The sequence below is a fragment of the Poecilia formosa genome, unplaced genomic scaffold, assembly GCF_000485575.1.
Source record: "Poecilia formosa unplaced genomic scaffold, Poecilia_formosa-5.1.2 Scaffold52, whole genome shotgun sequence".
Classification (NCBI taxonomy): domain Eukaryota; kingdom Metazoa; phylum Chordata; class Actinopteri; order Cyprinodontiformes; family Poeciliidae; genus Poecilia; species Poecilia formosa.
The window spans coordinates 1461919-1604100 of record NW_006799991.1 but is presented as its reverse complement, the minus strand read 5'-3'; the positions used below and the strand labels follow the sequence as shown (position 1 = coordinate 1604100).

Genomic DNA, 142182 nt, shown 5'->3' with positions numbered 1-142182 from the left:
TTTTCATCTGTTTTCACTCCTTCATGCCCTTCTTTCCATCTTGAAATCTTTATTTCCTTCTATCACCCCTTTTCTTTTGTCCTTATTTCTTTTTTTTCTGCTGTCCTTCCATCCTTTCCGTTCTTGTTTTTATCTGTCTTCTTTTCATTTACTCTTCCTTTGTTTTTGTGCCCTGTCTTTTTCAGACTGCCATGAATTCAAATTGACAGTTTTTGTTGTATAATTAACAAAAAGGGTTGACAAATCAGCCTGGAAAATATTTATCAGATATCTGGAAACCAAATGAAACCACACAAAGTAAATGAACCACCTTCTATATAACGGCAGTAGTAATAGGAATCGTGTTTCATCAAGCTGCTGGAACACACCACTGTCAGACCTGTTGGTGATCCGTTTACTCTAAATATGGTCTTAAAACAAGTTTCACTTTTCTCCTTTCCAGGGATCCGGAGTTTGTTTTCTACGATCAGCTGAAGCAGACTATGAATGCTTACAGGTAACGGCGTCATCTCCTCTGAGATGCTTCAGTTCGTCTAAAGCCACAGTGTTCATCTCAGATGGTTTTATCAGCAGATCGGCCTCCCGGCTGCTCCAACCTCCATACTCACCATGTGATTGAATGCCTTGGTAGAAGGATTTATGCTCCTTCTAGGTTGTTTTAACAGATCAACCTTAGGCTCTGCAGTTTTAGTTTATCGTCACTGATGCAATGAATGTTCTATTCAGATCATTTTGAGATGAACTGCTGATGGTCCTCTCTCAGTCTTTGCCATTTTTCCCCTCCTTTTCTCTCAGAGTGAAGCCAGCTATTTTTGACCTGCTGCTGGCTCTCTGCATTGCAGCCTACTTAGGGATGATGTATCTGGCTATCCAGGTAAGCCACCATGTTGTCGCAGTAGCTTGTATCTCCTTAGGGACGGCCATTGAGAAATATGTGGAGCATCGGTTTAGTGGAAGGTCAAAAAGAAAATTTCAGCTTATTAAAATGTGGGTCTTCAGTTATTTATTATTATTTTGTACTATTAAAGAAGATGTTTAATTAAATAACAGATGGATCATCATGGATCGAAACTAGGACAAAATACCAATAGTGGAGTTTTATTTAGTCTGTTTTATTTATTGGTGTTTAACGTCAGAGTGAGGGGGGAGGGGAGAAAAGTTTTTGTAGTTTGTGAATTATCTGGTTTCTGCTGCGTGAACATTAACAGAACGTGCCGTCTGTAAGTCAGAGATTAATTGCGTCTCCTTTCTCTTTCCGCAGAACTTTGGACTCCTTTACAGCGTTGTCCGGAGAATCACTCAGCCCAAAGCCAAGGTCCACTGAGGTTTCCTGTTTTCAAGACCTCACTGTACCTCCTTCCTCAAATCCAGACACTCTAGCCAGTAAGAACGCAGAAGCCGGACCGAACTGCTGTTCTGATCAGGACCAGAAGCGTCACTTCCATTTCCTTTGCCCGGATGCACAAACTATGATGTCAGATCCTGTCTTGCTGCCAACCTTTTCCTGGTCTCATGGACCTCGATATTCAGGAGTCGTGTTTTGAGATGTTAACAGTTTGGTTATGTTTTTCTGTGCTGATCCACGTTTGTTTCCCCGTCTCTCGTCGCTCTTTGAGCCGGACTGATGTGTCGTGTTAGGCAGCTAGAAACTGGAGTTCCTGTGATCACAGGCCCATCGAAGGAAAGATGCAAAGTTTTCTAGTTTCTTTCAATGTCCATCTCACGTGCTTGTGAGATGTTCTGCAAAATGCATCACTATTGTTCTCTATGCTTCAAAAATTCCCCCAAAACAAGAGGGTCAATTACCAAGCATTTAATGTCTCAAATCAGCAATATCCAGCATGAAACAAGTTGCCTTCATAGTTTTTGTGCCAATTTAACCTTTATTTTTAGCTGGTGGCAGTCAGTCACTTCTCATTTCAACGCTGGATGTTTGACAGCTTAGTTCTGCTGGAAAGGGAGCTGAATTTGAACAAGAGGAGCGATCAAAATTAATCAGGAACACATTCAGAAATTTGAGTAGGTGAACGTCAACACTTTGAAAACAAACAAAAAACTCCTAAGATACACAGTTTACAGGAAGGACGATCTGTGAAATGTGAAAATGTTTTTAGATCTTTTTTTTTCTTACCGCCTGATGATTTGTGCAAGTTTCTCCAAATAAACTTTGTTCATTTCTTCTTCAAACTCTGCCATTAATTACTTTTTTTTTTTTTTACTTTCATTTTGCTGTGTGACTTTCTATGATTTATTTTTGATTCTTGAATATGTTCCTCCCTTGATTAAAAGAGATTGTTCAATCATGTGATGGCAGGTATCGGAAAAATCATGTTTTCTTGTGTCAGAGCATGCCTAAATCACATTTATCGGCAGAAAATGATTTGATTTTTGTTTTTTTTTTTTTTTTTCCCTCTGAGCAACAACTTTGTTTCAAACCTAGAGGGTATTTAAAACACTGGACTTCTTAAAAATGGTTAGAAACCCGATAAATGAGGCAGAAATGTCCTAAATGGTTCTCTCTATGGTGTTTTTGGTGTTTATCTGCTTTGTTTTCTTGTGTTCTTTTGCATCACTGCATGACCCATGGTAACAATTACAGAACTTCTTATTTACCGGCAGATGCAAAAACTGTGGTACAAATAAAATCTAATTTATTGGAGTGGTTTGTTCTTGTCTGCGCACTGAAACCAACTTTCCTCTGCAGCCCGTTTCACGTCATCCGTGGCACTTGGATCTTTGCAATGCAAAAAAAAATTGTGATTTTAAAAATAAATGACAAATGGGACTTGTCTGACATTGTTTATTTCATGAGAACAAAATGAAACATTGGCTGAATGGTATTAAAACTGTATTACAAAAGAGCAAATACAGATTTCTTAAGTGTTTCAAAAAGTGGTCGAATTCAGACTGGGAAAAAAAGTTGGGGGAAACTATTTTTTTCTTCATCTTTGCAGTTTACAGTGCTCACCAGTGGTCCAAAGAAAATCAGTAAAATGCATTCCAACGCCTCATTTAATCAATGATCCTTCAGTCATGGTAAAAAGTCTCAATTGCTCCCTTTTTCTTTGTTTTAATCTAATAATAAGCAATAGAAATGGATTCAATTAAAAGACCCACAGGGCTTCTGTGCCCGACGCTCAACCAGCTCCTCAGCTTCAATCACCAACTCCCACACTGCCCTTTATTGTTTCAGTAGATATTTTTTTTGGCACAACTGAAGCACTGGTGGAGCTGACTCACTTTCCATACTCAATGTCACAGTTTCTGTGCAAAATTTCATATTTAACGGTAACAAAATTTGGACTGAGCTTTGATTTCATCAGGTAAATTATTTCAGCTCGAAATGTCTTCACAAAAGATTTTCCCTTCCAACTTATTCCTGCAGAGCTGAACTTAAAACAAAAGAATGCCACTTCTTAAATCGTGTTAACGCAGCGTCCACTGTTATGATCTGAGATTAGATCTGCAGATGCCAAATCATGCACAACGTGGTTTCGTTAGAGTGCATTGTTTGAACATTTCCGTCCGATCCCGATGTTTTGGAAACATGTCAGGAACATGCAAAAATCCACCACGTGTGCTGTGGACGTAAGCATGTATTTGATTTGTTACTACAATAAACCCCTAGATCAGCTTTTATTACACTAGGTGTCGAATTCAGACTGTCAAATGTTCAATATGTAAACGTGAGCTACACACGTGAATCATCTTGTCTTTTTCTTTGTTTAGGATCATAGGAATCTCAATTCTTGGCTGTATTTTTAAAAATCATTTATAGTGCAGGCTACAGTTCTTGGCACCTCTTGTAAAGATGTGTAAAAAGCCTTAAAATAATGTGATATTTTAGTACATATCACACTGAAAATATTAAGTCAGGAAAAAATATATATATATATATTTTGAACAAAGCCACTGGTGCCTGATGTATTGATCCTCCTATTTCTCTTAGAAATAAATTTAATTAATTTTTTTTGTGCAGTTTTCTTGGGGGATAAATAGGATATTATGTCAACTTACAATTTGCTAAACTGCATTTGGTCAGGAAACTCCACATTGGTCTGGATTAAAACAAAGTGTAATTGTGAAACAGCCTCTGATTTCCACTGTAAAGCACGGTGGAGGATCTGTGATGCTTTGAGTCTGTTTCTCTTCTAAAGAGCCCAGTGGACTGTTAGAGCGCGTACAGCATGAGATCTTTAAAATATAAGATTTTCACAAAAAATCTGATAAACGGGAGTGGTTCACCAACAGATCTAGAAAAAAATCTAGATCCACAGTTTTTGATACAATTATTTCTACACATGGGATTCCCCCTCTACCCCCCCATCTGAATAAATATGCGATTGCAATGAAGGATTAATTTATTTCAAGGCTTTTTGCACATATTTACCAGGCGCTGCCAATGTCAGCATCTCAAAACCTTCAAAAGAGTAAAGATTTTCAAAATTGTCCACAAACCCCGAGGAGCAATAATGACCGAAACCATCTAGACAGGTAGTGGCCTCTTCTAGAGAAAGTTTGTTGTTTTGCTCATCTCGTCGCAGCCCTCTGATGTAGTGACAATCCGGATCACAGATTTCAGGGTTTGTGACTCACACTGGGATTACTGCTGTCATTAAATGAGAAACAGATTAGAGTATCAGAGCTGAGCAGGAAGGTGAGCAACAGGCGGACCGTGTTGTCTACAGCACAGATGTACTACAGTAATCAGAGAATGATCAACAGGAACGGATCAGAGGCTGAATCCAGATGTTGGTCCAGACAGAGGTGAGCGATGGTCCCCTGATCACATGACTGTCACCGACATCGGCAGAAAACAAACGACAACAAAAAAAATCTGGAATACAAACAGTGCTCTCAGAGTTAAAAACAGCAGCAATTCAACGAAGAAGAAGAAAAAAAATTACAAACATCAAATTAACTACAGCAACAATAATCATAATTTAAAGAAAACATTTCAAGATAAGCCTCAATTTTCCTGAAACACTGAGGATGATGGAAGACAGGAACGAAAGTGAGCGTCCCCACCGCCGGCGGATTATCCAACATCTGCGGCCTGCTCAAGCAGCACAAGCATGCTGTTCCTCCAAACAAGAGCTGGAATTTGATCGAGAAGGTAGACAAAGTGGAAACATTCCTTATTTTCTTCTACAGGCATGCAGTAAACCAGCAGGCACCTCAGGAAATGATTCCCCTTTGGTTTTCAATTTACGGTTCAAGTTTTGAAAAGAATGTTGAAATTCTGATTACTTCTGGTTTCTAGATGTGCATCCTATACAGCTGGAAAAATGAGCACTGAACACGGAAAACGTTATTACGCCGCATATATTCTTAAGGTGACTCAACCCAGATGTGGGTAATAACATGTAAAGGGAATAAAATCAATTTAGTGGAATGACACGGATAATAAATAGGAAACAGAAAAGTCTTCACAGAGTCTCCTGTATGGAGTAGCTACATGGTTTTGATCCATTCTTTCAAACTAGTTAAAATCCTCAAGGTTCTGGTTAGATATTCTCTCTTGTTTATAACAAATGTCAGCCGTATAATTTCCTGTAAAAAGGCTGCAGAGACCTTTCAACACTTTGCAAATGAGAAACATTTCTAGAGGCCATAAATTACTTTCTAAATACTAACAGATTTCAGCATTTTTGCATTTTAAACCTTTTTTTTTTTTTGGCACTCCACTTTGTCACACGTGACCTAATTATCAGATTAATACGTGTTTATTTCTCTGTAAGTGTGGATTAGTTGGGTTGTTACCGAAATCCGATGTGAATTACATGCTAACAACACCATTAAAAATACATTTCATGAAAATACGGACAACGCTTATTTTCTCCAGTGTATAGTTTGATCACATTTTGTCCAGAAGATGCGTTTAGGTGCCGCTGGGAGAATGTGTAAAATACTGACTTGTATGTTAGGACTTCAGTCACTTCAAGGAGCAGTTTTAGTCATCGGCGATATAGCTAAAAGGTTTGTGAAAAATACTTCACACATTTCCAAAAATCATTCTGGCTTCATGCATTCCTGAATAGTAGAGCGAGTGCATACGTTGCGTTTTTGATTATGAGGATTTTTCCACCGCCGTCTGTCACCTGGACACATTGGATATCATTAGGTATTGCACAGATATTAGAAATCTCTAGAAATCAAATTGCGATAAAGACCTAGTCAATCAATTCTAGCTGTTTGCTGTCATTAAACCAGCAGTGAGCTTGTATGCCTTCATGTCAGTGCAGCAACAGATGCCATGTAGCCCATACAGAGACAAAGCAGCACAAAAAAAAAAAAAAGAAAAGAAAAGGAGCGCTTTCTGGAGAGGAATCCAAGGGAATATTCAAAGTTCATGTGGGTCAGAAGTGTCATGAAATAAATGGTTTATGTTTAAAAGTCCTAAAATACGCAAACGCCGCCTCTGGCCTCTCAGGTTAAATGAATGGATGCAGGAAATTGGGAAGCAGGTGAAGGATTAGCAGCGATAATCCCTCGTTTCTTCTTGTACAATAAGTCGGAGCGGACGGACGGGAAAGTTAAAGAAGTGGAGAGGGAAGAACGACTAAACAGATAACCCCCAACCTGACGCTGCTGTTGCTTGTTTCCTTGGATCCTACAGGTTATTCGAAGACATGAGAACAGATCTAAACTGTCTCCTATCCTCCGTCCCTCTCTCAAGAAGGTTCCCTTCCTACAGATCTATCAAATGTCAAGCTGACAACAGCAAGACAGGAAGTCAGCTGAAATGACATTCACAGTGCTCTAATAAAATAAAACTGAAAATAAAATGCTCTAAAACAAATACAAAATATAAACTGATTGTACCCTAACTTTCCCTTCTCTTCTTCTCGTTTCTTTCTTTTTGTTTTGTGGTTGTGATGCTCTTTCCCGTCCGGTCACGTGTCGAACGTCTGCTGTCCGAGGAGGGCCTGCAGGTGCAGTCCGGAGCCAGGAGGGGGCACCGGAGAGCCTGTTATAGATGCTTGTCCTTGGTAACTCCGTTCTGTACGTGCTTCCTGCGGGAAGGAAAGGACACACAGACAGCAGAGTGCGGGATAAGAAGGAGTGCACACGGCAGGAGGGCCGATGAGCAGATGTGCAACATTTGGTTCAGAGGATATCAGAACGTGTTCAAGGCCGCTCAGATAAGGGCGTAATCACATCTCAGCATGGTCTTAGGCTGTTCCAGACCCCCCTCTGTGCAAGATTAGCTTGTTCAGCGCCAGCCTCCAAGAGGACAGGTAATGCCAAAACCAAACTGTTAGATTACCTCGCAATACATTATTCAGGATTTTCCTGAAACTGCCCTGAGCAGTGAGACGGACTGGCTGAAGAGGAGACTTCAGGTTTGCAGGGTGTTTAAGTCTGCAGAGGTCAAAGGCCACTCCGATAGAGACGCACGTGGCTGTCAGCGCCGAGATTAAAGATAAAAACAGATACACTTTGGTTTCTGTCAGCAGTTTGTTGCTTAAAGCTCACAAATGCAAAATGTCATAATGATGACACTGTTGCTGTGTCACGGTTTTCTATAAAGTATCAAAAGTTACAGAATAAAAAATATATAGAAGCCTCACCACGACATCTGTGACACGACGCCTTAGAAACTACAAAGAGCGGCGCTCTGATCAAAGCTTGCCTACGGAAAGCTTTAAGTCATTTCCATATTTTTGATTAGAAAAACAAACTCAAACTACTCCTTTCTGTGTTTTGACTATTCGACACTTGGTATTAAGAGCATCAGAGGTCACAGGTTACACACTCTGGACTTAGTCCACTGGACGTCCGTGACATTGACACTCTTCTCCTAATTTAATCCAGATTTCCTTTGGCAGCTTTACAAATATATTTTTCAATCGAACAGCCTGAAAAAGTTACAACTTGCCTCAGTAATATGTAATGTAATGTAATATGCACAATCTGGGGGTGTGTGTGCTTCCCAGCAGCTGAAAGCCTTATTCAATGCCTACTAATTACTTTGAGCTTGAAGTTTGACCATGGTGCTGTGTTTACAAGCATGCAGGCTGTGTATTGCTAATTTTAGTTTCTCTGGTCTGCAGCCAGAGCAGAGATGGACGCCGGTGCCAAGAGTGTTACATTAAATTAAATGGAGCCCTGCCAGGCAGGTGTGGGCGAGAAGAGGCTGCCTGCTTGGGAGGAGAACAGCAGGATCAGACCTGCTTTGCATTTTCTGATAAGAAATTCAAGCCCATGCATGTGGTGGACACTTCATGGACAAACTACCACTGCCGCTGCCAGCACATAGCTAAACCCTCGCTGATGTTCTGTGCTTGATAAAAGCAGTCGAGGAATTCTCAGGCTTCGTCATGCATAAGGGGGAAGCGCTCTGTGTTTTATATTCAGATGAAAAGTTTATTTTCAAATGGGAGTGGCGCAGCTCACCTTTGGGCTGAGTTGTGATGTCCAGCATCATCATCGTTGTTTTCTGCGTCTTTCAGCAGCTCCTCTGCTGCCTTCCTGGCGTCCTCGTCTTCGTACTCCCTCACGTCGTTCACCTCCTTCACCTTCAGCAGCTTCACCACGAAAATCACAATAAACTGCAGAAGAGCAGAGGGGAACAAGCGCCGAGCAAAGCGGTCAGAACGAGAGCGTGGACTGGAGGAGTTTTAAAAAGACTCAGTTGCAAAGGGCGCTCACCAGGAACCAGTAGATATTCATGAGCAGCAGGGCGAAGAGCAGGGCGTTGAAGAAGAAGTAGAAGGGGATGTTGGGGCCAGATTGGATGCTGGACACACACGTGGCGTACAGCACTTTAAGAGGGAACCAGTAGAGTCGGAACCAGAACCTGAGAAAAACGAGGCGGGAGCAAAACAGACAGCAGATATCTGATGAATAAGACACCAGACAGGATAATGACAGAGCTGTCAAAACTTCAAACCATTTCAGTGAGACAGCCGAGCAGCGGAGGGGGAGAAATCAGAAAGCGAGTTGAAGATTTAAAGCTCACCAAGTGACGCTGAAGCTGACGGAGCCCATGTTGGACAGAACGTCGTTGAGCAGGTGGTGCCCGCCTCCTCTGGCCTTCAGGTAGACGTTGAGCTTGGTGAACTCCAGCAGGACGTCGTTGATGTCGTGCAGGAACAACACCAGGATGCCCACGTTGTGGTACCTGAGAGGGAGAAATCAAAGCGAGACGCGTTTTCTGTTGAGAACACGGTCGGGATGCAGCGCTCTCCACACCTTTCCCCCGTTTTTTTTTTTTTTTTTTTTTGAAGGCGTCAGAGAAGCTAATGAGAGCCAGGGTGATGATGTGATGCACCACCATGACAGCAGAGTCCTTCCTCCATGTGTCCATGTTGACGGTGGCGTAGATGGAGTGGCCGTAGAAGCTGCCCTGGATCAGGTAGGCTATGGCGATGTCTGTAGGCACTGTCATACCACTCTTCCAGTCTGAGGGAGCAGAAGGAGATCAGGGGAAGACGCTGCGCTACAAGTGGCTGCGACGACTGCAGCAGCCAGAGATACACAAGAAACCCTGGCCGAAATGTTTGACAAAGTAGGTCGCGAACCATGTTTAAAACTTTATTTAGATCATTTATAAATGATCAATCAATCAATCAATCAATGATTCTCTGCCTGAAGGTGGCAGCAGGACGACACAACCCAATGAATGCCTCGACAGAGAGCAAACATCGTGTCCTATAATGAAAAGATATTCCAATTTTATGCACTTTGTGCAGATTTTTGTCATGACATCAAAAAGTGAAGGTACATAAACGTCTTTTCCAAAGTTCGTGATGCTGCGTAATAAGCATGCAAGTAAAAACAGATGAAATGATTTGGAAAACATCTGCGGGCCATTTTGTGAAATTACAAATTCGACAAAGAAATCTGCATACATTTAGCAGCCTTTTATATGAATTGAATTATTTTTAACTTAATGTAACAATGCGATTGTTGCAGTGTCTTACTTTTTTTTGGATTAATTATTATTGTTTAATCTTCATGCTGCATGACTCTAAGCACATGGATCGCTGATGCCTTTTTATTTTTATTCTTAATACTCTAAACTAAACTCCAATAAATGATGAACACGGTCCACAAGGTGGTGCATTTCAACAAGAAAGTCCTGGGTTCAAATCCTGAAATTAGAACTAAATAAATATTTCCTCCTTACTTTAGTTTCTGCTTAAACTTTGTTGCAAATACAGCAGGAAAATATTCCGTCATTTAAATTCCTCCAGATGTAAAAGAGTCACCGAGGCATGGACAGTTTGTCGTATCTTGGTCGTGCTCATGCGTCCCTTTAAGCGTGAGTCAGAGGCACGGCATGGTAAATACAGCAGAGATCCTGGAGGAGAAGCTGTGGTGGTTAGCGCTGTTTAGTGGGAGGATGGATCAGGTTTCCAGCAGCATTAAGGAACGTTTCTGATGAAAACCCGCCTGAATGCAGGCCGAGACTGGCTCGAGTCTCTGAAGCCTATCGGATGTTGGACGGAAACTCTCTCCCCCGATGTTTGAGTGAGGCTTGTCTCCACAGGGATGGGGTTTCATTCAGGCGTCGTGTAATGTTTATCGATCAAAGCTTCCACCATTAAACATTGAGAAGAGGCTTGAAAAATGGATCCCAGCAGAAAAGCTGCCAAGGTGAGGAATGGGAAGCAGAGGTATTTCTTCCTACTTAAAGCTTTAGATTTTTCCACCTTTTTATTCAGGATAAATACGCAGCACCTTGCAAAAGCATTCACAGCACTCAATTTATTTATTTGTTCACATTTCTCCGTCACAGTTTACGTCGGTCAAAGGCAGAAGTTTGTGGTTGTAGCCTTAAACAATGTGGGTGCTTTTGCAGGTTTTGGTGCTGTTTTTCAGATTCTCTTATCATCCCTCTCTCCATCTTCCCTCTCAGCTTGATTCCTCCTCTCACTCTCTAAAAGTCAGGCCCTGTTACTCTCCGGCTCCACACACCACACACTGACGGCTATTAGCCGTGACGCGGCGATCAAAGACGGAGCTGATGCTGTCAGATAGCCCCTCGTGAGCCCCACTTGCCTCTTCCTCCTCGTCCTCTCCAGGAGCGCTGACACCTCAGTGTGATGTAGGAGGTCGAGGGACAGTAAAAGACATGAGTGGGATTCACGCGAAGTCTGGGAGCACTTCCATCTTCCATTAGCAACACACTGAAAACTGTAACGATTCTGGTTTCCATTAGGGTACAATCATAAAGATCTCCTGTTATAAATGTTGTATGAAACCTAATGTGTTCCATAGTACTAAAATATGTTAAATAAAGATATTCTGTTATTAATGGAAGGACTCTGAGGCATTGAAATATCGCATAACTTAAAAGCAAAAAGGTTTCCTGCAGGCTCAGAAAATGTGCAAGTCTTCAAACTCTCTATATGACTGGATATATATCTGCCCATATAAGTACTGAGGGGAATTTCACCTCCTGCAGAGTCTCCATAGAGCAGCTATAGGGCCTTATTTTACCTTCTGGTAAAATAACCGCAGCCAGAAGCGTCCAAACGTTTTGCACCAAGGGTCAAAATTCTAGAGGGGAGAAAATGAGCCTTTTCTCTCCAATTAAAAATAGAAAAATAATATCATTGTGAATATTTTATCCTTTACGACAATAAATTAAACAACTAATATTTTAGTGAAGTAAACAGTGTGACATTTAGCTTAATGTTTACAGTTATTTAACTTCTTTCTTGGTCTCTTAAATGTTCATTTCCAGCAACAAAAAATGAGAATTTTCTTTTAAAACCTTTGCTGTGTTTAGCCAAGTGCAATGGATGTGTGTGTTTCTGTGTGTAAAAAGTGGCTGGATGTTTGTTGCCCACCTTACTAAAATATTAAAAAAAAAAGAATAAAAAAGGAAACAAGAAGGAAAAGAAAAAAAAATTCTCTGTGTTGTACTTAACAATTACAAAACTTGGTCAAATTATCACCATTCTTGGACTGCTGTCAGAGACCACACAAAATTATTTCAAGAGCCACGAATGGCCCCCAGACCGCACTTTGGACACCACTGACCTCAGCTCTTTCTCTGCCCTGAAAATCTAAGAAGGAAACTTCTCCTTAGGTCAGCATTTATCCGTTTATCTGGCTGACTTTTACTGACTGGATCACCTTCACTGCTACCAACGTAATGTCTCCACGGTTGTGTGTCTTACTGTAGAAGACGGAGGGCGGGTCGTTGAAGAAGGAGTAGGAGGAGAAGAAGAGCAGGTAGGTGCTGTAGGACCATGACATGGTGTAGAAGACCAGCTTCCACGCACTCTCTGGCATCTTGGCAGCATCTTTGGGCATCAGCCTGCACCACTGTGCAAGAGGCTGCAGGAGAGAAATCAGAAATAAGTCACAATAATTCTCCAGGCAGTCAGAAGAAAATGGAGAAAGTCTTATCACAATGTTTCCTTACAAACTGCCCACTGTGGAGTCTCTTTTCTGCTCTGTAAAAAGGTGTCATCACACTCCTTTTCTCATAAGGTAGAAAAAAATGTGTAAAAAAAAACAACAACAACAAAAAACAGCCAGATGAAAGTTCAAAACCAGGCCATAAATATCTCAATCTCTTCATACATTTAGAGGTGTTACCATAATTTGACCGATCCTGATTTAAATGAACATGTTAAAAAAGAAAAGCCATGACTCAGCTCACTGAAATAAATTTCAAACGCACTGCAGGCCTCAGAAAGCTGAATCAGCACCTCAGCAAATAAAACCTATTCATCCACATCTTCATAAATCTATGCTTTACTGCTGCACCACTGCATTAGACTGCATTAACTTCAGTAAGATCTGCAGTTTTGGCTCCGTCTATCTGTGCTCTGAAATTTGATTTATTTATTTTTTCTACTGTCAATTCAGAAAGATCTGAAAGTTGGGATTCCTATTTTAAAAGTCAAAGTTCCTCTTAAGCCAACAGCTGTTGCTAAGGTGATTGAATAAATGAAACGCTGACAGATTCTCTTGGCTAATTATAGTTGCCATGGTGACTAAGTGTGATTGTGGGGTGATGGTGTTTCAACCACAGATGTAAAAAGCCTGCAGCTTCACTTATGACACATTTTTGGTATCCAAAGCATAAAAACAGTGTCTAAAGGCTTTAGGTTGTTATTCAAAAGAACAGTTTTGATAAACAATTATTCCCTGGACACAAGTGGCAGAAATCAGCTTCTTCGGGAGGTGGATGGACCTGTTGCCCTGGCAACCTGATCTTGGATAAGCTGCAGACAATGGATGGATGGATGAAATTATTTCACAGTTTTGCTTTTAATTTAATTGTTTTAACTTCAAGTTCATGAGAGCGTCTAGGAACCTCTGATCAATTATCCACGATTTTCTGTCTCTGGGTTTAAACATATGATGTAGAGGCTTATTTCTTCTAGTCAGTTTTCAAAATGGGGAAGAGGCGAGAGCATGCCAACCAAACAACACATGCTGAGCTACCAGCTTAAACTTGATCAGCTATTCTGATGCTTTCTTTGATAAGAGAAATTTTTACATAGTTTTATGATTAAAAACATGAAGCTGAGCACCCAATGACTCAGATGAGTGACGACTTTAGTCTGTTTCTTATTTAAAATGTATTTACAGACTAAAAGGTGCTGAATATAGAAAGAGAAAAACATTTGCTATTAATAAAAACCAGTAATGTCACAAAAAATATTTTCGCTTTCTTTACTTTTTCCACACAAAGCTAAATTTAATCTTTAAACCGCTTGTAATCTAAAATAAAATGTATTTTTTTCATAAATATAAATAGTTGCAGTGCAGCAGCTTAGAAACTGAAGTGTTATGTTCCTTTCTGCAGCTCAGCCTGGGGTTTTAAACCAGGAAGTAGTGCCTAGATTTCTCTAAACCACAACTAGACGTGCTATTTAGCGAAGAGAAACACGAACAAGCATCACCCAGCTCGGGCAACACTGTGTAAGTACGGTAAAAATAAATATAGCTAAAAAATATCTCAAATGTGAGCAGTTACATTTTCTTACCACATCAAAACTGACTAGATGTAGCAGAACAAATGTTCAATTCAATTCAAAAGTATTTTAATGAACCCTAGAGGAAATGAAATGTTGTTGTACCTCATATTAAGTGTCTTTAGGAGTTATTGTAGATGCTGACGGAGGGAGGAAGGATCTCCTGTAGCAGTCTGTATTACAGCGAATCTGAAAAAGCTTCCGTCTGAGAAACCTCTGTTGTCACACAAGAGTTTTATACAACAACAGGGGCGCCCATAATTTTCTTGATTTTATGGAGAATCCTTCTTTGCATCATTATTTGTGGGTTGTTCAGAGCAGTCTCCAGAACAGAACCAGCACTCTTTATCCGGTTGTTTTGTTCCAGTCTTTGATGCCGCTGCTGCCCCAACACATGATGGCAGAAGAGATTAGACTTTTCCGGGTGAGCAGCGATGCAATGTCTCGCCTTTCTTCGTGTCTCTTATCATTGCGTAATAGTTTTAAATTATTTTCAGAAAAGTAAAAAAAAAATGATTCCAGTATTTAAGCTTTCAAAGTGTTTGACTGCATCATATTTACACATTTGTTATCTTTATAAATGCCTCACGTTTGTTAGTGTCTCATGTGTGTTCATGCACAAAAAAAAGCAGCATGGCGTGACAGCCTGGCCACAGAAAGTCTGCTTATAGTTTGTTTTATTCTGCGTGCAGCAGAAAGCAGAAGTCAAAGAAATGCTTTTTAGCACCAACACGATCTGATATTATTGTGCAAAGATTCAGCCACAGGTGGGAGGGTCATGCGATCTTCATCCTAAGCCTTCCTCTGTCTTCCTGCCTCATCACTCCTTTTTTTTTTCTTTCTTTTTTTTTTTTTACTTCTGCAGCTTCTGTGTCGCAACAACCCTCGGAGATAAAATTACCCATTTAAAGAAACTAAACTACGGAAACATTTGGATGCAATCGCACAGTGTAAACGAGACACAAAGTAGGTGAACACACAACAGGTATATGAGCATGGCAGGGACTCTGATGGGCTGTTTTTCAGTGCGTGATAGCTGTGCCAAGACCGGAAACCAAACCCTTCCCCCTCACCCCTTGTAAACAAAATTACACACACATACACAGTGCTGTAGAAAGCCAAAGAGTGTAACTGGAGGCAGCAAAGTGAAAGTAGCCTGTGTCAGTGATACAGCCCACTCAGCCTGATGGGACTGGGCTCAGTGACGGCCTGCATGACAAATTCATGAAGAGAGCGTTGCTCTTGCTTAGAGTCAGGACGTTATTCAGTTTCTGCTTTTCCTGTTTGCGTGATACGAAACAGAGCAGCCAGTTTCGACTTCACCTTGCATCTTTAATTCCCTGCCTTCCTTTGTTTATTCTTTACGGCTGTTTTTCCTGCTGTTTTCTCCAAGTGATGGAGTCTGTGAGTCACGCCAGAGACCCGAGACACGACAGTGAAAGGAAGCTGACTGGGGCCGCACAGATGTGAGATAAAAATGTAACGGCAGCAGACTAATTAGCCAGGACACATGCACAGAGTCAGGGGGTCACATGACCACATCCAGGGCAGCTGATTGGCTCGGCCGCATGTGGCGTGCGTTAAGGGTCCGTTAAGACCTGACCCGAGCAAAGTGCAGCACAGGACACTCCACCGCATTCTTTAAAGTCTCCCAGTGCATCTGCATCGGTCCCACCCATCCGTCTCCCCCCTTCCTCATTTCTTCCTCATTCCCGCTGTCCATCCACCACTGAGTCCCTCCCACCCGTCCTCCTCCCCTGCCTGTGACATTTATTTATAGAAGCCAGCTGTCAGCACACAGTGCAGCCCCCTGCAGTCCTTTAGCACATCACCCCCTCCCCTCAACACGAAGCACTCACAAAGGCCGAAATGCACTAGAAGCTGAAGCTGGTTGAAGCCAACACCAGCAGTGACTCTGCACTTCATGCTCTTGCTAAAAGCCGCCAAATCCACACATCACGCCGACTGCGTTGTCTCCTCAGCAGCACAAAACCATTGTTCTTCTCCTGTGTTATCAACAGCAGCTGCTTGCCGACGTTAACGCCGCAAACGAGCGACAAAACACACTCAAGTAACCATAACACATTTTGTGAGATTTGTCACATCGTGAGTCACCTTGAAGGTCTCTCAAAGTAATGTCTGATGTTCAGGCTTTGTTGAAAAGTGGAGTTCCTTGCAATGACAGGACGTCCATGGAGGTTTCTTTATGGCTATTTAAGGTCAGTGAGGCCTTGTCTTTATTTAGCTCAGAGAAATATGTCGAAAATGTGACTTTTTTTAGCCCATACATCCTGTGTAAATGTGACTTTAACAAGCAAAGTGAAAGTCAGGCTTGGTTAGCCTGTTTGATCAATTTTTAGGAATAGAAAGAACAGACACCTTTCTGTATACGTCTTTCATTTCTCCATTGTATTTTTTAGATAGAAAGCAACACTGCTGAGTAAACAAAGTTGCTCTTATGCAACGAAAGGGCTTTTAACCTCATGAATTGTTGATATTCAGGCAGTTTGTGGTCAAGAAACGCAAGTGTGACTCTGATGACTAAACCTGCAGAGTAGTGAAGTGACTAGGGATGCACAATTAGGCCTGTCACAATAACAAATGTTCCTGGACAATAAATTGTCCCAGTAGTTACTGCGATAAACTATACTTTTCAGGTAATATAATGGTAATGGCATTGTAATGCAAGAATACATTCACAAAACTTTAAATTCGAATGAGCATTTAACACTGGAACTGGAGGATATTTTGAATACTCAAAATAAATAAACAAGTCAACAAAAATAGCAAACAAAATTAATCATGAAGTCTCTATAAACAAAACTGGTCTTCAAAAACAGGGCTGGTTGAGACCAAAGCACCGGACTGAAGACTTCTGTCATCCACTTTTTGGTAGAAAGAGAGAGAGAAAAGAGAATTTATCATGCAGTTAATTGATTTAATTCTAGTAGATGGAAACACACCTAATTAGTTTGAAAGGTTGTAAAGGTTTGCTCAGTTGGATGAAAACATAGCTAATGGTGACTGAGAACCTACACCAATAAAACCATCATGTCACTGGACATTTAACCCTTTAATGGTCAATATCTGGAGGGTGTGTGGAGAAACCATCAAAATGTCGCAATCTCCATATAATTACAGATTAAATCAGTTCTCAACTCCTAAATTGAAGTTAATATTTGGCATCAGATCTTCTGTTCTTGGTCAGCTTTGGTTGCAAAAACTCCAAAGGCGGTTTCTGTAAGCGAGAAGCAGAAAGTGACTGCTGTCTGGTAGAGCTGTGGTCAATCAAACCATTAATAACACCGCCAGTATGACTACTTGCATATAATAAAAAAAATATATATAATTTCGCAATATCAGAAATAGGATGACATGACACTTGGGTCCTCGAGAATTAAAGCAGTGTGTGAGTCTTTGTTGATTAAGTAGCACCTTAAAATAACAATCCACCCCCATAATATTAAAATGGCCTGGTTATAAGAGGCTGCATCTTCAAAAGCATGTTTAAAAATGTTAAAGAAAATTGTTACCAACATAATAGCAGCACACCACAGACAGAGAAAGTGAGGAGGAGACACAAAGAGCGGGGTATGTGCAGTCCAAAGGCAAGCAAATGGCACAACAAAGCATCACTGCTGTGATCACAAGGTGTGCTTTGAATAATAGATACATGGAGTGGTTTATGGAAATTAGTGATGTCATTACAGATTGTTTGGTTTGATGCTTTTACAGACAGTGTTTATTTCTTTAACTGAAGGTTTGTCTATATTGTTGGTTTTTTAAATGTGCTTATTAAAAAACTGGAGTTAAGAGAAAGCTTCAGTCTGTCTATCCATCTGCCTCTGCACATTACCATCACTTTAAATGTATTTGTTAGAAACTTTTATCATGTTTTCAAAAGCAACCCCTCGAGAAAAGCGACCTAGAAATACTTCGGTGCATGCTTTCAACTTTCACAAAGCCTCTGTCGATGTACCATGACGTTGCTGTTCAAGGGTCTATTTACAGACAACTGTATGCATATTAGTAGGTGCTAGAAAATTAAAGAAGCAAAAATGACTCGACCACAGATAAAAATGTGCCAATTTTGTCTGCAACAACTAGGTCAGGTACTGAAAAATGCAACAAAACCAAGAACTCCCAAAGTTTTTTGATATGTATCAACCAACAAGACTTGAATTACTGTTAGGTGAAAATCTAATAAAAAAAATTAGAGGCTTATGCTTTAACTTATAAATTGACCCAATGTACTATACCTATATCAAACGTGAAGCTTCTGTAGCATTTTCAGCACAAATTTTTGCTTGTTTTGTGTTTTTCCCCTATAGAATAAAAGTTAAAATCTGTAAAGAAGTTTGGCTTATGGGATAGGAAAAGGCCTTATTGATGCGTCTCTGTGGCAAATAAAATAAGATGGAAAGATATTTGTGAGCACTGAAAGAAAGGAGCTTCCCTCGGATGCAATCTCAAATCCAATCCATCCATCCATCCATCCATCCATCCATCCATCCATCCATCCATCCATCCATCCATCCATCCCAACATAGAATCCTCACAGGGTCACTGCGGTTCCCAAATACAATACCCATTTTTATTGTACAATATTTTCTGGCGATATCATAACCCTATCTGTTTGGCATACTTTTCTTTAACTGTACCAGCCTTAGAAAAGATATGAGTTATGATCCAAAGCTTGGTCTGAAATGTAGATTGATTGATTATTTACCAGCTGGCCAAATGTTAAGTTTTATTTCTCTCTATATTAAGCCAACCCTCCAATTTTATTGTCCATAATCCATCAGTTTTCTATGTCAGCCACCCAAGTAGAGGTACAGTGGGTCAAGGACAGTCGTCCCTCGTCATCTGTCAGTTAACTTATAAGGTCTTGAACTACACTCAGACTGGACCCACAGCCTTTCAACAGATCGCCCTCGCTCCTCTTCCCTCCCTGACAGACGAACGGACTCTGGCTCAACTCGTCCCCTTGACTGAGGTATAGCTGGCTCTCATTTCACTGTCCTTTCTGCCTCCCTACCAACAAGACTCTGAGATGGAAATCGGGGAAGGAGAAAAAAAAAAAGGTGGACAACTTATCAAGAAGTCGCAGAAGCTGATTGCATGAGACGATTAATACGATTAATCGTAATGAATCAATTTAGCAAGCGAACATTTTGAAATTAAAAATAAATAAATAAAAAATCTTGTTGTGTTTTACCCAGAACTCCTCAAGTGACAAAGTTTTAGCTTCACCCGGCTCAAATATGCTATCAAGCATCTTTTGCTATCTGATTATTAATCGGTAAATACAAAAACAATCAACAGATCAGGCTTACGTTTATTGATGTTAAGTCAAGCAGAAAGGGCTAAACTTTTCACATGTTGATGTTAGAAGTATTTTTAGCTTCATATGCATCCTTTCCTATAAATGATTAAGCTTTCGCTAAAATGTTATTGCTAGCTTATTAGATTTGAGGCACAAAATATATATATTAAAATGTTTACATAGGAATTTAATAGGTTGTTAATTTGCATCTTTTAATGCATTTCTAATATTGTATATTAATATTGTAATATTAAGGGAGACTTAAGTGGCTTAAAAAAAATAATCTGCAGAATGTTCCAATTCGCTATGCGGTTAATCGACAGACCAACCAATAGATTAATCGATTACTAAAATAATCATTAGTTGCTGCCCTATGTGAGACATCAGTCTGAGTAAAAATATCATCTTCCTCTCATTCCAGTCGTTTCTTTTCTCCTTATTCACCCTCCTCCTGACCCGACTGCTAGTCTTTTCTAGAAGATCTCCACGTTCACTTCGCAGAAGCAGGCAACGAAAGAGGAAGAGAGGTGACTGGACTCTGCCTTGTTGGCCTGTTGCATAAGAAGATAAATTGGGCCAGTGAGTCAGGATGCTGGCTCATGTGTGGATCTGTTAAATCAGGCCTGCTCTCATTCGCTTTCTTTCATTTATTTTGGCTCGTTCTAGCTTCGATCTCTTTTTGGCCGCCTGAAAGAGATCGAACTACCCGTCACTCCGGGTATCTCAGAGCACCTTTAAACCCAAACCTGTCACAGATGCCCTCTGGTTTTAGGGTAAATAGGATTTGCAGGGCTAATCCAACAGATGACCTGTTTTAGCCTATATATACATGTGTCGGTAAAAATAGCCCATTCATCTGTGTTCAACAATTATAACAATCCAATCTGAAGTGCCTTCTAGAATGTCTTGACGCTTCAAATCCACTTTTTGTCCTCAAATATTATCAGCCACCCAATAATCCGTTTTAATACACTTGTTTTTTACTTTACAGTGTGGATTATCGGCCTCTATAAAAAGAGAATGATGTCATTCGCCCTCCTGTCTTGCTCTTAACAAGGTGGAGAGCGGACAGCTGCCACTGGGGATAAAGATTGGGGGTTTTAGCTTTTGCATTTCTGCTTGAAGTTGTTTGTAAAACTGGGACATCAGACTTTGCTTTTCTTCTGTGCTTTATATTTCTGTCATTTGTTCCACCGTGTCGAGTTTACTTTACTTTTTTCTCTATCGTACAACCAATCAATTGCAAGGTGCCTTCTTGTTCACATTTCCCACTAAGTCATGTTGTTTTTATATTGTTGGGCTTTCTCATGTTTTGTCGTGCTTCTTCTTAAATTTTTTCAGCTTTTCCGAATGTTATTGTTTTTATGTTTTGTCAGTGGTTTTGTGTGCTGTTCCCAGCATTTATCTTCAATCCGTTTCCTCCAAGGAGTTGGTGCGGATCAGCTGTCGTCACGCCATCTATCTGGGTCCGGCTTATTTTTGCTTTAATTAGAAGGAACAGGAAAGGTCTCTAACGAGAAACAGCAACAGTAAAAGCAGCCTGGTTGTGGGAGGGAAGCTGTTTTGTTTTATAGGTGTGGAACAAACCCTCAGATTACACAGCATGCCACCTTAAGACCATTTCCCCCAGAGGGGTTTTCTCCGCTGCATGTCTCGCCACGTCTTTGCTGACCCCACTGAAAACAAAAACACTTCCAGCTCACGAATGTTGAATCACGCCAGCTTTACCTGACCTCATTTCCCCTTCCTGCCTACATGCTTGGTGGGTTGCATGCTGGGAAATGAGTCAGCTGTTTATTTGTATGTCTGTAAATAAAACAAGACATGAGGGATAAGTTCCTTAAGGGGTCTCAGATGAATCAGCCCTCCACTCAGACTGAAAAAGAAATGTGAGTGATACGGAGGACAAACAGCGGCTCGATCAATAATTTATCCCACCGAGAGGAAAGTTTGCAGGTATGTTCACACAGAAACAGAGAAGACGAATGCTCTGAAGCACACTTGGCATCTTTTCTGCTTCGGTTCTGTCATTTTTAGCTTGAGGAACTAAATTTGACATACATTACATTGCCAGAAGTATTGAGACGCCCCACCAAATTATGAAATTCAGATGCGTCATTCACCTTCATTTGTAGAGCAGTATAAAAATAAGCATTTAGACCGATTCTACAAACATTTCTGAAGCCATCAATAGCCCTCGGGATCTGAGTAAATTCAAGTGAAATCAGTTCTGTAGTCAGAGCAGCAGACCTCCACATTTTGAGCCTGATTGTGCTGAGTCAAGAGTAAAGTTTGGCAGAGGATGTAATTATGATGTGGGATTGTTTTTTTTTTTAGCAATCCCACATCATAGATGCTACAGAGCAACAATAGGTTGAAATAGAGGTTAAATGAGGCCTTTTGGTCAAAGAAAAGTGACCAAAATGTTCTTATCAATGTCCACTGTCCATCTCCATTATCAGCATTTGACAACTTCGTACCAAAGGCTTAAAAATAATTTGTTATGTGCATTATTATTTTAGATAAAAAAAATACAAGTCTTACAAGACAGACATGTTCTCTACTTTTTCCTGTTTTGAAGAGAAGTAGACCTTTTAGTCACAACATATTTGCATCATGGAAAAAGGAAGTTGTGGATTACTAATTAAAAGCATGTAAGATCATTGTTCAAGCTGAAATAAGGTGCATATATAGATAAACATATATATTATCTACATGTACAGTATTATATTGTCAGGAGTTGTCACTAATTGTCCAACAACTGATTTTTCTAAATATTTGTTGTGGTAATGTGGGATTTTTATCCCCACTGAATAATGTAATTTTTTCAAAAATAAAAATTCAGTGTGAGATTTTCTACTGCAATAAATTATTTTAAGGCTTTTAATTGTGTGAGCCAATAATTAAAGAGGATACTGCTGAAGAACAAATCAGTTACATCTGAGGAGAAACAGGACGCAGCAGCATGTGATGATCTTTGACTTTCCAAAAAGAAGGGAATAGATTGTGGCTGGCAGATGGAAAACTTAGTCCCCCCGCCCCCATATAGTTCACACCAGTGGCTGAACATTTGGACTTAATTTGATTAAAAGCCCCTGATTAGATGAGGCACTAAATTAGAACGGGTCTGAGTGGAGTGCTGATGATTCACCACTACATGCACATGTGTGCAGGAGCAGCAAATCTGACTGACAGGTGACGCAGTCGGACTCGAGCTGCAGTACAGGAAACGCTTTTGTCTGTCTCTGCAGAGTGAAAAATTAATATTAACTCCCCGTCGGGCTCCCAGTATAACAACATGAAGTGACTTTGCATTTCTGAATTTGTTTGAAGTCACTGGTTCAGCAATTCTTTCCTTTTTGCATAAGATTTAGACCAGCAGTTTCAGTTCCTGGTCCATAACTGTGGTCCTAAGACTCCAATAAGGCCCTCTCATGCTTCACACTTCATACATGACAATTTGTCAAAAACAAAACAATGCACCTGTTTGGGGGAGTTCCAGCACATCAGTGAATCCCTGAGGAGACATTATCGCCTCGCTTGTTTATCAAATTAACGCCAAGAGCGTCAGAGCAACCACACACAGGCTGAGCAGCAAGAAAATCCACAATATTAAATCAACATTGGGGACAAATTATTTGTAAAGTTGATTCGTCTGATGTATATCACAGATTTGCAATATCCTGTTCAAAGAAACCTCATTTTGCAAGAGCTTTAAATAACACTACTGAATTACAACATCTACAGCATTAGCGTGATGCATGAAAAGCTAATGAAAACAAAATGTCTTGATGTGTAAGCATCAGAAATTAAATGTATTTCATTGATCAATTTCAATAAAACCACATTCTACTTGTCAAACCATCACTAACTTCAGCCGTCGCATATAAAAAAAACAGGCAAGGATCAGAAAAGTCTTTCAGAATGACGAAAGACTATTCTGCCATCAAATTCATATACAGACGTTTGATAGGCAAGCAATCATGGTGAAAATTAAATATGTCAGTCAACAGAGGCATTTTTTTTCACGTTTGTTTACATTTTTTTGTGACTTCTCGTGTGTGTGTGTGTGTGTGTGTGACTGTGCGTCTTAAGAGGAAACTTGCTCTTAAACATGGCGAAATGGTGTTCCCTTCAACACCATTTCAGCCTTTTTAGGAAGTAGGAATGTGAAAGCCCGTCTCGCTCTCGTCTCTAAATAATGGAGATGTGAAGTAATGAGTTCAGTGACAGGTTTTCTGCTACAATTTCCTATGATTTAGGTGATAAAACAAAAACGTCTGCACTCTGTTATATTTTAGAAGAGCTGCTTTCACTTTGTCACCGCTGCTGTCTACAGCTGCACACTCGTGCTTTCTTCTAATAAACTCCCTGTGTTATCATGGGGTGAAATGTGTTAAGAGAAAACTATTTGGAAGCTGTTATACAGTTAGCTTTAGAAAAACTAAAGCTATGATGAATAAAAGCTATTTAAAAAAAAAGCATCCTTTTTTTATTAAGGTGACAATAGTTATGATTTCCACAGCAGCACAAACAAACTAAAGCAAATATGTCCCAAAAGACTTGATTTCTTTTTTATTTTGCAAATTAGAAATGATTTAAATTTGCTCGCGTGGCATTCATTTGTCTAATGGTTTTCAGTTAACTGTGTTTGTGTCGATGTCAGGTCACAAACCAAAACTGACCAAAGCGATAATGCAGCTGAAGCCAATCAGGCGGATCAAGCTTCTTTTTGAGGACAAGTTTGTTTGCAGCTCTGCAGAGAACGCAACATCACCGCCTTCAACCTTAGATTTAACCTGAAAACCATGTTGGCACCTTAAAATGCAAGGATTTTATGCAAACTGGATGTGTCATGTTGCATGTGTGCGTCAGGCGGTTCTGAATTTGCATACAGACCTACTTGGCTCACGGTTCAAGCTGACAGCTGGAAGACATATGGCTGTCATTCATAATACAGTAGCCACACTTATGGCAACACGGCGAGAACGAGGGCTGACACTAGAGTGGATGAGCGTAACTGTGAGAGCTAGACCGATTTAAACTGATGAGAAAAAAACATCAGGACCAACTAATTATCTCCTGAACGCAGCATACATCACCGGTGTGTGTTGACGTTTCAAAGTGTGTATTTTATGGTTCAGGAGAGCAGGTGTGTGTACTATTGTTTACACCACTTGACATTTTTCACATGCTGCCACATTTGAGCCAAAACTTTCCGTTTATTTTGTTGGGGTTTGGTGTGAAAGACTAACCCAAAGTAGCGCATAACTGTGAAGAAGAAGGAAATTTGTATTATTTTTCAATTTTATTTTTTTATTTCAATTCCGGTCCTGGCACTATGGAATAGAAATAAAATCTCAGATTTTGTTTTACACCAAATCCGATTTATTCTTTTAATCGACTAAAAAACTTACAAATGACATAAAATATCTTTAAAAATTATCTTTATTTCATACATTTCTTCTGTGAGTTTACCTGAAATTCAAAGTCGGAAAAGAAAGAAGCTATTAAAGACGTTTGTTAAAAAAGATTGTAGTTCTTGGCTAGCATCACTGAAGTATGGAAACCGGAGGTGTGGATTAGTGGAAAAAAAATCCAGATTTTCCAAAAATTAAATCTTCAAAAACAGGAAATTTAATTAATCGATAAACTAGAATTATAGCCCATCCCTACCACTAAATAAAACACATTTGTTTCAAAGCTTAAATGATTAATAAAGCCGCCTGTTTAGGTTTTTAGTAATGATGTAAGTCCAGTGTCATATGCCCTGGCCTCCTTGTGAGAATTTCTAAGTTAATTTATCTCTGCAGTTGGGTCTTTTACAAACTGAATTATGATTGAAATAAGCAAACTACATCTAAATCTCGCAGCAGCATGAATCATTTTCAGCTTAAATGTAGCTGGAAACATTACAGGTTTTGCTTTGAACTTTGTTCTTTTGACCTTAACTTCAAATAAACTTTTCAAAGGTTTTCCAACTAGTTTGAAGACTCTGTAATCTCTGCCAGACGAAGGAGTGAAGGAGTTACTCAAAAGGTCTCATTCTCAACCACTCGACTTGCACTAACTAAGCTTTGCGGTTACGCAAACCCCAAACCGCACAGAGAATGGGGACAGACAGGGGAGGACAAGACGCATGAGCAAGGAGGGTGGGGAGGTGTGATGAGTTGTATACTCAGAAAAGGACAGAGATGAAAGCAGGCTGTCCAGAGACTGCACTCTGCATGAGAGGGATTCCATGCAAGTGTTGCAATTTCTTCCACAGAGAAAGAGAAAGCCCATCTGAGATGGGGAAACTCATCTAATTGCTTCCAGGGAATAAAAGGCTCTTTAGATCGTACCCATAACTACAGTGCAAGAACAACAGACCCACACAATTATGGCAAGCAAACCATAAAACATGATGTGGCCCTTACAGAAAGAGAGTGAACTTCAGCATCCTCTGACCACTCAGTTCTCACTTGATGATAAAAAGTGTCCTTGACGGAGGCGATTCATCCACCAAGCAAGGCGCTCACAGTTACAGTGCGTTCTGGCCCAGTCAAAGGCTGTCCGCTGAGGGTGGAGAGAGAGGGAAACAAACAGAGGAGCAAGAGGGAACAGCAGAGAAGAAAAGAGACTGGGAGGGAGACCACAGACTCCGAGCTTCATGTCGGATGCCTGCTGACCAGAGGAAAGTCTGACTGTCTGCAAACAGAGCTGATTCATCCCCATGTGTTGCAATGAATAAACATCCCAGCTGCAACTATGATTTAAGGAATGCAGAACTACTTCCTGTTAAATTACTAACCAAGAACATCACATTAAAATTGTGAACAAAGCGCCAGGCTGCGGCCAAAGAGGAATAAGGTCATCAATGATGCCAAATTAACAAAGTTCTCATCAAAGTTCCTGAGTGTGTTTGTCCAGACTCAAAATGGCTGCTTTTATGGATGTCATTTTTTCAATTCCCACAGTGAAGCAACAAACAGTGTATTATATAAACCATGGGTGACAAGTTGTTAAGAGTTCAACATCACATCTTACTGAAAAACTATTCATAACAGTCCTTTCAAACCGAGAAAGGAAAAAAACGGCAGCCATATTTAAAAAGTCTGTTTATTCATTTAAGCCACTTCAGCTCTGCTGAGTTCACATGCGGCTGGGGTCGGTGTTTATCAGCAGGTAGGAGGTGAGTGGGAGAAGAGTGGGCTTTCAATTATGAAACAAAGCTCAAAAAAACAACACTTTGAAAACTGGCTTTATAAACCTGAACAAAAAGGTCAGTTTATCAGCAGCCTTCAGTAGGCCGTCATCTTTTCAGTGTAGAAAAAAGATCCAAAGAAGTGGGAAAGGTTGTTTACATGTCGTGGTTTGACCCTGAAGGGATCATTCATCCTCCAAAACTCTTCGATGTGGATGAATTCAAATGATTCTTAAAAAGATGAGTGGGTCAAATTACCTTCACAGCGATGTAAAACACTCGTTTCCAGGTATCAGAAAATCCTTAATAGCGTGTGTTGTTGTTAAGGGTGCAACAACCAGTTATTAGTCTGCAACCTTTCCAGACCAATGAGCTATTTTTACCCTCAGTGCAGCTGAAAAACCTCATTTAGAGCTGCAAAGCTTTTTTTTTTGGAAAACTTCTCACATTTGGTAATTCAACACTAGATTTAGTTTCAATTATTAACGATTCAACATTTTATTTCTATCTTTAGGTTTTAAAATGAATACAAATATAAGATGTAAGATGTCAGCAAATATTCCACTCGGTTTTGATATAAATCAACTAATGTGTAACCTAACAACAAGAAAATTAGCTTGTTTTAGCAAATTATGCAAAATCTGAAGGCCACTGTTAACATATCCATATTTAAATGCAGTAGTTGATTTTTCATCATCTTCCACTTGTACTCTGGAGCTGCGGGCAGCAGAACCCTGGCGTAGGGATTTTCACACAAATCCAGGTCAACTTGGACTCTGCTTTTTCACCTAAATGAATAAAAACTCCTCGTTATCTTTGATGCTTTATATGTGACTAGAAAAGCACAATAAAGGAACTTTGTAAGGAGAAAAATTCTCTTTAGTGCGCTGTGTATTTTTACTCTGCATGCATACACGTCTTCAGTCTGCGGTAATTTCCACGTGACTGATGTGTGTCAACATAGCACACAGATGGAAGCCAAGGTATCTCATGAGAACTTTCTAGAATTAATCAATGTAAATCAGCTCACCTGTCAGTGGTTTTGACACTGAGGTTGATCAATACCTAGGATTGCTCCAGATTATTTATTACAGTGACAAGCTACATTAACTTCAGCAGGCCAGTGGAGTGCAGGACAGTTTAATGAAGCCATAAGTTCTGTGCATGAACTACAAATCGAAAGCCAAGGTGGAAATATATTGCATGTCAGGTGACGGCCTAAGTGCTGCTCGTAACGCATGCGATGCAGCAAGAAATTAGATAGCTGGGGCCACAGAAGAAGAGAGCTGACAACAAACTGATGTAATAAAAACTCACTATTGCTTGCAATCAGTGTCAAAACTACAAGCGAGCTTTATCTGCGTGGGCACTTTTGGAAGAACGGATATCACTCCCTGCTAACCACAAACCCCAGAATCAGGTTTCTGCCTGTGGCTCTAATGTGCAACAACTTAATGGAAAGTGATCTGGGATCTGTGGTTGGGAGCGCCAGGGAACCAGAGGATGCTTTCCCAACTAGGGGAACGACAGAGAGCGGGCCCCGTTTGCCGTCCAGCTCGGTGCAGGAGGAAATGCTCTGAGACAAAGCTGAAGCAGCAAAATTACCGCTCTGAGGGGCACTTAGGAGAACGGTCACAAACTGCTGCCACTGACAGAGCTTGACTGCAGAGCACACAAAGCACAGGCAGAGTGATGCAGGACGCAAACATTTAGAAAGTGAGCAGATGTCAAAGAGCATATGTCCTTTCAAGCGGCATATGGATGTGTGTGGGTGAATATGCAACTGTGTTAATGATTGGCTGCTGGAGCTGAGTCAGCAAGCGAGGCCCTACGTGCTCACATCTACTCTTCCTTCCTCTTTCTAACTCCTCTTTATTTGTTCATTTAAACCCCCAGATTACCCCCTCCTCTTCTCCAAACTCTATTTTCTTCTCTAATTTTCTTTTTTTTTTAATGAACGTTTATACTTCTTGTTGAAGCAACGCGCGGCTTCTTACAAACTGCTTCTACACTCTCTAGAACGAGAAAGAGCATGTAGATACGATGAGCATTTTGTGCATCTGAAACCATCCTGCGCCCTCAGCCTGTGCACACAGATGCAAATGTTACACCATCGGTCGCATCACGCAAGCAAATCTGAACACATCAAAAGCTGCGTGCACTTTCTCAAAATTGTGCAGAGCTAAAAAGAAAATGAGGAAGGAGTCACAGCTGGGAACTCCAAGTGTAACATTTACATGCTTGTTCCTCAGAAGAGCTTTTCAGCTCTTATCTTAAAAGCCACATTTATTTATTTGTTTTTTCTTTAAACCGCCAGTGTTACATTGCTGCCAGCTGACGAGGAAGAGCATAGTGAGGATGCATGGTTTTCTTACATAACAGTGGCTTGTAAAATAAGTTAATTTAACCTGGATGTCTGTTGCTGTGTCTCATGCAGCCACGCATCAAAGCAAATGTAAAACACCTTTGTGGGCGACAGTGCGATAACAACCCCCAACGAGCTGCACCCCCAGTAGACTGTGGAAGAACATGTCCCTATTTGGATGGACTATCACACACCATCCATGTTTGGGTCGAAGCTTTGCCACTTGGGTTATCTTAAAATCATCCATCATAAAAGCCCAACGATTTAGTTTTAAATGTCTACTTCCATTTTAAACAAGTCAAGATGTTTTGCTCTGACAAAACATCTGTTTTGTCCGACTCCTGACTGAGAGAAAAATCAAGGAAAGTCGGTAACTCGCAGAAAAAAACAGAAACACTTCCTGAGCAGTGGAGAGTAATGATTATGTATCTTAAGTTAGTCAACTCATCAAACCAAACTCCGAGTCCTGCAAGCAACTGACCATGAAACGAATAAAGTTTTTACTGCCGCTTGGCAGACAGACTCTGTGGAGCAACAACCTCTAAAATTATGACATTATAACTGACTTTATGAATACTTTTATCTGATGAATTTATCTGATGAATGAATTGGTCTTTATGAATTGGCACTCTAAAGTTACTCACAACTTGTAAAAAAACGTTGTTGTTGTAGGATAGACTCACACTGCTTACAATTACAGCTGTTTAAACACAGCATCAAGAGATAGAGTCAATTGGATCAGGCAAGCTTTTTACTTTGTGCGGCGGGGACGCACTAGCACTTTTGCTAGTTTTTTCTTGTGGAAATGACGGTCTGATGGGACAACTGCCAGCTTCCCTGCTGTCAGACCGTGACATCTGACGTCCTCCTCCTGAGTGTTGTGCTAATACTAAAACTTTTTATTTATTGGTTTGACTTCAAGCTATTTTCTTGTTGTCATATCTGACTTATTGAGGTTAATTAAATGTTGCGTTTTTCTGTTTGCTGTTTTGTTAAAGTGTAAATAGATTAGATAGAAGCAGGTTTTCTTGCTAACATAAATCTTCCTCAGTTGAATGGCATGCTCTCATCTTTTCCATTTTAACGAGTTGCAATCAAACTGTATTTTTTAACTCAGTATAAAACAAAATTAAAATGTTGCTTTAAAATAAAAAAAATGTTATTAAACTGATCAATTGTCTACAAATCGTCCTTCGTGAAGGCGTAATAAGTTTCTGACCCCAACACACATTTGCTTTACTTAGCAGGCTCCCTTAATTTTCCCATTTTGAAGAATGACTAAGAGAAATTAAAATCTGTGTCACATCATAAATTTACTGCAGGAACACTTGAAGTCATCTATTACTAATGAAACGTTTCCACAACGGTCATCAACTTAGAGTGGCAATAAATGTGGAGCGCTCTGTAATTACAGTTGATATTTTAACAATGTCCCCTATTCTTTAAAATTGAGTTCATACTAGTGCAAAAGGTATAACAGGTTCGGTTTTGACAAAAAAAAAAACTCTAACAGAATTGTCTGTTAATCAGCTAATAAATGTTTGCAGGTGAAGTTTTTAGGTCTTAAAACATTGAAGGAACTTTGAAATACTAATGTCCAAGTTATCAGTCAGCAATTATAGGTTCTTATGAGCTCTAACGATGTGCATACATAATTATCTATGATGTAATTAACCGCACTCGCTTTATTCCATTTAAGAAACCATAGCAACAGCACATGTCAATACAGTAAAAACCACACCATCAATCTTTACAAGGCAGCTATTAAACACATGCTTATTTGTCAGTCTGCAAACTGAGAAACAATCTGGTTTTATTTCAGGCTGGTGGGATGTGTTTGGAAGAAATAAGAACACAAAGAATCTACTTCTGCTTCTCTGACAACTCACTTTGGTTTTATAATGTATAACAATAATACTGTAACTGAATTAGCTTTGCATGGCTGACCTACTCTGAAACCACCCGCCTCATCCCTAACATTCGGCCTCTCCAGTTGGATTTGACATGAACTCAATAACAGGGAGTTCAGGCACTAATTACCAATCAGTCTGATAATATCATAAGGGTGCTGGTAAGACATGATTACATACTGCAAAAGATAAAGCAGGCCTCATTCAGAGTTTTTTCAGTCTGGATCTGCCCTGAGAGATCCTGCCTGATGCTCTCTACCATCTATATCTCAGAATAAGGTGCCACATCCAGGATTTCTGTGCAGAGAGGAACCTTCCTTGGCATAAACTAACAGCAGAAGGAGGAGGGAGGGTCCCGGGGCCTTGGATGGGTGAAGAGCAGAATATAGAAGATCTGGGCAGAGGTCCAGTTCTGTCAGAGGACAGCCTGAGTGTCTGCTAGACAAAATGGGGTGAGATTGCTGCTTTAAGAGTTGTTGTGGCTCTGTAAGCGTACATCTCCAGGCACACCATAGTTTTCCAGCAGCGCCATGTTATTTCTCTAAAGATGGTGTTTGATCTTTTTATAGCATGAAAGGGATACTTTGATTGCTGAGGTAGATAATTTTCTGGTGACTGCTAAAAATCAGCAGATTTACCTCCAACAAATGACCACAAAAAGTGCTGTACCAATTCAAAACTAAATGTAGGTCTCTGTTTCTGACATCTTAAACTATCTGACCACAGCATGCTTTCAGGTGACCACAATGCAAAGAGAGTAAGAAAAGAGTTCTTATAACTTATCTTCATGATGATGATTACTGTATCCTTTGACATAAAATAATATTTGTTTTTTATATTTACTGAGACTATTGCTGATTGGTTGTAAAAGTGCATGACAGAAGAAATAGTAAAAGTGTTGTTGTGATTTGCAATCATATTTATACTCCTTGGAGTTTTTTTAAGATTTTATTTCAAAGTACTTTGAAATTTTATGTAATAGCTCAACACTCTGTGTTTTCATTATTTTAAGAGTAAAACCTAAAAAGTGTAGCTAGTCTAGTTGGGCTGCACCGATAGTTTCCTGGCCGATCGCCGATCTTTAAAAAGCCTGACCTGCCAATTCAGATTTTGGCCGATAGTAATTTTGTTTTGTCTGAAATGTTGCTAAATATAGCAAGAAAGTCGCTGAGTTGGTAAAAGTGGGGTGACTATTGTTAACTGCAAATGTGCAGACATGACCTGGTGGGCCGGTCTATCAGTCAAACCTTTCTCACTGGAAAGCAGAAGAGGACAAAAGGTGATTTTTAGTCCTTTTGCTGAGGCAGATAAGACTGGGGGACAAGATCAGCCGATCACCAATCTTATAACATTAAGGAAATACTTTGATAATCTTAAATAAAATCCTACACAACCAAACGCTTTCAGAACTAACCTAATTAGTAGTTGCAGAAATCCAAAGCTCAGGTGGAAGAAATTGTCTGTTGCCATTGTGGCAAACAAATGTGGACTAAGATTAGATTTTTTAGCGAGCATTCAATATATTGTGGAACCTAACACAGCACGTCTCCCTGAACACAGTGAACTATGGTGGTGGCAGTATTGTGCTGTGGGGACAATCTTGTTGCAGATTCAGGGAAAGAAAGATGGTTAAGATGGATGGAGTTAAATACAGAGCATTCCTTAAATAATCGATTAGAGGCTGCAAAAGATTTGACACTAGAGTGGAGGATCGTCTTCCGGCTGTGACGTTTGAGGTGTAGATGTAGCACCTGAATACAGACAGGACATAGGCAGGAGCACACTGAAAATTAAAAGTAATGAGAAACGTCAAAGAAGTTCCAAATTGGCAAAACCACAACAGGAGCACAACATCAGGAAGAACAGCGGACATTGTTGACATTGTTTCGCTGACATCGCAAGGATCTGGCAGGGAATGGAGGAAATGATGTAGCTGGTAAGGTAATCAGAGACGCGAGAACCAGGAGAGTACAATCAACAGAATATGGTGCAGCTGAGAGGTGACAATCAGGGTCAAAACCGAGGAAAAAATGGAAGACAAGGGATCTGAACAGGACCCGCATGGATCTACTAAATCAAAAACTGCAGACCAACACAAAAGAGTGTCAAAGCAAAAGAGTGAACTATTAGCAAAACACCATTTAAGCACTAATTTGCAAAATTAAAACAAACCCAAAACGAACAAAAGCTAGAAAATTATAAAACATAAAGACCCATGGTTAAAAACAATTAGCAGAATCAGCACCCTGAACAAACAGTCAAAGCTACAGTCAAAGTGTTTTAGATCATCAGCGTCTTCAGGACCCACTTTTAGGTGTTCCCCCGCTGCCACACACCTGATGCATATGAATGGATAATTAACATTCTTGATACCATGAACACTTGCTATCAATAATGCAGTCAGGTGAATCAGGTGTGAAAAGGACACGTCTAAAATATTATGAAGAACTTGAATCAAACAAACTGTTGTTGACCTCAACTGGGCCAGTCAAGCCCAGACCCAGGTTCAACTCAGAAGACTCATTGAAGCATCTGTTGCAACATGACAAAATGGGGAAATTAAGTGTGAACATTTGTGAACGTTATTGCACGGTGCACATAAGGCCTTACAACTTCAATATGATTCACATTTGTGCAGCACAGGAGTAAATATGACCAGCGTTTCCTGCCGTGGGTGGGCCCACAATAACAAGTGTGAGACCTTTTTCTCACACATGCATGATCAGAGAATGTGCACCGCAGCTACACGTGGGCACACACTTCCATGCCCAGCTTGAACCGACCATCTTGAATGACTCACAGTACCCAAACTAGAGAGTAAGAGCAGACTGTGAATGCAGCAGCTGTGCTTTTTGAACGTCTGTGCGAGTCAGGTTAATATTTGCTGACATTATGGTTAAGCTCTCTGGGGAGAGGGTAAGCTCTGTCTTTCCGGCTGTGTGTGTGAACATGTGTCGCACCTGTCTGACAAGCACTGCCTCCTCTCGATCGTGTTTTTCTTGGCATCTTGGAAGCAATGCGCCTTAGAGGAAGGAGCGTGTATGTGTGTGGGTGTATATTTAGGGTGAGGGAGGTTTTCACCTACCTTAAACAGACTTTCTGTCAGTCTCTTCCTGATTATCGTCCACAAAAAGGCGCAAAAGAAAAAGAGGGCGATTTCGGTCCAGGTGATGTATGCGTTATCCAGGAGGGTCCGTTTGGAGAACTCCAGACCGCAGTGGCTACAGTCCCTCCATGCGCCCAGCATGGCGCTGGAGCCTCTGGTGATGAGCTCCCAGTACCCCGGCATGGGCTCGACTTCCACCGGCCCAGCGCTGCCCATCGCTGTGACAACAGAGAAGGTAAAAAACCCGGAGAGATGCCTCCAGCAGAGGAGCAGAGGGAGTCCAGACTGACCGCTGACTAGGCTTGTTGGCTCAATAAAGCACCCAGAGCAAGCTTATCTAACAAGCTTATCCCCTCTTTAGGCGCCTATTTTTTTGTTTCCCAAATTAAGACATGGGCCCATTCTTTGCTCTTTTATTGGAAAAATCTCCGGGGCCAGATCAAACCAAAGGCGGTGATTAAAATTTAAATAGAAATTATAACCACGCCAAATTACAGGAAGGGCTTCTTGGAGTTAATTTGACCCATCTGCGGCAGCTTGGTGGTTCATCCCGCTCATCATTCCGCTACGCACGCGGCTCATCTGCGGCAGGTTAGCCGCCTAGCTTACAATAAATCAAACGGACAACGCAGAGGAGGAAGCAGCTTCCCCGGTGTTAGCGGGACATTAGCGGGTGAATAAATTGGCCTTTAAGCCGAGCGCAGACACGGGGGCACGCAGCCCGGCCACACTATTGTTGCCGCTACGCTGTCAGAGACGCGCTCTCATCTCGGACCGCTATCCGCCTTATATAACGATCCTGTGCCGTTTCATGAGGGAGCGCGACCGCTCGGAGGCACGGGCAAGTTATTCCGGTGAAAATAGAAATCAGACTGACATATAATCCGGTATATGAAGGCATGCGTCGTTTCTTCTTCTCCTTCTCTTTCTGCGGCGCTGGTCAACGTGTCCGACGCTGGGTTTTGACGAGGCGCTCTCAGCTCCACAGCGGAGATCAACTGGTGCGTTCAAAGAAAGGAGGGCAGTCTGCGTTTATGGCTCAGCTGCGTTTATAAAAAAAAAAATAAAAAAAAAAACTAGCGTAAAGGTGTGACGTATTACTGGCCCGTTATCTTCTTTATGAACTCTCTACTTAGACCACTGAGGAACCGAATGATGGTTTAAAGTGACAGCGCAGAGAAACCCGAACAGCGACACATACAACAGGGGTGTCGAAAGTGCGGCCCGGGGGCCATTTGTGACCCTCTGGAGGACTTTGGACCCCTGACCTGCAAGGTTGAGGCAGACAGACACTTTTTCACCTTTTAGGGCAACATTTTATTTACAGATAAATAACATAATCTTCAAAGAAATAATAAAATATTTTCATTTATTAGTTTTTTTTGCGTTCACATTAATCTTTGAGTAACTTGAATCACAGTTATTGATCTGTTATTACTCAAAAGCAAATCTTGCAGCACAAATAAGAAAAATAAATCATGTAGAAACTGTGGGCTTGTCTTATCTTACAAACCCTTTTTCTTTTTCCCTGTACAAAGATTTACTAAGCCTTTTATACAAAAATCACACTATTTTGCTGATTTAAATTATTATAAATCAATTATATATATATATTTTTTTTTGTTGTTGTTGTTTTTTTTTGTTTGTTTACTGAGCAGATAAGAATGAAAAAAGTGACAAAGTCTCTTTTTAAAAAGCTATAAAATATACATTTTCTCTGGCCCCTTGTGGTTTCAACTTCAGGATTTTGGCCATTATGGCAAAAAGTTTGGACACCACTGACATACAGGTACAGCGAATATGGTCATTTAATTACACAATAATAATTAAATCATACTATATGCATTCATTAGACACAAATTATAAATGAAGCTTTTATTTCTGTTCAGTCACCGCCTTCACCCATGCCTTTATTTTATCCTTTGTTTTGCCTGAATGTTGCCATGTGCCCTAATGTGTCTTTTCCTCTTTATTTCATTTTGTTAGAAACTGTGGAGTACTCACTTTTAACCCAGAAAAGGAATTAGAACAAACTTGGAAACCAGAGACTCTAGTTTATTAGTCACACTTTAGCTTATATTTTAGAAACTGTGGAATACTCACTATTTAGACCAATATTATACTTAGATTAATTTTTAGATTATTATGCAGAGAGACTCCCATTATTGCAACCCAGAAAATGAATTAGAACAAACTTAGAATCCAGAAAAAAAAAAATCTTCCAGAACAGGAACATTTAGTTATTACTTAGAAACTGAGGACTACTCGTTACTTTTACAAATTTAGAGCATACTTAGAAAGTCCAGAGGATACTTACTTATCTACCAACCCTGAATAGGAGTATCTAGTTTATGTACTTTGGATAGATCAACATTATTTTTCTTCTTTTGCTCTTTCCTTTGGTTTGTTATTTTGTTTGTATTTCCTTTTAATTTGTGTAAAGCACTTTGTATTGCCTTGTTGCTGAAAATGTGCTATATAAATAAAATTACCTTTGCCTTTTACCTTTGTCTTGTGTATTTTGGATTTAATTTGAAAATCAAATTCACTCAGTGCATCTGAACAGCTGGACACATGAAAGCACTCTAAAAATTAGCTTAATAGCGATCATCTAATTATACTGCAGGACTTTACACCTGTCCACACTGCCAGCAGTACTAAATACCTGCTTTAATAACCCTGGTATCACTGTGCTTGTGTGGCCAAAAAACCTGACTGAAGGTGAGACACCAGACCCAACAATGCAGATAATCTGATGTAATCGACGTAAGGAGAACCCAACCAAGCACCGAGAGCTACTTTTCCAGTAGCTGTTATTTATTCATGGTTATATCCTCGTCTTCTAAGAAGCTTAATTGTGTCTTTATTTGCAGCAGGTCATAATTAAAATAAAAGAAAAACTCTTAAAATACACATTCCTTGTAAGAATGTCCACCCATTTTCTGATTCAACAAGCTGTACTATCTGTACGTCCAAAATGACAAATATTTCAAATTCGATTTATTCAAGTAGATTTTTACCCATATCAACACAACCGCTCAGTGTTTTTTCCAATCATTTATTAACATTTCAAAGGAATGCTTGTATAACAAATGCGGCTATCCCTACAATAAATGTAAATGTGTAGGGCCTGAGGAGAAATGCAGATATATATATGAATTTCTAGTGCGGTTTAAATACAGCCAAGGTTTTAAAGGGGAAAAAACCCCATCAAACCCAAACACATGACAGGGAGAAACAGGGTTATCTTCATGGTCATACCCCCAAAAGTCCACTTTTGAAGGAATTTTGTAGGAAAACAGAAGGTCTATGCCGTAACGGTGGGGGCGTACTGCATTGCTAGTCTGTCAAACTCATTCTCCTGCAAAAAACAACAACAAAAAAACAAAAAAACAAAATAGTGAGACACCAGAAACACCAAACTCTAGTTATTAAACTGGCACGTCTGTATCAGTCAGGTTGTTAACCTATTTCAAGCATGTTTATGTATGTTTCTACTCTAGTGTGATTGCAACACAAAGTGACAGTAGAGGGTGAAGGTTTAATGCCCTGCTCGGCTTAGATCCAAGGATACTTGCTGCCAACTTAGCACAACAAACAGTTCTGTAACTATTACAAAACAGGGAAGTTGAGAAAGCATGGCAGAGATTCTCACTTAAAGTGTAAGTGGATAAGTATCTTTCTCTAAGTGCATAATCCAGCTGTTACCTTGGCAAAATAATCTTTGAGGAACGGGTGAGCTTTGTGTGCATCTTTCAGCTGGGAGAAATACCGATTGGTGACCTGTGAAAACACAAACACACAATGCTTGGTGTCGGTACGAAGGATTATTAACCAGGAGGAGCCTTAAGCAAAGTATTACCAATAGCCAGAGACATTTGCATGCCAGCTTCTGCTCTTCTACAAGTCTGAAGTAGAAGAGGCTCTGTTGCCAACACTGTCCACTGAACAGAATTTTGTAAAATTTAGACTCTAAACCTAACGCAAATAATAATCTGCATAGGAAAATGTATATTCTGCAGCACCGTAGTTGCTTCTTGCTATTCTTTAAGACAAACTGTGTCCTAAAACTAATGCAAGCTGTATAGCTGATATTTACTTGGGCTCTGTGTGACCAAACCAACAATTTTAACATTAAAAACCTTAATGATCAGTAGACTTAACACATTTTTAAGATCATTCTCTAATTACCTTTCCCTTTTCCTTCCAATTCGCTAAGAAATTGTCTCCAAGTTAACCTTGAGGGAGGTGTAATTATTAGTCGTTTTTGCAACTGCAGACATGTTAATGATGTCTCCGTGATAACAGTCACCGTTCTAGCACGCTGCAATCACGCCCAGCAAAAGTAAGTCAGATTATTCTCCCTTTTATCTTATGAACTCTGACTCTCACACCACTGAACAGCAGATATGCCTAAGTGATTGGTACAAGATGTTAGCAGTAAGCAATGTTCTGACTTAATCAAAGCAAACAGGACATTGCTTAAATGTGCACGTTTCATTTAGGCATGAAGGGTCACAAAAATGTCTGAGTGTTCTTTATAGATTTGTCCCAGCTGACGGCTGTCCTTGCAGAGACCTCTATGAACTTTGGTCTCACCTCCGGTGGTTTGCCCAGGTGCTGCGTCAGCACTATGAGGTTGATCAGCGTCTCAGGATGGCTGCTGTCCTAATAGGGATAAAATAACATACAAAGTGAGTTATCAAATCCAAATACATAAAGATGATGTTGCAAACAAACGCAAGTAGAAGCGGCACACAGGACATCTCCGAATTAATCAGTAAACTATAAAATGCTGCCTTTTTCAGCCATGCAAAACTGAAAGCCACATCATACCCTTGTTAAGTTCTGCCCGTTAGGTGAGAGATAACATCAATAAATAACTGTCACTTGGTAAAAATTTAACCTTTTCACATCGCTGAAATGTGACTAGTAAACACGAAGCCCTGCTGCTAAGCTGCTAAGGTGTGAATATTAAAAGTGGACAGGTGCATCAGCTTAAAATTATGAAACAGATTTTTGGTAAGACCTAACACGTTTACAGATAAAGTAAGAAATTACTGTACCATAGAGTAACCCTTTTTTTTTTTTTTTTTGCATGATCGTTTAAAATAAATGCATTTGCTGCCATCTGCTGGTAAATGACAAAAAATGCATTTTATTTATATTTATGAAGCACTGACACAGTAATAGAAAGAAAGCTAACAAATCTGACTGATGAGGGTTATTTAATGTTTACTTTAGATGTGTACAGACACTCGGAAGGCAGACACAACACAGTTGTTATTACAGAGGCTGCTTAGAGAAACACATTCTGCAATTGCACCAAACGCTATTCTATCCAAGCAACACTACTTATCAAGTTAACTGGCAAGTCTATGGGATCACAATAATTTGCACGTAATATTTTGTCTGTAGAGGTAATTTAAAAGCAACCAAAGCCTGCTGGATTTTTGCACAGTGTTACGGCCCCTGTCATTAAAACAATACCTGGAGGTAAAACTGCTGCCTCTGCAGCCTCACTTGAAACGTAAACACAATCTGATGCATGGATAGTTTTTAAATTTAGGAACACTTCATCTCCTCACAGTGTTGAGAGAAAATTACACTCTGTTCAGGATGTCAGCACTTTGAGCTTGAGAACAACATTTCCATTTTTACATTACATTTTCTAAGAAGAAGAAACACAATGTGACATTTTTAAATCTAACAAATGGAAACATGTTTCTGGAAGTGAGAGTGGGTTAAATCTGACACATTTTAAAAGACCTTTATCTTTTGGACCCATTTCCTAACTTCAGCACCTAACACCAAGTTGAGTCCTCGAGGGCTACAATCTAGCAACTTTCAGATAGTTAGGCATCAAATAGTTATGATAGTCAAGTAATAACACCCAAATTCCTAACATATTAACCCAATCAGGACTAAAAGATGCATACAAATTATAGAAAAGATGTATGAACAAATGTGTGATTTAAGATCTACCTAGTTGCAACCATTCAAAATCAAGACCTATATAATTTTAAGATGTTGCAAAAATCCTGCAAAAGATCTTTACATAAGCTTAAAAAGTAAAGTTGTCTATCTTGAAAACAATGAGAGAAGATATAAATAAAAACTATTGTTTCAATTAAAGAAGTAAAAGTGTGATTGCTCCCTACTTCTGAAACATTTTTGGTCAAATCTCCAAAAGGCTGCACAATTCAAAATTAGATCCGATACTTTCCACAAAAGAAAATGCAATCATAAAACAGTTCAAAGAATATCAACGGTTTGCCACCTTGAACATCTTTGTTCAAGGTGGCATCTCTTGAACAAAGATGCCACCTTCTGCTTCAGCAGGCTTTCACTAAAGACTCATGTTCACACAACAATGTTCAGTACATAAAACAATCAGTTTGACTAGCAAGAAAAAAAGAAAACAAACTGTTGTCTGACCTTGTCGAGAGCCTCCTGCAGCACTCCTTCTGCCTCCTCCCACTTGTTCTGAGCCATGTAGCAGGCAGCCTGGCCGTTCAGCAGCAACAGCGTAGACGAGTACTTATCAGACATCTCCTGGAAGATGTAATAGGCGTCCTGAAGCTTCTCTCCACCCTGAAATAACAAGCGAGTGTTTGCCAAAAACTTAATCAGACACAACATAAAAGCTGACAGCTCATTAAAGAAGACTTCAGTTGTTTGCAAATATGAATTTTGTCTATGCTGCTGATGTTATAAAATTAACTGGTGTTTTTTTGTTTGTTTTTTTTTTTTTCTCCTCACCACAGCAATGTTAACCCAGGCTGTGGCCAGCTGGGTCAGTGTGGCGTCCTCATCCTGCTCCTGCATCTTCTTCAGTTCCTTCCTGTTGAGGAAATTTCACTAGATTAGAGAATATTCACAACCAATAATTACCAATAGCTGCTAGAAATTGAGATTTAAAATTAAAATACAAGATTATCTTCTTTAGCTTTTTTTTTTTTTAAATAGTTATTCTTTCAGGTCATCAAAACAAAGTTCATCATCAACTACATTGCAAGACCTCTTGTTTATATTTCTTTAAGTTTACAGGATGTCAAACTACAACTACGAACCTTGCCAGGTCAACACGGTCCAGACTGAGAAGCACCTGAATGGTCATGGCCATGCTGCAAATAAATTCAGATTTAGGTTCAGTTTGATCCATTCCATAAAAAAGAACAACGTTAACAAACTTTGGTGCGCAAAACAAAGAAACTCATTGATGCTAAAGCAGATTTTTACATACAGTATTCATATTTGTCATAATAACCTAAATGCCAACAAGAAACTGGCATGCATTTGTAGCAAATCGTATTACACGAATCCATAAAGTGGCCTTTTAGAGAGAAACTCAATAATCTTTATGGATAACACTAAAGCCAAACTGGTACTGCTTGATATTTTCGGTGGAGATCAATTGTTATTTTCTAACATTGAAACAAGTAAAGTGCTTCTTTTGATTTGCCCTCACCACTCCAGACTTTCTCCTTGGTGCAGAGTTCTGAGCGCAGCGTCCGCGTTCATCTCATGGTAATAGATGGAGGCAGCCATGAGCAGGAAGGTGGTGTTGGCTGCATCCACACTCTTCGCCATCTTCTTGTCCAAATCAACAACAATAGCATCCCTGAGCAAAAGCAAAGAGGAGAAAGTTTTGATGGAAATCTTTGGTTTTGTTTTGTTGGTTTTTTTTTTTGCGTCTGTTAGCATCAAAACTGGGTATCAAGCTAAAGCTAACAACCACTACAATTTATTAGGCTTAAAATGCATTTGTAAAGTCAACTTGAATAGAAAATTTAGCAAAAACTAGGTCAAATGTATCATAGATTAAGTTTGATTGCTTATGAGAGAAAGCTCATTAGAGACAATGAGAAAACACATTAAAAAAAGTGGAAAAATCTAGTAATTACTAGGAATTTGTTGTCCATTAATAGTATCAAATTCCATCTCCATTCCTACCAGACGCACTGCAAACGTATGGTGCATGGAAAGTTCAGAGCAAAAGTGTTATCTTGCACTAACAAAAAATACAAGTTTAACTTACTTAAGAAAAAAGGAGGGGTAATAAAGCCAAATACATTTAAATATGCAGAAAGCAATGGTTCTGTATATTTTCTCAAAAAACATTAGTAATGGAATTATTGAGCTTTTTGAGAGGTAAGAGATTGTCAACTAAGAAATGTTAACACACACACATCTATATAATTTATAACCACGGACTCGTTGACGTGAATGTCAAATGCAAGCTTTTACCTTTTACTCTCATTGGACAGAAACTCTGCAAACATCCTTACGGCTTGGAGCTCAGCTGAAGAGTTGGTCTTGATATCGTCCAGAACAACACCATACTTCCTCTGTTAATACACAGAAACTCACAGTTCAGGGTGTGGACAAGGCTTATATTCACCAGAATAAACTCGCGATAAGTTTATGAATGGCTAAAAAAACCCATCGAGTAGCAGAAATCTGTCACTTCTTACCTGAGCGATGTACGCTCTGTACAAAAACATGTCTCTTTCAATCTCCTTCTCGGGTGATGACGGCTTAAAAAAGAATTTGGAGATTAAAGTGGAAAAAGTCATTCAGGCAAATGTTTGGAGAAATCATAAATACCAATATTAGCTCGTTTATTAGCATAGCGACTGTTAGCCAAACGAAAACGAGCACAAAATAAAACCGATGCGAACATTTTTAAGTGTCAAGATTAAGTACATACCTTCACCTTCTGAGCCTCGTTAATACATTGTTGATAACTGCCGATATAATAAGCATTTTTTACATCGAATAGCTCATCAACATCTCCCTGCTGAGCCGCCATGTTGACTACTGAAACTTCCTGACACGTCGCAAAAACACGTCTCTTCCTGCGTTCGACCGAGGATTCTGGGAAATGTATTTTCCAGAAAATAAACACAGAATTCTTGCCTAAAAATCACTTGCTTTTCCAAATGTGTGTTTTGATCAGTGTTATCACCTAAAACAAGGATAATTAATCTCTCTAACTCTCTAAAGACCCCAAATTAAGCTCCTCAACCATAGGTTAATAGAGTTAATATAGCCAACATGCTGTATGTTATAGCACATATAGCTGTATACATTATACCACCAGAGGGCGCTCGAGCTCTTACATTTCACACAAACTTGCTGTAGTGGTTCAGTATGATTTATACCGTTCATGTTCTAGTGTTTCTGTTCTAACGAGAGTCTTACGTGTTTAAGATGAAACTAAGTGGTATGCAAGTTTGTAAGGCATGTGGGGAAAAAAGGGGTTAAACAAGGATAACAAACATTGGGTATTTCCCCAACCTCTTTAATGTGATGGGGGGTGGGGGGGAATCCTTAGTCTTGCAAACATCCGCTCATGACTTTTTTTCTTCATCCGTATCAGTTGACAAGCATGTTCTCATTAGACATTGTGCATGAAAATCGCAAATGTTGATTTAACTTATGTCAAAGTGTGCCATAAAACTTAACGAGCCATAAATTTAGTGATGAGAGAACGGCTGCTCCACACAGTTCCTGTTCATTGTTCCCTCAGTACCATTTCCTCTGGGAAATTTGGAGCCGTGGGACTGGGACCTGGACAAGGATAATTACTGGAAACGCTAATGGGAAGGAGGGGGGCGGACGCTGATTCTAAATGGTCTTTTTCTTTTTTGGCCTGACTGGGTTTGCCCACTCCTCTGGTAGCTCGTCTATTGGCCCAATCCAACATCAATCTGCTGAGTAACCAAGTCCCCCCTCAAGTTTGAAACTTTTTTTTTTTTACGAAGAGGAGAAAGACTCCGATTACACGAACAGCAGCAAACCTGTAACTGATCTCACAGCCTACGAGGGAAGAAAACACTATTTTAATAATTCACAAATCTTGCGCCTGGTGGCTTTACGGTTACAGAACAGCAAAAGGGCATTGAGAATTGGACTTTTTTTTTTTATTTATAGCGGACACCCAACAAAAATCTGAGAAGCATGTTGTGAAGCGACAAGGATGTGAAGAGCTGAGCGACCCTGTTGAGATTAAAGCTTGTCAACTTCTGCGTCTGACCCAAGGTGAGTGCTGTCCGGCGGCCCCGCTGTGATCTTAACGCTCCGCAGGTTTTTAATGAAACGTCTCCCACCAAACAGCAGCAACATTACCCGTAAAACTTCTGTCATCACAGGCCTGGCCTCTAACAACACAAGAGTGGTGTAAATAAGGGTTCGATAAAGGAGGAGTTCAGTATTTAGTGAGCGAAATCTAGTCTATCAGCGTGGTTAACGGCTGTTTGGAACGTGACGAACGCCATGTTTAACGGAAGTAACGGTCAACACTTTGATTCAGACATCATGTTGATAAAGACAGCTCGCAGCTGTCTTGGGTGGGAGTGTGTGAACCGTCATGTTTGCTCAGTTTACTCGGCTTCTGATGAAAACTGCACTGCTGTGTGCTAAATGTCAGTAATTCATGTTGAAAGTCAGCTCCATGTTTTACCCGTGTCCCTTACACTCAGAATCTTTGTCTTACAACCAACTAATCAGCAACAAAACGCTGCCAAACCGTGAGTTTCTGGGTCATAAAACTGCAGTGCCTTTGAAAGCATGCATACCCTTTGAACCTATTAAAAACTCAACTTATATTATTGTATGGGATTCCAAATGTGCCAAAAATGTTTTCTCCAATTCTTAAATGTTTTAAATAGTAGTAATAATTTTTTTTTTAAACCCACTGTTAACTTGAGAGTTGAGCATTAAACTCTATAATTTCTTCCTAAAAGGCCGACATTGCATTTCAGTATGGTCATTCCTTACATTAAAGGTGGAAATATGTTTTGCAACTCTAAACTGCACAAATTAAAAGTTGTCTTTTCCTATAGAAACTAGATCTTAAAATAATGTTTATTAGACGTACTGCAAACCACATGTATAGGCACTACCATATTGAAATCCCAGCTTCTTAACTTGTAAAGGTGTCACCTTGGGTTTGAAGTGAATTCAGTTAATTCTGACTTCCCAGATACCTGGAATATAGCATTATTATTATTATTATTATTACATTACCAAATTTTGTATGGGAATTTAATAATAAACTGAGTAAATGCATAAAGACATGATTTCAATATTTACTTTTTCCTTTGTATATGTCGGCATTATTACAGGTTAAGATTTTAAATATCAAAAAGTGAGAAATTCTATATTTACATTCAGTTTATGTTTAAATTGAATGCATATTCAGCTTATGCATAAACTGAATATGCATGTACATATGCAAAAACTGAAGTAAAAAAAAAGCTCAAAGTGGCAGTAAATAAGCACAGCTGGAAAATTTGTCAAGGACTCTTCTTGGAAGTACCACGCACATGGTAATGTCTTTAAGGAAGAGAACAAAATGAAACTTTTTCGCTAATAAAACACACTTTCCCCGCAGTGAAACATGGAGGTGGCAGCATCACGCTGAGGTCATGCTGTTTTGTAGCATAAAAATGTTCATCAAAGTTAACTTGATCAAGCAAACATAGAGCAATGCCACTGTGGAATGAAGAACAGGCGAAAATGTATTTTAGATGTGCAAGGCTGGTGGAGACGCACCCCAAAACACGTGCAGCTACAAACTCCAGTGAAAGTCCGCAGTGCAGCTTAGACTGAATACGAACGCACACACCACACCTTTCAGACTGCGCGCATCGTTTTCCTTTCACTTCACAATTGCGCACTACTCTGTGATGGTCTGCTACATAAACGCGCAATAAAACATTGCGAGTTGTGGTTGTAACATAACAGCTTACCACAGTAAAGTGATTTCATTTGTAGTGAGATTTCATCGAGACCCACCCGACCAACGGCAGATTACGAAACGTTTCATCCCCACCAAAATAATCCCTATGCTTTTGGGGGCTAATCCAAAGTTTACTCCAACCGATGCTGCAGACGGGGGTGGGCAAGACATATGGCTGGCAAACAGTGATATGTTTTGTAACGCATTACTGTTTACATTGTAAAAGGCTTTACTCAACAAAACAAGGCCTGTGTGCATATGAATGGCCCCTCTGTGCAGGCAGGGCTCTGGCAGGTAGCAGTGCACATTATCATGCACAACCCAGACAGACATGTCAAATGAATTACAACCTGGGATTTGGACCCCGGAGTTGGACTCGCTCCGAGCATTAGCTGTGTCGGTGGTGAAAATGATTTTGGCGTTTTTCAGCCTACTCTGTATTTTAGTTGCCAGGGCTTCCTTTGTGTCTGGCAGCCGCAGCTGTCAGTCGGCAGAGCTGAGAGAGAAGATGAGAGCAATTGGAGTATTGTTATATAATAGCAGATATTTTGTGGGTTTTTTTTTTTTAGGTTTATTTAACAGGAACAGACATAATTCATAGATGTGAAGAATAACACGTTCCCAATGCGAGTATCATCTCGTTCGAGGTCATCTGAATCAATTGGGTTATTATCGGTACAAATAAATTCCCACCACTCCCAGTCTGTAGATGCACGGCAGCACGAGTGTGCACTTTGAAGCTTCTTTTTAGTTTAATAAAAATGAGATAAAGGTTAGAGACACGTGCTTTGATGTATGAATGAGGATAATCTTTTAATTTCTTCATTTCTTTGAGATTCAAATCTGTTGCCTCTATCAAAGAACCTGCAGCACATATTTCATTTCCTCTTCTTCTCTGCGGTGCAGTCTTCAGAAGAAAAAAAAAATTAACCATCAGGTCAAACCTCAGTGACGGTCAGAAATAGGAATAGAAATAGCCTGATTAGTCAATCTCTACTTGGTACTGTAGAGACGTCTTCAGTGTTTTCTAAGAGGTGAAGACAACAAAATGATGATGGAAACTATAGGAAAATTACATTTCCCAGGGGAAGAATGCATTTTCAATGCTTGTTTGAGCGAAAAGTAAAAACTTAGAATAGCAAAACTTGTCACAGAGCAATCGGATATAAGTAAAGTCTTAAGCACGAAAGAGGAAAAAACAAAAAACAAAAGTTGAAATGGAAACCTCATAGTCTAGTCTGGTTCTGTTGCACTGAGGAAACTCGATGAATTCCTGTAAATGTTTAACCTTTATGTTGGGATTTTTACTGCCACATAGTAGCAGCAGTGGGGGTTTTTGATGTTGGCGCTAAAGTTTCCCATCAAGGGCGCCATTTTGTTGGGGGGGGCAACACAAGCACTTTTAGTGATGTTCAGTCTGTAGAGATTGGGGATTGTAAGAAAGCATGGCCATACGACACTAATAACTCCAAAATGTTTATCTAATGCAACATTTCCAATTTAATTTGAAGGACCGTGGGATGCATTTGATTTGACAATTTCTAGCTCAAAATCTACAGATTTAAAACGCAGGTTGTGATTTATTGAAACTTTTTCTTCAAATTCTGAAGTAATGCCTTCTTGGCATCAGTAAAAAAGTTACATTGAGAGAAAAATGAAGACTATAACATAGTTACTGTAACTCCACAGCTATTTGTGAAACATTATTTATGTTTTCTGAAACATATTGTCTAGCTAAGAGGAGGTTCTCGCCCACCACGAGATTCATGACAGGATTTCATCCATAACGGCTCAAATTAAAGACAATAATCTGTTTTGTCGTTACTGAAAGTGGTCAGAGGTGTTTTTATGCGTCTTATTAGAAGTGGACATGACATCTCCTTGCTCTTAAACACATAGTTCAAATTCATTAAGGCTCTGTTATTTTAAGGTCAAACAATTTGAGAGAGGACACATTTCTTTCAACCTTTTGATCCATAAATTGTTAGTGTTGTGCTAAAGGCGTGTCAGCAGGAGTAATTTGCTTGGTAAAGATCGTTTCTGGTAGAGTGGGCGATATTATGAGCTTCAGACAAGAAAATGTGCCATAAGAAACTTAAATTGTGATTCTATGTACACTGTGAAATATAAGACAAAGGTTAAAGCAGTTTTTAGTAGTTTATTGTCTTAAGATTTATTTGACATTTAAAGTGTTTCCAGCTGAAATTAGTGGGACGTTGTTTGCCCTTAAAGAGTGCAAGGAAGATAAATGATTTGAAAGCACGCCACTTTCATTTTTATTTTTTTAGAAGAGGAAATACATTTTATAAATAGCAGAAGTAATAGATTTCAGGTCCCTGCTCTAATATTACATATGTTTTTAGATGGTAAAAAAAAAAAAAAAATCTCAATGCTCTTTTGCACTCACTCAAATATTCCAACTAGGACTACAAAAGATGGCTAATAACACAGATCTGGAACAATTCAAATGCTTTCTAATGAGAAAAGAAAGCTTCTTAATCTGATGAATCTGTAGGCAGAAAAGCATCAGATTTAAAATCTCTTTGCAGTAGGTTTCAGCCAGAGCTGGTTTTAATGACTGCTTGCTTTTTCCTAATTAACAAAAGCTTTGTGCCTCACAACTGCTCTGTCACTGTTTCATCGCGGCATGACTGAGAAAGACGATAAATATAACAACAATACTTGCACAGCAGGATTAAGCAGGGGCTTGTAAGCCTCATCTATGTATATTGCAGCGTAACCGTGTCCCGAGTAGATCCCCCTCTGAGCATTTTTTTATTTTATTTTTTTCAAACTTGGACAATACTGTCACGCTGTGCAGCACTCCCTGCGCTGCGTTATTAAGAGCAAAGCTCGAAAACCTCCACAGTAATCCGGGAGACGTTGTCGCTCCTGCTGAGGAGAAATCCATGGTAACTCATTACCACGACGAGAAAGGTGTTTGACCTTCTTTTACAAGCCAATAAAGTTCAACTGGAAGCAGTGGTGGCCCCTGGAAACATGAAACACTCTTGAGTTTTTGTTGGCCTCGGCTGATCTGAAAGCACGCCGCGGCCCGACGGTCTAACACCGGCGACATTGTTTGAAATAATCGAGCCGCCGATGGAGTCCGCTAATAAAACCGGACTCACTTTAGATTCCACTTGAGTCATCTGTTGACTCACAGTGTCCTTCTCAATTTTCCCTGATCGCTATCTGTGCTGCCCCTGCGAACCCGAGCACGCTTGTATTTGTCAGCCTATTAGGCGCCAAGTTAGAAAATTATGCTCTCTGTGCTTGAGGTGAGGACAATTAGTCATAATGTGTCCCGCTCTTATGGTGGCCTTAATTAAAATGTCAAAGGCCTTGACATAAGCCGTAGCTCAAGCACTGGTTAGCCCCTTGATTATGTCTCCCATGATCTGCAGAGCTGTTAAGATGCTAATTATACTGTAAATAATATATAATTTAAAACGTAGACATGCCAGTTAAAGTGAAGTTATCTAAGAGTGGGCAGCTCTGGTGATTCCTTATTCTTTTTTTTTTTTTTTTTTTTTTTTTACCTTTAATTTCAAATGAGCTTGCTTGTACCCATTAATTAACAATCCACTTATGCATTTTAATACATGAACAAGTGTTGTGAGTGAGCACAGTGCTGAGCCTCAGGCTGTGCAGCAGCCACTGTATTCTCAGCCTTATTACACATGCCTAACACTGACTGATGTTCCCAAATTAATGCCAGCAGCTCATAGCCACTATCTCTTCCTATATGTGCTGAGCCCAGCTTTTATCCTGGTCTCTCATCTTTTTCCCCCAACCTGTTGCGCAGTGGCAGCCCGCTCTCAGCCTCAAGTCTATTTTAGTTCAAATTGGCAGGCTGAATTATTAAAAGCAGATCCATTATGTGCCCGTGTGTTAATTATTAATTGTTCAGCGGGCTTCTGGCAGATCTGAGAAAACCGTTAAAGGGAAGGGCAAAGTATTTGAGCAGAAGACACTGATTGCCAACTGACTGCCAACGGTTACTGTGCATTAGGAAATAAAAATGACAGAGCCATAATTACAATGCAAAGATCCAAAGCCAGGGTTGTTTCATGCACTCCTGAGCGTGTTGCATCTGCTCAAACATTGCAGTTGCTCCTCACAAGTCAGACCCGCTACACAACGATGAGTACAGACACACAGGCCTGCCAGAGACGGTTTGTTAACACATACGATGCTCCAAGCTGCGAGTATCCATTAGCAGTCAGCACCGCCTCCGTTACGCAACATCTCAAGAGAAGAGAAGAGAGGAGAAGAGTGAGACTGCAAAACTTGATGAGAGATGAAATTGCAGCATGCGCTTTGTCCTGAAATCCCGCAGCCCGGATCTCCAACAGCAAAGTGGTTCCAGTTGTGCAGCTCACTGAAGTGGTTACGTGTCCCTCTCGGAGCACAAAGCGCGGATGTACTTTATAGAACAACCAGGATTTTCTATTGTGTCTTTTAAGTGAAAATAGATTATAAAGCCAAAAGGAGGGAGAAAAATCTGTGGTAAAAGAGGGAAAATAATTGAGCAGACGTCTAATACCTTTGATCACGATTAAACAAGTTGCTTTTTGTCGCAGCTTGATTTGGAGTTTTCTGCTGTCATGTTTGTTTGTTTGTACATGCGGCTTTGCAATGCAGAGGGAGTCAGAGCATGGGTCTAATAGTTTTTATCTTTTACTAAAAAGGACCTTTTTAGAGAATTTTGTGGCAAATGTATGTATATATATAAGCTTTGAGATGCCAATTCCAATTTTAGTCAATACAGATTTCTCTTGAAGAACTATAATTAAAAGAAAACGTACAAGAACAAAACTGAAGGTGTTTTGCTGCTTCGACTTGCCCATCTTTGTATAGAACCGACTTTGTCATATTGCTCTTTTAAAATAAAACTTATAAAGGAGTTGTCATGTAAAACAAAGACAATGATTGCATGAGTGAGTTTTTAAACTGGTTTTAGCATCATACTATAGGTGATTAGCATGACTTGCATCGCTTGAACAGAAGTCTGTGCATACTTTAAAGAACATCAGAGGTGTTGAGAATCACACCTCATTCTGCAGATGTTTTTCCTGCAGAAAACATCTTGAGAACTGTTGAAAACCGGGTCTAACAGGCTCGGCACGTTGGACCCAGCATTATGACAATAAGTGTTGGTTGACGAGGTATTGGATATCTTACTTGAAGCTTACTCGCAGCTTTTTGATCGTTTGGTAGATGCGTTCTGTTTTGCAAGGCTTTTATTTTGCCCTGAATGTGTGAAGAGTCAAACAAGATGAGCGACACCTACAAATTTTAACCAATTCATAAATTTTCCACTGAAAGGTCAAGCATGAACTTTACATTATGCAATAAAGCTATTCAGAAGCACTTCTCTGATCTCAGAAGACAACTTTCAGGAGCTGTCCTCTAATTGTGAAGAAGTATTTAACAGCCTTTTATTGCAGAATCAGTTGTTGGTGATGAGTTTCTCCCTGTTAAATCATGTCTTTTAATGGGCTTTTTGAACTTTGTTGTATTCATTGCTGTTTAAAGGATTGTAACTGGTAATTCTGTTGCTTTCAATTATCTTTCATTAAGAATACAAGATCATTGACCACCAATAAAAGGAGCTTGGAAGTAGGGGCGCACTGATCGATCAGCTGGTCGATCAATCAACCCCATTTTCCTAAATTTTGGGTGATTGGTGAGCGGCTGATGCCTACATGTGAAACCGATCTTATCCACCAATCTTACTTGCATTTCAATAGCCACAGAGCTGCTGCACACTTTGTTGCACACTTTATTGGTGGCTTAAAGTTTTTAATGACCTCAAACCTTGTGATTTTGTAATGTGTGAAACATTAAAAACTAATGAAACTGATTTTTCTAGTTTATATTTGAGAGCACTACCTCATGTTCATCTAAAACAAGTTTGTAGTGTTTCACATGTGTTGATTAATATTCAATAAAATAAGATTGGAATTGAAGGTGTATTGCGACTTCATAGCAGCCCAACAGTGTCAGTTTAAAAAAACTGGTTTCTGCCAAAATCAGTCAGTAGCTCAGATTTTTTGATCTTATCTTTTATATACATATATATATATTAGTGGTCATCCAGAAAACTGCAATCTGTGCAGTCAGTCTTATTACATATGCAACTCCTGAACTTCTACAACTTCAGGAGCTTATTTTAGACAGCAGTCCCTCTAATTTCCTTAAATATGTCTAATGATTTTGGATGCCATCACTTAACTCACATTAGGTGAAAAAAGAACCAGCAAATACCATATATGTCTAGTTGGAACTGAAGTACTTTTCTGAAAGAGCAAGTATTCTCCTCTCTATCAAACTTCATCGCTTCTAGCCAGGTTGCGTGCCAGCACTGGGAAAAGGAGCTGACCCTTTGTTTTAAGGACTGCTATTGTTGTAAGGTAATATGGTTCTGTTATCCCAGACTGGAAACAGGATATCTGTTCATATGCGGACATCTTAGCCAGTGCATTATTCTGTTCTGTAATTAATGGTGAGCTGACTTCCGCTTCTGAATGAGCGACATCCGACCCAACGCTTAGTCCATTCAGAGTCCACTTGGAACAAGTTATATTTCAAGGTAGTTGGTGTCAAAATGGGGTTTCCCAATCATCATCTATCCACTGAAAACAATTATGGATTTAAGGGACTTTCCCCAAGCAGGCTCATATTTTAATTGGATTAAATAAATTAAAATGAAAAGTAGATTGAATGCTGCCATAGTTTTCAGCAGGTTTCCATTTTGCCCCAACATCAGCATGTTTTTTTTTTTTTTCATAAAACTAATTTATAATTTGACATAAAATTGATAATTTAACTCAAATTTGAGTTAATCGGAGAAAGATATTACAGTAAATAAATACAAAATGCTGTTTTTAAAGTTTACTGCGGTTATTTAAAATGGCTAAAATTAGTGTGACGGGGAAAAAAAACAAAATCTGTAAGGACGCTGTACTCTTATTACATCATCGCTGTACTCTTCCATCTCTACTTATAAAACACCTTTGCTTGTTTAAATGAGTTTAAATGTCATTTCTCCCAGTTTAAAGTAGCACTCATTAATCACCTAAACTCAGATTCTCCTGCTTTATGTTAACTGCTGTAAAAATGCTGTTGTGTAAAACACATGTTTTTCCACCAAGTTTTCAAATGATTTGCTCCTGTTTAAGTGATTAAATACACTGGTAAATTATATTAACTCTTCCTACCTGCCTACCAAATCTTTCATTGTGTGTGTGTTTGACATTTGCTGGTTCAGCCACAGTTAACGCCGGGAGAGAAATGATGCCGATGGGTAAATGGAGGCAGACGCACCGTAAAGGTCACCGGCCCGGCTCAAACTGCTAACCTGTTAGACCGAACGCGAGTTAGACAACCACGTTAAGCACTGCTTTCGAAACGTCAACAACTGGAACCGTGAGGGGATTACAAAGCTTTTTTTCTGTTTGTTGTTGCGTGTTCTGGTTCTGTGACCTCCTCCGTCCTAAAGAAGGGAGGATTTGCTCTGATGGAGTTGTCTCTCCCGGGGTCACAGTGCTCCAGTCCACATGACTACTAAATCCCTGAAGAACATGAAAGTCGTGACATTTTCTGCTGCCATCAACCAATCAATTGTTATTCTGTCATGGGAAGTTCCACAGTCCCAGCTGAAGCTTTCCCCCCCTCCTCCTAAGTTGTGGTGGCCCAAGCACTTTTATATTTTTGTGTTGCCGTCCTGTTAATGCTGACTCTTATCGGCATCCCTCAAACTGTCTGTTTCCAGCTTCCTGTCATTTCTCACCCGTCACTTGTCAGCTTTATCGTCTCTGACAGCTGAGTTGAGGTGATGTAGAGGATTTATCTGTGACTCTGCTCAATGTTCCCCGTTTGTAGACAAAAAAATAATAAAAAATGCTACTCAGAATACCTAAAATATTAGACACTGCTGTTGTGATGAATCTGTCTTATCAAGCATCTGAAACTGAAAGGAAACATTTGAAATAAACAAAAATGGCATCATAATTTTTTAAGTTTGAAGAGGAAGGAAATATTAGATGCACCGATGAGGCTTTTAATTGGCCCATAAAGGTTTCCTTTTTACTTTGGTTTTACCTGCTAATTCCAATTTGCATTGCACTTTTATTGTTATTTTTTTCCTGGGGCTACAGCAGTTAAAAGAAAATAATATCTGTGCCTCCATTTAGCTAAAATATTGTGAAATAATCTATCAGAAAATTAGAAAGCTTCCTGGGCTTCCTAAAATTATTTAAAAGGAAAGAAATCTTGAGGTATGTAAACTTTTGAATTTGAGGAAAGGAATAAAATGTTTTCTAAAAAAAAAATTATTTCTTATTATTTAGCAAGTAGGAAAAAAATCCTTTACTTGCCTAAAGCAGCAATGGTTTCGTCTGATTGTCATTCTTACTGAATAGATGAAAACTACATTGAAACACAAGCTACTGTTTGATGCATTTTGAGATCCAAGATGGAGGAGGGAGTAATTAGTTTTGATACATTTAATGAATATAACTGGGGGACATTTTTATAGTATATTTTATCTGCCAATTACTCGTCAGAAGAAGTGTAATGAAACATGGCAGATTCCTTGTCTTGGACTCATTGATTGGTGCATCTCTATTCAAAACTTTCATTGCCGGTTAAAAAAGGAAACACTCAAAGGTGCAATGAAACTGGATCAATACATTAATAAGGATGCACAGGAAGAAAAAAAAAGAAACAACTTGTGATTTGTCTTCATAATATCGTCATCTAAACTTAACCTCTTACTCCAGAGGTAGAAACTGGGTTCTCATTGATTGACCAACTAAGCTTTAAAAATCCTAGAACCTCTAATGCTCGATTGTTCTGCTTCACATTGTTAAACAGAAGAAAAATCAGAAAACGCCTAACCCAACACGCCGCCCAGCTCGTCGTTCAGTCGATGTTTGTCTGCCGCCTTGAATACTGCAACATATTTTAAACATTAGCCTTCAAAGTTGCTAATGCAACAGCTCCCACCTACTTGAATGCTCTCGCAAAGGCTTATGTCACAACTTGGCCTCCCGGGTCACCAAGGCATTGTCGGCTCGCGCTGCCTACACCACACTCAAGACAATCCAGGCTTTTTTTTTTTTTTTTTTTTTTTTTTTAAGATGTCGTTCCAAGATTGTGGAATGACTTGGTAAGCGCGACCAGAACAGGGGCGACCTTGTTTACTGTCAAGAAGCTGTTGAAGACCCGGTTCTTCAGATAGCATTTCCTTCGCTGTACTTCCCTAAAAATCTCTACTGAAGTATTTCTTTGTGCGCTTTGACACCTCCGCACGGCCTTCCTACTAACTATGTTGTTAGATCCTGACTTGTAATTTACTTTGAATAAGGGCCTCTGCCAAATGGATAAACTTAAATATAAACTGAACTTTTTCATTGCAAAAACACAAAATCTTGCCAAGTATTTTTGGTCTGGTCTCTAGTGCACATATCTTAGCACACTTTAAATAAGACAAAGCCAACTTTCAAGTAACTTTTTAGCAAGATGTAGGGGCTTGTTTTAAGTAAATAATTAATTAAAATTGACGATCAAGTGCTAGTCATAAGTGACATAATCTGCCACTGGATCAAGACATTTTTCCCATTTTTTAAGTGAAATAGTCTGCCATCGGAACTAGTGCTTTTTCATTAATTTTAAGTATTTATGGAATCAAAACAAGCTCCTATTTCTCGTTGAAAAGTTACTTGTAAGTTGTGTTTGTCTTACTTTATGTGCACTAAGATATTTGCACTTGAACCAAACCTTCAGATTTTGTGTTTTTTGCAGTTTCGAAGTGAGGTTTGTGTGGATTTTAGTTTCTCAGTCCTGCTTTCAGTGTTTCTTTGTAACTGCTCTTACTCTAATAAATGAAGTGGGGTTTGGAGTAGTGAAAGAAAAGCTCATATACATAAAACCTGCATTAGGTGCGGTCCCTAATGTGTTCATAAAGTTTGGTTTAAATGTATTATTGCTTAAACCAATTCATAATTTAGAAGATTAGTCTCCGAGTGATGGGATTAGTTCTACACTCACTTCTTAATGGACTCTTGCACTTTTCCTGGGAATCTCTGAGAGAATAACACTGTATCCCCCTCATCTGCGCCCTTTAATAAGCCCTGGATGGTGATGATGAACATGTGACAAACAAGGCCTCAAACTGTCATCATTAAAGTCCTGATTGATGTTATGCCACAAGCTGTGGCTTTCTGTGTAATTGCAAAATTATATGATGTTGGTCTCTGGGCTGTTTGGCAAAATAACTGAAGGAAACCTCAAAATCACATAAAGTTCTTGGTCATGGGTGCGTTTCCATGTCAGAATGTTTTAGTTTAAACTTTTTTTTTTTTTTTTTAAACATTTTCTCTGCATGTGAGGACAATGAGTACTTTTTTTTAAAAACTACTTACACTGGCTAATGTTATAATCCTTTTATAATTTGTTGAGCCTCCGTTCACTTCATTGCTCTCAAGGACCTTATGAAAAAGCTGGATGCCACAGCTGATGGATTCCATATGAATACATTGAAGTGACATCCAAAGTGTCCCCATACAAACAGCAGCTTTATCTGCTCTGAAACTCAGACACCTCAAATTAATTATGGATATCTTGATTTCTTTTCATCTCGCTCGAAAATCCTCCCAGACCCGCCGAGGAAGGCCAGATAAGTTATTTTATTGTCTTCGCAGTCTGTTTTAAGCTCCATCCCTCAGTTGGGCTGTCACACTGACTTGACAGGGCTGTCTGTACCTGCAGCAGGGCGACAGAGTCCCTGCTTCCATTACCTGAGCTCATGCACTGTCACAAGACATCCATCACACATTGTGTGAGGTCTGGCTTCATTTCCATGAGTTACCTCTGCCGAGCCGCTGTCTCTTTTTGAGCGAGACGTCGTCGGCTGGTTCGAGGCGACCGTGCGAGTTCTGGCTGCTCTCATTAGAAGTGCCGAGCTCCCGGCAGCCAGGCCCATCGCTTTAAGCGCAGATGTTTGGTTTTTTTTGCGCTGATCAGCAGGCCTTGTATATTCTGCCACATTGCTGAGCAGCGCTTTCTCCTGTCACGTCTTGTTTTGCTTCAGATCTGCTAAAGTCTTGCCTCTCTAAATACCGTGGAGACACCGTGTCAGGGTTTGCTGTCTGCAGCCACTGCACTTCACAGACCATTTAAGATTAGGTGCCTCACCACTTTCATGCTTCGCAGCCACGCATGTACACAGATTTTATTCTAAAACCATGTTTACATGGAGCATTAAGCTTTCTTTCCTTGGGGGCAACAGGAGTGTGACGGGTCTTTGCAGTGGCATGCAGAAGAGACAACTTTAGTGAATAAAGTATGATTTTCAGAGGACATTAATTTAACAGGCGAGTGTATAACCCGATGGGCCACATGAGTAAGATCCTCTGGTTTGCCTGTAATAAATGTAAAAAAAAAAAAGGATCTGATGTTTTGTTGCAGAGTTAACTGGGATATTGGACTTGGCTCAGGTTCAGTTCACCCCTTTACTCGTCAGGTCTCCCACTTTGTACTTACACTTCACTTTATCTATACGAACCAACCCATTTTGTTTGACTGTATATCTGTGGTAATACAGGGTATCTATGCAGTCTGAAGAATGGAATTTGTGTTGTTTTCCAGGTACAAAAAAGAACATCTGGACCTTACCCTGATTGCTGATGATCCATTCTGGTTTTATTTGTAGTTTGCGTTGGTCACGATTGGTTGGCTTCAACTTATTCACGAGGACCCCACGTCCTAGGTAGATATAACATCTAGGGAGTTGTATAAATGCCAGTGTAATATTATTTTTTATTTTGCTACTTTATAACTTTTTCCTTTTCACACAATGCATCACTTTTGCTCAGAAACGTAGACAATGAGCAAGTTTTGCTTGGGGGTTTTGGAGGAAGCTGCTTTTGGAGGAGGTTTTTATACACCTGCTTATTCCTGGCAGCGTTCTGGCGGTGAGTAAGCCCCTCTCCCTCTGGATGAGAAACAACCGCACACATGGATCATATCAGGAGGCTTCTCTGTTGGCAGGACACGGGGCTCAAGGCAGCGCTCACCCTTTCAGCTCTGGATAAATGATTTCCAGATGTCCCAAACAAATGGACAAAGGATTCATTGGCGATTTCAACATTGCCCAGTTCTCTTGTATTTCATGTGGAATTTCATCCCCTTTGTTATTATTGAATAAAAGTGTCGTTCTTTGCTGCTCATCTCGTGAAAAGACTGTGCAAATGTCTTGGTGTCACTCAGATGCACCCTCGCCTGCTGCCGATGTTGAGAAAGCTATGCACTGGTGGCAATAAATACTCCACGAATCTCCTCTTCTCACCTGGTAGTAAAAGAAATGCAATGACTTATGAGTTCGTACCAGTTAAATTCACATTTGAATTAAATTTTTAAATAAGAAAAACATTTTATAGCCTAAAATGCAGTAATAAAGCATTCCTACAGCATATATGCTTAATCATTTGTAGCAAAGGATGCAAAAATACTAAAAAATACTTCTGACACCAACATGTGTGAAGTTTTCTGTTGGACTTGACATCAGTACACATTAGTGTAGTGCTAATCTTTTTACTATTTTTGGGGGGTTGACCGATTAATAATTGGAAAGAAAATGGTGGTCAGTAGGAGATTTTTTTTTAAAGAATTTGAACTGAGTGAAGCTAAAACAGTTTTTTTTTAATTATTATTAATGTAAAATGTATCTATTTTTTTGTACAGTTGACTTGAATTCTGCATGGTTTATTTTACCAAATGGCCTTTTCTAAGTCTTTATACTCCAGTTTAATAATTTTCTTAATTAGTTGACGATTATTTCAATAATCAACTCACCATGATCAACCTGATTAATCGTCTCAGCCCTAGCTTACATCTTTATAAATGACTAGATGTTTTGTGTTGCAGTGGGATCCTTTTTTTTATGTAACACAATCCCTACAAAAGGGATTCCTTTGAGCTTTTTTCTCCAAAAGCTTCACCTCCACCTTTCAGGTTATTTTCTTTCACAACTAAATGGAAACTCTCTTGCTGCCGATCATTCACAAGCTTTTAGAGAGCATCACCATTTTCTCACTTTTGGCAGCCGCTTCAAGTATCGCATTACGGATTGTTGAGATGGAGCTGGAGGAGTCTGGTTTTGTAAACCTTCAAATTAAATGTGTCCCGGCTTTTTCCTAAAAGAAATGGCTGTGAACGAGGCAAAGCCCATAGAAGCTAATTAAGATTTTAGAGCTTAGTAAAAGCCGTTTGAAAGCTGAAATCTCTCGGGTTGGCTGAGCATTTGCGCAGCTCTTCTATTCTCCTCTTTTAGAGCAAGAATGTTAAAAGTGTGTTTCTTCTTTGGAGATCACTGGATTTTCTTCTTTACTATGAATAATAACAGGGAGGTTAGCAAAACTTTGACATGCCCTCTCAGTGTTTCTCTCGAGTGACTCCACTTGCACACAAGCCTCCATATTTGAACTGTTTGTATACACAAACCCTGACAGGCAAACACTCCACCTCCCTCTGCCCCCGTCCTCCTCATCCCCTGTTTTCTGTAGCTCTCCGGCTACACAGCTGACAGCGTATGATGGCTCAGGTCCCTGACGAGAGTGGAATTTAATGAGCACTATGAAATCTCTCTCCAATCTAAGAAAGTGGTCTATTATCCATCAGCACTTCTCAGAACTGATACACGTCCGTCATAGGGAGAGAAACGGGGAGGTGTAAATCCAGACTTTCTTTTTTTTTTTTTTTTTCTTGAATCCTCTGAAATGTGATTCTGCTCTCAGAGCTGACCAGACCAGCCGAGCACCTATCACTTAAATAGCAACAAAGATTTCAAACTCATCTCTTTCTCTCTCTCTCTCTCTCTCTCTCTCGGCTCAGTCATTATACGTCTCTTTTCCTTTGTTTTACATTTCACACGGATTGCATCAGAGGACGACTGCAGCTCTGTTAGTTAGGACTACGTTGACGTGGCGGATGAGGGATCTGCCGCCGCTCCTTCTTCATCAGCTAAACCAGAGACACGACTACGCGTCCGGCAGCCGCCTCAAGACGAGGCCGGCCGGCGCCACATCCTGCTTCGGGAGGCTCTGTAAACGAGCTCTCGCTCGACGCCTACGTTTTCTCAACGCGTCAGTATTGACTTGTAACACACCTCCACCCTCTTTATTTTCTCTCCCATCTCCCCTTCCTTCGCTCGCCCTCTCCTCGTGCGTCTCCTCTCTGGGAGGCGTCCTGCTGACGCTCTCCAAGGAGTCTTATTGATATGCTTAGAGAGGCATTGCAGACGGAGGGAAAGAGAGGAATGAAAGTCACACACTGCAGCAGGAGATTCACTGCCTCCTTTCTGCTTCCATCAACAGTGGGAAAATAAAAAATCACAACTTACCCAGCAGGGAAATCTCGTAGCTCCTTTTTTTCTTTTTTCCTGCTTTGGATTTGTAATTATGGCCCTGCGAGAGGATCGACAGTTGGCCTTTGGGGCATATGTTCAATTAATCTTTAGAGCTCTTTTCATGCTGAGACATAGAGATTAACTCTTTATCATGATGTCAATGGGACACTTGGTTAAATGCAGCTTCTTTGGGGTTTTTTTTTTTTTTTTTTCAGTTACATTTTGCAATGAATCGCATGTCTGAGACTCTGAAAGGAAGGAAATCTGATCTGACTGAGTCTGCTTTATTTGTCTTTTTTCCCCCTGAGGTGTAGAAGTGTTTCCTTTATTTCTGTGTGCGTTTCGTCACTTCCCCAAGTTCCTCACTCTTGGGCTAGGCATTGTTTATTTAACAAAGGAACGGATGCACTTTAAGTTTCAGATGCAACATGCCAAGATTTACACACTTTTAGCCAAATTATTGTTCATTGAATAGAAAAAACAAACACCTTTTTCCCCTCAACTAATACTTTTTATTTTCAGCTTTAACGTTTTTTTCTTTGTTTGCTTTTTTATTTATTTTTTATTTTTTTCCTTTTAAAAACATGAAATTATTTGCAAGGACATGTCAGTTTTTCCTCTGGGAAATCATAGCATGCTAATTTTACAAGTCACTTCAGTCATATCGACAAATCTTCCAGTTTTACAGACGCAAAAGTACATCTGTAAAACTGACAGATGCCAGTTTTACATCAGGATGCGAAGTTTTTTTAGGATGAAGATTTATTTTTCTGCAATCGAAGCATGCAGTTCTTTATGCTCTTCTCAGCAACCGGTGAATTAGCTGGTTTCTGCTTCAGCAGTGTTCTTTTAATTGATGACCCGGGTTTGGCGTTTTTCCACTGCTATTTTGATGATGAGCTTTGAGTTTGGACGGTTTGTCTGCCGTCAGCATCACCTTTAACTCCCTCTTCAGATTTTCCTGTCACATTCTGGTTGTGGATATTACTTCAGGCAACAGAAACATGTTTCAAAAAGTAAAATATTATTACTTCAACCGTAAATTGTGATATCTATCGTGATAGAAGCCCAGCATAAGCAAAGGATAACTACATATCCTCTATTGAAAACGTGCAAAAATACTAGTTTGTCTAAAACCTAACCATTTACTTAATGGTTACTTAATTATCATTTACTTAATTATCTCGTTTTTTGTTGTATTTACTGATTTGTTTTTTGAAGGGGGAAGAATTTAGTTTCATGTTTAGTATCTTTGAACTGATGGGTTAGGCTGTTTAGTACATTCTGAAAGTTTTTTGGTTCAGTTTGTACTCTTCATTTCTATATTGTAAAAATAATAAAATATGTTAAATAAAAACTATCCCTTTGTTCCTATGAAATGGTTATAATGCTGCTGGCTAGAGCTGCGTAATATATTATCATAATATCATCTTACACAGTTTGCATTTTTCTGTAATACATTTAGGGGTACTAGTTTTATAATGCAGCATAAAAAGTTTTTGTATATATATATATATATATATATATATATATATAAGGTCTAACAGCAGAGCATAGACGTTGAGAGGAGCTGCTGAACGCTATGATGCAAACCCAGTGAAGCGCTGGTATCCCAGCGTAATGGACTGTCAGGTCGTGTCCTTGTCCCTTTCCACTCTGGGAAGGAATACTTTAGCAGTCAGGCTGTGACAGCAGCGTAACACTGTTTGGATCAGCACCACGAGGTAGATTGCATTCTCTCTTGAGTTTCCTCAGCAGCATAGTGTCTTTCTCTATTTCTGCCCTCCTTTCTGCAGAGCTCTCCCTCTGTAAATCATATCAGCCAGACTGATACAATCAGTATCCTCTGCAGCCAAGTGACACAGATGTTGTTCAGGTTGAGGAAACTGTGACAAACTAAACAATGCTCTCACACCATAGAGTAGAAAGTGTTTATCTGATAATAGTGTTGGCTATTTTTCTCTTTTTTTCTGTTTGATATGAGTTTGCTTAAATCCTCCCTATCAGGAGCCCCAAACTGACTGTTAGCCTTCCTTTGGTATGTGAGTGTATCTCTCTCTCCAAACTCCCTTGATAAAACTTCTGTTTGCCACAGATAAGGTACCCAGCACTGAGAAGTACAGGAACCTCATTTATAAAATCTGATTCATCCCTTTAAATAACTCCACAGCACATTGCCGATGTTTCTTATGGACTGGTAATGCCATGCACTCAACCATAAATGAACATGAAAGCTTGTAGCAACAAAACGTAGTCGTAGTTGTGAAAGCTACATGCAAGCAGACTGAATTTTCTGAATATTAAGTTCCTTGAGTTCGCTAAAGATGAAATATCCTTTCTATATGATCCCAATAGTGGTGAGGTAATAATGCGGTAAGAGAGGGCCAACACCTCGCACTCAAAGTGGTTACATAAAGACAAGAGCAGAAAACTGGCAAGACATACGCTGTTTAGTTTTGACATTTTAGATGTGTCTTGATAAATTATAATGTCATTAAAAAGTTTGTTTCACTAATTCAATTCAAAAACTGAAACTCATACGTGTCAGAATATTTAAAGCTCTGGTTTCTGTTTTGCTAGCACTTATAGCTAGAGGAAATGTCAGCCTCATAAAAAGTAAACCCGGTATCGGTATTTGGGTTTACTTTTTATTCACCTATACCTGTCTGTTTTAATAGTTGGAACAGCGAATATATCTTAAAATGCATTAATAAACAATGGAAACTGTCTCAGAGGCTTAAGAACTCTTCCTCATCTTGGCTTTTGGACGTACAGCCAATCGGTGACGAGGAAAATGCACGGCACTCCTGGTTTGGCTGCTTTGCAAATGCCAACCAATGGCATTGCACTTTTTCTTTTGAATATTTCAGATATGCTGTACAAAAAACATTTGTAAATAGCTAAATTTTCTGCAAATAATTTGGGATTCCACTGAAAACTTGGCAGGTGTCCTCTGTAATCGCTGTAGTTCTGCTGGAGTGCTAAGGAGTCTCGGGTTGCTTTAATTGCTGCCTCCTCCTTCTCCACATTTTTGGGTGTGCTTTCTCTCATTTTCTTCTTCACAATGCTCTAGTCTGCCTGCAAAAAGGAACAGAAGTGCTATTGTTATTAAACCAGATATGTGTACCTTTGGCAGTCCAGGAAGGGTGCCAAGCCCTGCAAGAAAATCAAATCCCCAACTGATGAAGTTCTCTAAAAAAAAAAACAAAAAAATCCTGATACAGGACTTCGCTGACTTTGGACTCGCTAAAACATAGCGAACCAACACCAGCAGATAACGTGGATCTTTAAATCCTCACTGACTGTAGAAGCTTCACAGTCAACCTCCAGTGACTCGTCAGTCCCAGGTGTCGTTACCTTAACTTCTAAATAAAATGCAAAATGTCCTTTCATCTGAAAAGAGGACTTTGAACCTCTGAGCAGCAGTTCCAGATGGGGGGGACACTTCTTGGTGTGTGGTTTAAGATTTGCTTAAGACATAAAATGTAACAGTCCGTGCCCTGGATACGACCAGGTGTGGCGGCTCAGTGTGATTCTCTCCCAAACTCTTAAAATTCTTGGACGAAGCATTGTGTGAACGTTTTGTGGCTTATGCTCCTGGTGGAGGGAGTCCAGTCAGCAATCTTCCACTTGATTGAGTAAACCATAACATAGACATAACATTTCTATAATGAAATCATTTTTATTGGGCTTACGTGCCACAAAATTTTATGAGCTGTAAGCCATAATCATAAAAAATAAACAGAATTTGTGACATGAATCTATATATGTCCCACTGTTTATCTGACTCATTTGCAGAGTTTAAATGAAAATGAACGTTTTGTATCAATTTAAAGCTCCTGTTTTCCTACAGGTAGATGCTGTTCATATATATAGTAAATCTGTAAACAAGCCCGTGTAAAATTAAGCTCACGGTACACCTGTTCATTCACTCTCCTGTGCTGCTAATGGACTGTTACAGAAAAAAAACACATTTTTTGTTGTTGTTTTTTCCCCCCACATACTCCCAGGTGATGCTGGGAGATTCGCAAAGGTTAGAGAGGAAAATAGATTCTCTTTATTTTATTCCTTTGAAAAGAGGAATGTGTAAACCTGCTGTGAAAGCCGGCAGCCCCCGTGACCTCCCACTATTCACGGGCTTTTATCATGCGTGCAGCCTGTCACTGAGTCACCTCACTTGGCACGCAAACACAAAGATTCACACATAAAGTCAAGCCACCCGTACGCGGCGACCGAACGGCTTCTGCGCGTCTGCAGCTCTGCAGCTCACCTCCACGTGCACACCCGGCCGTCCGCCTTGTTCCCTGGACGGTTTTAGGCTAACTAGATGTCCGGATTACACCAGCTGCTTTTGCGTGGTCGTGCTTTGAGCGACTTCACTCCCACACTCACGACGACACATTCTCCTCCAACTACCAAGCCAGAGGGGTGCCGGCGCTAATTTGACAGCTGCCACGGCTCATTATCTGATAAAAAGACAGTTCTTGGCCCTGCAGTTAAAACACTATCAGTGTAAATGTTATTTGCAATAACCTCACGCGTTGCAGACTGCCAAGGTAATGCACTGTCAAACAGGATGTCTAAGGAAAGGTTGCTTTAGTGTCTAATTTTGCGCCGACGGCAGAGCGCCAGTGAGCAAACATCGCCTTTATAGGCATGTCCTGTAAGATGATCCATTTCCTGGTGGATATAACCATTAACCAGGTCGCTGTCCTCTCTTTGCTCCATCCTGACCCAGACTCGACCATGGACTCCTTCAGCACCAAGAGCCTGGCCCTCCAGGCACAGAAGAAGCTGATGAGCAAGATGGCCACCAAGAGCATGGCCAACCTCTTCATAGACGACACCAGCAGCGAAGTGCTGGACGAGCTGTACCGCGTCACTAAGGAGTACACGCGCAACCGCAAAGAGTCCCAGAAGATCATCAAAAACCTAATCAAGATGGTGGTGAAGCTGGGCGTGCTTTACCGTAACAACCAGTTCAACAGTGAGGAGCTGATCCTGGTGGAAAACTTCAGGTGAGATGGAAGAAACCGTCAAGCCTCTTATTTAATGTGAAATATCACATTATAGAATTAAGTATTGTTACATTTTCGATTTGGCTAAGGGTATGTCCGCCAGCTTTGCATATTTAGAAATAGCTAAATTTTCATATTTTTCATCGTCAAACATCTCCAGTTCTGTCAGATTTGATGGAAAGTATTTATTAAAAGCAGTTTTCAATTCTTGCAACATGTTTTGAATCTGATTTAGGTCCATTTTACCAAAGTTGACGTGCTTCAACCTAAATTATGTCATTGTAGCTGTGGTTATACGTTTCCTGCCACATACAGCGTTTTGCATGTAGGCCAAAAAGTTTACATTTGGTTTCATCTCATCAGAACACACTCTTGAATGTGTTGAGTGTTTTACAAACGGGCTTCTTCAAGGCTCTCCATCAGTCAGACTTTTATGTATCATTTTACTTTCAGTTCCCAATTATGCGCTGCCTTGCTATGACCCGTCATATGAAATGTTGATGAAACGTCTCGATTTTTGTGCTTGTAACATCACAAAATATGGAAAGGGCTATGAATGTTTTTCCTAGACACTTTATATTACATGCTGTAAAAAAACAACTTTATTTTAAAACAGTTGGCTTGTTTCTAATAATTTTTTTGTCTTTACTTCATTTCTCAAACAAGCAGAGCAACACATTATTCAATCTTTGTTGCTGTTGCATCATGGAACAAAGTCGTTTAGTTAAAAACAGTGCCATTATTTGTTGTTAATGGTAGCATTGTGCCTATCAGCATAGTGACTTTATCAGGTCTGAACAGGAACCACAGCAGGCCTGCAAACCTTCCTGCAGTGCTGTAGATCCAGCTTGATGATTTGCTTGTATTCTGCACAGAGGGTGTAAGATTTCTACCGGAATATTTTTTGGTTTTTAGCTTACTCTGCTTTCTTGCTTTCTTCTCCTTCAGCCTCGGCTTTGGTGGTGCGTGCTGTGTGAGGAAGGTTTGCAGGGTTTGGACTTCTGTAGCATAGAAACTAATCAATTGTACACACGTAGGTCACTTTGTGAGGCTAGTAACAGAATTACTCAGCACTGGTGATGTTGCGAGAGAGATCCAGTCAACAGGACCTTATCCACCTTATTCCTGACATCCATGAATTTTAACCCTACAGACTATCGGCTGCTCATCTGTTCGGACCAGGCAGAACCTCCAGCCTAAAATATTTCCACACTGCTGTTAATCTTCAGAAACTGATTCTTTTTTTTTTTTCTTTTTTTCTTGAAGGTGAGAGTTTGTAGGATTTCAGGTACTGAAGTGAAAGGTGCAAACATGCATAGGGGTAGTAGCTTCAAAATCTAGATTTTTCCTTTTGTAGGCACTGCCATTAAAAGAGCAGTGAGTTCTCGAGGTTTGCAAGGACACGTCCTTAACTGTATTAAGACATATTAGATATCAATAGGCTTTTATGATGACTTTCTGTCTGTCAAACCTTAGTCTGGCCTTTATTTATATACCCGTTTTTATTTATATACCTCACATGAAAGTTAAACTTGTGCAGCCAATTTCAGACACATACTTCCCTAATCAGTGTTAAAAAGCCTACTGTAAATGTTTTGAAGATACTGAAGAGTTTTTAGTGACTTCTTTTAACACCTTGCAGTCAGATTTCGCGGTGAACTCGCACGGACGACCAGATCTGAGCACATTAGCAGCTATTTTTAAATCCCTTATCAGACTCATACGCTGCTACAATCTCCTTACTGAAGGCCTTAGACAGATCTCTGGATCTCACTCTGCCTTCAACAGTAAACAAAATCGCTGAGGTTTAAGCGGTGAAAACCTCCTTCGAGCAGTTTGGAGGTTTGGTCCACCGCTCAAAGTGACGTGGTTCCTAGTTTGGAGTTCCCTCAAATACAGTATGTTTAGGCATTGCTGAATCGTATTTGTCAAAAACGTTTGATTTGCTTTTGTTTTTGAGCGTCTTGGATTACATAAACCTTTAAATGTCCTTCACCGCCTCAGCCTGTTCCTCATTCACCTGAGCTCTTCTGTTTTTGTTCTGTTCAGCTCTGGTTTAATGTTCAGGTTTGTGTTTACTAGGCTGTTTGAGTCAAGCATCTGACTGTAAGCAATGTATGTCAGGAGTTGACAAACCTTGAGAAGTAACAAGGATGAACCTTTTTTTTTTCTTTTTCTTTTTTTTGGCAGAAAAATAAAACCTGCAGTATGAGGGTTTTTTTTAATGTGCTGATGGAAGCAGCTTAATGAAATTGACTTTTACATCACTTTGTATATTTTCCACTAAAACAGTAAAAGTGTGAGGACTGTGAAGCTGACATAAGTGCAGAGTCTGGAGAACGGGGCCTGTGTTGGCGTGGAGATGTGTGGCTGTGCAGGACAGCGCTGTAACTAGTGCAGTGGGGGAGCCCTGAAAGTTTCCTCCAGAAAATCACGAGGCAGCACTTTCTATTTTTTACTCCCGTCTTGCTGCTGCTCTGGTGTAGAAACTGACGGCCTCTCACTCGCTCTCTCCCCCTCGCAGGAAGAAGGTCCACACTCTGGCCATGACCGCCGTCAGTTTCCACCAGATCGAGTTCACCTTCGACCGCCGCGTCATGAGCGGCATCTTGAACGAGTGCCGCGAGCTCCTGCACCAGGCCATCCGCCGCCACCTGACCGCCAAGAGCCACTCGCGGGTCAATCACGTCTTCAATCACTTCGCCGACTGCGACTTCCTGGCGGCTCTGTACGGGCCCGCCGAGGTTTACCGGACCCACCTGCAGAGGATCTGCAACGGGGTCAACAAGATGCTCGACGACGGGAACCTCTGACCTCCATTTGCTGTACTGTTGCCTCAACGCTTATTGTTGGATTTTCTTTTTTTATTATTATTATTATTATTGTAAAGGTGACAATCATAAACATTTGTACTCTACATGCTTCCAGATGTTGCTGTACTGACATTCCCTCATTAAGTTTGTCCAAAGACTGCTTCTGTGCTTTTTTTTTTTTTTTTTTTAGACTGCTTCTGTGCTTTTTTTTTTAATATATATATATATATAAACGAATGTAAAACTTTACACTCTTGTTAGTATATGTGACAACTGTGCCTGTAAAAACCCCCATTTTATTCTTGTTTTTGCGTTAAAAACTCAAACATTGGCACAGGCCTAACCTCTCCCAGGTGCTTTTAAGGGACTTGCACCTAAAGAGGAACAAATGACATAAAGGAATGATTGTTTTTGTTTTTTCTCGTAAGAGTAGTGTTGCACTCATTTCTCAACAAGCGCTGTACCGTTTTGTCATCTGCCGTTGTGACGCCGTGTGAAGCTCAGCAGCCGGGTAATCCTGCTTAGCCTGCATTTTCCCCACCTTTAGAGGAGAAGCCAGGCGTTGGTTTCCAAAGGCTGCCGTCGGACTGCAACTGTCTGGTTTCTGGCCACCACAACAGATGTAAAATGTGCGAGTCACGGGGAAAAACTATAAACAAGAAGGAATGCGTCGGTGCTGCACTCTGCCGATTGTTTCCAACGTCTCTCTGGATGCGCAATCATCCGGTCGGGGAGAATCCCAGTGAGGGCACCAGCTGCAAAGTTTGACCAGCGGGGGAAACCTAGATGCTGCAGCCCGAGTCTGCTGGTCATTCAGATCCAGCCTCGTCTGAGCTGAAGTGGCTCCTCGTAAGCAGTCGGATGAAAGACTGGCTGCTTGGAGGACCGGGCCAGGTACAGAAATTATCACAGAGACGAACACGGCGCCTGATTGTGCTCTCCCGCCGCAATTACAGCTCCTCGCTCCGGGGTGGCGTAATGGCCTGGAGCTCGCCTCTGTCGAGCAGCCACTCCATTCCCGCCCTAATGTGATGGAGGCAGCCACCACCTCTGCTAGCGCAGAGCGAGGAGTCCTTTAATGGACTGAAACATGTTGTGTTTCTTCCCCCCTTTAAGCAGCATATGAATAGTTAAACCTATCCCTCTCTAAGCTCACATAATAATGGATGTCTTTCCTTTTTGTCCACCTTGTTTTGTATCAGCGCCTCTGTCTGGGAGATTGTTTTGTGCTGCGGCCTCATTTAGTATTCTGACTCTGCGTGTGTGTGTGTGTGTGTGGGGGGGCGCGTGCGTGTGTGTGTGTTTGTACCTGTGAGAGAATTGGAAATTGAGCCGTGTAATGAGTGCTGTGCTTTCCCAGATAGGATTGCTGAAACTTTAACTTCTTCTGCAGCAGCCCGGCCAAAGAAAACAGCACTGATGAAACTCCAAATGCTTCCTTACCTTAGAGTAACACTCAGTAAAACTGCATGCACTTGATTATTGACAATAAGGGACACAAAGAACCTGACTGTTGTGGTTTCAGGCTATTTTAACGAACTGTTTTTCATCCTTACATGACTTCCTACACACCGTCTCTCACTTTTGGACCTATTTGACCATATCATTTTGGAAGGCTTTGAAGTAAATCCCTTCTCCCTAAAGAGTTGACTCTAATTGTCTCTTTATGGCATTTTTTAAAGTCCGTCCACATCTCAGGGATAGTTTAAATCTGCTCGTTTAAAATCACCACCGCAGGCCGTTTGAGCTGCCTCATTTATATTTACAAAAGCTCACGTTTAATATTCTTTTCTTGTTTTTTTGTTGTTTTTTTTCTTTTTACTTCAGTGACTTTTTTGTATTTGCTGATTGTTTCGTGTCTCTGTACTGTATCCTTACACAACAAATATAATACAGATTACTTTTTGAAGGAAAAGAATAAACTTACCCTTGTCTCTTTTTATCTTTAATCACACACAGCGTCATCTCATCAGCGTGTTGGATGTTCTGCGTTTTTCCTGCCCGGATCGGGTCTGACTAATCTGTGTGTGTGCGTGTGTGTGTGTGTGTGTGTGTGTGTGTGTGACCTGAATTTCGTCGACTAAATCCCTCACTCTTGCTCGGGAGGGAGAATAAAAACACAAACCCATCTGACTTGATAAGCAACTCGAGTTGGGGTCACTTTTTTCCGCTTCTCCCAAGCGGACGCTTCGGTCAAAGGTATGGCAGGAAATGAGTAATGTGGAAAGACTTTTTTAGCTTCTGTTTTTGGGCATTTAAACACTGAGCTCAGCTTCAGTTTGATTAAATTCCTCTGCGTGCGCATACGTCCACTCTTAATGCGCCATCTACTCTGCAAGGTTTTAGACTGAAACGATAATTTGCCTTGAAACGTGTTCGACGGTCCTCCCTGTAGCACACTTGAAAATCTGCTGCAGAACTAAGTGGCCATTTATCCTCTAATGTGCTCATTAACTCAACATGAGGTTTTTTTTGTGTGTGTGTGTGTGTGTGCAAGTTCAGAGCACGTTGTGACTGAGGGGCTTAAAAGCATCTTTATTTTTTTTTTCCCCAGTCTTTTCTACTTTTCTCCTGTGTTGTTAAATAAAGCAAAAACATTCATCTGAAATACTTCTTTCTTCTTCTCCCCAGGGGGAAGTTGCATAAGAGGTGTTCAGCAGGGTTGCTAAGAGTTTTAATAATTTACCTTTTTTTTTTTTATTGATTCCTAACTTGCCATAGATGCATGTCATGTCAAACTCAGAAACTCCATTGTACAAAGTAGTGATAACACTTAATTGACGCATAGAATAAAAAAATCTGAAACGAGGTGTATGTTTATATTAAGCACCTTTGCATGTCTTAACAGTTTTGAACCACTTGAGAGTAGATTTTTGCCTTTTTTTTTCTTTGAAAAATCGCTCAAGATCAGTCAGATTGGATGGAAACTGGCCATAAACATAAATGCTCAAGTCTTACCACAGATTTTCAATTTGATTTAGGTCTGGATTTGATTAGGCCATTCTAACACAAAATTATGCCTTGATCTGAACCATTATAGCTCTGACTGTGTTTACGCCTATTATCCTGCTGCAGGGTGAAGTTCTTGTCCAGGCTCTAATCTTCTGCAGCCTCTAACTGGATTTTGTTTTCAGCGTTGCTTTGTGTTTTTTTCTCCCGTGTCCATGCTGAAGAAGAGCACACCCACATTATGATCATGTTGCAGCTGTGCTTCACTGTCCAGCTAGTGTTTTTATTTAATCTAAAGTGTTCGTTTTCTAGCCCACGTAGCGTTTTGCTTTTAGAGGAAAAAAAAAAGAAAAGAAAACTTTGGCTTAATCTGATTAAATCGCCTTCTTTAACATGTTAGCTTGTTTATATGGCTTCTGACTTTGTGAGGTTTCTTTCAGAAGTTTTTTTATTTCTTGCTGCTTTCTCATAGATTTGCGTAGTGCATGACAAAAAAAATAAATAAATACCATGTTCTCCTACCTGAGCTTTGGATCACTGCTGCTCTCAGTGTTACCGTTTTGTTATGGTTACAATTGCGTGATTTTTTTTTCTTCTTTTTTTTTTTTTTACAACTGTAAATAAAATTGAAAATGAGGATTTTCTATCCTATTCAATATAATTTGTCTTGATCTACCACATACAAATAAAATACTGCATTTTTTGCGGTTGCCACATCATGAAATGTGGAAAAGAGGTGTGAATACTTTTATGAGGCATGCTTTGTGCCTTAGATATTGTTTTCTAGCCCAGAGTTTTGCAATTTCTGCAAAACTCTGCTTGACCTGAGCTGCTTGATAGCCATGATGTTTGTTCACTAATATTCTCAGGTGAACCTCTAAGGCCTCCTGAAGGTTACTGCAATGGATTTTAATTGGGAGCATAGGCGAAATAGGAATGCAGGCCACACTTTTCAGATATTAGTCCATAAAGAATTTTGAAAGCCATAAAATCCACGTATCTTTGCCCTTGCACTATACACTGCTTTGTGTTAGTCTTCTGCATAAAATGTAAATGCAATCTGTTAAGACTGCAACATAAAATGTGAAAAATAAGGTGCATAAATACTTCAGCAACAAGGCACCATGAATACATGGTGTTGAGAGTTGTAGTCGGCCAGCTTCCACTGGAGGCATAATTATCATTTCTACGTAATAAAGTCACTACGAAGGAGCTGGTTTGCATTTTAAAAAGGGAGCTGGATGTAGGGAGCATGCAGAGGACCCCATTACTCTCCCTGCTCATGCTTGGTCACTGATTACCATGTTATGATCAGCAGAGCAGACACCTATGAGCCTAACGAAAGAAAAAGTTGAGCTCAGCTGCTCACTGATCATTCCTGGCTGCTAAAAAGTAACAAATTATGTTTTGAGTTTCTCTGCTGTGGGCAGATTTGTGAGGAAAGGACAAGCCAAGCTATACTTTTTTTTTCTTTTCTTTTTTTTTACACTCCATCCCTGCGAGGATACAGTTAGTTTTGGCACACACAAAAAAAGGAAGAAGTCTGGCTGCATGTCAATGCGCACTCAAATACCCCAATGTTTGAACTCTGGGTGGTGCAACAAAGCAAACCACGGGACGTTGTGTTCAAACAGCAGCGTGCTTCTAGATTTTCCTTTAGCATCAAGGCCAGAATAATAATAAAAAAAAGGGGCTCTTGGGTTTAATAAGGGCAGAGAGCATAAAGAAGAAACAGCAGCATGATTCCACTGTTTGTTTCTGTGATCTTCGCTTCGCAAACAGAAACATGTGTTTGCTTATCCGCGCTGCAGCTTTATATTTAGTCATCACTCGTCTGTTTTTTTTTGTTCCTCATCTCTATGGAAATCCATGTGTCAAGGCGATCATCCCGAACCAACGACTGCATGCACTCCGTCTAAATCTCATTACAGCGTGCCATAAAGGCGAAGCCCCTTTCAGGCGAGGGCCTTTGCTGACATTTTAAGCGCTTCCAAAATTTCTGCTCCACACCAATCTCATGTAGGTTAGCTGGCAGAGCACTGCAGACTCTGTGCTGCTTATTATGTATTACTTTGCTTTTGTAGTCCCTCCACATCGTTACTCATCCGGTATGCTTAAAGGTGCTCTCCCCTCTGGCAAGCACAACTATGACAGTCAGCTTGGAAGTTAGAAGTCTTTCAAAACTCCATCTCCCTCCCTTTTTATTCTGTCTGTCTGTCTCTCTCTCTCTCCTTCTCCTTCCCATTGTCCCCACTCCTCTCTCTTCCTTCCTCGCTCTGTAGTCCTCAGAGAGCACCTGACTGACGTGTTGTTCAAGGATGAAAAGCACGGCGGAGGGGAATCCAAAAAGCAAACAACTCGGAAAAAAAATAAAAAATAAAAAATACACGAGAAGTGAAAGACGCAGCCGCACGCACGCGCGGCAGCATTCACAGATTCCTGCACCTGAACCCCACAGGATTATCACCAGCAGCGAGCTGGACACTGGAGGGACGACAGCATCTGCTCGCTTCCATTTTTTTATACCGCAAAACAGAACAATATGCTCTCAAAAAAAAAAAAAAAAAAAGAAAGAAAAGAAAAACTTTTCATATTCACTTTGTGTGGACGCGGAGCTAAACAGGAGCACATAATCCTCCTTGGTGCGCGCTGTTCTGCCGTCCAGGCGGCTATTGAAAGTCCCCATGTGCCCAGAGGCGTCCTCGCTGTGACTAAAAGCCATTTTGCACAGCACATTTCTGCAGACTCCAGTGGGGGGTGTTGGTGGGGAGGGCTTTGAGTTTCAAAGCATTTCTTTTACACCTGACTTTTCCACCGAGTTATGTAAGGGTTTCAGTGGAAGATATTCAACCTGGAAACTGTCCCTGCAGTGACAGTAAAGTTCAGCAAACACATGTAAGCTGAGGAGTGGCCCAGCGCACGCTCTGCTGCTTCTCGACGGGCAGTCGGTTTGTTGCAGCCACTCAAAACGAGAAAAGGGAGCACCGCAGGAGGCAGTGGAAAAGGTTAGAGGGAGACCATATGCTGTGTCTGTTCTCTAGCCGCTCTCAGTCGGCACATGATGGTGACAAAAAAGGCCACCTGGTTGAAAAGCAGAGTCGGGAGACTGCAGGTCTAAAGCTTTAAACAGGAGAAGGTTCACACTAGCTTACTTTGTTTTTGCTTTTGTCCTTCCTTCTCTCCCCCGATACACACACACGCACACACACAGATTCAGCTTATTAATATAATGAATGGAGAGGCCAGTCGGCATGACACAGACAGAAGCTGTGACAGCTACTTTACTTTTTATTCCACATTGACTTTAAAATGAGCAGCTATTGTGTGTTTCGCTGCCATCTCATTTACAAGCGTCGTACATGGTGGGTGGCTGATTGGGGGAAAACTGTGAATTTTAACAAGTTCAACGCCTTTAAACACCCTCTCTCACACACAAACACAGGGTTAGTAACGTCCATTAGTCTATTATATAAAAGTAAATAAAATAAATCCATTTAATCATGTTTACTCCTGCAACTTTTTATGTTGCAAGCACATTTACCCTGTTTTAGCCCTGTGGCATTGCTGTCAATATGTTTAAAGTCTGCAAAAGTTCAATGTTGCCATTCTATTCATACAAAGGTTTGAGCTACAAAAACAGAAAAAAAAACAACAACAAAAAACCCCTACAAATATGAAACTAGCATTTTCTCCATGTTCCTGTTTAGCCTTGAACTTTACACTGGATTTCTCAGATACGGCTTTTAACTTATATCTCTACCTTCTTTTCAACACTATTACAGAAACAACCAGCTAAGATAGCAGATATTAGGGTGTAAGTAAATCGTGCCGTCATCAGGCTCCTTGCTCTGTGCTCTCCGTTCAATTGGGCTTCCAGGTAAAAATCAGCACACACTCCTCCAAACTGCACATACAGTTGAAACCAGAAGTTCACACAAGCTGCACAAAAGAGACACAACCTTTTTACCCTGATATTAAATCAGATTACACCTTTTCTGATTTGATTATTTATTATTAGTATTTTGTTTCTCAGTTTACCAGTTTATATGCATTTCCATATTACGGGTTTCATTTTTAAGCCATGTGACCGGGGTCAAACATTTGCTGTTTCCTTCCAGTAGCTTCGTTCTCACAATAGTCTGTTTTAATTTCTCTGTACAGAACTGGAGTACTTAAGTCAGGTGTGTAGGTTATCTACACACACACGCACGCACTCACGCACGCACGCACTCACGCACGCACACACACACACACACACACACCTTTTGGCTCAGCACTTAAATTTGAGTTTCTCCAGACAACAAGACATGTCTCCAAATAAGAAACTTTGTGTGTTTTTTCCAACTGTAATCTGACTTTTTATGTTACTTCTGGAGTAATGACTTCTTCTTCATTGGGTGGCCTTTTGGCCCATGTTGATACAGGATTTGTCTCACTATGAATAATGACTCTATTGCTAGTTTAAACCAGCACTTTCACAAGACCTTATGCTTTGGTTTGAGGTGTATCTATAAACATATGGTTTCAACTGTAGCCTGGGTGATGAAACCGCAGGAAGTTCAGAGTCCTTCCTGTTGCCATTTAAATGTATCCGTCTTGCACTCAAAGAGAAGTCCTGCTAAGTTGTTTCACAGTAAGAAGGGGGCGAAGGCCAAAGGGTGAACACCTTCTAGTGGCTTATAATATAATTGTACAATTGTTGCTTCTTGTTTTCTAGATTTTTAAAGCCTTAGTGTGATTAGCTCACAGTGGTCAGTGCAAAAATGTGTGCATAAAGCTCTGTCCCAGTTTCAAATTGTTGCACAACAGTGGTTAATAATGCATTGCATCTTCTCATGCTGCTGAAAATAAAATGAATTTACTGATAGTGGTTTAGCAAGTCTGGAAGGCTGGAACTGATGGTGGAGATGCAGGAACTTCCCATATTTAAAAGGAAATCCCACATATTCTGCGAAGACATCCTGGTCCAGATGTCATTCCAGGGGATGGCCATGAAAGCAACAGGTGAAAATGTATGTTATTGATAAAAAAAAATAAATAAATAAAAACGGACCAGAAAGGCTTCCACATTTGCATTTGAAACATCCTCAAAGTCTCGTGCAACACATTAAAAAACCTGGATTGGTCCTGTACCAAATATAGGCTTTAACTGGAAGCAAAATTTATCAGCCCAGATGCTCCATATATAAATGTTGGATGCCATATTGTTTAATTCATATTCAGAGATTCAAACACGAATACAGCACAAAGGTCCAGGACAGGTCACTATTTGGAAATACAGCAAATGAGCAGAGGTGTTCACTGGTCTATTATCCAAGTCCACGTCAAGTTTGAACGGTTTTATTTTGTGACTCAAGATTAACCAGATTTGTAGTCTCAAACTCAAGCTGCCACCTCTGCAAAAATAATGAGTCAGACAATGTATGCAACAGCTAATTTGACGTGTAAACTCCTATTAAGCTGCAGCAAATAATCAGGTGTGTGTTGGGAATCAGAGCCTCAGCCAGTGAGGTTTGTTGCAAACAAACTTTCTGTTGCAGCGTAGTTAAAAGGCAATTTTCACCAAGTGTGCAAAGGTACAAGATTTGAATTTCAGTTGTTGCCACATTTGAATTGCAAACAAGAAAACAACTTCTACCTGTTTTATGCTTTTAAGTGGTTGATGAGTCAAATGTCTAAAATCTGCTTGGATCCCAATCACTGCTGCTTGCTGCCAGCATTTAGGGATTGCACATTTTTTTATTATTATTTTTTTTTATTTTTTAAGCCTTAGAAACAGAAGCTTTTCTCTCTGTTGACTCAGTGAGGAATAATTCAGCTCAGATATTTGAAAGCCTTTCAAAACACCAAATGTAAAGAGACATTTTTTTCAGACATCATGGGGTCCTTTCATCTTCTTTTATTTTAATTTGGACTCTATTAATTCATCAAAGGAAAAAATAAAATAAATATGTGAGCCAGAGAGAGAGACTGAAAAAACTCTGTTTCTGAAATCATGAAGCAGTGGGGTTATTAGCTCAATGCTTTCAATATATAAGCTAAACTCATTATACATGTATGCAAATAAAACAACCAGTTTTCAGTTTAATCTTTTTTTAAAAGTGAAGATAACCTCCTGTCGTTTCTAAGTGGCAGGTGTTGGAATAGAGTTTTTGGTAAAATGAGAGAAAAAAGAGAAAAACGATAAATCAAAATCAAGCAAATGAAAATTATTGAGTGTCTTTTAATTTATCATGCAATTCATTTATTTACTGTTTATTGTGACAGGCCTAGAGACATGCTCTCCAAAGCTGATCTAGCGGAAATTATTCACGGTTTTGTGACATTGTGCTTGGATTACTGTAATGCTGCTTGCACCAGTCTAGACAGGTGATCAGTCTTATGTCTGAAATCTATTCGGAAAGCAGCAAACACAAACACACTCACACCACCCTGGTCTTTGTACTTTCTACTCTGGCTCCCAGTGGATTTCCTGTTGCCACCTACAGGTCTACGAATGGTCAGGCTCCTGATTATTTCTGTCGGCTTTTAACAAAACACTCTGCTGCTCGTGGCCTTCAATCCCAAGACCAGAATGTTCTGGTTGTTCCTTATTTAAGTACTACAGGGTACAAGGCCTTTCAGTCTGTGGCTTCAAAACTATGGAACAGTTTACTAACTGCAGCTTTGTTTTGCTGACTCACTGGATGTTTTTGAAAAATGAAACCTATTTTGTTCTCCAAGATTTCTATGTCATCAATATACTTTTTGTCTTCATATTTTGTATAGAATAACTGTACAGTTGTACTGTGGTTTGTGACTTGAGTGTTTGTGAAAAGTGTTTTATAAAAACTTTACTCACTTCTGCTGGTGGTTTCTCCCCGTTACAGGGAAGTTTTTTCTCTCCACTGTTGCTACATTCATGCTCGGTATGAGGGATTGCTCCAAAGTCAACAACCCAAGCGACTGCCTACTGTCACAACATTCCAGTCCAGAAGGAGTGAAGGCTGCAAGTTATCTACTGGATGCAATCTGCCGGGCCTCATTATAAGGAGGGCATTTATGGCTAATTTTAATAATAAACTTGACTTGACTGCATTGTTTGATAACTAGGATCAACTAGATTGTACGTAACTTTAAATCTGTATGATTGAATTCTTACGTGTGTGACTTTTGTAATGTGACTCTGAAGTCCATGAGCTGTGATGGATGCCAACGAGAGGCTAGACAAGCAGTGACAAGGACGTTCAGCCACTTGTAAAGTCATATTCTGCTGCTGTTTCTACAATTATATGATGACAAGTCAGCAAAGCGCCTGTACAGATGAGACACAAATCCACTGTTATATATTTTAAACACCCATTACATTACCAAAGAAGTACTTGAATTTGTGATTTAAATCGATTCTGCCTTTCCAAAAAATGTGCAGATGATGCAGTTGGTTTGCAGGAACTGGTCAGATAGATAGCTGGTACTTGAAAATAAAAATCTGGCCCGGTGTTCTTCATGGCCCCTTCCATACATTTTTCATAACCAAATTATCTGGAAACTTTGCAGGGCTCTCCATATATGCTCCAGGGTTTTCTTCCGCAGCTGTACGAGCTTCATGTAAATACCTCGGGAGAACAAACATAAATTAAATAAGTAGAGAAAACCCAAAGTAGTTCTAGCTCTACTTGGAAATACTTAGCAAATCAAAAACTGTTGAAAACTGGTTTGTTTGGAAGATTTCATTGAGTTAAATCATTAATTAAAATAAAACTAGCAAAAGATACTGTAATATATTGATGGTGAACTATATGATAACTTAATTTGATTGATTTTCAGTTTAAGTATGTGGGCAGCTTGTTTAAAACAGGACCCAGAAGTTATTTTATTCAACATTTCATTTCGTATCAAAGTAGGTTTTTCCACAAGTTATTATGCATCTTTGTTTTTATTTGAATGCCCACTTGTTTTCTTCACACTGGCACACAATGTATCATGAATATATCGTCATTGCAATCAGTGTATGCAGCAGTAAAATCGTATAGGACTGTTTGAAATGCAGGAACAGTTGACTAATATATTCCATATATTTACATAAAAACACCTTTTGCATCCCTATACGAGATTCAGCCTGATGGAGTTTCCTGCTGTAGACGTACAAGACGCTACCGGTCACATAAGGTGTTTAAAAAAAGAAATGATTTAATTTTACTATCATAATATTTACCCATAATACCTCCTTTATATGACTGTGATATTTTGCAACTCTAAGCTGGAATTGTTTTTTTACTGAAAGCTGGGAGCATCATGCACCTCATGACCTAGAGATTATGAGACAGATAACATGTGAAAAGATCAATCTCTTCTCTCTGGTCCTGCTGCCATCTAGATAAATACCTCAGAAACAACCAATAAGAGCCAGGAGGGTCGTCGCGATGCCAATCATCTTTGTGTCCTCCCCCTTGCTTTCTGCTGATTCACCATGAATCCTCAGGCTAGTTAGCATAGCCACCGATGACGACGGATTAATGGTTTTTCAGAAATGGTAAGTTGTTTCTCTGCCATTAGCACATTTAGTAGTGCATTCGCAATACCAAAGCCGAAACTTCCTCCTGGCTCTGATTGGTTGTTTTTAGTCGGGCTATTGATCCTTTGCAACCACAAAGCGCCATGATGGACGTCGGAAGTGAAGATCGGGAGTATTGAAAAGAGCGACTGAAATTGTTTTCCCAAATTGTTTTTGTCAGTTTATTCATGGCTTCAACTTGTTAGAGTCGAGCTCATTTGTCTGTGAGTATAACACACCTGGTTGGGGTTCATAGATGGCGGTATTTACAGAAGCTTGAAACAGCTAGCTTAGAAACCGACCTCCACTTCCTCCCTCAACAGCGTTTTCCCTTACACCGGAGCAGGATTAAAAACGTACAAAACAAAACATATGTGCATTTTTTGACAGGCTTTTCACAGGAGCGCATAGGTTGTTTTGACGTCCGTCATGGCGGAGCGGGCAGAGGTTCGAAGAGAGTGACGTCACGTNGCAGATGATGCAGTTGGTTTGCAGGAACTGGTCAGATAGATAGCTGGTACTTGAAAATAAAAATCTGGCCCGGTGTTCTTCATGGCCCCTTCCATACATTTTTCATAACCAAATTATCTGGAAACTTTGCAGGGCTCTCCATATATGCTCCAGGGTTTTCTTCCGCAGCTGCACGAACTTCATGTAAATACCTCGGGAGAACAAACATAAATTAAATAAGTAGAGAAAACCCAAAGTAGTTCTAGCTCTACTTGGAAATACTTAGCAAATCAAAAACTGTTGAAAACTGGTTTGTTTGGAAGATTTCATTGAGTTAAATCATTAATTAAAATAAAACTAGCAAAAGATACTGTAATATATTGATGGTGAACTATATGATAACTTAATTTGATTGATTTTCAGTTTAAGTATGTGGGCAGCTTGTTTAAAACAGGACCCAGAAGTTATTTTATTCAACATTTCATTTCGTATCAAAGTAGGTTTTTCCACAAGTTATTATGCATCTTTGTTTTTATTTGAATGCCCACTTGTTTTCTTCACACTGGCACACAATGTATCATGAATATATCGTCATTGCAATCAGTGTATGCAGCAGTAAAATCGTATAGGACTGTTTGAAATGCAGGAACAGTTGACTAATATATTCCATATATTTACATAAAAACACCTTTTGCATCCCTATACGAGATTCAGCCTGATGGAGTTTCCTGCTGTAGACGTACAAGACGCTACCGGTCACATAAGGTGTTTAAAAAAAGAAATGATTTAATTTTACTATCATAATATTTACCCATAATACCTCCTTTATATGACTGTGATATTTTGCAACTCTAAGCTGGAATTGTTTTTTTACTGAAAGCTGGGAGCATCATGCACCTCATGACCTAGAGATTATGAGACAGATAACATGTGAAAAGATCAATCTCTTCTCTCTGGTCCTGCTGCCATCTAGATAAATACCTCAGAAACAACCAATAAGAGCCAGGAGGGTCTTCGCGATGCCAATCATCTTTGTGTCCTCCCCCTTGCTTTCTGCTGATTCACCATGAATCCTCAGGCTAGTTAGCATAGCCACCGATGACGACGGATTAATGGTTTTTCAGAAATGGTAAGTTGTTTCTCTGCCATTAGCACATTTAGTAGTGCATTCGCAATACCAAAGCCAAAACTTCCTCCTGGCTCTGATTGGTTGTTTTTAGTCGGGCTATTGATCCTTTGCAACCACAAAGCGCCATGATGGACGTCGGAAGTGAAGATTGGGAGTATTGAAAAGAGCGACTGAAATTGTTTTCCCAAATTGTTTTTGTCAGTTTATTCATGGCTTTAACTTGTTAGAGTCGAGCTCATTTGTCTGTGAGTATAACACACCTGGTTGGGGTTCATAGATGGCGGTGTTTACAGAAGCTTGAAACAGCTAGCTTAGAAACCGACCTCCACTTCCTCCCTCAACAGCGTTTTCCCTTACACCGGAGCAGGATTAAAAACGTACAAAACAAAACATATGTGCGTTTTTTGACAGGCTTTTCACAGGAGCGCATAGGTTGTTTTGACGTCCGTCATGGCGGAGCGGGCAGAGTTTCGAAGAGAGTGACGTCACGTGCAAAGGGCCAATAGTAGCACCGGGATGAGGCGGAGGAACTCAATGTTTTCACAAATTATCTGTTTCATATATTGTAGTCAGGACACAGTGAGAGTTTTAACAAATATGTACAAAAATTTATTTATATATTTTTTAAAGTTAACACTGGAGTTTTAAAACGCAGTTTTACGTTTATAAAATTTGTTTGTAACAAGTAACAACACAAGAAAACTACATTCAACTAACAGAAGGTGGAATATTGTAGGTAGAAGGAGGGATTAGCATAGGTTGTCGACATCCGTGCCAGACCAGCCACAGTATTTGGCCGTGTGCCGCGGAAGAGTTCAGAAGGATTAACAGCAGCTGCTCCATTGCTTTCACTTTTTAATGTTTTTTTTTTTTTAATCCATCGTAATGGTCACTACAGACTGACAGCAATCTGTCAACATGCAGACAGATTACACCGAGTATGTACAGTATTCCTATGTGTTGCATGTCAGGAGATGAAGTCATATTTTAACAGGGCGCTACCTCAGCAGCACACTGCTGTGTGACTACCAGCATGGCAGATGCTTTGAGCGTCTCGGTGCTGAGTGACAGCAAACTGTCAGGGCTTTTGTGTGTCTCTGCTGGTGTTTTTCATTTAAGATGCTGCCAGAGAGGGAGGTTCCCACCAATGCAGCAGCAGCTGAGTGGAAAAAGCTCCTCAGGAGGCACATTTGAGCTTGTCAGACACAAGAAATCTGATTCAGACAACCAAAACAAAAAAAAAAGAAAGAAAAAATGAATATTGAGCAGGAGTCCAGTAAAGAGCAGCTGCCTCTGTTTAATTAGAACAAATCGAAGTTGGAAATGGAAAACAGGGGAAAACAACAGGGAGGTAATGTGACACTATTTGCTGACAGTTATTATAAGCGGGGGGGAGCATGCAGTCCCACAGGCAGGCTGCTGTTTGCGGAGGGGCAGTTTCTTCTTCTTCTGCCAGGCTGGCGCTGATCCCTCATCTTACAGGTTCACAATTATGTGCTTCAACCCTTCCTGCTGCTATCCATCCCACCCACCCCCCACCCCATCCCTCTGTAAGCAGCATTTAATTGTAATGGGCTGAGCTGGGGAAAGGAGTAATCAGATGAGAAGTCACATGGTTACACACTCTCTAACAGGGTGGGGGGATTAATAATACTGCCGCCTTGATTGAACTTCAGCTGCTTTCTCTGGTAAATTGAGAGGTGGGGCTGAGTGCAAAAAAAACAGTGACACGGAGGAGAGGGAAAGAAAGGAGAGTTGCAAAAGGGTGATAAGGGGTTCTGTGATAAGAACAGAGAGGAGGCAGGGATGGCGAGGGAGGAGGCAGAGAGAGAAAGGGAGTGGGAGGAAGAAAGAGCGAGGATAGGAGGCAGCGCAGTGCAGTGAGGGAGGGGTGAGGAGAGAGGGAGAGAGCGATGTAGAGACAGGAAGCCTCTGCTGCTACAGAGCCAGTGAGACGCAGGCAGGCGGAGGGGAAAGACGAAGAGAGAGAGGGAGAGGGGGCCTCCTGGTTTCTCTGAGACAGGCCCAGAGAGAGGGAGGGAGAGGGGCTCCAGGAGCACCACAACGGAGAGCGAGACGAGTGGGTGGAGAAGCAGGATCGGAGGGGAGGCGGGAGGAAGAGGCAGGGCGATAAAATCAGAACCAGGCTTTGGCAGGAGCAGAGGCAGAGGGTGGGACTTGAGCTGAGGAGGGAAAACGGCACAGGAGGAAACAAAGTTTTGAAAACTGAGGAAACGGCAAAGGGAGAGCAGATGCTGATGGCCAAAGCAGGAAGAGATCCATGGAAGAAGGTCAACATCTGTCAGCATGTTCTCTGACAGCCGGGCCACCGCCACCACACCTGGGGAGCAGAGGGGCTTCAAGGCTCACGCCCCCCACTTCATCCCATGGCTGCGCAACAGCCTGAAGGCTCACCACAGCAGCAGCGGTGGCGGCGACCTGGGGCTCAACGGGGCATACAGGTCCAGCTCAGAGGGCCGCAGCGCTCTGACCCCGCTGGAGAGGGCCAAGGGGATCGGTTTCTTCTCCAGCCGGGCCAAGAAGGGGGAGCTCCGGTGTAATGGCATAGGGATGCTGCCGGTGGTGCTGAGGGGGCATCACATCCTGCCAGGCGGCGTTGGGAAGCAGAGAGAGGACGGTCCTGCCAGGTGGAGCAAGACTAAAGAGCTGGAGGTGGAGCCCAGCAGCAACTCTCAGCTCAGCCCAGAGGAAGGACTGGCCGACAGCTGCTCCTCGCCGCCGCAGAGCCAAAACGTGGGTCCCGCAAGCAGCCCCTCAGTGAGCAAATACGGGCCTCTGGTGGGGCCCCATCCCACTCCTGTACCCGTGCTGCTGGCCGAGACGCCCGACTGCAATGTGCCCGTCGTGATGTGCATGGAGGACAGCGAGGGGAAGATGTGGGACTACACCAGTCACACCACCTACCGCCAGAGAGACGTCCACTCCTCCAGCTGGCTGAGCTCAGGCACTCAGCAGCTGATCGAGAGGCAGCGCGGGTTCAGCTCCAGCTTCAGCTGCGTCAACAAACACGGCAGGACTTCTCAGAGTCAGAGGGACCTGACGGCCCTCAACGGGCTCATCTTCTCCAGTCAGACCCCTCCAGGAGCCCTGGGCTGCACCGCCACCCTGAGAGGCCCCAGGAGGCCCCGGCCGAACTCGGAGCGGATTGCGATCCTGGGTCAGAACCAGACGTGGGTACCGCACAGACCAAACAGAGAGCAGGAGCCACAGAGGAAAGGAGTGGGCTGCAGCAGAAAGGTGGTCCGAAATCAGATCAAACGGGTGGTGGACAACCTGGAGCAGGTCCTCACTTCCCTCAGGGACATCCAGCAGGAAATCAAAGAGGTACACACACACACGCACATTCACACGCATGCACACATGCATACACATGCATGCACACACATGCATGCACACATGCATGCACACACGCATGCACACACGCACGCACACACACACACACACACACACACACACACAGTTGTTTGTTGATTTATGTATCATGTGTCTGAAACTTTGCCATGAGAGCTGCAGATTTGTCTCTTTTCTTTCCAAGGCTGAAGGGTGGGAACATAAACAAATCAGGGCCTTACTGCATCCTCTCTCATTAATTTAGACATTTTCCTCATGCAGAAAATGTTGGAGCTTTTGCAGAAAAAAAAAAACAACCTTGAGGGCATTTAGAGATAACAAGGCAGACTACAAATGCACTTTCTCAGCAGAATTAAACAAGCAGAAAAGCATCTGCAGCGGGGATGCACGGACCCAAAACATGTTGTTGTTTCTCAGGCTCTCCTTTCTTCTCCCCAGACACTCCAGAGTCTGGCACTTTGTGCTCAAGTCGGGCGTGCGCTTTCATAAAGGTGGATGAGACGGTAGTTATGGCCCATTTGCCAGATGCATTCAGAGGATGTTCAGACGATGCAGGGTGACATTAGTAAAAAGCCTTGCCTCTAACATCCTCTCTTTTCCACCGCTTTTCCCTCTCATGGACAGCTGCTGCTCCAGGCACAGCTGGACGGTAGCCGGCGCTCTTTTATAATCCATTTATGTCTGAATATCCGTGCCTCGTCCAGTAAATGTGACACGCAAATCTTTCCTCCTGGCGTCCGATCAGCGAGGTCACAGCCAAAGCCCAGAGGTAGTAACTTCATCATTGTGACTTTAAAGACTTCTCCCTGACAGAATTAACATCGCTGCGATGAAAGTTTATGTAGAATACACCAAGAAATGCGGGGGGAAAAAAGCGATTGATAAGGCTGCATGTATAAACAGAGGTGGCAAATGAAACGAGAATAAGTCGCTGTGGAAGTAGTGTTGCATTGTTGCATTAAGCAGTAAGCACTAATGTGGAAGAGAAATGGAGTGAGGCAAGGACAGAGGTCGTTTACTGGCATGGAAAAGTAATCGCACTGCTTTTACTATCTCCCATCACAACCACAATCTTGAAAAACATGAATTTTATTGGGGTTTTATGTGACAGACCAACACCGACTTGTAAGCTGGAAGGAAGACGATGATCAAGTTTTTTTTTAATTTTTTTTATTTGTGGTACTATTGTGAGAACCATAAAAGTCAACTATTTACTACTTCTTTTAACAGCATGGCTGTGTCTCCATGACACAACAATCATGGCCCCACAAACGCAAATACTGCTCTTGAAAAGCATTTGTAATGCGCTTCTTTAGGACACCAGTCACATAAAGAAGTTCGATTTGTCTTACTACACTGCACAAATACTTTCAAATGTTTTGATATTTACTCAAACTCTCGTTGAACAAACACTGGAGAAATTAGTGAAACTAACAATCCTGACAATACGGACACATCTGGGGAGGTTCGAACGTCATTAATTGTAATTTGTCGCGACAGCAATAAATCAAAGTTGTTATAATGATAAGAAATTTATCGCTATATAGATGATAAACCAGTGGGAGGATCTGTGGAGGGCAACTAATAACTGTGCCTTTATGGCAGAGTGGGAAGAGCAAAACCATTGGTGATAGGAAGTCATTAGAAGTCTCATTTAAAGTTTGCATTAAGTCAGAAACTCCACTCCTCTAGAGACACCTTGCTGCAACTTTTAGACGTATTTCTGCTGCAACACTTGAATCGAACGACGTTCAGCTCTGCAGAGGCCTGGTAAGGAGCCGTTCATTTGATTCAGGTGTGTTGGAGAAGACATGCACCATAAACTTACAGGAGGGTAACTCTCAAGGACTTGACTTGGAAGCTGAACTTTCAGCTCTGCATGCAAAATTGTACATGTGGCAAAATCCCCCCAAAACAACAACACTCCACTTCAGCCTGAACACAGTGAAACATGTTGGTGGCAGCAACGTGATGTGGGGACGCCTTCCTGCTGAAGAGACGGTGAAGATGAGGATGGATAGAGATAAATGCAAAACAATCCTGGGAGGAAACCTGGAGGTTCGCCTTCCATCATGGCAAACGTCCTGAACGTCTGAGCCTCAATGGGGTGGTTTAAGTGGTCTAGTCAAAGCCCAATCACTAAATTCAATTAGGAATATGTGGCCGTGCTTTGATGTTCAAATGCACTCGACTGTCAATGCAAGTTTAAAATATTTGGCAAAGAAAAGTTGCAATTAATTTCAGTCCATGGATGAGCAAACCTGGAAGAGACGAAGCCCAAAAGACTTTCAGCAGAGCGGCGTCTGCAAAGTTTGACTCAGTGGGGGGAAAGGATTCACATTAATTACAAAAATAAAACATGTAATTTTCTTTCATTTCACTATTTTCTGTTGGCTTTGTGCATAAAATTCCCAAACATACATAGGAGTGTGCGGCTGCAACATGATCAGCATCTTTGCTCAATGGAAAGTAGAGGAAAATTTGCATAGATCGTCAGTCTGACGGCGATAATCTGCTGATGTGTTTCAGTCAAGTGTAAAGACAAAAAAAAAAAAGAGCTGCACCATGACTCAGATCCCGAAGAGAAGAAAGAACCGCGTTAAGCTCGAAGAGCGGAGTGAAACTTTAATGACGGAGCTCAACAATAAACATCTCTCAGCTCCAACAGCGGAGCGTGTGTGTGTGTGTGTAGACCCGAGGGGTCAAAGACTTTGTTTTTTTTAACAAACGTCCTCGAAAGCAGCGAGCAGCGGATGAAAAGCAGCCCTTTTATCTCCTCCGATTTCTGACATTAACAAGCAGTACCTGCCCAGAGTCACTGCATGTGCATATACTACATGCACCACTTCAAAGCGAAATGAAAGGCTTCGCTCAAAAACCTGCTGCGGCTTTAACAGAAAAAAAAAACAAAAAGCAAAACAGGCAAACAAATCAGGTCATCCTTTGACATCAGCAAGGATGTTGTTGAACACAGAGGACAAAACTCATCCGGCATGGGCAGAGGATTTATCTGTGCACACAGAGCAGGTGGTGAGCTGGGTCAAACATTTTCCCCAGCGTAATTTTCTCCAATCTCTCCAGCCTCTGTCATCACGCAGCTGCCTGTGTGTCTGTGTGTTCGTGTGTCTTTGTGTTGAGCTTTTATTAGTGCACGCCTGCAGAGCATATACTTATTCTCTGCACCCATTTTGCATTCAGACATGTGTGTCATTTTTTTCTTTCTTTTTTTTTTTTGATAGATTATGGAGCAGGGTTTTTACTATCTGGGTAAGGAGCGTTAGATGGGAGGGCTGACTAAATTTAGCCTTCACACCACTGTAATAGTACTCTCATTCTGTCTTGGATGATTTTAACGTCTTTGCGATGTGGAAAGTAAAGATGAGAGGAAGGCCACCAGAAGTGTTTGCCGTAACTTTTATTATTTATTTAACCTTAAAGAAGCTTCAGGGCTGTAATTATTTCTATATGTTGACTCCATCTGGAAGAAATCTCCTGGTGACTCCGGAGTTTGATCTCTATGTGAGTTTTGATTTGAGGCCTTTTCTTTATATATATATATATATATATATATATATATATATATATATACACTGCTCAAAAAATAAAGGGAACACTCAAATAACACATCCTAGATCTGAATGAATGAAATATTCTCATTGAATATTTGTTCTGTACAAAGTTGAATGTGCTGACAACAAAATCACACAAAAATCATCAATGGAAATCAAATTTATGAACCAATGGAAGCCTGGATTTGGAGCCACACACAAAATTAAAGTGAAATGTTCCCTTTATTTTTTGAGCAGTATATATATATATATATATATATAAAACAGAGTAGCCATTTCTTTTTTTCTTATTTAGGACTTCTAAAATGTAACGTAGGTCTTCATTTTGTCCCCTCAGGCAGATGCAACAGCCATCCCAGTGAACCAGGCAGTAATCAACAGGTCTTAGCAGCTTTTGCTAACGTGTAAAAGTGAAACCTTCCATGTTTGTTTTAAAATCTTAACCCAGACTGGCATCTCAGCAGCACCTAAGTGATCCTTTAACTCTGCACATTTAAACCAGATCACTGAGATCTGCTGAACAAGTGCTGCTTGTTGTTTCCAGTTTCGGGGCGTCGTGGGACGAACTTTCTCTGCCCACCAGGACCAGCTTTTGTTCATAACATGTTAGTTTGTCCTGTGCGATTGTAATGTCATCGTCTCATTGACTGGTACTACGCCTTATTCAGGGTCCTTATTGTGTCTTTCTTCTGAAATCATTCAATTAACGAGAGAAGAGCAAAAAATGGTCCAAACCGAAGCAAGACGGAGTCAGATTGAAATGCAGATTGTTGCGTCGTTAATAAAAGCCTGTCTGTTTGGTAATGAAAGCTGAAGGTTAAATTGTTGAAGCCTCGGAGCTGAGACGTCCCGATTTGAGATGTTTTTAAAAGCTTTTTGCTGGGGGAACAAAATGGATGTAAAAGCAGTGAGGTGTTTTAAACATTAATCACACTGAACAAAGGTGGACTTTGAGTCAGGCCATGTGAACATCTGCCTCACTGCTTCCTGTAATTAAGGGACCCCCCAAAGCAGCAGGTTTATTTATTATTTCTCTATTATGTCTCCTCTATACAGCAGCTCTTCATAACTTCCTAAATATTAGTTCTCCTGAATCACAGCTCCTTGGCAACTCCTCCACCTTATATTAAAGGCACAGAAATATATAGACCTATTTGATATGAGGGAGGGCAGAATAATCTCCATTTTCTGTCCACATGAATCAGCTGCTCACCCACTACTTCTCTGAGTGGCTTTTGCAAAAAAAGAAGGAAAAAAAAATCAAAGCACCAATACGGGTTTGTGATTAATCTGTGACTAAACCTTATGCGTCCACCACCTCCTCAACACAATTCAAACTCAAGATAAACTGTAAGACATGGCCCATCGGTACAATGCAGAGCTGAATGATGAAAGTATTTCTTCTTTTTTCCGAAAAGGTTAAAAATGTGAAGTGTTTATGTCCAGATTTGGATTTTATGATCCAAGTTATTTGGCGTCTACTCCTGAAAGCAACTCTAAAAATGGTCTTACTTGCTTAACTTTAAACTATGGCGTGACGGATACAGCGACGTTGATCTATGAACGTGTCAGACGAGCCAGAACAATTAACAGCGATCCCCTCTGTTTTAGTAAAAACAGCTGGTAAGTTCCTGAGGTCAATCGCTGCACACAGTGAGACGCCTGTTCCTGGTCCTCTGCAGTCTGGCTAAAAAAAAAAAACAGAGCTGACGATGTACAGCCGGGAACCTGCGAGGTATACGTCTGCCTCAGACTTGCTAAGCCACCCTTCATCTTTAGTTTGTGAAGCTGCAATAAAATATTTAGCTTTCAGTTTTTTTTTCTGTAGCAATTTTTTTTTTGCCGTTAAAGTACGTAAAGGTTTCTGATGAGAGATCAACTAGCATCTGAAAAAAAAGTTCCCAAACGCCAAAATTGAGAAGTTTGATATTCCCACTGATGCTACTTGAAGTATGTGGAAAAGAATGTCAGTGCAGCATATAAAACCAGGACATATAATATCTTGCAAAAGTGCGGATACTCCTTGAATGTTTTTATGTCACGACTGCAAACCTCCATCCAATTTTATGATCATTGTCGCGATAAATTACAATCAAAAACCCAAATCTGGCAGCATTATCAGAATTATTTTCATTATTTTCTCCTCTGCTTGTCCCATACGATAAATATCAATAAACTTGATGCAGTTGTTGTGTGCACTTTAGTGATACAAATCATTCTTTATGTGACTGGTGTCCTCGAGGAGCGTATTTGAAATGGGAATGTTTTTCAAGAGCAGTTTTTGTGTTTATGGCTCTCTAACAGATGTGCTATGCAATCACAGCTATACACTTACCTCCAGATAGAAGTAATGAATAGTTTTTTATCATCACTTTTACTATTACCACGATCATACCATTAGATAACCTAATAAAACTTTAAAGTCTAATCATCCACCCCTGGCCTGAATTTGTATTCAGCAAACAAACACGCTGTCCAAAACATGACCGTCCATCTGAACTTTCAGGCCAGATAATGAATTCCCTGTGGACAAATAGCTGGAAAGAAGACCTGCCTAGTGTTTGTCTAAAGTCATGTATTGAACACAGAAAGCATGTGGAAGAAGGTTTTTCATTCAGAAGGGAACAAAATTGGACTTTTTAGGTAGCAAAACTATGTTCTGTTGAAACACAGTAGTGGCTGCGTTATGCTAAGGGGTTTTGCTAATGCTTCTCTTCTTGACTCTGGTGTGCTGAACACAAAACCGTGACCACATTTTGTTGACTTTTATGTGCAGAACAATTTTAGTGCCGTTTCTTTTCACCCTACCACTTTAGACACTTTATGGAGTTCAGTCACAGATCATATTATCAGATACGATCCACTGAGGTTTGTGCTTGCAGTGTGACAAAATCTGAAAATGTCCCACCTACAACAACAAAAGTCCTTCTGCTTTATGTTAATTGATTTTATTCTTTGTAACAATTAAGGCAAAAAAAATAAAAAATAAGCCAAAACCAGTAACTGGTGTGATTTGATGTGATGACCCGAAGTGACTTCCTGACCCGAACTTAAGTAGGAATCCAAAAGCAATTTCTTTTAATACAAAAGGGACGATCTGCAGCTACACACATTTAAAAAGGTGCATGATTTTATAATTTCATAATTTAATTTACCCATTCATTAATAGAAACCATGCTATAAATGCTCTCTGATTCTTCAAAACATGTCGACTTCGGGAACTTTACAGTACAGAAACAAAATCTGCTTGCAACAGATTATAATTATTCCCTCTGGGAGAGTGTCGCGGATAATTTGTGCTTTTATTTATAAATCATTCTGTGTGTTTTCTAGGTCGTGCAGCAGATTGACTATCTAACCTCCTCCATTGATCTGGATGATGAGGAGCAGCAGAGGCCTGGAGGAGAAGCTCAGCCTCCCAGCGACAGCAGCTACAGTTCAGGCTCCAGCTCCAGTGAAGTGACAGTACGCGACGCCCAGCAGAGGGCTTCAGGAGCTGAAAACCAGCCAGGAACCGCAGACTCCTACGGAACCCCCAGCAGAGAGGATCACAGCAGAAGTCAGCCTTCGCAGAACGGGCAGCTGCGCTCCGTGACCGCGGGCTTTCTGTCAGAAAGGAGTCGGATTGTTCAATTAACTTGTGGGCGGTCCCCTAGAAAAACTTTGTCCCGTGTGAACACAAACAGCCTCCCTCCGTCTAGAAACCCGACCACCCAGGATCACGTTCTGTCTCCTAAAAGAAGCCTCCCTGCTCGGCCTCCCACTCCCGGGCTGTCTCCGCTGACGGTGAACCTCCATCACCCCGGCAGCCCTGGATCACAGCCTTCCTCCCCTCTGTCTCCAAAGTCTTATCCACCCCCCGCCCTCAGCCCTTCTGTCATCATAGAGACCAAAGTCGGGTCACTCCAGACCCCACAAAGCGATCTCCCATCTGCTGGCCCATTTTCGCCGTCGCTAACTCACCCTCAGTCTGCCAGCTGCCCACCCACCAACTTTGAAACCAAAAGTTTGCCCCTGCACGACAAAGAGCGGCGAGCGGCCTCAGCGGGACCCTCGAACGCCTGCGCAGCCAAACCACCCGCGGGGCAGGGCCGCAGGGCCCGCAAGCCCCCGCCGTACCCGCACCACAGACTCTCTGAGCCCACAAAGAAAGTGAAAGAGCCCCGCAAAGCTCCTCCGTACCCTGAGAAAAGAAGGCTGCTCTCAACCACCGTGTGAGACGATGCAGCAGGAGGGGGGCGGCCGATCGAACAGAGGCACATACACAGCACCAGCCACATGTCTGCGGGAGTGGGGAGTGATTTAAGGCAGCTTAAGGCTCGCCAACTTCAGCTGAGATCAAGTTTCCAGGGCAACGGGATGCAGACGCAACTCAGGGTGAGTAAGTCCAGAACAACTGCGTCACTGCAAAAACAAAATCTTATCAAGTATTTCTGGTTTAGTTTCTAGTGGAAATATCTTAGGATACTTGGGGAAAAAGACAAAACTAACTTAGAAGCAACTTTTCAGCAAGAAATGGGAGCTTGTTTTAAGTCAGTAACACCTTAATGTTGATGAAAAAGGACTAGTTATAAGTGAAATAATCTGCCAATTGAACAAGAAATGTTCCTATATTACAAAATATAACATGGGGACACCTAATTAGTACTTGTTTTAAGTCAATAATTAAGGAATTGTTGACTTAAAACAAGCCCCTCTTTCCTGCCATGAGATTTGAGTACTTGAAGCAAAAAGGGCAGAAGTTGACTGCAAAAACACAAAATCTTATCAAGTATTTTTGGTCTAGATTTTAGTGCAAATATCTTAAGACAAAACTAACTTAGAAGTAACAATAGTGCATTACAATATGGGACGCTAACTGGTACTTCATCAGTATTAAGAACTTATTGATTTAAAACAAGCTCCTACTTCCTGATTTCATAACATGAAGTGAAACTTGACTGCAAAAGCACAAAATGTTGCAAAGTATTTTTGGGTCTAGTTTCTGAAATAAATTAAAACTAATTTAGAAATAACTTTTCAGCTAAAATAAGTTGAAATATGGGAAACCAGCCACTTTTTAAAAATCAATATTAAAGTAGTTAATGACTCAAAACGAGCTCATGTTTCTTGCTGAAAAGTTGCCTGCAAGTTAGTTTTGTCTTATTTCAAGCGTATGGAGATATTTGCACTTGAAGCTAGGACCAGAAATACTTGGTAAGAGTTTTGTGGTTTTGCAGTGCTGGTTCCACCCTTTTCACCTCCCTGCTTCTCAAATCTCCTGGGTGCACGCACGGGGCCGTAATGACATCTGGCCGGCTTACCGCTCAGGTAACAAGAGCCTTTGTGCAGATGTTCAATTTGCACCCCGGCTCTGAGAACTCCCACGGACTGCACAGCTAAAGGGCAGAGGGGAAGGCATTATTAGCCAGAAATCTGAAGGAAACAGCAATTACCTCAGAATGGCGAGACAAAGATAGAGGTGATTACTTTATTGCACCTCACTCCAATGGATCCCGGCATAGTCACTCATATATATCAGCATCGCCTGTGGTCGGTAATTGCTGTCAGGAGTCGTGATGCTATGATGAGAAGTCGGCGCGGCTTGAGCTGCTTTGGCTCGACGGTGTGAGAACGCACTCGGGAGAGGCAAGGTCAGGGATCTGCGGTGCATCTAGAGGCAAGAAAAAGCTCTCATAAAAAGAGAAGCTTGGCAAGGCCACAGAGGAAACGTTCGGGCCAACGTTGGGGTGCATGTCAAGGGAGACAGGGGGCAGCTGGCGATACGTTGTACCCTTCACCCGGCCCCACGGTGTTACAAAAATCCCATCTCCTTTGCTGCCTCTGGCTCGACCCACCTGGCCTCCGTCTCCATCTGTTCCCCTCTAAATGTCAAGGGGATGCAACAGGAAAGAAATAAGGAGCTGGTGTGTTGGAGAGGAATGCCAGCCAGATTGATTACATAAATACAACACAGGAAATCAATAGCTGTTTCATTTAGGACATAAATGCTGCTTTATTGGATCCTTTTCTCTTTGTGCCGACCTTTTTGAACAGGATAAAGCTGCCGCTAGTTTGCAATTTATTCCATTGTGAACAAATTCAATGAAACGATCAAAATCGGCGGTTAATCTCATTATATTTACGCTGCCTGACTGCGACACACGTTCTCATATCAGTATCAGTCCTTCTAAAGCCCAAGACATTTCACAAGACATGGGCATTATCGGGTTTAAACAGAGTTTCTGGAATGAGTGAGCGATGCTTTTATGTGAAACTATTTTCAGATAGGGATTAGCTGCCAGATTTTCCAGAACCAGGACGTGAGACCGACTCGAGTAAATTAGACTTCTCCGATTTCTATGTAAATCCTTTAAAATTCTGCATGCACCCTGAATGCGAAATCTTTCTTTTACAAGTCTTGATTAAACACCGAACAAATTACCACACGAGTCTCTGAAGGAAAAAGAATGAGCAGCTTTTCCTTCGCATCTCACAAACACGCATAGTGAAGGAGACATTGCCTTACATCTGATGGTACCAGGATCACTGATTCGCAATCAGGCCAACTGGACTGAAATTACTGCTGCACTATAAAAGAATTACCAAAAAAAAAAAAAGTTCAGAGTAGGATAGATTGCTGCAAAGCTAATGGCTCAATGCAATCAACTCTCCACTGTCGCCACATACTTGTTAAGCCATTTGAAATTGGTCGGATTTATTTTGAGCTATATATCAGTGAATTATTTTACACTTGGACTTATTTAGGATGGATGTAACTCACTTTGAATGAAATGAATTGACTATGTTTCTGCATAATGAATCTACATAGTGAATTGAAGTGGTATTTTTTTGTGAATTGGCTGGCGCTGTATAAATAAACAGATTTGATTCGAATGACTTAAATAGATTTAACTAAAATATATAAGGTTGAGATAAGTAACTAACCTGCAACCTGGACAAAAACTAATTAAATTCAACCAGTTATATTCATTTTTATTGAATAAAGTTTGTCAGTTAAAATCTGCAACATTGTAGTCTGATATTTGCTAAATTAATGACATACGTGACTAGCTAGCTACAGTGTCTTGTAAAAGTTTTTCTTCTTTTTGAAGAAGAATTTTGTCATTTTAAAACCAAAGATCTCTATACGTTATGCGGGGATTTAATGCCATAGACAAAATAGCACGTAATTGTAAAGTGGAAAGAAAAATGACTAACAGCTTTGCACATCTAGATACCAAAATCTGAAGTCTTGCCAGATTCTCAATTGAACTTTGGTCTGGACTTTTACTAGGCCATCCAGACAAATAAATATGCTTTGATCTAAACCATTTGCTCCTAGCTCCGAGACTGTTAAACGCTGAAAGTGATGTTTTTCTCTCTCTTTTTTTATTTTTGAACTTCTACAAACAGAATAAATGCATAACAGATCACAGCAAAGACCACTAGCTGTGCATGTAATTCACTCCAAAGATCCAAATACTGTTATAAATGTTAAACAGGGCTGATTAAAGTTCCCCGAAAATCCCTAAAACTAAATACAATACAGTATTTTGGAAAGTATTCAAACCGTTTTTCACATTTTGTCAACTTATAGCCACAAACTTCAGTTTATAAACGAACACATTCTAGCAGATAATTGTATGGGAGGAAAATAATACGTGGTTTCCAAAAATACAAATTTGCAAAGTCTTCATCAATATTCAATCTTTCCAGTTGCAAGTCTTTGGGGATGTGAATCTACCAGTTTTACACATCAAGTCACAGGCATTTTGCTCATTCTTGACTGCAAAACACCTCAAGCTCGGTCAAATTGGGTGAATAGAAACAATAAACATCAATTTTCAAGCCTTAAGATCTGCAGTTGAATTAGGTTTGGACTTTCACAAGGTGTTTAGGAACCTACACCGATCCGTCTTCCCAGCTTCCATGGTTCTGGTGAAGTGATGCTCCCAACATTGTGTTTCATCAGTGCAGTTTATATCTGACACCAGGTCACATTGGGGATGCTTTCCACAGAGTGAAGTGCATTGTTGGTTTTCCTGTCACACGTTACATTTTGCATTTAGGTTAAAATGATCAACGTTGGCCTCATCTGACCTCGGTGTCTTCCTCCACATGTCTGCTGTGTCCTTTGTGTTGCTTGTGTCAAACTTAAAAACAAGATTTCTTTTAGGTCCCGCTCTTCTGATGGGATATTGTTTTATTGACTCTAACTGTGCTTTAAACTCTTCATGAGGTTTCTTAAAACCTGAGACCTTCACAGCTGGGGAACTTGTAAAGTTGGAGGACTTGTAAAGGCAATCGGTTGCACTCAAGCTACATTCACATGCATGCCATTTGTACCACTTGAGATTTATGTGGTTATGTTGGTCAGCCACATAAAGTCCTAATAAAACAAGTGCACAAACGTTACATGAAGGGGTATGAATACTTTTGCATGGGAATATATAAAGTCTCCGTTCACATAGCCCATTCTTTTAGCCAGGATCTAACTAGAACAATAACATCCATTTTTTATTTATAACCTGTACTTCCAACAAGCTGTGCAGGAGCTCTGTGTGGTACACCTCTGCTCCACAACATCCTGCATGTTCCTCCTGATAGCTTTTTCCTGTGATGCAAGGAACTTTTTCTGCTGGTGTCAGACAGTACGCTGAGGTGCTGATATGTGCTCAGGATCTGGATGACAGAATCGAGGCAGCTCTGGGCCCCGCAGACGGAGAGAGCTGATGGGCAAACAAAGAGTTGTTGAGAAGCAGAGATTTACAACTCAAAGGAACAAACAGCTCAACAGAAACGGGCCAGAATTTGGCCGTCAAACTGCAGCAGAAATCACAGGTTCTGCTTTGCTGCGAAGGTGCGGGCCGGTTCTGCGCAGCATGTCAGGAAATCATTAACACCTCGCTGTTCCAGGGAGTTTTCAGCGGGTGAAAAAGCAGCGATTTTCAGGCTCAGAAACACTCCTGAATGAAGAGTTTTCAGCGCCGACGTGCGACTCTTGCATCAAGCGAGCAGACACCGGTTTGTAGACGATCTAGATTTTCTCTGGATTTAACATAATGATGGATAAATCCCTCCTGACTTTCTATCTCAGTAAGCCCACAAAGATCAGCCAGTCCATACATTCCCATATGTGCCTCTGGATTTAATAGATCCTCCCAGCAAAGCCTCTTCCTCCCCCCAGAAATTACGGGGAAACAATAGAGGCTCTCTATCTCTTAGAAACATTTATTTGAGCACAATATATGTTAATTGACTACGCTCACGGAATACATTTTAAGGCTAATTTTTCATTACTCTAGCAGAAAGGGTCTCATAAGTCTCATTTGGAGGCTCCGACACTGGCTGCTTCCCTAAACCGGTCCAAATTAGGAATGCATTAGCGGCGCTTCTAGAAATTACGGCTATTGGGCAGATAAGATGGGACATAAAAACGCAATCCTCGCCGAGGCCCGGCCCTGACAGCTCTCAGAATATTTAACGCCTCGACACAGGCAATCAAATTCCTCCTCTCTTTTCATGTTTACCCTTCTGACAAGGCTACGGCAGCTTCAATCAGACCACGACTGATGTAACCCGACAAAAACACAAGAGTTATCTCCACCGAGGTGACAACGTGTCTTTATTCAAACACCCATCAAGTTTCATCATGATTCACAGCAATCAACAGGTAGAAAAAGAAAGGACGCATGTACAAAATTAGTAACGCAAGTTGTTTTTTTTGTGTCTTTTTTTGTGTTTTTTTCCCCTCAGAGTCAGGTCGAGGTCCGGGTGTGATCTTTTCCTGTTCTGACCCCCCCCTGAGAGAGAAAGAGAGCCTGGATGGTGACAAAGGGACCCGGCGTTTCCTCCGCTCCGGGGGATCGCCTCGACACCAGATGAAAGACACCGAAGGTACGCCGCCTATCCCAGCTAATCCAAGAGCAGAGTCAAATCAGAGAAATCCTCCAATCTGAATTCAATCCTTGGACACTTGTGCTGTTTGAGGGTTCGGATCAATGCCGGTAAGATAAAGAGGCCGCAGAGCATTACAGAGAAAGGGGAGAGCAGAGAAGAAGAAGAAGAAGGAGTGAGAGGGAGATGAGGGGCATGTGATAATGAAGCACTTCTGAAACCTGCACAATATTCTCACTGATCCCCACATGTGGCACCGAGAGATGAAAGCCAGAGGTTCGAGAGGGAGCGAGCGCTGGCATTTTTATTCCTCATCTAGAAACCTCCAAATGTCTGTGCATGCTTTACATTTTATTACTTTTGAGTTAAACATCTGCACTAATGTTCCAGACTTCAATTTCTAGATTCCCCACCCCCCAGCTGCTTTTATAGCATTCGACTACAAAACTTTGATCTGGTTGGGGATTATTACTACCAGAAAACTTAAAGCAACGCTGAGGTTTCTTTATTATTCAGCTCAGTGGGTAAAGAGCTGCTTCAACACTTCTGGCACTTGAGCAAAGTGATATCAGCTCCATTTGGAAATCTACAATCCTACATTAAATATACTTTATATCTTCCAGATGTTATTCTTGTAAAGTCGCACCATCTGTTGTAAAAAATAAATGGGTTTGCTTGGCAAAATTTAAGAACCAGCAGTTCTAAGAGTTCGTACTGTTAGAGGCCAATAAAGTAGAGAAACGATGGCCCTTTTTGCATCTTTAAATTAATTTATTTCCGGTCAGTGAGTTGGACAACAAGGGAAGATGTGATAAAGGAACTTACCTCAATATTTATGTAAAAAAAAAAAAAAAAAGCTTTTATTTTTGAGACATTGACTTTTTAGCACTTAGTCAGTGGAAAAAAGGGAGTAAATCCAATATTTTTCCATATTCCTCCAGACCTTTCAGGACTCTACATCTTACCAGGCATGAGCTGGCTGAAGGTTTAAAAAAGTTCTGGTTTCAAGTCTACAAGAACGTGCTATTATGCTTCTTCAAAAACATCATTACAACTGATTATATCAATATGTCAGCTATTTTCTGTTTAAGCAATTAGGCCATGTTATATAATTTTGTTTTAATGTATAGCATTAATACTAACCTCACCGTACAGCGAGTTTCACATATAGACTCAAACTCGTCAATAGTTTGCATTTTGATTCTGTTTTGTGACGTATTTTTAGAAGTAGTTTAGTTTCATCAGAGGGAAATGGCAGGAAACGAAAACCTGGCTGATGTTTGGAGGGATCAGACGCAACGCTTTGAGTTATCTGCAGCAGATGTAGATAAACGGAGACGCTGAAGTGCTTCTTTCAACAGCAGAGCGGATCGCAGCGAGACAGAGCAATTTCTACTTGTTTGGATGCGTGCTGCCGCTTCACAATACCAGGGATTACTCACTCTCCTCTCGGGATTACACAAGATGCATAAATCTCCTGCTAATATAAAATGTATCTAAGCTGGACAGACCCCATCCCAACACCAGGCTATGCATTCCCACACCCACCGGATCAAACCAGAATCTCTTTATGTTACAAACTAAGAAACAACTACAGAAGCACGTAATCTAATGGCCGATTTTGATCCAGAAAAGTCTGGATAATCAGTTGATTCCTTCATCTTTTGTAGAACAAATCCCAAAAACAAAATTAGTGAAAAAGGCTGGATATGTACTACAACTGGTTCACCGTGTCCCCTCAAACCAATATTAGCTTCAAGCTGCTTCCGTTTTCGGTCGTTTCTCAGGAAGAAATCCCAACAAGCAGAAGCACAGTTCACCGAGGTGCTGTGATTGGTCACAGCAGAGCGAGACTTCTGTCCAATCACAGCTCTTCATGTCTCGTCCGACCAATGACGGTCAACTTGGAAAGCTGAGCGCTGAACTTTCCATCTCTTTGGGTCACTGGAATTAAGAAAGGAGAGTGGATTACTGCTGGAGTCTGTGCAGCATCACTTAACATTAGATTTATGTAGGTATAGATATGATTTCTGCTATAGCTGTGACTCCTACAGACTAAATATCAGACGTCAAAGCTATGATGAGGTTCAGAAGAGAAATGTTTTTGCAGAGAAAAATATGAGACATGAAAGTTTAAAAAATGAGACCAACATCAGGTCTGTGCTAATGTACAACCTTGATTTTTATCTTCTTATCCGTCTTATGGGTTTTTTGTTTTATTTCTGCTGTTTAATGTTTAGAGGTTGTTTTTCTCTAACAACTTGATCTTTTTTGCAAGAAGTCTTAAATATATTTTGAAGCCCTGACTTGTATCTGCTTTTTAATCTCCCATGATGCAACTGTCATCTTCCAAACATATTTATGACAAAAAATATAAATACCAAAGCACTAACATATCATCATATATCAATATTTTGATTTATGGCTGTTTAGCTGAGCTTTTATATATATAAAAAATAAAATGTAAAAAAGAAACAACTTAATTATTCTTCATACATTAAATAGTAGAAAGTATTTGTTGCCATAGAAACAACAACTGGAGCAGTTAATTTTATGACGTTTGGATGAGCAGACATTTTTGGACACTGCAACAAAATTGATTTGATGGGAACATTATTTCTTCGTACCTTTTCATAAGTAAAAATATATAAACATTTTCTAGATTCTATATTATTTTGTATTTATGAATACCAGTAATCTCAGGGAATCAAAGTCTTAATCTGAAGACAAACGGTACAATCATAAACAGTATGACAAAGAAAATATTCTACTACTACTACTTGACATAACCCAACACAAAGCGGTTAATAACACCATTGTAGCAATAACTTCAACACATTTTAACAATATTTATAACCATAACTGTAAAGCTCAGTAATAATGGTTATTGTGATACATTTTCAAACACAAAGATCATGGCTGCTTGAATAGATGTTTTGGAATAAAAAAAAAAGGTAATTTGTCTGGCAACTGGACAGGCTCTGTTATTTGTCTGAGCTCAGTGTGTTAAGGTTAGAATAACTTGTATAAATTAAGGTTCATTTTTGCTTTCTATAATTTATTAGTATATTTTTTGTTTTGTAGTTCTGTTGCTAAATGAACCAGTTAACTAGATTATTTCCACCTAGCTCTCAGGAAAAAAAAAGTCCTAACAAAAGAGCATTATAATTACAGCTGCCACTAGATGGAGAATGAAAACTCAGAGTGCAGCAATAAATGAATCACAGACAATTAAAGGCCAGCAAGGGATGCAAAATGTCTGGTTTTGGATAAATTATTCAGTGTTAGAATAGAGACGCATGCAGTTCTGATAAAAACCAGAAAATAAAAACATAAATATTTTAAAGCTGAAAAAAAAAAGAAAAGAAAATAATGAATGGTTTGTATAGGTTTAAAATAAGTCAATACTTTTAGCGCATCTTTGCATGTAGTTACTATTTTGTCCAACAGGTGTCTCTGTTTGGGTTACCGAAACCTGAACATCCCTTCGTGTGTTGCAGCAGGAGCACAAAAAGTGCTTTAGGGCTGTAGTAATTAAAAAGCCCCTTACATACTGTACTACACGCCGATAAGCAATCTATGCCTGGAATTCATCGCTCCCGCTGTTTCTCAGTGATGGGATTATCCTTAAGTCTGTCATCGGCGCTGAGTTCGGAGCCTGTAAGCCTCTGTACTTTAGCGTCTAATCTGCTGAAAATGACAGCTGAAGTAAATTGCCAGTCGGGGTGACTAGTCAAATCCTGCTAATCACAGGCTGGAACTGAAGCCCCAGTTGGGGATTTCGGCGGGAGCCGGAGAACAACAAATAATGCTACGGGGACGACTGTGAAAACCCACTCACAGCTGGAGCGCACGCTTCGCAGGGGAATCTGCAGGGAGCTTGCAACGTGATAATGGGAGGGCTGGGGGTGTGTGTGTGTGGAGGCAGAGAAAGAGACTGATGTGACAGGCAGAGGGAGTTGATTGAACACTTGGAGACACAATCAATTCCTCACCTGTTGATTCTCCTACAGTAAATTCGTCTGGCTTCAGAGGTACGTCACGCTGGCCTGTCACTGCCGTTTCTGACTGGAGACGCATCCGCAAACGACGAGGAGGAAACGGTGGAAAACAAAAACAAGAGATTAAAAAAAAAAAGAAAAAAAGAGAGAGATAACAGGCGGCGGCACAGAGAACAATGTCATTTGCACAGGAAGGAAGGAAAAACTAAAAAAAACAAAAAAACAAACAGAACAGAGGAAAGAACTCCGATTCAGCATCAAGGTCAAAGAGATGTGTTTGTGTATGCGATGTTGTTTCAGTCCCCTCACTCTGAAGTTATTTTCTCCGTTTGTCTTTTCCGTGCAGGGCACACAGCCAGAGCAGGAGGAGGAAACATGTTCTCTCTCTCTCTCTCTCTCTTTCTAATGACGCGAGTGTCAGGAATGTCCTTGCTGGGGGAAAGGAGGCGTGTCAAGGTGTGCCTCGCATCGCCTCGCAGACCACGACCGCATCAGATACGGCAGACCGCTGCGAAGTGACCGTCCGGACATTAACCTTCCACTGAAAACATTACGTGCAGAGATACAACTCCAAGTCGGACTCCAAAAACTAATAAAAGTTTGTATTTCTGACTTGCGTGAAGTTGTAAAACGTTGGGGAGGCGCTGAGGCCATCGTTAGAGGATGAAAGCTGTAAACATGCAGAGGTGTGGAGCTCATAGTGGGTTTAATGGATGAGAGGAAGAGACATTTAGAAAACTAATTAAAATCAGGTGATTGTTGGCAGAGATTCTGGTAGTCAGATAAAAACAGGAGATTAATCCAAAAATTCCCCCGTAATTTAGCCACAATTTTAAAAAAATACTACTAATAAGTTAATAGTGTGAAAATGCTATGTTAGCATCCAAAACCTCTATTCTGACTAAAAAATATTAACCAAATGTAGCAGAAGAACTGATATTAATTTCCATTCATTCTTTCCCTTCTTTAAGAAGTTTCTTATTGGGGACTTTGGAGGACTTCCAAGCAGATAAGTCCCAACCCTTTCCTGAACTTTTCCAGATTTTTGGAAGGTTTATGACAGTGTTCGTCATCTAAACCAGAACCAGGTTAAGAACCACAGGTACAGTGGAAAATCCTGATCTTAGAAGCTTCAGAGGCCAGTGAAATGTTTTTTAAAAGAATTTATCTGCATATTCTCAGTCGGTCTGGGTCCTTAATCCAGAAATAAAGTTATGATGTGGAAATTTAAAAAAGAACAGATGCCATAAAACTTTTTTTTTTTTTTTTAAGAAATCTCAGTTCTTTCAACTATGTAACTATATAAGAAATAATAACAGACATTTATCCAGAGCTGGAACATGATAAAAGGATTTTCCATACAGATTGAGATGAGGTGGATGAATATTGTGACTCAGACGTACAATAAATCCCTTCACTAACGCCACACGTTAGATGATTTCATGCTGATCTAGGAAAGTCATGGTTTTGTTGACAAATTCTGCCATTAAATGTCTATTTTGTCACAGAAAACAAGATCAAAGCATCAATGGTGACATCTCTTCCCCTACCCCCCACCTGATACCAAAATGTGTTGCTTAGAAGAAGAAATATGAAGCTGCAGAACATGAAAGTAGCCTTGAGTTTGACATGCGTGTGGCTGGCTGAAATGTTCATTATTTGCCGGCTGTGCAAAAAGATGTTCAGCAGGAATTCGCCTTGATTTTCTGACATTTGTGCAGATAACCGAGTAATGAAAAGCTTTTATCTCTCTACTGTCAGCGTGTATGAGGCAGAATGGAAACATCAAGCAGCAATTCTTTAATGCTGTTCGTTAGTTTGCCTCGGCTTGAGAGGGTTTGTGGCAGCAGGTTGTCAAGAAATAAGATTTTTATCTCTAAAGGACGCAGAGTTAAAGGCAAACATAGGTCAATCCTATAAAATCATGCAAGACGGGATTTTTATGCCCCAATTTCATGTGGCTTAATGCCACTATTGATTCTTGATCAATTATCGTTTGGCTCTCATCAGTATTCAGCTGGTGAGGTGGCCATCGCTCCTTGGGGATCAAGATCAGCTGACAACATCGGTTCATTAAAAACAAAGCCACAAAAGCAAAAAAAAAAAAAAAGAAGCAGAAATTAACAGCCTGGTTTCATACTTACAAAAGCGTTGGCATATTCAATTTTGGTTCCTTTCAGCTCAGCTTTGAACTGGGTGAAAAACAGGTATGATTTTCCCTGAGGCCTGAAAGAAATTAAAGACAGAAATGTTTAAACAATAATGATCCCAACACACAGTCTCTTCAGTGTGCACTGCTCCGTGACAGATCCCCTTTCTTTTTTTTTTTTTTTTTTTACTTTCAGATGTTTGATCTGATGTTTCAGATCAAACATCATTTTATATCAAAGATAACAAAAATACAGTCAAACAGCAGTTAACCGATTTAACATAGTTACTCTTATTTGACTGTGGCCCTCCGTTCTTCACAGAAATTTTTTATTCTAACCACATTGGTCATGTACAGCATCTCAATGCTTTGACCAGGCCACTCCAGTACCTTCATTTTGTTTTGAGTCGTTCAGATGAGACTTGCTGCATTACACCAGTTTTTTGTTTTTTTTCCATTGCCAATTTGACATTTGTCACACTGTACAGCCTTTCTGTTTTCAAGATTTTTTTCATAGCAATATACGACGAGCAGCATGTCGATGAAAATGTCTGAAGATTTCAAGTTTTTCACTAGAAAATCACTTTCCATCTGCAATGTCAAACTGAATGTCGGCCACTGATGCAGCGAAGCAGCTCTAGACTTTCACATGACTGCCAGTTTCTGACACTCTGGATCTCTTTTGCAACAAATCTAAAGGAATCCAATCCTTCTGTTTGACATTTGTTTTTTCTTATTCTTGAATTGTCATTTTAACTAAGACGACCTCCAGGACTTCAGATGTTCTGGGTTCCTTTGTGACCTCTGCGATGGGTCGTCAATGCACTCTAGGAGAAATTTTTGGAAGATTGGTCAATCTTGGTAAAATTCCCCACAGCTGCAACTTTTCTCCATTTGTGAATAATGGCTCCGACTGTGGCTCTGAAACCCTTTCAGATAGACAGATGTTACAGACTTTCTGTTTCTCATCTATTCTTGAAGTTACTTAGGCGATGATGAGTTGTTTTCACATGATCTTTCGGTATACTTCATGTTGTCAGACGGGTTATACGCAAGCGATTTTCTCCCATGTTTCCGAAATGAAACAAATAATGAAAAATTGCCGGGTATTGCTTGACCACAGTTGCTGCTGCAGAGAGTTGCACAACCAGTTATTAGGTTTAGGGGTCAATAACATTTTCACACAGAGTCATGCCAACCTGACCCTACGTGAAGGTAAATGCAAACTGGGTTTTTTCCTCTTAATAAATCATTAATAACAACGACTTAAAGCTTTTCTACAAATCCAGGTTATCTTTGTGTGATATTAAAACTTTTCTCATCATCTTACCCATTTAAATCTAACAAAAAGACATTGTTAGAGGTTTTAGTTGATTGTTTTTTTTTTTTCTGCAACTGTCACAACTGACTAAAAAAATAAATAAATCAATGAGGTGACTCAGAGGAGCCGCAGATGGGACACGTTTGCGATGATGAGGACGGGGTCGGCCAAGTGAAGAGGAGGAACAACCACAGACAGTTTGGTTCGGTGAGTGGGCAGGTATTACTCATGTTGAGAGGAGGACACACATCTGTTCACACAGTCACATTATGGGAATGAATCTTCCTTATCAGGACGGACCTAAAGGATTCGTTTCAGGGGAAGACATGTTTTGAATGCAAATCGATTAAGTGTCGGCAAGTTGTGCCCGTCTCACCTCCACACGGAGCAGGAAAACAGCTGGTCGTCTTCGCTCAGGCCCACACTCATCAGCCATTGCTGTTTTAGAGCAGAGCAATATTTCACTGTCGTGCCAGCTGGGATTAATAGTAAATAAAACTTTAGGGTCCGAGTGATTAAGACAGCACATACCTCATTAGTTCCTCCTTGTGAAGCATAGGTGAAGATGCACTCATACTTGCTCTGAAACAAGACAGTAAAAGGTTTAATGCCAATTAGTACAAAGTCTGAACAACTTAATTTAATAATACATTTATTGATTTATTTACTGATTTATTTATATTTAGCAACAAATGAATTTATTAACTGACTGAGAACATAAAAAAGTAATTCAAACAAGATTACTATTAAATGAAAGTCGTGTTTTAAAAAAAAGTAAGAGAGTCTCTGACATTATTTTCTGTCACTCAAACAGTTCATACTTTGTTTTTTTTTAAATAGATAACCTAAATAAATGGGAAGCATTTATAATTTTATCACAGGGAAACAAAATGCCCAAAGTGCTATTTTTAGCATTTCGTGTCCAAGTTCATTGTTACATGAAGAAACACCAGGGGCTCGTTCTATGAGTTTAGAAAGTTTTCTCCTTCCGAATTATTTATAAGTCTTCCAAGGCTGAAAAGTCTGAATACATTTCTTAAAATACTCTTAGAAAGCCTGAAGAGCTTTTCTGATGAAGATCATTTTAGGATTACACGGAAACCTGAAAAGGAACGAGGAAAGGAATCTTTTAAAATACCGGTTCTTGAAATGTCTGCAATAAGAATCACCCCATCAAACGTTTCACTGGAAATTCATTGGAAAAGCACACAAACAAAGTAAGAAATAAAATTTCATTCGTGTCAATTATGCTGTAACTGCCATGATGAGGCTTTTTCCAAACATGAGGAAATACCTTCTAATAATCAACATGATATTCCATGGAACACTCTTTAATGCTTGTACATCAAACATTCAAAAGTTTTAGGCTTATTTTCATGAAAATCTGTTCAGCGCCATTAAAATAAATAAATAAAAACATAATAAAAAAAAGTCTCATCCAATCAATGAAGCCCTTGTGGCAGATGAGCTTAGACGTGTCAGCGTTTCACTGGCTGTGTGGTCATCACTCCGCGACTACAATTTACCGATGGAATGTAGTTTTTCCGCTTTCACCGTTAAAAATGCCAAACTTGACATATTCATCGTGAATATTTTAAAGATAAAAATGGGTTATGTTATTTTTTTTATCTTTTACAGTTTTAACTCGATAACAATGTCAATTGTTATACATTATGTATGTACACAGACCTACATAATGAATTTGACTTCCTGTAAAGGAACGCTCGGGTTAAAAATATTGGCAGGTTTTCGTTTCCAAGGCAACTCAATTTAAATGAGCAGTCGGTGGCTTCAGAAAACAAGAAAAGCAACTTACGACTTTCTCAGAGAAAGTGTGCACAACTCCTCCCGGCTTGACGTTGAACTCCACTACCTTTGTCTGCTCGGCCGAGACACACAGGGACATTGAAATCCCCAGAAGCAGAAGAGACATTTTACCGAAGAGCTGCATTTTCTTCCTCGGTCTTCTTTGATGTATGGTGTTACACTCCGACCAGTCAATCCGAATAAGAAGATGTCCCGTCGACTGTTAATGACGTCAGAGCCTTCGTCACGCTGCGAACCACTGCCAGCAACAGCAATTACCTGAAGGGAAACGCTAAAAAATATATTTAAAAACAAGTAAAAACAATAATAATAATAAAAAAAGCACTTAGTTTAAATTTGATTTCACATGGTTTGGAACTCCTTTCCATAAGAAATGGACACGCTCACTGTGGCCTGTTTATCACCACACGGTGACGCTCTTTTTCAACTAATACAACGTCCATGTTAATAGTCAGTCATCTGTGTTAAAAGTTGAAATATATGCATGTTATATTTTATCATACTTATTAGGTTATCTATGTTTACTGCAACGCATTATTATTATTATTATTATTATTATTATTATTATTATTGCATTTAGGTCATGTTAAGGTATGTTATTAATTAATATTCAGTTTATTTTCATTTTACAAATATTTACATAAATAATTTTACTTTTTTCTTCAATATTTTTAGATGGATTTTTGTGGTTTGCTTTTCTTTTTGTTGTTGCCTTTGTTATTGCTAAGATTTATTTTAAATATATGTATTTTTTATTTCTCTAAACATTTTTCTATGTCATTCAAAAAGTATTCATATGATTTAGGTGTATTTTACAATTATTTTCAAAATATACAATAGAACAGAATAGAATAGAAAAGCAGCAAAATGACAGGCAAAGTGGAAACATGCATAGAGGTATACATATAAAAAGAAAAAATTATGTACAGAAATGGCAAATTTACAGCATAAAAATACAATACAGATTCAAAGAAATGTGCAACTGAGTAGGACATAATTATTCCTTTATTCTAGGAATGTGTTGATGCAGACTCCTTCATTATTATACCTTTAGACTTTCTGTCTCTAAATATCATTTTATTTTATTGATAATAATATATCTATTTCCATTTAATTTTTATATTAATCTGTATTTGAGTTTATTTTTTCCATTTATGTCTGTAACCATTTCTTTCCAGGGTATACTCAATTATAAATGCCTTTTCCTCACAAATTGGTGACAGACAAGCGCTTAAAGCCAAAAACATGCAACATGTCACACATGCAATAACTGACGTGATTTTGTCTCACAGGAGACGGTTTTCCTGAGGTCTTCTTCTGCATGGCTCCTCTTATGTGGGCTTTATGTCTCTGGAGCCATTAAACATCCACAGGTGAACATGTTTCCTTCGAGAGGAGACATCCTAACGTTGTCTGGCACTCACATGCAAAGTCCACAAAACATTGTAAGCATTTGGACCAAATATTTAAACACAAAACAACCAGAGAATTTCAGCTTGTCAACCTTTTCACCCAAATCTGCCTTCTGTGCACTCTGCCTGACATCTCCTCCTCCTCCTCAGCCGGAGAACTTTTCTGCCAAGTTAAACTAGTCGGCCCAAGAAATTTTAAAAACAGGATGCATTCACTCAGCTAAGTACTTTGATATTTATACAGCAACTCAAAACAGCCATCTTCAGACAGGGAAAGCTCCTGTTAGATGCAATGATGTGCGACTGGTCAAACTCACATACGGCACTACTTGTTCTTCCGGGCAAATATTGTCTGCTCTACATCAGACACAAGACTGTGTCAGACGAGAGAAAATGATTTCCTCATTTAATTTCCCCTCTACTTGCACACATAGCTTTCACTCCTTGGTGCCAACAAACAATTCCCTGGAAGGTAAACACGGGCCACAGACAGAGAAACAGAACGTCAGCATCAAGAAGGCGCCAAATTATTTCACTAATGATGCGAACTCAGTGCTTCAGACTCGGCACACAGTGGGCAGCTCTAAAGCCCAACACATTTCTGTGCCTCAGTGGCATGTTAAGTTTGTATTTTAGATAGTTTTAATGAGCTGCATCTGAACCGATGACGTTTAGAGAGTTCGTGTTATGGACACTGCAGGTTTTTCATCATGTGATCACTTCCCTCTTTTTTTTAAATCTCAATTCATTGAATTTTGTTTAATCCAGTTTTTATTTATACTTGAATGTCTTCTGGTACTTTTCACTTTTTCAGAGTCTTGCAAAAGCATTTTCACTGTTTTGACTTTTTCATGTTTTGTCACATTACAAACTCTAATTTATCTAAGTGGGATTTCATGTGATGAACAAATACAAAGTAGAGCATAAGAAGTGGAAGAAAAAGCTTTAAACTTCCAAGCTCACCAAAGTTGTAAATAGAAACCACCTGTTTGTAATTTATCCTCAGTATAAGTCCAGATGTTCTGCTTCATCTCTGTACAAACACCATCATGCAGACCAGGAAGCACCGCAGACATGTAAGGAAGGACGTTTTTGATCATTTTAAAGCAGTGTGAAGTTACTGAGGAGCAACCTGAGAGAGACCTGGAACAACAATGAACAAATCTTTTGGCTGGATAACTTTAGTCATGCACTCCATTAATCTGGTCTTTAAGGAAGAGTGGCAAAAAGAAAGACAGAAGGTCTCTTTGCATCTCTTGGTCATTTAAGAGATATTAGATTAGGTACTCCCTTCAATAAAGATTTATGACAGATTATGAATATGAATATTACAAATAGGGGGAGAGAGGGTGAGAAGTGTTAAGGGGGTATGTTTATATGTTAATGAATTTCACACCTCTCATCACAGTGGGTGGTAACTATTGACGTCATGAGATAGAGCAGATGTTAATGACTTATTGTAATTCTTTAGCACTGCCCTGTACTGTTCTTGTTGAGTCTGAAAGACACCCCCCTACTGTTCTTTTGTGGGATAGGCAATCTGCTTCCTCTCCCCCCATTCTATGTACTTGGTCTAAAAGATGGCTGTCCTAGTGGTCTGAACGACTCGCTACCTTAGCTCCGATTGTTTGTACTCAGCCAGAAAGACACCTATCTCTTGCTCTTTAGTGGTCTACCCAATCTGCGTCCTCTCCCCCTGCCTGCATCCTTGGAGCATGGTTGTGTAGTGGGTATGTTTCGTTTTTTTTAAGGTAAATTGCACCAATAGCAAACTTAGTCAATGTTTTTATAAGTTGGTCTAGTTGTCAGAAGATGTAAGTAAGTCTCCATGAGAGGGGGTATTTAAGAAAAAAAAAATACAGTTTCACTGATTGAAATGTAGTTGATATGTCGCAACAAACTTTGTGCAACAAACATCAAAAGAAAAAGAAAACAACTAAAACCTGAATGGCCATTCAATTTGACAAATTGAATGGCCATTCAATTTACACAGGCCATCATTCAATTAATCTATAAAACACATCAAAAAAATCTAATCTAAATAAATAATACTAATTACATTAAATATTTTAATACATACTGCCAGTACAACCTGTAAGAACTAACTCTGCTTTTGTATTTTAGGTTACATCTAAAGTTAGACTTTTATGTTTGATTCTTAAGTTGAAAGTTAAATCTAAAATTACAATTTAAAATAAATCCCTAGATAAGATTGAAGTAACTCTGCAAAAGAAACCCTGTCTATCTGTCTTTCTGACAAACAATCAGAGCTAAGGTAGCAACTCGTTTTACATCAGAGCAGGAGATGGCTGTCTTTCTGGCTAAGTACAAACAATCGGATCTAAAGTGGCCAGTCGTTCAGACCACTAGAACAGCCATCTTTTAGACCAAGTACAAAGAATGGGGGGAGAGGAAGCAAATTGTTTATCCCGCGAAAAAACAGTAGGTGTCTTTCAGGTGTCTTTTAAATTATCTGACTAATGGCACCAAGAGGATAAATCAAATCCTTGGCTGGTATTTTAGTTTTTCTGTTGGTGCTACACACAACTTTTTGCCATGAAACTGCCAGTCAGCTGTGAATATCCACCTTAGCTATCTCAAATATCAAATGAAGAATTGGTCTCTTGTGAAGAGCAAGCTTACAAGGCGCATTAGAAATAAACTTTCCTTAATTCAGGTCCTCTTTTTGGTCTGTTTAAAAAACAAACTGGCATCTCTTTAGCATCCCTGCAGTCTGCCCTGTTGGCTCGGACATGCCGACCGACAGTCTCAGACAGTAGGTCCTCTGGGCGCAGCCGTGCAGACGGGCAGCCCACGATAACAACAACGGAGTTGAGGAGACACTGAGGTCAGCAGTTAGCAGACGGGCTTTCCTGGCCGTCACCGGATCTGTGGAATTTCTCTTCTCCTCGCCATCTCTCACAGGATCGGCCTGCAGCACGGCCTGCAGGCTCGGCACGCCACCCTGCCCTGAGCAAACAGCACCCGGAGACTCTCCATCACACTCAGACCCACTGCAGTGGCTCGGTTCTTCGGGGGCCAAAGAAGGCGTGAGCTCCACAAAGAGGCAATGTTTGGGTAAGAGGATGAATGAAATGGGTTTCAATCTAGAGTAATGAGATTATATGTTTGAAAATAAAACAGCAAAGCACCTTAGAAAAGTGAGCCAAAAATACCTTTGAATGGAAAACTCCATGAACTCACTTCTAAAACGCTTGCATGTTTCTTGCATAAACATCCCGAGCTACTTTTAGATGACTTTACATTAATCACGATTTTGAACACTGCTGAAATATAAATCTTGCTGCAATTAATGCATATTTAGTCTAGAGAGTTTAAAAGCATATCTGCTTATAGAGGAAATGTGGCTTGTGGCAGGATATAAAAGCATGAAAAACAAACTCTGTGTGTTTAAGTCTGGGGTATTTTTATTGGATGACAAAATTAAAAAGAGGCAAAAAGGGAGCACTGTTCAACAAAAACAAAAACTTCATTTATTATTTATACCCTTTGACATGCCAGCTTCTAAACAGCGTGCCACCAAAACCTGGTGACAAAGTGCAAATAAACCGAGACATTCCCAGGAGACTGACGTGGAGCTGTTGCCAGATGAATGTTTTCCCAATCAGTCACCCGCTGCAACGCAGCACAACAAATACACACAAACAGGCACTTGGTGTGATGCAGTGTTTATTTTCCTGCTATTTCCCAGACACGAACATGCAAAGTGCAATAATTGCAGCTATTTCTCAGAGGAGTCAAGCAATGAACCGCCCAACATTAAAATGCTCCTCAGTTTTTGGTGATTGCATGTTTTCATCAGCAGGAATAATTCTGCTTCAAAATTTGTCGTGAATGGCCTCCCTGTGTTTCACCAGAAATCCAGAAAATTCAAAAGATTGTTCTATCAGCTCAATCTCGCAGTGGAAAAGACTGGGCAATGTCTACTAAAACTCACCTCAACTTTATTTATAAAGCCCTTTTTAAAACACGAGTGAAAATCAAAGTGCCAAACCAGGTCAAACCAGAACATAAAAAAAGCAAACATTGCAATAAAATACATTAAAATAGACAGAAAGAAAAAAGTCACACAACTAGAAATACAGAAATAAGGCAAAGTTGGCTTTTTACTTCATAGCTGACACTTATGTAAATCTAGGAAACACATTTTCTTGCACACATATGAATAAGTCTGGAATAGATTCATAAAACGTGTTTTAATACATTCTTCTTTTGCCACTGTAGCAAAATGAGGATAAATCCAGAACACGTTTTAAGAAGGGGGCAGGAATTACCAATTAACTAAAATTTGCTAATTATTGTTTGCAAAATTTATCAGTGCCTCACTTATTGTTATACCAAGCCATTCCTCTAAAATAAATGTGATATATAGCATTTTAAAATGCTTAACTTACTGATTTACAGTGATCAGAATATGGAGGGAGTGTCTTCACTTGTAATTGATGTAAAGGAAGGTAAAATGAGATCTTCAGCACTTACTTTAACTACGGTAAAGGAGAGAGGAAACTGAATAAATGTACTCAAATTAAAGGATGAATTTTACTAAGGTTCTCAGTGTGAGGTCACACTATTGCAATAAAAGACTTATTTTTGAGTCTTTTGACACTTTTTAACAGGGTTGCCAATATGTGTGGTAGGAAGTGTGTCATAAATACAAAGATTACAGAGTAGCAAACAATGAAACAGCATCAAAACATTAGCAGCTTTACTTGAAGAACAACTAAAGGTTACTAAGCACACGTCTGTGTCTTCTGCAGGTCAGCTCCTGGAAAACAGGGACGACACTGATTAACTTTAAGTTGTCTCTGCTCGAGTCACATTGGAAAAAACAGGCGCTACGCGTTGGACTTACACAACAATCCTGCAGTTTCTTGCCTGGACGTAGCTTCCCGTGTATCTGACGTCACACCTGACCTCGTTGTTGGAGAAGTCAGACTCCTGGACCAGCTGGGAGGGGTTCACCGTCACCTGGCAAACAGAAAACGGTGACGTGCAAGATAGATTCTGGTTAAATAAAAATTTTACAGAGGTAAATCAATGAAATGTGGAAGCAGCTGTTTTGATCTGCAGTTCTACCTTCAGAACGTAATTTCCAGGTGGCACGTCAGTGATATCGATCCACTGGCAGTCAATGTTAGCATGATATGTGTCATAGCATCCAGGACCAAGCCCCTTAAAACAAACCAAGCTCATTTTACTCATGTTTTCTGCTTAAATGCCGGGTTAATGCATTTTATATGTTCAGGAAATGAGACTTAAACACCAGTAAATGATCTAAAACCAACAATAAGATGAAATTATAAAGTAGAAATGACAAAAAGTGAGTAACATTCGTGCAGACTAGCCTGTGTGTGAGCAGTGCAGGCAAAGCGTCGGCGTACTCCCGGGTCACATGAGGTGTCCTCCAGACAGAAGCTGGCTTTGTGTCCCTCAGCAACCTTCTGTCCAGTGGCGACGTCCAGAAGGTCGTAGTTACTGAAGGCCTCCATGCTGTGGTAATGTCTGCAGAGAGTCGGACATGCAAACAAACACACTCAGAAAAGGGGGGGCTGGTTTGAGCTGAACACGCTGTGGAAACTAAGGTTTCTGTGAGTTGTCGCAAAGGGGACAGTACTGTACTGTGCAAAAAAGTCTTGAGGCATCCCTAATCACTTTGTTTTGCTTTCAAGAAACCAGACTTTTCTAAGAGTGCCTTGATCAATAGTAGGCAAACCATTTATTGTTTGCTAATCTGCTGATTCAGATGTCTACATGCACACTTTAAACATAATATTCCTGGCTTTAGGCAGCTGGCCAAAAGCGTTTAACGGACACAAAAAGTGCTCTGGTCAGATTAGACCAAAATTGAAAAGTCGCTGACCAGAGTGTGGAAAAGACAATCTATCTTCCTCTCATTTCATTGGTTGTCTCACTTCCTCATCACATTTAACATCACTTAATTGGACATTTTGTATTCTGGGACAAAGAAAACAAAACTTGAGTTGCTCATATGTGTGCATGTGTTATTATTACCGGCACTCTTTCTAAGTGGATGTTGCTTTGACTGGTTTTGGATGGGTTGATTTCCTGCTCTTTACCTTTATGAGCTGGGGCTGTTAGATGTTTTTATGAGGGAACTCACTGGTGACAGCTGTGCCATTCCCATTCATGTCTGGGTTTGACTGGAAGGAAGTCTGCAGTTCCCTGGTTCTTCACTCTCTGTGGGAAGCGCAGCAAGACTCTGTACTCCAGGTCACTCACGCTCGGACGATATGCAGACCTGCAGAGAAAGGAAATCCAAGTCAGCTACTCAGAGCACCTGCAGGATTGAATAACCGCATCTTTACATAACGCCATCCTCCTGACATACACTTCACTGCACTTTAAATTCCCTCTGATTGCCCTGCGCAGCAGATTTACTGCAGTGCTGGGTTTGAGTCATGAATTGGTGGCTTATCTTTTCAGCTCTGAAATCCTTTTGCCTTTCATTTCAGGGTTTGTTTTCCTTGGCAGCGCGGCTCCTTAGATCCTCCGCCGATCAGAGGAGAGAAATCCTGAGCAGTGGCCAGGTTTGTGCGCAGCCGCTCTGCCACTGAGCTGCTACATCCAACTAGCCAACAAGCATGAGGACAGCCAGCTATCCTCATGTTGCAGCCTCAGTCCTAATGACTGTCTTCGTTAATTCTTCAAATGGCAGCCAATCAAATGGACAAATTCAAACATATTAACTCCAATTTAATCCCATTTGTTGAACAAGTCCGCGTGAACAGCTAGATACACATTGCACTGAGAACGTGTTCCTACAGCTTGAACCTTTTACACATATTGGCACGTTACAGCTAGAGATTTCCATGTGTTTTATGGGACTGTGTTTGACTAACACAAAATAGATTAGAATTGTGAAGTTGAAGGATAATGACATGCTTTCCTTTTTCTTTTTTCTTTTTTTTTACAATAAAAACCTGCAAACATTTATATTCAACTCCTTTTAATCTGATGACCACAAGTGAAGAAAGACAGTGTAGAAAGAAACTCATGAAAAGTCCTGTTTGCCATTTTCCATAACATGTTGTGGAGGAAAGAGGTCTGATCAGATTCATCTGCATAAATCATCCTCACTGTAAAGCATGATGGCGGCAGCATCATGCTGTGAAGATGCTAGAGGTTCAGTTTCCAGGTGAACAGTGACCCAAAAATATTCAGCCAGAGCAACAATGGAGTAGTTTTTTAAAATCATTATATGTTACTGCCATGCATGCCACATTTTTAGATTTTCCTTTGCAAGACATCTAGAAAAGAATGCTTCACAGCACAGCTACGCCCTACCTATGTCATGATGTCTCCCACATAAAATCCCAATACAATATCTAAATGTTTGTGGTTGCAACATGACTACATGGAAAAAAAAACTGTATATGGTCCTGAGAACAACAAAAATGGTGAATTTTTGTTGTTGAACATAACTGTACCTGGAAAGGCAGTTCTCCTCAGCTGCACAGCGAAGTGCATACATCTGTACTCTCTGGATGTACGAGGCTGCTTGGATGTAGTACGGGTCAGGGATTAGGTCTGGCAGACCTGCAAATAATAAAATGTAAGTTACTCAAAGATAAAATATGTAAATTTGTGTGGCTGGTCTTGTGATTTAGTTGCAAACAGGATGTCAAACCTAACCAGCTGGCGCGATGGATGGTGATTGAAAACCAAAACGACTCTGAATAACCCATTTAATCAACCTAATGCTATGATTAGCATGGTGGAATAAGATGCTCCTACAATATGTTTCAAGGCTTTTTATACACAAATTAAATTACTTGTTATTGTATAACTTCAGTGGAATAGACTGTAAACCGGTCTATTGATACAAGCTAAAGATGTTCCTATAGGTGGCACATTTTGTTGCAGCACAATCAGTGAAACAGCAGAAGGAATAACAAAGTTCTCAAAATAAATATATTTATTTTCCATCCTTTTGTCTAAAGCCATGTCTTTGAGGACTGATTTGAAGCATTCTGTTAAATGACTTAAAACTGAAAAACAGCCAAAACAGAATTTCCATAAGAATAAAAATTCTTATTGTTGTACTTACAAACATTCAGAAATATTACGCGCACACTATATAAATATTTGTGAGAAGAGTGAGTACATAAAAATATAACATGCAATGAAATTGGCTGAAGCAGAACTTGGAGCTCAGTCTGAAAAAAGAAAACACTTTTAGAAACCGAATCTGAATTAGCGTAATTTAAAATCCAATGTGGTATGGAAATGGCTGTTGGTAAACTGAAAATGATTCCAATGTTTTGAACACATATTATTTATCTTTCAGCTGTAAACATAACAGTGGTAGATGTATGACGGAGAAACGTTTATATTATATTAGAGGATTGAACTGTGGGGCCTGGTGGGTTTTAGAAGATTCTGCTTAGGGCCCCATAAAGCTTTTGACCGGCTCTGGATCATGGTTTACGGTTGATGTCGGACAAACAAACTAATTACTATCCAGTCTGTTTTTCGTCTCACCGTTGTGAAAGAACCTGGTGCCGTGGCCGGTGCCGGGTGGGTTGCGCGCGTTCTGCCTGTTCCTGCGGTCAGCTGGGTAAACATTATAGAAAACCGAGTTCCTGTGGTGGATGCTGTGCGGATCCCGAGGGTCACCTACACCTGTTGTATCTGGACTCCTCGGAGGGAACTGAATCTCAACAGCGTTGCTGGAATCGTCCACCTCTGGAGTGACTCTGGTCAGGGATTGCGTTCTGGTCTGCTGGGTGACTCGACCGTCACTAGCCAGGTTGACCCGAGCAGATGTGTGGACTGAATCCGAGCCCTCAGGGGAGCTTCTATCGACTTGGCTGTGCGTTAAGTCCTGCGCTCTTGCTGGTGGCGCGGTGGTCTGCTGCGCGCCGCTGTCCTCCGCAGCAGTACCCCTGCCTCCTCTGGGGATTCCGCTGCCGGAAAACTCCTGGCTGAAAACAGCAGCGCTACTGTTAGCCGGAGCCTGGCTTGAGTGGTAATCCACAGCCACATTGGACTGACTCTGTGTGCCGGTCCGATCCGCGGACAGGAGGTACTGCACGTCTGCTCCGAGAAGCGACGTGTCTATTTGGTCATTTTGCTCAGAGTGATCCGAGCCTTGGAGGCTCATAGACCTAGTTCTGGTGGCTCTCATGAGCGTAACAGGAGGGCTGACTTGGTCTAAATAGTTTTTTGTTGTTAGTAACATCTGGGTGCGTCTCCTGTTCTGGGAAGGCAAGCGATACCGAGTCCCAGTGCTGAGCAAACTGTACACCTGACCGTTATTCTCCCACTGAATGCGCTGTCTCCAGGGGCCAAGAGGCGCGCGTAAATGGTCCTGACCGGCGCCTAAACGCACCAGGACAACGAGAAGGCAAGTAAGAAGAAACCAGATCTTCTCCATGGCTTACTGAGATTTTAGTCTCTCTCCCTGAAAAGTCCTACAACTACAACTGAATGAGAGTGGAGGGATACTCGAGTTAGACCCGGAGGAGAGGTTTCAAATCCACTTGACTTCGTCACGCACTTGCGCACAGCATCACCGGCAGGAGGGGAGAGCGTGGGGGGAAGTCTCATCCATGTGGGCAAACAGTTTTATTTTAGATTTAAATAAATAAAATTCTGAATGTTATGACATTAATTGCGTTAACAGTACTCATTAATGTACAATTAATGTAAGCGGAATTGTACTAATAACACATAAGTTCAAATCTTCTTGGTCAGAATCGTTTTTAAAGTGTGCGTCAGTGAAGATGTGACCAAAGAGGCACAATTTAAAAATAAAATAAAATAAAATAAAATAAAAAAAATGTGTGGCATGCCTAAACTTGTTCTTTTCAGAAATCATCTAGCAAATATATTTTTTTTGTAAGGCCAGAATTTGTTTGTTTGTTTGTTTGTTTTAACAACATTAGAGAACAAAAAATATCATAAAGACCAAGGAACACATTCGACAGGTTAAACTAATGGTATAAAATGGAGGCGTTTGGTGCAATTTTAAACCAAGACATTGCTGTCAACCTAAACTAATAGAGAGAGCATGAGAGAATCAGCCAAAGACCCACCGGAGGTTCACATTCATTTTGGGATCAAAAACTCAAGTGAAAAAGTGTGTTGAAGGGGGGAAAGTTGTGTTTTTTATGGAAAACTCAGAAGAAGAAATCCCCTTAACGGACCACAGGTTGTTTGGGGGAAACAGTAAACATGTGGAAGAAGGTGGTTTAGTCCCATTCGACAAAACTGATCTTTTTTGGCCAACATACAAAAACGTGAAATAAATCTAACTGAGGACACACTGCCCCATGTCAAAACATGGTGGTGACAACATTATGCTGCTCCTTTTGCAGACTCAGCGAAACTGCAAAGAGAGAGTTGATTGGAGTCTTGATGGATCTCAGTAAAGTGCAGTTCTGGAAGAAAATCTAGAGGCTACTAAAGATTTCTGAGTGAGTTAGAGGTTCAGCAGGACAACAACTCTAGATGCAGCCAGGATTTTTAGTTGAAGCCATTATGTCCTAATTAAAGTCACATTTCAGTATTTGTGACAATACTTGGAAATGACCATTCACAGGCGCCCTCTTTTCAGATTTTTAATTGGGAAAACATTAAGTATCATTTTTCTTCCAATGCCTTTTTATCTGCAACGTTAGGGGTGGGGGGAAACACAGGGATGTGAATTCAGCATAAAATGTTAAAATCAATAAAGTCAGTGTCAGCTAAAACAACACAACTTAAGCTCAGACAGCCCAAAGACCAAACATTTATTTAAGGTGAGTTTTTTTTTTTAAACCTACTTAGCGTATTAGAAATAAAAAATAGTGTCCGGTGATCACAGTTCTAATGTACCTTTCTGCCAGATGGGGGCGCTGAGTCCCCACAGAAAATCTGGCATTTCCTCCGTAATCGTGTGAGTCAAGGTTTCTTGAGGTCTTCATCAAATATGAGGCCTTTCCACTGTTTCAAAACAATGATGAGGCGAAAAATGTTTAATATACAATATCAATGAATTACTAAGAATAAATTCAAACCATAAACCATCCAATAACTTTTCCTAGATACATGTTACATAATTAGGTCTCTTTTCATGTAGGGGTTACTTTAAGGTCAGGTTTATTTACAGCCCTCTCACACGTAACAGTGGAGTTTAATTTAGCTGGCATCCTAGGCTGTTAAGCAACAGGCCGCTCTTTAAAATCTACACAGATATGTGTGACACTGTTTGCATTTCATAATGCCAATTTTCCAGCTCTTAGATCCTCAGGGAACTCAAAAAGATGTTGCTGTCAGCAACATTGGAGTGTGACTGGAGCAACTGTGGAACTCAGATTAAATTAAATTATTTTTTCCTTATTGTAACCTGTCTCTAGAAATGTGACCAGGATCTAAGCAAAGGATTGGATTCTTGCATAATCCTGGTCCAAACAAGTAAGCCGATGCGTTTTATTTGCCAAACTCCCTGTAAATTCCCTGCAATACTATAATTTAAAATAATTGTTTCCTGTAAAACTTTCTTGGGCTCTTTCTAAGAGGGGATCTTGGCCAAGCCGTTCCCTTTTAACACACTGTTTCAATTNTTGTGGCAGGATATAAAAGCATGAAAAACAAACTCTGTGTGTTTAAGTCTGGGGTATTTTTATTGGATGACAAAATTAAAAAGAGGCAAAAAGGGAGCATTGTTCAACAAAAACAAAAACTTCATTTATTATTTATACCCTTTGACATGCCAGCTTCTAAACAGCGTGCCACCAAAACCTGGTGACAAAGTGCAAATAAACCGAGACATTCCCAGGAGACTGACGTGGAGCTGTTGCCAGATGAATGTTTTCCCAATCAGTCACCCGCTGCAACGCAGCACAACAAATACACACAAACAGGCACTTGGTGTGATGCAGTGTTTATTTTCCTGCTATTTCCCAGACACGAACATGCAAAGTGCAATAATTGCAGCTATTTCTCAGAGGAGTCAAGCAATGAACCGCCCAACATTAAAATGCTCCTCAGTTTTTGGTGATTGCATGTTTTCATCAGCAGGAATAATTCTGCTTCAAAATTTGTCGTGAATGGCCTCCCTGTGTTTCACCAGAAATCCAGAAAATTCAAAAGATTGTTCTATCAGCTCAATCTCGCAGTGGAAAAGACTGGGCAATGTCTACTAAAACTCACCTCAACTTTATTTATAAAGCCCTTTTTAAAACACGAGTGAAAATCAAAGTGCCAAACCAGGTCAAACCAGAACATAAAAAAAGCAAACATTGCAATAAAATACATTAAAATAGACAGAAAGAAAAAAGTCACACAACTAGAAATACAGAAATAAGGCAAAGTTGGCTTTTTACTTCATAGCTGACACTTATGTAAATCTAGGAAACACATTTTCTTGCACACATATGAATAAGTCTGGAATAGATTCATAAAACGTGTTTTAATACATTCTTCTTTTGCCACTGTAGCAAAATGAGGATAAATCCAGAACACTTTTTAAGAAGGGGGCAGGAATTACCAATTAACTAAAATTTGCTAATTATTGTTTGCAAAATTTACCAGTGCCTCACTTATTGTTATACCAAGCCATTCCTGTAAAATAAATGTAATATATAGCATTTTAAAATGCTTAACTTATTGATTTACAGTGATCAGAATATGTAGGGAGTGTCTTCACTTGTAATTGATGTAAAGGAAGGTAAAATGAGATCTTCAGCACTTACTTTAACTACGGTAAAGGAGAGAGGAAACTGAATAAATGTACTCAAATTAAAGGATGAATTTTACTAAGGTTCTCAGTGTGAGGTCACACTATTGCAATAAAAGACTTATTTTTGAGTCTTTTGACACTTTTTAACAGGGTTGCCAATATGTGTGGTAGGAAGTGTGTCATAAATACAAAGATTACAGAGTAGCAAACAATGAAACAGCATCAAAACAGTAGCAGCTTTACTTGAAGAACAACTAAAGGTTACTAAGCACACGTCTGTGTCTTCTGCAGGTCAGCTCCTGGAAAACAGGGACGACACTGATTAACTTTAAGTTGTCTCTGCTCGAGTCACATTGGAAAAAACAGGCGCTACGCGTTGGACTTACACAACAATCCTGCAGTTTCTTGCCTGGACGTAGCTTCCCGTGTATCTGACGTCACACCTGACCTCGTTGTTGGAGAAGTCAGACTCCTGGACCAGCTGGGAGGGGTTCACCGTCACCTGGCAAACAGAAAACGGTGACGTGCAAGATAGATTCTGGTTAAATAAAAATTTTACAGAGGTAAATCAATGAAATGTGGAAGCAGCTGTTTTGATCTGCAGTTCTACCTTCAGAACGTAATTTCCAGGTGGCACGTCAGTGATATCGATCCACTGGCAGTCAATGTTAGCATGATATGTGTCATAGCATCCAGGACCAAGCCCCTTAAAACAAACCAAGCTCATTTTACTCATGTTTTCTGCTTAAATGCTGGGTTAATGCATTTTATATGTTCAGGAAATGAGACTTAAACACCAGTAAATGATCTAAAACCAACAATAAGATGAAATTATAAAGTAGAAATGACAAAAAGTGAGTAACATTCGTGCAGACTAGCCTGTGTGTGAGCAGTGCAGGCAAAGCGTCGGCGTACTCCCGGGTCACATGAGGTGTCCTCCAGACAGAAGCTGGCTTTGTGTCCCTCAGCAACCTTCTGTCCAGTGGCGACGTCCAGAAGGTCGTAGTTACTGAAGGCCTCCATGCTGTGGTAATGTCTGCAGAGAGTCGGACATGCAAACAAACACACTCAGAAAAGGGGGGGCTGGTTTGAGCTGAACACGCTGTGGAAACTAAGGTTTCTGTGAGTTGTCGCAAAGGGGACAGTACTGTACTGTGCAAAAAAGTCTTGAGGCATCCCTAATCACTTTGTTTTGCTTTCAAGAAACCAGACTTTTCTAAGAGTGCCTTGATCAATAGTAGGCAAACCATTTATTGTTTGCTAATCTGCTGATTCAGATGTCTACATGCACACTTTAAACATAATATTCCTGGCTTTAGGCAGCTGGCCAAAAGCGTTTAACGGACACAAAAAGTGCTCTGGTCAGATTAGACCAAAATTGAAAAGTCGCTGACCAGAGTGTGGAAAAGACAATCTATCTTCCTCTCATTTCATTGGTTGTCTCACTTCCTCATCACATTTAACATCACTTAATTGGACATTTTGTATTCTGGGACAAAGAAAACAAAACTTGAGTTGCTCATATGTGTGCATGTGTTATTATTACCGGCACTCTTTCTAAGTGGATGTTGCTTTGACTGGTTTTGGATGGGTTGATTTCCTGCTCTTTACCTTTATGAGCTGGGGCTGTTAGATGTTTTTATGAGGGAACTCACTGGTGACAGCTGTGCCATTCCCATTCATGTCTGGGTTTGACTGGAAGGAAGTCTGCAGTTCCCTGGTTCTTCACTCTCTGTGGGAAGCGCAGCAAGACTCTGTACTCCAGGTCACTCACGCTCGGACGATATGCAGACCTGCAGAGAAAGGAAATCCAAGTCAGCTACTCAGAGCACCTGCAGGATTGAATAACCGCATCTTTACATAACGCCATCCTCCTGACATACACTTCACTGCACTTTAAATTCCCTCTGATTGCCCTGCGCAGCAGATTTACTGCAGTGCTGGGTTTGAGTCATGAATTGGTGGCTTATCTTTTCAGCTCTGAAATCCTTTTGCCTTTCATTTCAGGGTTTGTTTTCCTTGGCAGCGCGGCTCCTTAGATCCTCCGCCGATCAGAGGAGAGAAATCCTGAGCAGTGGCCAGGTTTGTGCGCAGCCGCTCTGCCACTGAGCTGCTACATCCAACTAGCCAACAAGCATGAGGACAGCCAGCTATCCTCATGTTGCAGCCTCAGTCCTAATGACTGTCTTCGTTAATTCTTCAAATGGCAGCCAATCAAATGGACAAATTCAAACATATTAACTCCAATTTAATCCCATTTGTTGAACAAGTCCGCGTGAACAGCTAGATACACATTGCACTGAGAACGTGTTCCTACAGCTTGAACCTTTTACACATATTGGCACGTTACAGCTAGAGATTTCCATGTGTTTTATGGGACTGTGTTTGACTAACACAAAATAGATTAGAATTGTGAAGTTGAAGGATAATGACATGCTTTCCTTTTTCTTTTTTCTTTTTTTTTACAATAAAAACCTGCAAACATTTATATTCAACTCCTTTTAATCTGATGACCACAAGTGAAGAAAGACAGTGTAGAAAGAAACTCATGAAAAGTCCTGTTTGCCATTTTCCATAACATGTTGTGGAGGAAAGAGGTCTGATCAGATTCATCTGCATAAATCATCCTCACTGTAAAGCATGATGGCGGCAGCATCATGCTGTGAAGATGCTAGAGGTTCAGTTTCCAGGTGAACAGTGACCCAAAAATATTCAGCCAGAGCAACAATGGAGTAGTTTTTTAAAATCATTATATGTTACTGCCATGCATGCCACATTTTTAGATTTTCCTTTGCAAGACATCTAGAAAAGAATGCTTCACAGCACAGCTACGCCCTACCTATGTCATGATGTCTCCCACATAAAATCCCAATACAATATCTAAATGTTTGTGGTTGCAACATGACTACATGGAAAAAAAAACTGTATATGGTCCTGAGAACAACAAAAATGGTGAATTTTTGTTGTTGAACATAACTGTACCTGGAAAGGCAGTTCTCCTCAGCTGCACAGCGAAGTGCATACATCTGTACTCTCTGGATGTACGAGGCTGCTTGGATGTAGTACGGGTCAGGGATTAGGTCTGGCAGACCTGCAAATAATAAAATGTAAGTTACTCAAAGATAAAATATGTAAATTTGTGTGGCTGGTCTTGTGATTTAGTTGCAAACAGGATGTCAAACCTAACCAGCTGGCGCGATGGATGGTGATTGAAAACCAAAACGACTCTGAATAACCCATTTAATCAACCTAATGCTATGATTAGCATGGTGGAATAAGATGCTCCTACAATATGTTTCAAGGCTTTTTATACACAAATTAAATTACTTGTTATTGTATAACTTCAGTGGAATAGACTGTAAACCGGTCTATTGATACAAGCTAAAGATGTTCCTATAGGTGGCACATTTTGTTGCAGCACAATCAGTGAAACAGCAGAAGGAATAACAAAGTTCTCAAAATAAATATATTTATTTTCCATCCTTTTGTCTAAAGCCATGTCTTTGAGGACTGATTTGAAGCATTCTGTTAAATGACTTAAAACTGAAAAACAGCCAAAACAGAATTTCCATAAGAATAAAAATTCTTATTGTTGTACTTACAAACATTCAGAAATATTACGCGCACACTATATAAATATTTGTGAGAAGAGTGAGTACATAAAAATATAACATGCAATGAAATTGGCTGAAGCAGAACTTGGAGCTCAGTCTGAAAAAAGAAAACACTTTTAGAAACCGAATCTGAATTAGCGTAATTTAAAATCCAATGTGGTATGGAAATGGCTGTTGGTAAACTGAAAATGATTCCAATGTTTTGAACACATATTATTTATCTTTCAGCTGTAAACATAACAGTGGTAGATGTATGACGGAGAAACGTTTATATTATATTAGAGGATTGAACTGTGGGGCCTGGTGGGTTTTAGAAGATTCTGCTTAGGGCCCCATAAAGCTTTTGACCGGCTCTGGATCATGGTTTACGGTTGATGTCGGACAAACAAACTAATTACTATCCAGTCTGTTTTTCGTCTCACCGTTGTGAAAGAACCTGGTGCCGTGGCCGGTGCCGGGTGGGTTGCGCGCGTTCTGCCTGTTCCTGCGGTCAGCTGGGTAAACATTATAGAAAACCGAGTTCCTGTGGTGGATGCTGTGCGGATCCCGAGGGTCACCTACACCTGTTGTATCTGGACTCCTCGGAGGGAACTGAATCTCAACAGCGTTGCTGGAATCGTCCACCTCTGGAGTGACTCTGGTCAGGGATTGCGTTCTGGTCTGCTGGGTGACTCGACCGTCACTAGCCAGGTTGACCCGAGCAGATGTGTGGACTGAATCCGAGCCCTCAGGGGAGCTTCTATCGACTTGGCTGTGCGTTAAGTCCTGCGCTCTTGCTGGTGGCGCGGTGGTCTGCTGCGCGCCGCTGTCCTCCGCAGCAGTACCCCTGCCTCCTCTGGGGATTCCGCTGCCGGAAAACTCCTGGCTGAAAACAGCAGCGCTACTGTTAGCCGGAGCCTGGCTTGAGTGGTAATCCACAGCCACATTGGACTGACTCTGTGTGCCGGTCCGATCCGCGGACAGGAGGTACTGCACGTCTGCTCCGAGAAGCGACGTGTCTATTTGGTCATTTTGCTCAGAGTGATCCGAGCCTTGGAGGCTCATAGACCTAGTTCTGGTGGCTCTCATGAGCGTAACAGGAGGGCTGACTTGGTCTAAATAGTTTTTTGTTGTTAGTAACATCTGGGTGCGTCTCCTGTTCTGGGAAGGCAAGCGATACCGAGTCCCAGTGCTGAGCAAACTGTACACCTGACCGTTATTCTCCCACTGAATGCGCTGTCTCCAGGGGCCAAGAGGCGCGCGTAAATGGTCCTGACCGGCGCCTAAACGCACCAGGACAACGAGAAGGCAAGTAAGAAGAAACCAGATCTTCTCCATGGCTTACTGAGATTTTAGTCTCTCTCCCTGAAAAGTCCTACAACTACAACTGAATGAGAGTGGAGGGATACTCGAGTTAGACCCGGAGGAGAGGTTTCAAATCCACTTGACTTCGTCACGCACTTGCGCACAGCATCACCGGCAGGAGGGGAGAGCGTGGGGGGAAGTCTCATCCATGTGGGCAAACAGTTTTATTTTAGATTTAAATAAATAAAATTCTGAATGTTATGACATTAATTGCGTTAACAGTACTCATTAATGTACAATTAATGTAAGCGGAATTGTACTAATAACACATAAGTTCAAATCTTCTTGGTCAGAATCGTTTTTAAAGTGTGCGTCAGTGAAGATGTGACCAAAGAGGCACAATTTAAAAATAAAATAAAATAAAATAAAATAAAAAAAATGTGTGGCATGCCTAAACTTGTTCTTTTCAGAAATCATCTAGCAAATATATTTTTTTTGTAAGGCCAGAATTTGTTTGTTTGTTTGTTTGTTTTAACAACATTAGAGAACAAAAAATATCATAAAGACCAAGGAACACATTCGACAGGTTAAACTAATGGTATAAAATGGAGGAGTTTGGTGCAATTTTAAACCAAGACATTGCTGTCAACCTAAACTAATAGAGAGAGCATGAGAGAATCAGCCAAAGACCCACCGGAGGTTCACATTCATTTTGGGATCAAAAACTCAAGTGAAAAAGTGTGTTGAAGGGGGGAAAGTTGTGTTTTTTATGGAAAACTCAGAAGAAGAAATCCCCTTAACGGACCACAGGTTGTTTGGGGGAAACAGTAAACATGTGGAAGAAGGTGGTTTAGTCCCATTCGACAAAACTGATCTTTTTTGGCCAACATACAAAAACGTGAAATAAATCTAACTGAGGACACACTGCCCCATGTCAAAACATGGTGGTGATAACATTATGCTGCTCCTTTTGCAGACTCAGCGAAACTGCAAAGAGAGAGTTGATTGGAGTCTTGATGGATCTCAGTAAAGTGCAGTTCTGGAAGAAAATCTAGAGGCTACTAAAGATTTCTGAGTGAGTTAGAGGTTCAGCAGGACAACAACTCTAGATGCAGCCAGGATTTTAGTTGAAGCCATTATGTCCTAATTAAAGTCACATTTCAGTATTTGTGACAATACTTGGAAATGACCATTCACAGGCGCCCTCTTTTCAGATTTTTAATTGGGAAAACATTAAGTATCATTTTTCTTCCAATGCCTTTTTATCTGCAACGTTAGGGGTGGGGGGAAACACAGGGATGTGAATTCAGCATAAAATGTTAAAATCAATAAAGTCAGTGTCAGCTAAAACGACACAACTTAAGCTCAGACAGCCCAAAGACCAAACATTTATTTAAGGTGAGTTTTTTTTTTTAAACCTACTTAGCGTATTAGAAATAAAAAATAGTGTCCGGTGATCACAGTTCTAATTTACCTTTCTGCCAGATGGGGGCGCTGAGTCCCCACAGAAAATCTGCCATTTCCTCCGTAATCGTGTGAGTCAAGGTTTCTTGAGGTCTTCATCAGATATGAGGCCTTTCCACTGTTTCAAAACAATGATGAGGCGAAAAATGTTTAATATACAATATCAATGAATTACTAAGAATAAATTCAAACCATAAACCATCCAATAACTTTTCCTAGATACATGTTACATAATTAGGTCTCTTTTCATGTAGGGGTTACTTTAAGGTCAGGTTTATTTACAGCCCTCTCACACGTAACAGTGGAGTTTAATTTAGCTGGCATCCTAGGCTGTTAAGCAACAGGCCGCTCTTTAAAATCTACACAGATATGTGACACTGTTTGCATTTCATAATGCCAATTTTCCAGCTCTTAGATCCTCAGGGAACTCAAAAAGATGTTGCTGTCAGCAACATTGGAGTGTGACTGGAGCAACTGTGGAACTCAGATTAAATTAAATTATTTTTTCCTTATTGTAACCTGTCTCTAGAAATGTGACCAGGATCTAAGCAAAGGATTGGATTCTTGTATAATCCTGGTCCAAACAAGTAAGCCGATGCGTTTTATTTGCCAAACTCCCTGTAAATTCCCTGCAATACTATAATTTAAAATAATTGTTTCCTGTAAAACTTTCTTGGGCTCTTTCTAAGAGGGGATCTTGGCCAAGCCGTTCCCTTTTAACACACTGTTTCAATTCAATGAGGTTTACAAGCTTTTTTAATGCATTGTCCTCCATTATGTTTTCCTTTAGTCTTCAACAATTATGGGTGACTGTTTAAGGTTTCTTCTTCAAAGGTCACACATGCTTACCCAAACACTGGCATCTAGATCACACACAAACTTTGCATTGTGTAAAATGTCCTTAGATTGTTCAGTGTTCAATATAATAGTGTGAGCGGCAAAAACTTTGAGTTGGTGACTTTGAAAGAACAATGTGAAAATACAATAAAGAACTGCTTTTGGGTAGTTGTGCAATGTTTCATGAATTTTTCTATTATAAATAACCCCTAATGTTTTGTGTAAAAAAAACCCCAACTTTGTAAAAACCTTAACCACTCGTATGAGAACAGTTTCCGATCCTGCTTTACTTATCTCATATTTCAGATCTTTTCTCTTTGAATGAGCCCTACAAAAAGCAAAACAACAACAAAAAAGAACAAAAACCAAACACCAGCTCTAATCGCTGCCAGATTGTGGTAATAAACAGTTTCTACGCTGAAGGAATGTGAGAATCTTTCACCTTTGCCTTTGTTTCCTTCTATTTTGTCCTTAGTCATGCTGGCTGCCGAGACGTGCAGACAGACAGGCAGCCACAGTCAGAGGGAACAGGGAAAAAAGACAGTAGCACACTCTGTAATCAAAGAACTAACAGCAGACTTCCTTCACTCTAAACGGCCTAAACATATATATGTACACATGCATGAATGTGACAAACAGGAGGAAAGCATTGTGCATGTGTGCCTGCGGTGGGACATAAATACAGGGCAAAGGTTCAGTTGAGACTGTGAGCAGATTATTATTATTACTACAGCCTGCCACTTTCATTTACATCTCATTAGTTACACTACTAAGAGAGACACTTTTCATGCACTAAACAGTCCACACGATCATATTCTGAATCTGTACCATTATGGACCAAATGCACAAAACTGTTTTCTGCAGACAGAAAACCAGTTGGACCTTTTGTTCTAATCAAGCTCGTTTCCAGTGTTCCTCGCCGCCTTGCGTGCAGCACGTTATGCACATCGTCTCATTGTGATGCAGTGTGGTGTAAAACCACCCAGCACAGCACTCTGTTCCAAAAAAGGCGTGTAACGCCCACAAAAACAGGACGTAGTTCTACAGTGTTTTTACATGTGTAATTGAGGACACCGAGTACCAGCAATAAAGCAGAAATAGATGTCCTCAGAGTTGTGGTTCATTCTTGGGTGGAAATAGTGAAAGGGCTTCTGTCTTATGCTGGAGGAAAGATGAAATCAGCTCATGTTTTTGCAGGAAGCTTTCTGCACCGAGGCTGCTCTTTACTCAGTTTGGGATAATGGAGCTACCTAATCACACTGGGCCGCCTCTGATGGGGATGGAAAATTATTCCAACAGCGTACCGCAGAAATGCGATGCTCCATTATGTGAAACGCGTCTTTATTTGTGTTTGTCCTGGCAGGCGTCATCTATGCTGGTGTCACTTTTAGCACAGTGAGTCCAAGCCAAAGGGGGCTTTGTGTGCCACCACCTGTTAGGATGTTACAATAATCGCCTTGCCACCCAGCATCCATATGACACCCACATGACAGATCACATATACCTACAGCTGATGTCAGAATGGCTGCTGTTGCAAAAAGGTGCCAACAAATGGCCAGGATCCCTGAGTCACAGCAGATTTTTTCAGACAGATTCATCAGGAGCAGCAGTCAGAGAGAGAAATACCTGCTGGGAAACTTTATCAAGCTATTTTCAATCACTAAAGCAAGCTGAAAACTTTAAGGGAGTGGGGAAAAAATGTATCTCAAGTAATTGAACTTCCACCTACTTTGGAGAGAGGAAGCTTAAATTTAACACTTACCTGATATCCTACACTTGACCATGATGTTCTCTTTAGGGAAATGTGAAATTATCCTGATCTATTTATACATGTAGTGCAGAAACATATATAGGAGATACCAGCAGCACGTGCTTAGAGAACTATGAGCCGTAAGTGAGTATAAGCTTGTGCTAATAGCCTAAATCTTTTGGGTAGTCTGTGACCTACTCCAGCATCTACTTAAGACGAGTGAGGACAGTTATTTTGGGGTTGTAAAACTGGAAACACCCATGAGGACAGACGTACAGTAGTGATTTGACTGAACGCTTCCTGTTTCTAAAATAGATGCAAAGGGTCTCAGTTAAGTGATTTCCCCTAGATTGTTTTATGGAGGTGTCTGGGAAATTGAATTGTACACCAACTAGTGTACAAGATAGTAGCTTAATAAAATTCACAGAAGCCAACATTGTCATTCAGCAGATCCTGTAACCATCTTTCAACTTTATTATGTTCTACATACTTGTCAGAAACTGTTTTCCCACTTTATTTCAGACGTTTTCAGAAACAAAGTGCATATTTTGATTTGTTTCCACCAACTTACTAATTGTAATTTTAGCATCAAAGGTCTCTATCCCCTTCCAGATTTGTTTCTGCCAGACAAAAAATAAATAAAAAAAGCAAATGAAGTTTTCAAATGATTTCATTTCATAGTTGAAAAAAAAAAGAGCTTTCAAACCAGTTAGGCTCCAAGAAAATATAATTGCCACACTTGTTAAATCATGAGTGTTTTGTAGACTTAAAAAAACTGACATCAATTCTAAAATAGAGTAACTCTATAAATCTCACTTTGAGAGTTTATTTCCCATTTTTTAAATCTTAGTATCAAAACATTTCCAAAGTGAGTTTCAGGTATGTAGATGAACATATTGCACTTCATGTCAGAAAGGCAGTTAATTAGTGTGACTTATTAATGGCAAACAAAAAGAAAACCAGCCATTATGATTAATCTATAAACTGTCAAAAACTCTGCAAGAGATGGGGAAATTTTTCACATCAGTTTTGATCTCAGAAATACCACCAATTATACAACTACAGAAAACTAAACTTATTTTTCTACGCTAAGTTAAGTAGTAGAAATGTTGATAGTAAAACAGACAACAAAAACCACACAAAGATGTTTTGATGATCTGTATTTAACAGAAACTCGTGTGTTTATTGGAAGGAGACACTGGTGGAGACCAGTGGTCCAACAATGGTCAACGGCATGACAAAAATAATGACGACTAGTGAACTTTTAATGAAACAAAAACATTTTGTCCATGAGAAGAAGGTAAAAACAACATAAGTTAACATGGCTCCTTTCTATGTACAAAAAAAAATACACATTATAAAAAAAGAATCATTGGGTATTTACAAAATCTGTACAGGTGTGAAGAAGAGTCCTCCTGCTGCAAAACAAAAAAAAATTAAATAATGTTAGACAAGGTCTCACATTTTACATCCAAAATGTTATAAATATTTAAATACATTTCCCATCACAACTTCAAAACTTCAAGTCCTTCCTTCTTACCTATAAACGATTGAGCAGGTTGTTCTGAATGTCCTCATACACCTGGTCGTAGATTTCTTCTTTGGATTTCAAACCATCGAGGTACTCTGCGACAAAACACAAAACACATTTTTACACCACAAACTGATAAAAACTCCAACCACAGACAGGTGGGACACCACGATGAGATTTGGCTTACAAACATAGACAGTGATCGCATCGTACCAATATTCAAACCGAGGTCTTCCATCTGCTTTCTGTGCTTCAGGTACATGGGCCACACATGACCGTCAAACAGGCCAGGAGGATCAGGGACTGTGTATTGTCTGGTACTAAAATCACAATAATAAATAAAGTAAGTGAATGACCAATAAGATTAATGTAGAACACTGTGAGAGCACAAAATCAGCTCACCTTCTCCTTCTTTTGCACTCCTCGTAGGGGATTGCGATGTAATAGCACTTGTTGAAAACATCCAGCAAGGGCCTAAAGGGGAGAAACAAAGGTGTTGACCACACGTCACATGACGTCCTCCATGTAAAAGAGCAGAGTTACACAACTGTTCATGCTGTCCTTTATCTATATATCTGCAGCCTGCTTAACACTCATCACTAGTACACTGAGTACCCACCACCCTGCTGTGACTGCAAACGACCACTCAGAGCCTCCTTCTGATGAAAGCCTTATCTCTGCCTGCAGACCAAACTCAAATCTGCTTGCTAGTGAGCATGAGCAAATGGGAGCAATGCAAAATTAGCACGTGACCCAACAGAACTAACGACACCCTTACAACATCTGCAATCGTAAATCTTCAGGTTCCAGAGAACCAAGATGGCTCAATCTCTGGTACTTCTTTTAGTCTGCATCATAGAAGCTGTAACCTAGCCAAGATGGCTGCTGCATTCACAGCAAGAACAAACGAGAGCTACATCCCTAACTCGATTCAAATAAACAGTCAGCCATGCAAAAAGTAAACAGTCAATCAACATACCGGTAGTTGTAGAGCAGGAAGCCCTCAACGATCAGGATGTGGATCTGCTCGTCAGGGTTGGCCACGTCGGGAACAGGAGCCAGGGCGACGCCGTGGGAGCGGGCGAACTTTGCCGGGTTCTCCATCCAGCCTTTTATCGTGTTGGTCATGGCTTCCATGTCCATAGCTGTGATCACTGTTGAGCACGAGATAGGCAGAGAGAAAGAAAGAAAATAATAGAAACAACGAGAGGAGGTTAGAAAAAAATCCCAACAACAGCTGTAATGATTTATGGATGTGTTTGCTGCTTGGATGTTACTACAAATGAGTGTTTTAGCTCTAACTGATGCAACTGCAGAGGATGGGGTCTACTACATTAGATATAAGGTCAAATATGAGTCGCTGGCAGTCTTCAGTGAAGTCTTACCATCCCACTGCCTAAAGCCGTCCTCCCCGACTTCTATTTGATCGGGTTTCTGAAATAACAGTCACCAATAAAACATTGCTGGAACCTCACGGCTCTGAACACTTGCAGATCTCACTCACATGCCACAAAGGTTAGGCTAAACGTGTGAGGAAGGCAAAAACAGAAGGCACAAAGCAGATGACATGCATAAAACTAAGCAAGAGTTAGTATGCAAATATAATATTGTGGAGAACAGATAAAAAGAAGAAAAAAAATTATATTTAGTATTAAGTTAGATGATTAGAAGAGACTAAGAATAAAAGCAAATAATAGAAAACTTAAGAACAAAAGAAAATGTGATCAGCATAGAAAAGGAATTGCATGGGAATGAAGGAAATGGGGGGAAGAGAAGGCTTCCAAAGGCCAGACCTTCCACTCTGATTACATACAAAGCTCAGGAAGTAGCAATGAATGGAAAACATGCCAAATTACCCAATAAACCTAACCAATCGCTCGGTGAGACTCACCTTGAAAAAGTCATCCTGGTGCACAACACAGCAGTTGGGCAAAGTCTGGATCAGTTTATTAGTCAGAGTGGTTTTACCACCATTAGTAACCCTGTAAAAAACAAAGAAAATTACACAAAATGAGTACTGCTTCACTTCAAATAGCTGATAAATAACAGTTATGTTGTGTGTGTTGTTTAGATTGTAATTTAGGTTTCAATCTCAAAAAAGTAACTTTTTCTAAAATATCTGTTAATTCTACTAATTAATATGGCTTCAAGTTTAGGAGTTACAATTGTATAAAAACATTTCTCAGTAAAGAGCTCAAAATAAAAATTACAAAGTTCTGTTTAAAGTCAAACAAAAATGTTTTTTCAAGAATGCAATAAAAACCCACAACTTCCTGACTAAAAGGCCTAAATAAAAAGTAACTGATAAACACAATAAAGGTAAATAATGTAGAGGCTGTAGGTGAAATAGATAAATCTCCCTCCACTTTTGAAGAAAATCACGCGGTGAATTTTCAAAAGTCCCGCTCGATTTATGACAACAAACCAAACCGGATGTGACTTTAATTATTTTTCCGGCGGGCGGCCGATAAAACATGTGGACATTAAGATGACATCAACCATAAACTTACAAAAACCTTAATTAGAGACAGATTAAATGTTAAAAACCGTTTGTTGTTTTTTTTAAACAACTACATATGTTCCTTTAAATAAAGACAGAAACAGTGAATGACTTGTTTCAACATTACTACAAGCAAGTTTTAACTTTTCTGCAACTTTTACAGCAGGAATTACAAATAATGTATAGCTATATATATTTTTTTAAAAAAGCTCCTCATTTGTAAAATAAAGGACACCTACCCGCCAATTCCTATAATGCATTTCATCTTTTCTTCTTCTTCCGACAGTCTTCCCAGACGTCAGTTGATATAAAGATCTGAAACACCAAACTCTGGACGAAACTCCAAGAGATATAAAGTTTTTTTAAAGTATTTAAATTTGATTTGTAGTCCTGATGGTGTTCTCTCCGCTTGTCTCTTTACTGAATTGTACCTCGAGGCATTTCACTTTATATCCAGCCTGCCTCCTATTCCGTCACAGCTTACGCAGGCACCGGGCGTTCTCGTGCTACAGCGTGCTGCTGCATACTTTCCCCCCAGTGCTACGTGCCTCCTCGAGCCAGCCAATCAGATCCCACGCAGTCACTCAACGACAGCCAATCAGCGCGCGAGGACCACCACGTATTTACATATTTCCCCCACACCTGCTGCGGTCCGTACTCTTCCATTCAGCAGTTAATCCTCCTCCTGAGGCTACAGCTGTGGAAAACTACCATTGATGGTGTCGAATGGATGCACTAAAATAACAACTGTGTGATGTGTCATTTTTAGGGAGATGTCTGCTGATGTGCTCACAGTTAAGGTCACATTACAGTAAATGGCAGCTAGCTAAACAAACTTGGCCTTGGAAAAATGTTATTTAGAAGCAAAAGCTTATCACACCACCAAAATAGATACAGCTGAAACCAGAAGTTTACATACAGGAATAAAAACTTTTTTTTTTCTTTTCTGTGTTTAGGTCAGTTAGAATTACCAAAATCAAACACCCAAAGCCTAATGGAATTGTTTACGTATATAGTAGACTGATTTGCCTGTTTTTAATGCAAAAAAAATATGAATAAATTCAAATATATATTAATTATATGCATGTCAAGAAAAAAATGCATTTAATATTGCATTACTTTGTGAGTGTCAGTTCTTGTGACACAATTATCTCACATATGTGTGTCAGGTATTTGAGGACAGTGAGCTTTTTTTTATTAGACAGCAAGTTAAATGGAAACCCAGTAATTGGGCCACATGTCAGTGGTTCAAATGGGAATTAGGGCAATGATATGCTACCTGCTGAATGATTTTATCTCTGCCATAAATGTTTTATTTAAATAAAAAATAAAGTGTTCATGTCTGTAAAGTCGGGTTACATGCAGGAAAGCAACTGCTTTAATTGAAACTTAATTCAATATACAGTCATAAAATGTTGCCCTGGGCTTACTATTGTCTCTACGTGTCTGGACTTTGAATACTTGTCCAGAGATTGATTCTTCTAGATTAATATGTGTCCCAGGGAGGGCTGTAGTGAATTGTGACAAATCTCTAGATCTGATGCCGTTACAAAACTCCTCCTGACCAAGATAAGACACACTTCACGTTTGTCTTATCTCAACCGTCACACAGCCCTGCTCAGACATGCAGGTTACAATCTGACCAGCTGAAATGGTGAAAGGTTATTGATTTTAAGCTACTTTACAACATATGCACACTATGTTTTCTGTAAGGAAAAATTGCCCATCTTCATTCTCTAAGTCTGTTGTTCAGATATAATTCCCAGTAGCTGTTTTCATAACACAGCGGTTTACAGTAGACACAGGAGCACGTTTTAGGGTCTAACAGGTCAAACGGACAAAAACGCTTTACAAACAAAAACATGCCAGGACCTTGAAGGATTTATTTATTTATTTATTTTTTGCCATATTTACAGCCAGTTTTAGACCATGACAAGTGAGATTTCACATGATCATTTTAATCTGAGCAAACAATTTACAGTAAAATGATAGACATATGTTTGTGTTGTGCTTTTACAGTCAAAATGAGGATCTTTATTTCAGAAGAGCTACAGGACAGGTTTATGCCAGCATTTCTCATGGCATTGGTAGATCATAAATAAAAAAAGAAAACACAAAATGCTTCACTTTACATTCTGGTATCTCTTTAGATTTCAGTCGAGTTCAACAATAGGCACTCTGTTCAGCCACAAAACCAGACTATTTGGAAACAATGTGAAAACTTGATACCTAGAAAAACAAAACAAAAAAAAAAGGTTGAACCCGTTGTGCAGAATTCCTGCTTTAAAAAAGTTAACTGAATTTTAACTGAATTTTTTTGAAACTGCTTACTTTATGCAACATGCTAAATACATGGGTTATGTTCATAACATGATAAAAAAAAACAGTCATTGAACATAAAACAGGAACATTCTGTAAGGAACCAAATGCAGTAGTGCAAATCAACATCAACAACACAAACGTTACCAGGCATGTGGTTACAATGTTCTCTTCCCGTATAAATCAAGAGACTGTAAACACAGAAAACATAACAATAAAATGGATTCTCTAATCGTTCAATCTTGTTTCGATATTTCTGCTTTTAGTAAAAACAAGGTGAAGTTGGTACTCTCCAAATGGGCAAAATTCAAAGCTGCATAAATCTAATTTATCTAAGATTAAATAAAAATACTACATATTGCAAATAGAGTTTGCTCACCCCCATCAAATCCTTGCAGTTGGTTGATTCAGCCACTTTTACAGCCACAATCCCAGACCCAGGCCTGCAGACTGCTTCTTTCAACATTTGTGAAAGAATAGGTCGCTGCAAGGCGTACAGTCAATCCCAGTGTGATATTTTCTCTCAACTAAATACTTACTGGTGTTACACAAGAATGGCCATGATGTGGCAAGTCTTGTAATCAAAGAGAGGGGATAGCAGACGCTGAAGGTCATAGTTTCTGCAGAATCAATCACTACAGACCACCAAATATCATGTGGCCTAAAGATTAGCTCAAAAACTTCATTTAGAGAGCTTTGTGAAGTGGGTCTCCATGAACAAGCAGCTCCACCCATGTGTTACAGAACCAAAGGTGATGGAAAACCTCAGTAGTGGTGGTGTGAAGCAAGCCAACACTGGCCTCTGTTCTTTGGAGTTATGAATCAACTCAACCCAACAGAACATCTCTCTGATATGAATTAGACTGTAAGCCAGGTATTCTCCAACAGTCGTGTCTGACCTCAGTAATGCAATATTGGAAGAATGGTCTAAAATACCATAAAACCATACCTAAACCTTATGTAAAGTCTTCCCAGATGATCAGAAGCTGCTGCAGATGCAAAGGGTGTTCTGAAATCACTTTAAACTCTACGGATTAGAAGTAGGAAGGCAATTTCAAATGTCTGCAAAAGCAGGTGAGCAAATACTTTTTGCAACATAGTGTTTTTAAGTCAAAGCAGAAAACTAACATCTTAAAAGAAATGCATTAGATAGAAATTTGATGCATTTCATTCCCCATGTCCAATCTAAAGTGGAATCTCTACATGTGCTCTGTTAGTATCTATTCAGTCTACAAGAACATGAATGTGGAAGGAAGCAAAGTGAAAATTTGACTTAAAGGTTTGCCCTGTCTGCAGTTTGCTCTCACCTACAAACTATGTTTCTGCTAATTTGTCTTATAGATCTTTTTCAGATTAGAAAATGCAGATGTGTAATCAGTACAATGCAGGCACATCATAGTCCACAATACAGTACAAGTAATAGTTCACACAGCAACTGAGGCCAGAAAGAGAAAAGACTGATATAGAGAAATGTTGGTATATTTGGACCTTTTAAAAATACCAGAACAATTAAGACAGAGCTTGGAAAGGCCTTAAAGATACAGCAGCTATGAGGTAAAAAGAAAGAGAGATGAAGGCATCTTTCACTTTGCTACATCTGACACAATTATATCTTCAAAGACCTGCAGCGAGAGAGAGCAGTTTGTTTTAGTGGTGCTCTCACTCACATAAAATCTCTCCTCCCCAACATGTTGCATCTTAAAAAACGTTCATATTTTTGCCACCAAAGTTAAAAAGTGCATTTTTTCAGTTACTCTGATTTATGCTTTATTATTGAATCAGAGAGAGTGATCATCTTTCTTAACATAAATTACATCACTGAAAAAAACAAAAAACAAAATCAATTAAATGCCTCATCATGGTCCAACAATTCAATATGAATCCCAAATCAGGTCCTGCAACAGGCAGCGACAACTTCCAATGAAAACAGCTTCTGTAACAGAACAGCCACTTGTCGTTGTACATTTTCAAGCTGGGAGAGTATCCCACTTTGAATATCATATGACTTCTGACTGGGGAGCAAAATGAGAAATCAGCTGGTTATGCATAAAATAAGGGAGGAAGTGTCGACTTGCTAGACGTCTCTCTCCGTCACCCCCTGTATGCACGCAAACAAATGTTGGAATGTAAAACACAGATTTTAAAGATGTATGCAAAATCTACTTGATCCTTTCCATGCAAAAAATAATTGACTCCATTAATCTATTTATTTCATCTTTATAAAAAGAAATAACTAAGCCCTTTTAAACAAGTCTGACTGTACAAATGGCAAAATACAGATGAGGGAGTAATTGCAAGCCATATGAAAGTCTGGTATGAAAGTTAAAGTGGATTTTTATGACAATATTTGTTCTCCATAATAAACAGGACATTTTTGCTGAAGCCTGTGCAGGACTCTCCAACAACAAAAATAGGTTGTCATGGTGGCAACAATGGTAATGCCTGGGTTTCTGTGTATTTTTGTGCAGTGCTGAGTCTGGGGATTTGTTGGGTGGGGAAGGCTTTTCACTTTCAAAGCTTTGCAGCATTTAAAGGAACGGGGAACAATAAAACATAATGGCTCAGGCTATAACTGTGTTTAGGATGGCAGTGGCTCTTTGTTGGCTGCATTACGGGCTGTCACAGTTCTCGGGATCAAAGATCACTCATTGTTTGAGGTAAAATTACAGCTAGTTGAAGCTTTAAGACTATCCCAATAATTTTGTTTTATTGGTGGAGACAGGGCTGAAGAGATGTGCATGATTTGTTTCATTCTGTTACAGCTTACTGTTCACCAATCTCTGCATATAATAGTAGGCCTATTCTAGAGAATCATTTTCTCTGGCAACATTTTGACACTACTCATTCGTCTTTGTATGACATTTTGAAAGTTGCATCTTGCTGTTGTGTTTACAGTGTATCTCCCAGGCTGCTGGCTGAAACCAGTTCAAACTGTCTAAAGCCAGTCTGAGCCAGTGAAATGCTCCTGCGGTGTGTTACATTACCATTCAGTCCAGTAATTTGGGTTTTATGCAACTGAGTCATGATTGTGTTTCAGCCAGCAGCAGCTATAACATTCACATTTGTTTACCTTAAAATCCCCTAGAAAAAATAAATCTAATTTACACAAAACCTAAAACGTACTTAAACTATTGTCATGAAACAACTTTTTAGATCTTGAAACTTTGTTAAAATATTAAGTAGTTGATCTAAAAGTTTTCAAAATTACAACAGCACCACTAAATTGTAGACATATGTAGAGCAAAGAAAAGGACAATTTGGCTTTATGCAACATACATCAGAGCTATTTAAATATGCAATAGTAAATGTTTCTTATTGTAAAAATATAAAGATTCTTGTAAGGTGCATCTAAAAAACACAAATAGCTCTGATGTGTGTTCATGAGCTAAAATGCTTGATTTTGAACCTTTTTATCGAAACACAAATTTACAAAAAAATATTCATACCATCTGAACTTTTTACATGTTGTATCTTACAACCGCAAGCTGTATGGGCCGCACTGACACAAAGTAGTGGATATTATTTAATATGTAACTTGCACTCGGTCTCCAAGTCATTTTTACTAGCTGCAGTTGCATGGGGAGTATTGTCCCTATCAGGTTTGCATATCTGAAATTGTTTGCCCTTCCTTCTGTGCAAAACACATCAAGCTCACTCACACTGGATGTAGAGCATCCATGGACATAAAGTTCACCAACACTCAGGGAGATTTAGGTTCTGAACTTTGACCCATCAACACCATCCCTGCTGAAGAAAATTATCCCCACAGCATAACATTGCTACCACCATGTATTACCATGGGGATGGTGTGTTCTTGGTGATATGCAGGCTTGCAATTTTATTTGTAATAAATTTGAAAACCAAGGTTTTGTTTAACCCCTTCTTATTCTGCACTGCTTTTATTGGCAAATCAAGTCAAACTTGAGATAAAATCAAATTTGCCTTGATGAAATGTAAAAACGATTAATGGGGTTATAAATACCTATTTCATGGTATACACACACAACTCTGTAAAGTGCAATCCGCAGGCTGGAGTTTAATATCTGAGTGGAGACGTATGTAGTTGCTAATGTGATAAACTCATTACAGAACAGAGTCATCTTGTGGCTAAAATAGGAAAAACAACATGGGGCTCATTTTACCTGGACTTTCAAGGTCTTGTCCTTCTCACAATCATTGCTCCACAATCATTGATTTTGGCCTGAAAAATAGAAAAACAAAGACAGTGAGAACTTCTAAAAGCAGGGCACCAGATACCTGAGTCAGATGTATATCCACACTGTAAAATATGCCAGGATTCAGAAGCGTATGGTCCTGTACCTCACAGAGCTTTTAATTGGCCCGTGTGGGACTGACTGCTGCTCTTGCTGTCGCCGCTCCTGCTCCATCCTGCACACCCACACCGACACATAAAAACAGCTTTTCTAAGCAGTTCTGGTGGTGCTCACTTTTGTAAGAATCCAGAGACAATTGTGTGCAACAGTTAAATAAATGTAAAACCCTTAAGCAAAGGTTTGGATGCTATCAAGTTTGATGCATGAGGGTTTTTGCGTTGTCATTTAAACCACATAAAATAAATCTGCATTTTTACCTTTCTCTCCGGGCTTTAATCCTTTCTTCTTCATATCTAAAAACAAGTAGAGCGCAGTTACAACCTTTAAATCTAAGAATAGCAGTAAGCCTATTAAACCGAGGTACATTTACATGAACCATTGTTTTACAACTGTTGTAACTGCTGTTTGTTTTCCTTTAGCTCCATCTAGCGGTGAAATGTACTTACTGCATCACACACTCGGGAACATGGACGTGCTCCATGGGAACAATCTCTGCAAGTTCATCCAAACTGTGGACGTACCGGATCTTATTCATGAACTTCACACTGCAGAAAGTGACAGAGGGAAACAGATGAGTTACAGCAAATAGCAGCCATATGACTCATTACTTAACACTTGTGTTTTTGTATTGGATCACTTTTATTTATCCTGATAGTCCCTAACTCGGTTTTAATTTGGTCTAGCTTTATTTTGAAATGCTGAGGGGAAAAGAAGAAACTCGCCCAGAGCAGTATGTGCTAGACCTGCCAGCAGTGTGCAGTAGGTACAGAGAAGAACATCAACGCATTAGATACAGGACGAGGTGTGGCAACACATGTGAGCCACAGATACAGGAAGATGTCCTATCTACAGAGCAACCTGAAGTTTGTAAGCTTCCAGATAATACTGAGTGCTTAAAGATTAAACCACTTGCAAAGGGGGACACTGCAGGATTTTCTAAACCTCCAATAAACCTTTGATTGAACACTGATGATACAAATAAGCCCATTGTTGTCTTTCCGGATGGAGGCATTCAGAGATTGCCTTGCTGCTGTTACCTGATGAAAGGCCTGGATATCGCCAAAACTGTGCGTATAAACCACGTAGGATGAGCGATGACCAGAGACTTGAGGTTCTTCCTCAACCTGCCATTTGTAAAAATTAAAACAGAGTGAATTAAAAGCCGTGTTTTCCAGATATAAGTGAACATTCAACCGAAATGAGCAGACATAGAAGACACTGAACATTAATAACTGGTTTCCCAACTCCTTCCTGTTCTAAATGCAGCCGTGAGTCACCTTCAGCTTACTGATGGACAACATGACAGCTTCTGTTGCTGTCTCTGTCAAATGTGTCATTATCAGTGTCACACATTTCTCTCTGACCTTGGAGAAAAAATATTCTTTGGTTTTACAGAGCAGAGCGTCCCTAATGC

The 142182-nt window shown here is 40.2% G+C and overlaps 10 protein-coding genes across 15 annotated transcripts in view; 3 read left to right on the top strand and 7 right to left on the bottom strand.

Moving 5' to 3' along the window:
• ncln (nicalin) overlaps window positions 1–2659 on the top strand; it is a 9424-nt gene extending 6765 nt beyond the window's left edge. For all 4 annotated transcript variants that reach the window (XM_016671822.1, XM_007552718.2, XM_007552719.2 and 1 more), the window contains exons 13-15: window positions 443–496; window positions 796–874; window positions 1262–2659. In XM_016671822.1, coding sequence (XP_016527308.1) covers window positions 443–496; window positions 796–874; window positions 1262–1324 — 196 coding nt within the window. In that variant the 3' untranslated portion in view covers window positions 1325–2659. The remainder of the gene's footprint in view (window positions 1–442; window positions 497–795; window positions 875–1261) is intronic.
• Window positions 2660–2786: 127 nt separating this feature from the next.
• Window positions 2787–35148, bottom strand: cers1 (ceramide synthase 1). Its single transcript, XM_007552716.2, has 7 exons — window positions 33822–35148; window positions 12138–12297; window positions 9232–9408; window positions 8966–9131; window positions 8656–8803; window positions 8401–8555; window positions 2787–7016 (listed from the first exon to the last, which is right to left on the bottom strand). Exons 1-7 carry the CDS (start codon window positions 34056–34058, stop codon window positions 6974–6976), a joined length of 1086 nt encoding a protein of 361 aa, XP_007552778.1. The 5' UTR covers window positions 34059–35148; the 3' UTR covers window positions 2787–6973.
• Window positions 35149–36880: 1732 nt separating this feature from the next.
• Window positions 36881–42693, bottom strand: cope (COPI coat complex subunit epsilon). The gene is made up of 10 exons (XM_007552715.2): window positions 42556–42693; window positions 42320–42382; window positions 42093–42193; window positions 41314–41466; window positions 40916–40969; window positions 40605–40686; window positions 40281–40436; window positions 38442–38510; window positions 37551–37625; window positions 36881–37203 (listed from the first exon to the last, which is right to left on the bottom strand). Exons 1-10 carry the CDS (start codon window positions 42655–42657, stop codon window positions 37150–37152), a joined length of 909 nt encoding a protein of 302 aa, XP_007552777.1. The 5' UTR covers window positions 42658–42693; the 3' UTR covers window positions 36881–37149.
• Window positions 42694–43180: 487 nt separating this feature from the next.
• On the top strand, window positions 43181–67996 carry tnfaip8l1 (tumor necrosis factor, alpha-induced protein 8-like 1). Its single transcript, XM_007552714.2, has 3 exons — window positions 43181–43889; window positions 64746–65025; window positions 67550–67996. The coding sequence occupies exons 2-3, from the start codon at window positions 64754–64756 to the stop codon at window positions 67836–67838; spliced, it is 561 nt and encodes a 186-aa protein (XP_007552776.1). The 5' UTR covers window positions 43181–43889; window positions 64746–64753; the 3' UTR covers window positions 67839–67996.
• A 14478-nt stretch (window positions 67997–82474) lies between these two features.
• On the top strand, window positions 82475–103830 carry LOC103138561 (actin cytoskeleton-regulatory complex protein PAN1). Of its 2 annotated transcripts, XM_016671837.1 has the most exons (4): window positions 82475–84244; window positions 91174–92217; window positions 97579–97719; window positions 102067–103830. In XM_016671837.1, the coding sequence occupies exons 1-2, from the start codon at window positions 83207–83209 to the stop codon at window positions 92056–92058; spliced, it is 1923 nt and encodes a 640-aa protein (XP_016527323.1). In that variant the 5' UTR covers window positions 82475–83206; the 3' UTR covers window positions 92059–92217; window positions 97579–97719; window positions 102067–103830. The 2 variants fall into 2 exon arrangements, with proteins under 2 accessions (XP_016527323.1, XP_007552864.1); XM_007552802.2 differs by lacking the exon at window positions 102067–103830 and having other exon boundaries at window positions 97579–98575.
• On the bottom strand, window positions 97425–107233 carry mydgf (myeloid-derived growth factor). Its single transcript, XM_007552712.2, has 6 exons — window positions 107007–107233; window positions 105722–105772; window positions 105567–105628; window positions 103865–103946; window positions 101715–101787; window positions 97425–99663 (listed from the first exon to the last, which is right to left on the bottom strand). The coding sequence occupies exons 1-6, from the start codon at window positions 107139–107141 to the stop codon at window positions 99584–99586; spliced, it is 483 nt and encodes a 160-aa protein (XP_007552774.1). The 5' UTR covers window positions 107142–107233; the 3' UTR covers window positions 97425–99583.
• Window positions 107234–112102: 4869 nt separating this feature from the next.
• LOC103138504 (protein-lysine 6-oxidase-like) lies at window positions 112103–118049 on the bottom strand. The gene is made up of 7 exons (XM_007552711.2): window positions 116953–118049; window positions 115899–116007; window positions 114572–114709; window positions 113796–113952; window positions 113527–113622; window positions 113303–113418; window positions 112103–113215 (listed from the first exon to the last, which is right to left on the bottom strand). Exons 1-7 carry the CDS (start codon window positions 117845–117847, stop codon window positions 113209–113211), a joined length of 1518 nt encoding a protein of 505 aa, XP_007552773.1. The 5' UTR covers window positions 117848–118049; the 3' UTR covers window positions 112103–113208.
• A 2272-nt stretch (window positions 118050–120321) lies between these two features.
• Window positions 120322–126266, bottom strand: LOC103138502 (protein-lysine 6-oxidase-like). Its single transcript, XM_007552710.2, has 7 exons — window positions 125172–126266; window positions 124118–124226; window positions 122791–122928; window positions 122015–122171; window positions 121746–121841; window positions 121522–121637; window positions 120322–121434 (listed from the first exon to the last, which is right to left on the bottom strand). The coding sequence occupies exons 1-7, from the start codon at window positions 126064–126066 to the stop codon at window positions 121428–121430; spliced, it is 1518 nt and encodes a 505-aa protein (XP_007552772.1). The 5' UTR covers window positions 126067–126266; the 3' UTR covers window positions 120322–121427.
• Window positions 126267–131229: 4963 nt separating this feature from the next.
• mibp (muscle-specific beta 1 integrin binding protein) lies at window positions 131230–134581 on the bottom strand. The gene is made up of 8 exons (XM_007552709.2): window positions 134355–134581; window positions 133507–133597; window positions 133001–133049; window positions 132595–132769; window positions 132018–132089; window positions 131829–131935; window positions 131625–131710; window positions 131230–131502 (listed from the first exon to the last, which is right to left on the bottom strand). The coding sequence occupies exons 1-7, from the start codon at window positions 134378–134380 to the stop codon at window positions 131625–131627; spliced, it is 606 nt and encodes a 201-aa protein (XP_007552771.1). The 5' UTR covers window positions 134381–134581; the 3' UTR covers window positions 131230–131502.
• Window positions 134582–135983: 1402 nt separating this feature from the next.
• Window positions 135984–142182, bottom strand: part of atcaya (ATCAY kinesin light chain interacting caytaxin a) — a 13422-nt gene continuing 7223 nt past the window's right edge. For both annotated transcript variants that reach the window (XM_007552707.2, XM_007552708.2), the window contains 6 exons: window positions 141806–141892; window positions 141215–141313; window positions 141026–141061; window positions 140755–140823; window positions 140577–140635; window positions 135984–138532 (listed from right to left, as the gene is read on the bottom strand). In XM_007552707.2, the coding sequence (XP_007552769.1) occupies window positions 140608–140635; window positions 140755–140823; window positions 141026–141061; window positions 141215–141313; window positions 141806–141892 (319 nt within the window). In that variant the 3' untranslated portion in view covers window positions 135984–138532; window positions 140577–140607. The remainder of the gene's footprint in view (window positions 138533–140576; window positions 140636–140754; window positions 140824–141025; window positions 141062–141214; window positions 141314–141805; window positions 141893–142182) is intronic.

Excerpts from the sequence above, each read along its gene's own strand:
- cers1 (XM_007552716.2), bottom strand. The coding sequence starts at position 34,058 with ATGGGCAGCGCTGGGCCGGTGGAAGTCGAGCCCATGCCGGGGTACTGG. Across the intron at positions 12,298-33,821 it reads TGACAGAAAGTCTGTTTAAG|CCTCTTGCACAGTGGTGCAG; the intron begins GTAGGTGAAAAC and ends TCTCTCCTGCAG. Across the intron at positions 7,017-8,400 it reads CATCACAACTCAGCCCAAAG|GAAGCACGTACAGAACGGAG; the intron begins GTGAGCTGCGCC and ends TCCTTCCCGCAG.
- cope (XM_007552715.2), bottom strand. The coding sequence starts at position 42,657 with ATGGCGGCTCAGCAGGGAGATGTTGATGAGCTATTCGATGTAAAAAAT. Across the intron at positions 41,467-42,092 it reads CTGTCCAATGAGAGTAAAAG|GGATGCTATTGTTGTTGATT; the intron begins GTAAAAGCTTGC and ends GCTTTTGCTCAG. Across the intron at positions 37,626-38,441 it reads ACCTGGGCAAACCACCGGAG|GTCACCAATCGGTATTTCTC; the intron begins GTGAGACCAAAG and ends GTGTTTTCACAG.
- tnfaip8l1 (XM_007552714.2), top strand. The coding sequence starts at position 64,754 with ATGGACTCCTTCAGCACCAAGAGCCTGGCCCTCCAGGCACAGAAGAAG. Across the intron at positions 65,026-67,549 it reads ATCCTGGTGGAAAACTTCAG|GAAGAAGGTCCACACTCTGG; the intron begins GTGAGATGGAAG and ends TCCCCCTCGCAG.
- LOC103138561 (XM_016671837.1), top strand. The coding sequence starts at position 83,207 with ATGTTCTCTGACAGCCGGGCCACCGCCACCACACCTGGGGAGCAGAGG. Across the intron at positions 84,245-91,173 it reads TCCAGCAGGAAATCAAAGAG|GTCGTGCAGCAGATTGACTA; the intron begins GTACACACACAC and ends TGTGTTTTCTAG.
- mydgf (XM_007552712.2), bottom strand. The coding sequence starts at position 107,141 with ATGCAGCTCTTCGGTAAAATGTCTCTTCTGCTTCTGGGGATTTCAATG. Across the intron at positions 105,629-105,721 it reads CACAAGGAGGAACTAATGAG|CAATGGCTGATGAGTGTGGG; the intron begins GTATGTGCTGTC and ends GCTCTAAAACAG. Across the intron at positions 103,947-105,566 it reads TTTTCCTGCTCCGTGTGGAG|GCCTCAGGGAAAATCATACC; the intron begins GTGAGACGGGCA and ends AATTTCTTTCAG.
- LOC103138504 (XM_007552711.2), bottom strand. The coding sequence starts at position 117,847 with ATGGAGAAGATCTGGTTTCTTCTTACTTGCCTTCTCGTTGTCCTGGTG. Across the intron at positions 114,710-115,898 it reads GAGGAGAACTGCCTTTCCAG|GTCTGCATATCGTCCGAGCG; the intron begins GTACAGTTATGT and ends CTTTCTCTGCAG. Across the intron at positions 113,419-113,526 it reads CTGGAAATTACGTTCTGAAG|GTGACGGTGAACCCCTCCCA; the intron begins GTAGAACTGCAG and ends TCTGTTTGCCAG.
- LOC103138502 (XM_007552710.2), bottom strand. The coding sequence starts at position 126,066 with ATGGAGAAGATCTGGTTTCTTCTTACTTGCCTTCTCGTTGTCCTGGTG. Across the intron at positions 124,227-125,171 it reads CACCAGGTTCTTTCACAACG|GTCTGCCAGACCTAATCCCT; the intron begins GTGAGACGAAAA and ends TATTATTTGCAG. Across the intron at positions 121,842-122,014 it reads CCTGCACTGCTCACACACAG|GGGCTTGGTCCTGGATGCTA; the intron begins GCTAGTCTGCAC and ends GTTTGTTTTAAG.
- mibp (XM_007552709.2), bottom strand. The coding sequence starts at position 134,380 with ATGAAATGCATTATAGGAATTGGCGG. Across the intron at positions 133,050-133,506 it reads ACCAGGATGACTTTTTCAAG|AAACCCGATCAAATAGAAGT; the intron begins GTGAGTCTCACC and ends CTGTTATTTCAG. Across the intron at positions 131,711-131,828 it reads AGACCTCGGTTTGAATATTG|AGTACCTCGATGGTTTGAAA; the intron begins GTACGATGCGAT and ends GTTTTGTCGCAG.